Source organism: Gopherus evgoodei, chromosome 14 (genome assembly GCF_007399415.2).
Source record: "Gopherus evgoodei ecotype Sinaloan lineage chromosome 14, rGopEvg1_v1.p, whole genome shotgun sequence".
NCBI classification, from domain to species: domain Eukaryota; kingdom Metazoa; phylum Chordata; order Testudines; family Testudinidae; genus Gopherus; species Gopherus evgoodei.
Genome location: NC_044335.1, coordinates 32,902,792 through 33,046,970, shown reverse-complemented (window position 1 = coordinate 33,046,970; position 144,179 = coordinate 32,902,792). Strand labels below are relative to the sequence as shown.

The window sequence follows — 144,179 nt, the reverse complement described above, 5'->3', positions numbered from 1 at the left end:
CTTAGAAATGGGTATTGGTAAGTGGAAGTGGATCCAAAAGACAGAGAAAAACTGCTGTTACAACAGGACAAGGCTTGTGGTAATTTAAAGTGCTGGCTTTTGGCTTGTGCAATGCAAGAGATGCATCTGAGAGACTGATGGAGAGGGTGTTATATGACATACCCCGCTCAGCCTGGCAGTTATGCCTACAGGATATCCTGGTACACGCTAAAACATTTGAGCAGGAAGTAACACATTTACGAATGGTCTGTGATAAGCTGAAGCTGGCCAATTTGAAGCTGTCACAAGGTGACTGGCCCCTGTAAATGAAGCAGGCCCAGCTCCCCTGTGCCAGAATTGGTGGCCAATTAAGAGGGTGGATCAGCTCCCTGGGGCTATAAAGGCATGTCTACACAGCATTTTGGAGTGAGTCTCCCAGCCTGGGTCAACAGATTCAAGTTTGTGGGGTTCACCCTCACGCTCCAAAATAGTTGTACAGACAGTACTCTGAAATTGCAACTCAGGCTGGAGTTGGGGCTCTGAAGCCTAGGGAGGGAGGTGGGCTTCAAAGCCCGAGCTGCAGCTTGAAAGCACTGCCTATAATGTTACTTTTAGAGAGTCAGCACACGTCCTGCTAGCCTGATCTTTTTATATATACAAAATAATGGGATCTAAATTAGCTGTTACCATTGATGAAAGAAATTGGAATCATTGTGGATAGTTCTCTGAAAACATATGCTCAATGTGCAGCGGCAGTCAAAAAAGCGAACTGGATGTTAGGAACCATTAGGAAAAGGATCGATAACAAGACAGAAAATACCATAATGCCTCTATATAAATTCATGGTATGCCCACCTCTTGAATGCTGCATGCAGATCTGGTCCCCCATCTTTATTAGAATTGGGAAAGGTACAAAAAAGGGCAACAGAAATGATTAGGGGTATGGAACAGCTTCCGCATGAGGAGAGATTAAAACGACTGGGACTGTTCAGCTTGGAAAAAAGACGACTAAGGGGGCATATGATAGAGGTCTATAAAATCATGACTGGCATGGAGAAAGTGAATAAGAAAGTGAAATTTACCTTCACATAACACAAGAACTAGGGGGTCACCCAATTAAATGAATAGACTGCAGGTTCAAAACAAACAAAAGGAAGTACTTCCTCACACAGTGCACAGTCAACCTGTGGAACTCATTGTCACGGGATGCTGTGAAGGCCACAACTATAATTGGGTTAAAAAAAGAATTAGATAAGTTCATGGAGGATAGACCTATCCATGGCTATCAGCCAATATGATCAGGGATGTAACTCCATGCTCTGAGTGTCCCTAAACCTTTGACTGTCAGAAGCTGGGACTGGACAACAGGGGATGGATCACTCAATGATTGCCTGTTCTGTTAATTTGAAGCATCTGGCATTGGCTACTGTCAGAAGACAGGATACTTGGGTAGATGGACCATTGGTCTGACCCAGTATGGCTGTTCTTATGATGCTTGCTCCAAAGTGCTGTGTAGACATACTCAAAAGATCAAGGCACCTGGGTTCTGGAGAGAAGAGGGAGCCAGTAAGATGGAGACTCGGAGAGTCCTGGTGAATATCAATCAGGAGATTGGTGAGGGTCTTTGGGGAAAGCTGTAGGGAGCAGAAAACTCTGTGTAGGCCCTTCTTGGGAAGAGGGAAGAATTGGCTATGAGAATGTATGGGACATGGAAAAAGGCTGAAGGCAGGAAAGCATCTAGAGGGAGCTGCCTGCCGGTGCTAAGCTGGAGAGCTGGAACCAAGGGCTGAAGGCAGGGAGCAGTGGAGGAGCTTACCCACTGACATCTCCATGGCTGGAGAGCTTGATCCAGAGGAGTTGTGAGAGAGCCAGAGGGAGTGAGGGATGCTCCCCTGGCAAGGATGGCCCCAGCAGAGAGGCTGTGGAGGTTCCCCCAGGAAGAGCCAGTTGCTTTCCAGCTGGAAGAGCTACAGGGACTATGCTGGTAAAAGGAGAGGAGAGGACTGTGTTGGAGAGCCAGGGCATGGTGAGGGAAGCCAGGACAGTGCTGGAGAGCTGGGAAGTGGTGAGGGATGGCAGGGATGTATGTTGCGTTTACTTCTGGGACTATGCTGGGGGGATGCAGAATTCATATCTTCCACAAACTTCGTGGCTCCCCTGCAGAAAAATGGGGGGGGCAAGAAATCTGTGGGGAACACACACCCCTTCTAGGGGAAATGTGAAACCAGCCTCTGACAAAATGAAAAGTCTGTATGGTCCTATGGGGAAACTTTTAAAAGAGGGCACCTAGACTGATCTCACAGTCTTAGACAAAAGATGATTGGAGCCCTAAACTGGATAAACCTTGGAAGGGACCCTATTCAGTATTGACACAAAGAAATGAAGGATATGAAAATGTGGGGTCCCAGGACTAAACCCAACCTTATTCATAAGGACCATTTGTAAAGATATCATGGGACAGAATTTCAATTTGGCTGCCCCCTGTATCTGAGGCTGTCTACGCTACCATCTATGTCGGCATCTTTGACTCCCTCAGGGAGCTGAAGGGCAGGATCCTCTGGGAAAATAACATGAGGGGGAAAGGAGTCCAGGAGAGCTGGCTGTATTTTAAAGAATCCTTATTGAGGTTGCAGGAAAAAAACATCCCGATGTGTAGAAAGAATAGTAAATATGGCAGTAGACCAGCTTGGCTTAACAGTGAAATCCTAGCTGATCTTAAATGCAAAAAAGAAGCTTACAAGAAGTGGAAGATTGGACAAATGACCAGGGAGAAGTATAAAAATATTGCTCAGGCATGCAGGAGTGAAACAAACAAGGTCAGCTCCTAGACTGTTGCACTGGGCAGCACAGTATGAGGAGAAGGTGACCAGCTCTCTGTGGAGAAAGAAGTGGTTCGGGACTATTTAGAAAAACTGGATGAGCACAAGTCCCTGGGGCCGGATGCACTGCATCCGAGGGTGCTAAAGGAGTTGGTGGATGTGATTGCAGAGCCATTGGCCATTATCTTTGAAAACTCATGGCAAACGGGGGAGGTCCCGGAGGACTGGAAAAAGACTACTGTAGTGCCCATCTTTAAAAAAGGGAAGAAGGAGGATCCAGGGAACTACAGGCCAGTCAGCCTCACCTCAGTCCCTGGAAAAATCATGGAGCAGGTCCTCAAGGAATCAATTCTGAAGCACTTAGAGGAGAGGAAAGTGATTAGGAACAGTCAGCATGGATTCACCAAGGGCAAGTCATGCCTTACTAACCTAATTGCCTTCTATGAGGAGATAACTGGGTCTGTGGATGAGGGGAAAGCAGTGGATGTGTTATACCTTGACTTTAGCTTTTGGTATGGTCTCCCACAGTATTCTTGCCAGCAAGTTAAAGTATGGGCTGGACGATTGGACTATAAGGTGGATAGAAAGCTGGCTAGATCGTCAGGCTCAACTGGTAGTGATCAACGGCTCCATGTCTAGTTGGCAGCCAGTATCAAGCGGAGTGCCCCAAGGTTCAGTCCTGGTGCTGGTTTTGTTCGATATCTTCATTAATGATCTGGAGGATGGCGTGGACTGCACTCTCAGCAAGTTTGGAGCAGTGGTAGATACGTTGGAGGGCAAGGCTAGGATACAGAGGAACCTCGACAAATTAGAGGACTGAGGGCCAAAAGAAACCTGATGAGGTTCAACAAGGACAAGTGCAGAGTCCTGCACTTAGGATGGAAGAATCCCATTCACTGTTACAGACTAGGGACCGAATGGCTAGGAAGCAGTTCTGCAGAAAAGGACCTACGGGTTACAGTGGACGAGAAGCTGGATATGAGTCAACAGTGTGCCCTTTTTGCCAAGAAGGCTAATGGCATTTTGGGCTGTATAAGTAGGGGCATTGCCTGCAGATCGAGGGATGTGATCATTCCCCTCTATTCAACATTGGTGAGGCCTCATCTGGAGTACTGTGTCCAGTTTTGAGCCCCACACTACAAGAAGGATGTGGAAAAACTGGAAAGAGTCTAGCGGAGGGCAACAAAAATGATTAGGGGGCTGGAGCACATGACTTCTGAGGAGAGGCTGAGGGAACTGGGATTGTTTAGTCTGCAGACGAGAAGAATGAGGGAGGATTTGATAGCTGCTTTCAACTACCTGAAAGGGGGTTCCAAAGAGGATCGATCTAGACTGTTCTCAGTGGTACCCGATGACAGAACAAGGAGTAATGGTCTCAAGTTGCAGTGGGGGAGGTTTAGCTTGAATATTAGTAAAAAGTTTTCACTCAGAGAGTGGTGAAACACTGGAATGGGTTACCTAGGGAGGTAGTGGAATCTCCATCCTTGGAGGTTTTTAAGGTCAGGCTTGACAAAGCCCTGGCTGGGATGATTTAGTTGGGGATTGGTCCTGCTTTGAGCAGGGGGTTGGACTAGGTGACCTCCTGAGGTCCCTTCCAACCCTGATATTCTATGATTCTATGATTCTAAAACATATGTCTCTTGGAGTGTGAATAAACCACACCTCTGAGCAACATCAGTTACACCAATATAAGTGCTAGTGTGCACAGCGCTGTCAGCAGGAGAGCTTTTCCCACCAAGTGCTCGCAAGGGTAGTTATTTTACACCAACGGGGGAGTTCTCTCCTGTCGGCATAAAGTGTCTTCACCAGACGTGCTGTAGTGGCGCAGCTGTATCGGGGCAGCTGTACCACTGCAGCACTGTACATGTAGACATTGCCTGAGAATATATCTGTGGAACTTGAGGCTGCAAAAGTTGGTACAGAGGTTTATTCCCCATTAGAACAAAATGGGCAGGGTCTGAATCAGCCAGCAAATTCCACAGAAACAATAGATGCACCTCAGGAGCACACTGGATGGAAATTCAGTGAGCTAAAAGCCCCAATGAGATTTGGGTGGAAATAAAGTTCTTTTGGGTTGGTGATATGAAAACATCTTAACCGAAGGACATTGTACATATGTCAGTAGTTAACCTTATTTCACTTAAAATTTGTGAAACTATTTCTTTTCCTTTCTGTCCAGGTTGGGTTAGTGGTTGTCACCATTTTAGGCCTCATCAGGACCATGAGTAAAGCTGAGGTGGGGGTGTTGTTATGAGTTAAGCCCCCACCTAAAACAAAAGTGTGTGAACCTGCCCTGGAGCTTTTGTCTGAGTATTGTTTAGGATAGGTGTCAGGGGAGGCGGAGGCTGAACAGGAAAACTGAGAAACAGCCTAAAGCAGCAGCTGAAAGCACAGAATCTGACCTTGGAAGAAACCTGAGGAGAGGTTTTTGCATGAGAGGAGCAGGTTGAAAAAACTGCTCTTGGTTCTGAGAACAAAAGAAGCTGTTTCCTACTATTGGATTCCTTCTGCATTCAGTGATATGGGACTTTGTACATACTGTGTAAATAAACAAAACTGCATCAAATTAAGTACCAGACTCCATCAATTTCTGCTTCCAGCTGGAACATCACCAGGGCCCCAAAACTTTCAGTAGCTGCTCGGGTCAAAAAGGGGCAACAATATGTTAGGATTAATGGTCATTTTTTGCCATTATTCTTCACAAATGAAAGTTTCTTCTTCTGAATAGTGTTCTACAGAAAATTCCGTGACGAACTATCCTCTTTCAAAATGGCTGCCATCTCCCATTATTCTCAATATGAATAAAACTGTCCTTAGCAAAGATGTCCTCTTCAAAATGGCCACTGTTTCCAATTTATTTCCAAATGGTAATGAAGCCAAACTTCTCTCAGGGAAGATGTTAGCCCCTGACAGCATAGACAACGACTTTCTTCCCTGAGGGCACATTGGTTTCACTCCTACAGTGAGATGGTGGCTATTTTGGAAGACGGCACCTTAGCTATTAGTAGACTGTAGCCTTACTCCCATATATCGAGAGCTCTAGAATCTGGAAATCTGGCCAGAACTTCTGGCTGCTTTGTGCGGTTCCAGAAAGATGCAAAATGGCCAGAATGTACCGGTATATCTGGCTGTAAAAGTTAATATAAAAATATTTAAGGTTGCTACTTCATAGGTAACGTCTTTGGATTTTTCATTTCATATATGAAATTTCCAATAATTAAAAAAATGTACAAAGAACATAATTTAAAAACATACAGATAAAATCTATGCTAAACAGGACTTAAGGTTGAGAGTACATATCAGTATTTTATGGGTAAAATCATTACAGGAATGTTATAATTATCCCCAAACCAAGCATTACAAACCTAGGGAATTCAGAGTTAAGGTTAAAGATAAAAGACATTCAAACATGTTAAGGTATGGAAAAGTCATTTTAGGCACCCAAACAACCTTAACTCAGCCACAGAATGAGATCATAAAGAAAAAAAAAACCCTACTATGTCTTTAAAAATCAGTGTAATCTAATCTGGGACTATAAATGCTAAAAAGCATTTATTATCATTGTATGTTAATTGCATGGCATCACTAAAGGGCAGAGTTAAGGTTTTCTTTTAAGTTTAACTTCAACTCTGCACTTCCTTGATTTGCAATGCTGTTTGGGGGAATAAGGAGAACATCCTTATAATGGTTTTACCCTTAAATAACTCAACCTTAATTTTTATTTGGGAACACGCTGCGGACTGTTGGATGGCCTCGGTATCATACTGACTTTTTGCTTATGTACTGTATCTGCCATAAAGGGGTATCTGGAGCAGACCTAATTCTCCATAACTGATTAATAGATATTTACTGAATGGTTATGGATCACTGAAGTCTGCAGTATTATCTGCTTTTCTGAAGGTAATTCCTGTATTCTTTATATGTCTAAAGTTTTGGGAGCAAAATAGAACCACTTCCAAAGTGAGTTGCCCATTAAATCTTTTTTGAATTTCACAACATTTTTAGTATATTTCTGTTCACAATTATAAATCTTGCCAGGGTTTCTCATAAAAATTTGCAGTTTGAGATATTTGGAGCTAGAACAGAAACAGACATATTCCAGGCTCAAAAGTACTATTAACAGTGGCCCTGTCTCTAACTGCTACAAATAATAATTATCACAGAAAAACTCAAAAATACAGTCCAGGTGGACTTCATTCAGCCAACTTCCTTTCTGAATGCAGAGGGTCAGCTCTAGGGCACCAATGTCGGAATGACGCACGTGGAGAAAGATGGAAAAAAAGCAGAGGCCCTTGGAATCACAAAAACTCCACACTGTTTTTTCTAATGGTAACCCTAATACAGTGCACAAAGCCTGGCACCCCTAATTATTGGTACTGTCAGCAGCCCCACTTTCCATGGGTGAACTGGCACTTGCAGCCCAGAGGTAAAAGCACGCAGAAACATGAGGGATAAAATAATACAGGTTAAAAATTCAACTTTCCATGTTTATGACAGCAGGTTTCACTTTCATTGAGAATGCCTCATTTGTATTTTCTTTTTAGGGTCATTTTCTGTCTCTTGAGAATCTTTGTAAAGGTCCAAATTTCAAATAAACAGAACACTATGAGACAGGTATGTAAAGCTAATTTTTGTTGTATTTGGCTAAAATATGGGTACTAAGCTAATAGGTAAACATAAAAGTATGCCATTTAAAACAATGCATTCCCATTAGTGTTTGAATATGTGCCTATACTCCATGTACACTTTTACATGGTTATGTCATTTCCTGTGTAAAATGTGCTTGTTTATACAGCAGCCGTATGAAAGATGCAGTAACCCGCTATGTAGGCTATTTGAAGCTGTCTTTAAGAAACATAAAAACCCCTTGACCCTTGTATAATAAAAGGTGTTAAAAGATACTGCTTTTACAGCATCTTAGCCAAGCCTAATAAGAATGTAGAAACCAAACAAAAAATCTGTAGTCATGGTCAATCCCATGTTATTTTATGAATTACTATTGCTGTTGGGTAATAAAATGGTATTTTTAAAAGATAGACACAAAATTACACCAGATTTCACTGCTTCTCAACAAATTCTAATCAAGAGGGAAATCTGAATTTATTTTTGGAAGACAAATATCTACAGTAAATGCCCTTTGCTGGGTGCTTAGAACAGCCTATTTATTCTAGAAATTATCTAAAGTTCATTGATGCATTTATCATTTTGTTAGGTGGAATTATCCCCTTGTCCCCTGAAACCTAAGAATCATACTAACTGCAGTGATAAGGGCTGAGCTGATCAAGAGAAAAGCTCCCAGACTGGGGTCAGACAGAATCTACACCTTGACCAAAGAGCTATCCAAAAAGGAGGAGGAGACTGGATAAGCAGCATCAACCGACAGACTGTGTTAGGAGAGCAACTATTTGCTGAACTCTATTACTGCAAAGTACTAATGGAAAAGATTCACCTTCCTGTGACTCAGCTGTCCAGCAAAATGATCAACAATAATAAGGGGGGACCCTCTGTCTCTAGGAACTGAAAATGTCCTTGTTTATCAGGCCTGTCCAGATGTCCCTTTTGGTATGACACGAAATGTCATGTCCCAGATTTTGCAAGGCCTGCAGAGTCTGGTGCCCCGGGTGAAGCTGCTGTCTAGAGGAGCTGGTGACATTGACAACAGGGGGTTGCCATCTTTCCAATTTCTGAAGACTGGACACCTCTGCTCTACCTCCTCCACTTGTTGCCCCACTCTCTGCACCACCACCCTCCCCCAGGGTCCCACCCTCCACTCACTCCCCTGACTCCCTGCACCCAGCCCAGGGACCACAGCACTCTCCTCACCCACCAGTTACCTTTGGTTGGGGGGAGGCTCTTTCCATAAGCCACTCACACAAGTCTGTGGAGAAGCTAGGAATAGAACCCAAGAGTCCTGACTTCCAGCCCTCACTGCTCTAAGCACTAGCCCCCACTCCTCTCCCAGAGCCAGGGAGAGAACCCAGGAGTCCTGACTCACAGCTCCCCTCCCCCAGCTCTCCAGGCCCCCAACACCGAGGCAAGAGACAGCCCCAAACATGCCCAGGTGTCCCCTGCTCATCTGAGTCCATGGAACTGGGGCAGAGGGCTGATTGCTTCCATATGGGGAACTTGCCCCATTGTTTGTAGCCACCCCCACACCCCCAGCAGCCATGACCAGAAAACTTACATGGAAATATTGGATCTGGGCCCCCCCTGCTTCTCCCAAGCGGTTTAATGAGCCTTTGCTCCTGGTTCCTCTGCACCCCACAGTGAGGGCTTCCTCGGCTCCAGCTAGAGTGGGCTGGCTGCAAAGCACTGGAGCTTGACAACTTCTGCCATCTGGAGCGAACGGGTGTCCGAGTTCCCAGACAGTGGCGCCGGGGGTGGTGGGGCTTCTACCAGTCTTCAGGGGAAGCAGCCCCACTTGGTGTGCCAAACCCAGGCCCCCTGCAGCCAGGCGCTGCTCTCCAAACAGCTCCTCTCCTGACAGCCATGCCCCGCAGGTAGCAGGCTGCCCCCTTCCTTTCCATGGCCTCTCTGGCATGCTCGGAGCTTGCCCTCCCCTCGCCCACTCTGCTCGCAGTGCCGGTGAGAACCTGTAGGCACTCCCCTTCCCCAGCCCAGCCCCCTCCTCAGCTGGAGCCACCTCCCCAGGCCGCAAGAGGCTCAGATCTCTGAGGCTGTCCGTCACCAGCTGAACAGGTGCTGGTCTTCCCACCCTCTCGGCAAGGAGGCTGGTTGTGGTTACTCTGGTAAGTGGACTTTTAGTGTCTTTCCAGACTTTCTGGTCAAAAACCAGACACCTGGCAACCCTACAACAGGCTGACAAGCACATGTGCACCTGAAAGCCATCCTACCACCAGGCTTGTCCACATGTTGACAATCTGCCATTCCTCCTCCAGACCTTCTTATGAACCCAGCACACAAGTCCCAGAATCACCCCGTTGCCACATTAACAGTCAAATCCATAGGGTGGCAGGGAAAGAGACAGGGTGCCTGGCTAAGAACTGCCCACCTTCCATTCTCTCTCCCCCTCTGGAATTATACGTTTACTTTCAATGTATTATTCAACTGCTAGATCTCGCTGAGCTTTACAGAGTTTCAGACAAGGGCTGGTTCCTGATAAATGAGTGAGACAAAGATGGTGCTAGAGCTTTGTGGAAGCCTGTTGGTGTCACACTCAGGGTGTGGGCAGTCTGACCCAGTGGTTAGAGAAGAAGCTGGGAATCAGACTGGGTCAGATACTGGGAGATCAGAGTCTAAAGCAGGGCAGAGGGCAAACCGGGAGTCAGAAGACAGGCAGGTTCAGGTTACCAGATCAGAAGCAGCCTAAAGCAGGAAAATTCCAGTTGCATAGACAACTTCCTGTTCCTGTACTGGGTTTTATAGAAGTTATGAACCAGTCAGGACCCCCAGCATTTTGCCAGTCGGAGTCCAGAACTGGAGTTCTCTCTCAGGGTTCAGCTTCTATTCTGGCAACTGTTAACAGGACACTGGGTAGCAGGTTAGACCTATGCATCTTATAGAGCAGTGTTCGAAACCTGTGGTCTCTGACAGTTGGTTTGCGTCTGCAGAGGTAGGTATTTTCTATAACAAATGTGTCATGTTCACAAATATTTCTGATGCAAAAGACTGGTTGTTGTGACTACAAAAAGAAGTGTTTCATATTGTTGCTCCAGAGTGTATGAACTTCAATAGACCCCAGACCTATGAAGAGGCTGAGAAGATTGGGATTGTTTACTGTACAAAGAGATGACCGAGGGAACATAAAATGTATAAAATAAATGGATGGTCTTGAGATGGTAGATCAGGAGCTTCTGTTCTTCCTGTCTCAAAACAATCATAGAATCATAGAAGATTAGGGTTGGAAGAGATCTCAGGAGGTCATCTAGTCCAACCCCCTGCTCAAAGCAGGACCAACCCCAACTAAATCATCCCAGACAGGGCTTTGTCAAACCAGGTCTTAAAAGCCTCCAAGGATGGAGATTCCACCACCTCCCTAGGTAACACATTCCAGTGTTTCATCACCCTCCTAGTGAAATAGGGCTTCCTAATATCCAACCTAGACCTCCCCCACTGCAACTTGAGACCATTACTCTTTGTTCTGTCATCTGCCACCTCTGAGAACAGCCAAGCTCCATCCTCTTTGGAACCCCATTCAAGCAGTTGAAGGCTGCTATCAAATCCCCCTTCACTCTTCTCTTCTGCAGACTAAATGATCCCAGTCCCCTCAGCCTCTCCTCATAAGTCATGTGCCCAGCCCCCTAATCATTTTCGTTGCCCTCTGCTGGACTCTCTCCTATTTGTCCACACTCTTTCTGTAGTATGGGGGCCAAAACTGGATGCAATACTCTATATGTGGCCTCACCAGTACTGACCAGAAGGGAATAATCACTTCCCTCCATCTGCTGGCAATGCTCCTCCTAATGCAGTCCAATATGCCATTAGCCTTCTTGGCAACAAGGGCACACTGCTGAATCACATCCAGCTTCTCATCCACTGTAATCCCCAACTCCTTTTCTGCAGAACTGCCACTTAGCCAGTCAGTCCCCAGCCTGTAGCAGTACATGGGATTCTTCCTTCCTAAGTACAGGACTCTGCACTTGTCCTTGTTGAACCTCATCAGACTTCTTTTGGCCCAATCCTCCAATTTGTCTAGGTTACTCTGGACTCTATCCCTACCCTCCAGTGTATTTACCTCTTCCCCCAGCTGAGCGTCATCCACGAATTTGCTGAGGGTGAAATCCATCCCATCATCCAGATCACTGAACAAAACTGTTCCCAGGACCAACCCCTGAGGTACTCCACTTGATACCGGCTGCCAACTGCACATCGAGCCATTGATCACTACACATTGAGCCTGATGATCTAGCTAGCTTTCTATCCATTGTACAGTCCATTTATCCAATCCATACTTCTTTAACTTGCTGTCAAGAATACTGTGGGAGACTGTATCAAAAGCTTTGCTAAAGTCAAGGTAGATCACATCCATTGCTTTCCCCATATTCACAGAACCAGTTATCTCATCATAGAAGGGAATCAGGTTGGTCAGGCATAAGGTGACCAGACAGGAAGTGTGAAAAATCGGGACCGGGGGTGGGGGGTAATAAGAGCCTATACAAGAAAAAGACCCCAAATCAGGACTGTCTCTATAAAATTGGGACACCTGGTCACCCTAGTCAGGCATGACTTGCCCTTGGTGAATCCATGTTGACTGTTCCTGATCACCTTCTTCTCCTCCAAGTGCTTCAAAATGGACTCCTTGAGGACCTGCTCCATGATTTTTCCAGGGACTGAGGTGAGGCTGACCGGTCTGTAGTTCCCCAGATTCTCCTTCTTCCCTTTTTTAAAGATAGGCACTATATTTGCCTTTTTCCAATCATCTGGGACTGCCCCTGATTGCCATGAGTTTCAAAGATAATGGCCATTGGCTCTACAATCACATCAGCAAACTCCCTCAGCACCCTTGGATGCATTGCATCTGGCCTCATGGACTTGTGCATGTCCAGCTTTTCTAAATAGTCCTTAACCTGTTCTTTCACCACTGAGGGCTGCTCACCTCCTTCCCATACTGTGCTGCCCAGTGCAACAGTCTGGGAGCTGAGGTTGCCTGTGAAGACCGAGGCAAAAAAAGCATCAAGTACTTCAGCGTTTTCCACATCATCTGTCACTAGGTCTCCTCCCCCATTCAGTAAGGGTCCCACACTTTCCCTGACCTCCTTCTTGTTGCTAACATACCTGTAGAAGCCCTTCTTGTTATCCTTCACACTCCTTGCTAGTTGCAACTCCAATTGTGCTTTGGCCTTCCTGATTACACCCCTGCATGTTTGAGCAATATTTTTACACTCCCATCCAGTTATCTGTCCAAGTTTCCACTTCTTGTAAGCTTCCTTTTTGTGTTTAAGCTCACGAGAGATTTCTCTGTTAAGCCAAGCTCGTCACCTGCCATATTTGCTATTCTTTCTGCACATTGGGATGGTTTGTTCCTGCGCCTTCAATAAGGCTTCTTTTAGATACAGCCAACTCTCCTTGCCTACTTTCCCCCTCATAGGCGTTGACTTTCCCTCTTTCCTCTGGGTGCTTGACCCCCACTCTGCCTCCACCCCCATTCCACTCCTTCCATGAGGCCTTGCCCCTGCCCTGCCCCCATTCCAACCCCTTCCCCAAAGTCCCTGCCCCAACTCCGCCCCCTCCCTTCCCCTATTCCAACTCCTTCCCCAAATCCCTGCCCCAGCCCTGCCTCTTCCACACCTCCTCCCTGAGCACGCCACATTCCCGCTCCTCCCTTTCCCGTGGGGAGTGTGCTAACACCACAAAATAGCTCTTTGGCGGCCGGCGAGTGGGAAGCACTGGGAGGTAGGTGGAGGAGTGAGGACGTGGTGCACTCAGGGGAGGAGGAGGAGATGGGGCGGGGGGTGACGGGAGCTTGACTAGAGCTTGCAGAGCACCCACTAATTTTTCGCTGTGGATGCTCCAGCACTGGAGCACCCACGGAGTCTGCATCTATGTTCCTCCTCATATTAGCCTCCCAGAGGATCATGCCTATCAGTTCCCCGAGGGAGTCAAAGTCTGCTTTTCTGAAGTCCAGGGTCCGTATTCTATTGCTCTCCTTTCTTCCCTTTGTTAGGAGCCTGAACTCAACCATCTCATGGTCACTGCTGCCCAGGTTGCCACTCATTTCTACTTTCCCTACCAATTCTTCCCTGTTTGTGAGCAGCAGGTCAAGAAGAACACAGCCCCTAGTTGGTTCCTCCAGCACTTGCACCAGGAAGTTGTTGCCAACACTCTCCAAAAACTTTCTGGATTGTCTGTGCACTGCTATATTGCTCTCCCAGCAGATGTTAGGGTGATTGACATCCCCCAAGAGAACCAGGACCTGTGATTTGGAAACTTCTATTAGTTGTCCAAAGAAAGCCTCACCTACCTCATCCTCCTGGTCTGGTGGTTTATAGCAGATGTCCACCCCGACATCACCCTTGTTGCTCTCATCTCTTAACCCAAAGACACTCAACAGGCTTTTCTCTAATTTCATACTGAAGCTCTGAGCAATCATACCACTCTCTTACATACAGTGCAACTCCTCCACTTTTTCTCCCCCATCTGACCTTCCTGAACAGTTTATACCCATCCATGACAGTGGTCCAATCATGTGAGTTACCCCAGCAAGTCTCTGTTATTCCAATCACATCATAGTTTCTTGACTGTGCCAGGACTTCCAATTCTTCCTGCTTGTTTCCTAGGTTTCTTGTGTTCATGTACAGGCATGTAAGATAACTAGCTGATTGCCCTACTTTCTCAGTATGAATCAGGAGGCCTCCCCTGCTGTACTCTCCTCCTTGTGTTTCCTCCCTGTATCCCACTTCCCCACTTACCTCAGGGCTTAGGTCTCCATCCCTTGGCGAGCCTAATTTAAAACTCTCCTCACTAGGTTAGCAAGCCTGACTGCAAAGATGCTTTTCCCTCTCTTCATTAGGTGGATCCCATCTCTTCCTAACAATCCTTCTTCCTGGAACAACATCCCATAGTCGAAGAATCCAAAGCCCTCTCTCCAACACCACCTGCGCAATCATGCATTTACCTCCACAAATTGATGTTCCCTACCTGGGCCTTTTCCTTAAACAGGGATGCTAGATTAGAACATGACTTGCGCCTCAGACTCCTTTATCCTTCATCACAGAGCCACATAGCCTGCAGTGACCCACTCAAGATCCTTCTTGGCAGTATCATTGGTGCCCATGTGGAGAAGTAGAAGGGGTAGCGGTCTGAGGGCTTGATCAGTTTCAGCAGACACTCCGTCACATCCTGAGTTCTAGCTCCAGGAAAGCACCACACTTCTCAAGTTTCCTTTCCCCCTTAGGAGGGAGTTCCCACCCATCCAGGGCCAGCTCCAGCTTTTTTGCTGCCCCAAGCGGCGCAGCGGAGAAAAAAAAAGATAAAGCCATGGCAGTTCTTTGGCGGCAGCTCTACTGCACCCAGAGGGACTGAGGGACCCACCGCTGAATTGCCGCCGAAGACCCAGATGTGCCGCCCCTTTCCACTGGCCACCTCAAGCACCTTCTTCCTTTGCTGGTGCCTGGAGCCGGCCCTGCACCCATCTCCTCCTCTTGGGAGTGGTGGTCGTGGAACCCCCATCCCAAGGACAATGCATTCCATGCCTTCCGATTGCCAGGGTCTCCTTCTGATATCTTCCCTCAGGTGACTCTTCCAAACCATTCTCACAATGAGTGAGTCAGGCTCAGGTGATGAGTCTCAGAGCCCTGTCTTGGGGGGGGAATGGGTGTGTGGTGGGGCAGATAATCCCCCATCAGTCAAGAAGGGGTTAAAGAACCAATCAGACCAAGGCATCACACCTGTATGGCTTCTTAGGCCTGGGGACAGGCCCTTAAAAGGAGCTCAGCCCAATTGTGGGGTACTCTGAAACCAGCAGAGTGAGAGCCCATATCTTCTGGACTGGAGCACTGGGTTATGTAATGAAAAATGGATTGAGAGCTCTGCCAGCCCAAGCCCTCTGAGAAGACAAGATAGCCCAGTTTATTTCTTCTGCTGAAACTCCCAGGACTAGCTCTTGGCCTATAGTTGCACAGGAGAATGGGAGCTGAAACATCCTGTGGAACCTGGAAGACTGCTTCCCCTCCTTGGCAAGAGGGAGAGCCTGGCCCTCCACAGGCCCTGGAACTATTTTCCTTTTTGTTTGGGCTGTTTTATATCCCCTGGAAGGAGGCAGACTTAGTAACAGGCACAGTCAGAGGGCTATATTCCGTTCCCTGGGTTTGGACTACAGTAGGGTTGCCAACTTTCTAATCACACAAAACCAAACACACATGCCCTGCCCACTTTTCTGATGCCCCGCCCAAGCCCTACCCCTCTCTAAGGCCAGGCTTGCTTCATTGCCCTCCCTCCATTGCATACTCTTCCCCACCCTCATTCACTTTCACTGGGTTTTGGCAGGGGGTTAGAGTGCAGGAAAGACATGGGCTATGTGCTGAGGGTGCAGGGTCTGGGATGAGGGGTTTGGGGTGTGAGAGGGGACTCTGGGCTGGGGCAGGGGGTTGGGGCATGGTGGGTGAGGGCTCTGGCTGGGGATGGGGTCAGGTATGAGGGGTTTGGGGTGTAGGAGAGGGCTCTGGAATTGCTGGGGCGCGGAGCTGGGGTGTGGAAGGGCATGAGGGCTCGAGCTGGGGGGGTGCGCTCTGGAGTGGGGTGGGAGATGAGGGGTTTGGGGCATGGGAGGTGACTCCAGGCTGGCTGGGATAGGGGGTTGGGGTGTGGGAGGGGGTGCAGAGTCCTGGAGGTGCTTACCGTGGCTCCAAGGAAGTCGCCGCCAGGTCCCTGTGGCTTCCAGGCACGTGGGCAGCCAGGAGGCTTTGTGCTGTGTGGCACCGACCCCCACAGCTCCCATTGATCACGGTTCCCAGCCAATGGGAGCTGTGGAGTCAGTGCTGGGGGCAGGGGCAGCACCGGAGCCTCCCAATCCCTGGCTGCCCCAGCACCTAGAGTCTGCAGAGAGCTGGCATCCGCTTCCGGGTCCCACATGGAGCCAGGGCAGGTAGGGAGCCTGCCTTAGCCCCAGACCCCCACTGTGTCGCTGACCACAGCTTCCAGGATCCCTTTTGACCAGGTGTTCCAGTCAAAAACTGGATGCCTGGCAACCCTAGACCACACGACTGCTTTCACCTAGGGAATTAAGTACAAGGTAAGTGAACCTGTGTCCACCCTAAGGAGGCAACCTCAATACATAAACTTCAACAGGGACATTCAATGAAATTAAATGGTGGGGAATTCAAAATTGAAAAAAGGAAATTTTTCACACAATGTATAATTATTATCTCACCAACAGTGTTTTGGATAACAAAATGTATCAAGGTATAAAAAGACAAAAGCATAGTGAGAGCCAATGCCTGGAAGCTGAAGCTAGACAATTCAGACTGGAAAGAAGACATAATATTTGAACAATTTAGGGTAATTAATAGTAGCACAATTTACCAGTGGATGTCATAGATTCTCCATCACTTGAAGAACTTGAATGCATTTTCTCTCAATGCTTTCTTGTAGTTCAACCAGTAATAGTGGGCTTGATGCAGGAATCACTGGGTGAGGTTCTGTGGCCCCCAGAATGCTATAAAACCTCCACAGCCCACCTGTGCCACAACAACTATTTTTATGCATATAAAAAGGGGTAGCAAGCAGGGCAATTGTTCGGGGGACCTTGCCACAGGGAGCCCTGCAAAGCTAAGTTGCTCAGGCTTTGACTTCAGCCGCTGGTTGCAGAGCTTGGAGCCCCGGGCTTCAGCCCCAGGTGGTGGGGCTTTGGCTTTCTGCCCTGGGCCCCAGCAAGTCTAATGCCAGCCCTGCTTGGCAGACCCCCTGAAACCTGCTCGCGGCCCCCCAGAGGGCCCCAGACCTTAGGTTGAGAACTATTGTCCATCTTGTAGAAAAGTATCTAAGCTTGATTTTAAAATTATCAGTGCTGGAGAATCTACCACAATCCTTGGCAAATTGTTCCAATAGTTAATTCCTCTGGTTGTTAAAAATTTACACCTTATTTCTAGTCTGAATTTGTGTAACTTCAACTTCCAGCCATTGGATTGTGTCACACCTTTCTCTGATAGACTGAAGAGCCAGTTGTCAAATATTTGTCCCTCATGTAGGTACTTAAAGGCTGTAATCAAGTCACCCCTTTACTTTATTTGTTAGGCTAAATAAATTGAGCTTTTTGAGTCTATCACTAGAAGGCGGAGTTTGTAATCCTTTACTCATTCTTGTTGCTCTTCTCTGAACCTTCTCCAAGTTTTCAACATCCTTCTTGAATTATGGGCATCAGAACTTCCAGCAGCGATTGCACCAGTGCCAAATACAGATGCAAAATAATCTCTCTATTCCCATTTGAGAGTCCCCTGTTTATGCATCTAAGGATCACTCCCTTTTGGCCACAGCATCGCAGTGGGAACTCATGTTCAGTTGATTATCCATCGTGACACCTAAATCTTTTTCAGAGTTTTTGTTTCCCAGGATAGACTCCTCCATTCTGTAAGCTTGGCCTACATTCCACGTTCCTAGATGTGTATGAGATGGTCCTTGGGGTACTGTATGTCACCTTTTTACCCCTGCCTACAGTGTGAGGCAGTCTTGCTTGTGGTAACTGGGTATTAGCTCCAGCCATCCAGCCACTCAAGCACTCTCCTCTGGGCTATGCCATCCCTGTAGTTGCCTTGTAGTTTAAAAAGAGATGCACCCCAGTCCTTGAATCACTTTGAAGTATTCCCCTGTGATACCTAGCACCTGACACTGGCTACTCACACAAATCCCAGATCCTCTGCCCCCAAAGGAGAATTTACCCCAGTTTATCAGTTTTACTGTAAACCAGCACTCCTGCATAACACAGGATACTTGTAATGAAACAAAAGGTTTATTTAAGAAGGGATGGGGAACCTACAGCCCATGGGCCAGATCCAGCCTGCTGCTTAATTTCATCCAGCCTGTGGCAAATCTCTGCACCATGGGCTGGAAGCCCCGAGTCTTAGTGTCCCCCTGTGGGGCTGGAGCCGCGAGCTCTGGCTTGCCCCACTGCGTGGGAAAGCTAGGGTTGCCAGGCCATTAAAAGTCTGGTTGTCTCCGTACAGCTCCCAGAAGCAGCCATCATCTCCCTGTGGCCCCTAGGTGCAGGGGTGATAAGGGAAGCTCTGCATGCTGCTTTCCCCCCCCCGCCCCTGCAGCGCAGGCTCCATAGCTCCCATTGGCTGGGAACCATGGCCAATGGGAGCTGGGGGGGTAGCGCCTGCGGGCATGGCCAGTGTGCACTGTGCAGAGCTGCCTTGCCACACCTCTGCCTAGGGGCCAGACATGGCGGCCGCTTCTGGGAGCAGCATGGAGCCAGGGCAGGCAGGGAGCCTGACTTAGCCCTGCTACACTGCTGACCAGGAGCCACTTGAGGTAAGCGCTACCCACCTGGAGCCCGCACCCCGAATTCCCCTGCCCCAGGTCAGAACCTTCTCCCACACCCTAACTCCCTGCCAGGTCCCACACCTCCACCTGCACCCCAACCCCCTGCCCAGGTTGGAAACCGCTCCCACACCCTAACTCCCTCTCAGGCCCCGCACCCCCACCTGCACTGCAACCCCCTGCCCCAGGTCAGAACCCCCTCCTGCACCAAAACACGCTCTCAGCGCCTCCACCCCAACCCCCTGCCCCAGGTCAGAACCCCCTCCTGCACCAAAACACGCTCTCAGCACCTCCACCCCAACCCCCTGCCCCAGGTCAGAACCCCCTCCTGCACCAAAACACGCTCCCAGCACCTCCACCCCAACCCCCTGCCCCAGGTCAGAACCCCCTCCTGCACCAAAACACGCTCTCAGCACCTCCACTCCAACTCCCTGCCCCAGGTTGGAACCCCTGACCATACTCTAACTCCATCCCAGACCCACACCTCAACCCACTGCCCTAGCCCTGAGCCCCCTCCCACACCCAAACCCCCTCCCACAGGCCGCACGTCCAGCTGGAACCCTAACTCCCTCCCGCACTCTAACTCCCTGCCTCAGCCTAGTGAAAGTGAGTGAGGGTGGGGGAGAGCGAGTGACTAAGGGAGGGGGGCTAGAATGAGTTGGGGAACGGGGCCTCAGAGAAGGGACAGGTCCTCGGGAAAGGGGCAGGGCAGTGGGTGGGGCAGGGGTGTTCAGTTTTGTGCAGTTAGAAAGTTGGCAACCCTAGGGGAAGCCCTGAGCCTCTGCGTCCCCCCGCGGGGCTGGAGCTACGAACACCAGCTCGCTCCAGTGCAGGGGGAAGCACTGAGCCTCTCCCCCACGTGGGGCAGTATGTGGCCTGTGATTTTTTTTTTCTGTGCGTCAATGGCCCCTGATAGAAAAAAGGATCCCCACCCCTGATTTAAGAATAGAGGTTCCACTAGAAACAAGAGAGACTGGTGGAAACAAACAGTTACAATACCAAACAAAATAATAAAATGTGAAGTAGGCCCTGCACTTCTAAAAGTGCCAATTCCTATCTAATAATGTAGTGCCCCCGCCCCCCTTAAGTCCGTTGCAGAGCTGGCTGTCTTCTCAGCAACCAGGATCTAATTTTTCATGAAATAGTCCACATAACAGAATATTTCCTCAGTGAATGGATCCAGAGGGCCTTTCCTCACTCCACGTTGTACTGAAACAGCCTTTTGTCTCTATTCCTAGAAAGAGCAATCCCCTTTCTGTTGTAATGTTCCCTTTTTACCTCCAAGTGGTTTTGATTTTTTGCAGTTGTCTCTGGCGCTTTGCCATTGACAGTCTTGGGATGGAGCAAAGCTAGACAATTGCATTACATAAGTGGCTAACCAGGAGGGCTGACAACTCCCTCTTGCCTGAATGAGCCATCACTGAGATGTATAATCCCCTGATGACTAACTTGTACTCCTGTTCATAAAGCATACTTTCAATATAGTTACATTATTCCTTAAAATATTACTCCTACATACATCTCACAATGATTGAGTTTTGAAAAATTATGAGCTTTCTGTTGATACCCTGCATGGTGCCTCGTGTGGATAAATACTGTGAAAGAGATGTGTTTGACATAGTAAGTTTGTCAGGCCTGTGACGAGGGTTGTTTGCAAAGAACAGGGGACTCTTTGCCAAGAGACATCTGTGTCGCACCTCCCCCCGACTTTGATGCAGTAGGGCTAGCCACTGGCTATTCTGCAAGTGTCAGTTCTGGGCTTTCTTTTCTGGACAGGGCATCTGCAACTACATTTTCTTTCCCCTTGATGTGCACAATCTTGATTTCATGTTCCTGCAGCACTATGCTTCAATGCAACAGCCTGGAGTTGGTACCTTTGGTTCTGTGTAAGCATACCAATGGAGAGTGATCTGGAGCCCCTAAATTTTCTGTTGAACCGATCTGTTTTCACTGTTTGACAGCCCATATGAGTGTGTAGCTTTCTTGCTTTAAGAAAGTAGTTTTGTTCATTGGGGGTCAGTTTTTTACTTAAGAATGCAATGGGGTTGCTGTCCCTGCTTGCATGATTGGTAAGCCTGGTACTGGATGTTTCTGTACACAGCTCGAACACTTTATTAAAATCAGGACATGCCAGAACTAGCTTTTCTGACAGAACCTTTTTTTACTTTATCAAAGCCCTTTTGACAAGCTTCAGTCTAGAGTAGTCTGGTTTATTCTTTTTACAAAGGTCTGTGACTGCTGATACAATATCTCTACAATCCTCTACAAACCTTCAATAATAATTTCTCAAGCCTATGAAGGATTCTACTTGCTTTTTAGTTTGGGGTACAGGCCAGTTGACAATAGAGTCCACCTTTAGGGGGTCAGGATGAATTGCCCTTCCCCCACCCAATGACATAGATAAAGGACTTTAGCTTCTCCTTGTCAGGGGCGGAGGTGTTTGGTGTCTGAGCCCAGCAGTACTGCCTCATGGTAACACTGTGGGCTGTGTTGCCCAGTAGCAAGAGTCAGTGGCTAGAGGTAGAGGAACCCGGGCCCTCTCTATTCTACCAGATTTCAACCCAGTGCCCAAAGAAATAATAATTCAAAAATGTGTGGCCTAGGGGGTGGGCACTCCTATGCCTGCTCCCTGGGCCACTTCCTACCCCAGCTTCTGTTCTTCTGTTGGCATCCCTGGTTTACCTTTGAATCCCTCCTGATTTTTGTGGTCTTGCTGCTAAAAATGGCAATATCATCATTATAAGCATGTGCAAAGACCAGTAGTCTGTGTGACACCTGGTTAACAAACCTCTGAAATGTGCTTTAATAAGGCCAAATAGTAATACATTGAATTCCTAGAGACCTGAATCAATTATGAAGACAGATTTTTTAATCAAAATTTTGTGCAGTACCAAGATCTATGTCTTCCTGAAGAGTAAGTATGTTACAGCAACACTATTATCTTTATAAACCAAACTTGTAATCTCATTCAAAAAATCAAATTAGTTTAAGAAGACCTATTGTTCATGAACTCATGTTGATTTGCATTAATTACAACACCCTCTTTTAATTCCTTACAAATCAAGACCTTATATCAGCCACTCTATTATCTTGTCTGGAATAGATATCAGGCTGTGTCACAAACATAAATGGAAGGGTAACAACCCTTATGTATGCAGTAACATAACCTCCCTCCTGGTCAGAGCTGCAGAATCCTCTTACCCGTAAGGGGTTAATCAGTTCAATTAACCTAGTTGGCACCTGAACAGAAGGACCAATGGGGAAAGAAGATACTTCCAAATCAGGGGGCTGGAGAGGGAGAGGAAGGTTTGGTTTTGCTCTCTTTGTTGGTTCCCTCTCGGGATAAAGAAAGAGACCAAGCAGGTAAACCAGCTCCTAACAAGATCCTGAACATCTAAAATACATCTAAGATACATCTAAAATTACAGAAATTGTAAGTAATAACAAGGAAATGCATTAGATTATCTTTTGATTTAGCTTGTGAATTTTCCCTATGCTAAGAGGTAATTTTATTCCTATTTTGTAACTGGGAAGCACAGTCAGAGGCGAATCCTCTGTGTTTTAAATCTTTTTATTTACTCTGTAAAGTTATCTTCCATCCTGATTTTGCAGGTGTGATCCTTTTACTTTTTTTTTAATAAAATTCTTCTTTTAAGAACCTGATTGATTTTCAGTGTCCTAAAAAACAGGGATTTGGTCTGTGTTCACTTCATTAACCTATTGGTTGGCATGTTATTCTCAAGCCTCCGCCGGAAAGGGGGTGAAGGGGTTTAGGGGGATATTTCTGGAGGATAGGACTTCAAGTGGCCCCTCCCTGAATGTTTGTTGAAATCACTTAGTGGTGGCAGCAATATCGTCCAAGGACAAGGAAAGGAATTTGTGCCTTGGGGAAGTTTTTAACCTAAGCTGGTGGAATATAAGCTTAGTGGGTCTTTCATGTGGGTCCCCACATCTGTACCCCAGAGTTCAGAGTGGGGAAGGAACCCTGACAGGCTGACAGTCCTATAAATTACCAGGGTCGTTCCATTAACCCTTTTTTAAAATTGACACAAATTAGCTTGATTCCAGTCTTCTGGAACTTTGCCAGTGCTCCAGGAATTATTGAAAATCAACGTTAATGGTCCAGCAAGCTCCTCTGCCAGCTCTTTTAAAACTCTTGGCTACAAGTTATCTGGACCTGCAAGTTATCTTCTGATTTTAAAATGTCTAACTGGCCTTAACATCTATGAGTCAATGAATGAACAGCATTTGTGATGATAACACTCATGAATCAAGGAAAGTAAATTTGCTAATCTATGGCTGTGACGGAGTATACAAACCCCACACTTGACAACAAGAGGTTAAGAAGCTGTTCTGGGCTCAGCCAGCTCTGCCCACCACACCTGCAAGATGTACACAGGCTGGAGAAGTTTAAAAGAGGAAGAGAGCAGTTTACTGGTGGACAGACCAGGGAAGAGAACAGGCCTTCACTCCACGGCTCCTGAGGAAAGAGCTGTCTGAAGGCAAAAGATTCCCTGATAACCACTGCCTGAAGATCCCTCCTTGAGGAATCAGAGGGCCAGATCCTGATACATCATGAGGGGAGGCATTCCATTCCCTCTCTTACAAACTCAGTTTATTTGTGTTAATTTTCCTTGTTTTTTGTTTATGGACTGCCCCAGAAGGGGAGAGATATTGCATCAACATGGCTGGAGGACCAAGGCACAGGACAAGACAGGCCACTGCAGAGGCAGAGCAGCCAGTGATCTCAGGGCCCCAAGGGAGACAAAGCTGCCATGCTACACCTGGCCACAAGGAGACACTAGCAGTGGGTCAACCCTTTCGCAGATGGTGGAGAACATGGGAGAGGGGGAAGGAGCGACTGACCCAGATGGTCTAATACCCTCGACCTCTAGACATGGGTTGGTAAGTCTGATAACATGGACTTAGAACGTCTTCTCAAGTGGATGAATGAGAACCAGCAGCCGCAGCAGGCAGCCCAGCAGCAGCAAAGCTCCTGCAGCAAACAGCTGTCCAGCAGCAACAGCTAGTCTAGGGGCACAACAGCAGCAAAGACTGGTCCAGAAGGTAATAGCCCTGATGCAGAGTCTTCCTGAGTCTGTTACTCCAGGGCCTGTAGGCCCCGGCCCAGTGGCTCCATCTGTGCCAGTGAAATTCACAATGATAGGCCTTGAGGATGACCTGGATGCCTTCCTGATAACGTGAGCAAGTGGCAACAGCAGCCCAGTGGCCACCTAACCAGTGGGCCACCCTGTTGGCATCTTATCTGACAGGACCAGCATAGGCTGCATATTGGGGGCTGGATGCAGCATCTGTCCAAGACTATGGCAGGTGAAAGCAGCCATACTCAATAACCCTGATTTCATGAAGGGGACCTTCTGACAGAGTTTCTGTGGAGAGAAATAACCCTAGGAGCTGAGCCCTGCTTGGTTGCCCAGAAATTAAGAGGCCTATACTGGAGGTAGTTAAAGCCAGAGACTTGGATTGGAATTGAGGTGGCTTAGCTCACCATGGTAAAGCAGTTCTCTCACATGCTTCCAGCCGGAGGTAGGGACTGGGTGCTCATCCACTGGGCAGAGTCCCTAGTCGGTTCTGTCCAGCTGACAAAAAACTATTTAGCTGCAGAAACTGCTCTGGCAGCATTACGTAAGTAACTGCCTGAGACCAAGGGAAGGCCCAACCATAGGAACTGGCAATCAGTTAGGGCAGTCTCAGAAGCAACAGGCTGCAAGAGGCCCAGCAGGCTGCTGTGCCCTGGACTGGTTCCCATTGTGAAATCTCAGCCTCTTGGGCTCCAGCCCAGACAAAAGCCCTTGAGACCTGCAGGAGCTCCTCCGTTGGAAAGTCATGGTGTGGGAGCAGGCAAGTCACATAGGGAGGGGCTACCTCAGACAAAGTGGAGGGCCCGTAGCCACGCAGCCAGCAGTGGTGGCTTGCTTTTCATGTGGGCACCTGGGTCATCGGTATCACAAGTGCCCCTTTATGGATTGAGGTTATGGACAAGTGTGGCTGGCAGAAAGCCATGCCTGTAAGTGAATCCCAGCGAAAGTTACAGTCCCTGTTCAGATAAATGGAACTGAGGTAATGGGCCTGGTGGATTCCAGTTGTGGACAGATCCTGGTCCAGGATGATTTTATCCCAAACCCTGAAGCCCCTGGATAGACTATTTTCTACAGTGTATCCCTGGAGAGGTTAGAACCTATCCCAGTGCGGCTGACTATAGGGAAAACACAAAGTCTCTTGTAGTGGGGCTAGCCTCCATATTAGCCTACCCATTATCTTGGGTTGGGTTTGAGAGTATTTGTCTGAGGTACTGAGGGGGTTTAAACTACATCCAGAGGTCCCAGAGAGAGTAACTGAGGTGGCTCTGGGAGACAGACTCTCAAAACCTGTGATGTTAGCAGGTGTAAGTGAGCCACTGCATCCTGGAGAGGGGGGATCCAGCTAAGGAGACGCTCCTCCAGAAGGGCTACCTAACAACAAAGCAATGCTGAGACCCCTGCAGGAGAGGGACACCCTAACTAGAGAGTTGGACTTCATAAAGGACCAAAGGAAGGACAAAATGGAGCCAGGCTTATGATCAACTGCTGGTGGTTAACAGAGAGGAGACAGACCCACAATGAGTAAAGTGGCACCGCCCAGTTTGAGCTTCAGGCAGAATGACTGTACCACCTGGAGAAAGACTGACTGATGAGGGAAATTTGGTCACAACTTCTCATTCCATGGCCTCATAGGTGCGAAGTCATCCTTTGGTCAAGATTTTGGATCACTTCTTTTGATCCAGGATTCATAAAAAAGTTAAGGATTCTTATGGCTCCTTCCTCAGATGCCAACTCGTAGGACCTAATGGAGTGTCTCATTTCCCATAGTTGACATCCTATTGAAAGGATCGAGATGGACCTTATCAGCCCCTTGGGGAAAAAGTACAGCTGGGTACAAATTTGTATTAGTTAGAACTGATTACACTACCTGCTATCCTGAGGCAAACCCAATGTGCTACACCAGTGCAAAAACTATTGCAGCAGAAGTGCTAAATGTTTTTGCTGGAGTTGGGGTACCTCAGGAGATCCTCACTGATCAAGGCACCAACTTCTCATCTTCTGAGGGAATATGCAACCTACTAAAAATGAAAACTTTATGTAAGTCTGTCTATCATCCAATAATGGATGGTATGGTTGAGGATTCAACCAGACCATGAAAAGAATATTAAAAAATTTAGGGCTGAGGACTCCAGTTTTTGGCTGATCCCTCCCGTTACTTGCTATTTGAGATGGTCCCCAATCATCTACTGGATTCTCCCCATTTGAACTCTTATATGGGAGACAATCCTGTGGAATTCTTGACTTGGTCCGAGAGATGTTATATATTATGTACTGAAGCTCCAGGAGAGATCTTTGCCAAAGATGGGGGCACCAAGCAGAGAACCCCAGACCGTATCCAGTGCTCCTCAAAGGCATCCAGGGAGCTAGTGGAAATGGCCCAGAGGGACTCTGCCCAGATATGTGACTTAAGAAAGGAGTAGAAATAGGCCCCACAGTTGCAGAGCACATCCAGCTTCCTCCTCCTGGTATGGTGGATGGCCACCTTGGCCAGAAGGTCTCACAATTTCATGGGGCCACAGACAGGGTGCACATACATCAGGAGGTGTGGGGAAAAGTGCCGCCAGAACTTGAGGAGGAGTTTCCAGAGGAGCCAGAAAAGGGGCTGCAACCTGGTGCACTCAAGAAAGATGTGCACCAGGATCTCTCTTACCGCAGAAGGGGAGGTGGTGAGCAGAGCCAGATACATGCCTATGTTCATGGCTCTGTGAAAGAGACACCAATGAATATCCCTGGTGGGCTGTGGGACCAGGGTGGAATACAGACTGGTTCACCAGCGCTCTTCACCCTCTGTGGGTAGTAGCAGGTCCCGCCACTTGGTGTCAGGGTGGGACACGAGGGTGAGGAAGTGAAGGGTGTGGAGCATGAGTGCATATAGCTGTTTCCTAGATGTGGTTTGGAGGCAAGCCAGCTACATGTTGTGCAGCCAATTCAGATGGTGTGGAGGGAGCAGCTGGGGAGGCTTGGGACCAGGGGCATGATGGGGAGGTCCGGAGGGCCAGGGGTGAAGGGCAGCAGAGAGCACCCTCCTGTAGGACCTGCTTGAGGAAAGCCCGAGAGGCAGGTGGTAAGGGTGCCCTCACCTCCTGGAGTATATACCATGGGACACAAGGGGTGGAGAGACCCATGTGCCAGCCGAACACCAGGGGATCCACCCTATTGCCAATCCTGGTGGTGCACAAAGGGGACTCCGCCACTTCACACTGAACTGGGTGTTGTGTAGCAGGGGTTCCATGAGGAAGTCCTCCTCCACAGTGGCTACAGTGGACCTGGTCACTGAGGAGGTCCTGATAAAAGACCGGCAACTTGGAGATGTCTTGCAGGAGACCTCTCATATGGAGGTAGAAGAGCTGCTCGTCATATCGGAGCCCTCGGAGATGGTGAAGTAAGGCATGCACCAGCATGTTCCTCGCCTGACTACCTGCACCATAAACAAGTCTCTGCAGGGCCTGGAAGTGGAAAGTGTGGACCTGGCTGCAGAGGCAGAGCAGGCCCTGTCCACCCTCCTCCAGGGAGAGGCTCAGGACACCCGCAAAGACCTAGTGTAGCTCAGTTCAGAAGAATTCCAGGATTTTCTTCTGGAGATGGGCCAGGCTACCCATGGATGGGCTCAGGATGTTGATCAGGTGCTAGATCATGGACAGGACTAGCTGGTTGAGCACCAGTGCCCTTCCCCACAGGGAAAGGCACTGGAGCAGCCCTGTCCATCTCTGCAGCTGTTCAGTCACCTTGCCCTCCAAATCATGCCAGTTCTCCAGCAGGGAGGGATGGGTGGTGGAAAGGTAAATGCCCATTTAGAGCAGCGGACCCACACTCCACCAGATGGCCTGAAGCGTGGGTGGGTGGAGCTTGCTTGCCACCTGTCCCTAACCATCAGGCAAAGCTCTTGACCCAGTTGACCCAAGCAGAGGAAGCTTCCTAATAGATGGCTTGGCAAGCCTCCCCGAGACCAGGTCACCTGGGTCCTGGACCACAAGGAGCTCATTGCTGGCATATGCCGACAGGACAACCCGCAAGTCCGGTTCGTAGTGCACCAACCCCATCGACCTCCTGTGGGGGAACGGTTTAATGGCAAGGGTGTAGAGTTTGCCGGACAGCAGGTAGCCCAGATTCACCCCTCGTTTGAAGATGGTGGGTTCAGTCAGGGTCCAGCTGGGCTAGACCAAACACTCTGCAGAGGTGTAGAGCACCTGGAGAAAGCGCACAAAGGGAGGCCCAAAGCTGAACACCCGCAGAGTGCCAAGGAGAGACCCATAATCCACCCTTTCGAACACCTTCTCCTGGTCCTGGGACAGGAGGGCGAAGGACAGACCATCCCTACACCCGAGCAGAGGAGGTCTGACAGGGGCCATCTTTAAAAATCTACTAATATTCTTACCAAGCAGCAGCTGACCAACAGAGAGCCACAAACCTGCTCATACACACACTTCCTCATCCTGCTAACACTAAAGTCAATGTTAAAGGATCCTATTGATATCAGTGAAAGCAGGATTGGGCCCATAACTAATCTTAAGCAAAATAGCTAACACATTTGCTTAACTATTTTCTTCAGCGCTCTCCTTTAAAGGAGACCGAATCCATCTTTCCCTGGAGTTTTATAAGGCAGCCTATCACTGAAGTTGATTTAGTTAGGGATTGGTCCTGCTTTGAGCAGGGGGTTGGACTAGATGACCTCCTGAGGTCACTTCCGACCCTGATATTCTATGATTCTACGAGTCTAAGTGTCTGGGAGGAAGATTTTCAAAGGTGTTACAGGTACCTACAGATGCAGTTAGGTGCCTAATAGGACTTCAAAGTGCCTGACCGGGTTCAGTATCTAAATCCAATTGACTATGAATTGGAGGTGAAGTGCTTTGTAAGATCCCAAATTTTATTCATGCTTAGCAGAAACATTCTTTGGCCTGCACAGTAAACCTGGCAATGTTCAGGTCAAACCAGTTTTTTAAGGCAGAGTTATAGGAGGGCTAAACTAGGACTTTTAATGGAAGCTTGCTGCATTATTAACTATGGAAAGAGGTTACTGTCTCTCCATTATGTTGTATAATCAACTTATAGGGCCTGTGTGAGTACTGTACTCAATATTGCCGGCTTCCTAAGATGGAAGTTTATATTAAAAAACAACAACAACAAATGGAGCATTATTTACAAGGACTTTGAGACTGTGCTTGTTTTCAAAAACCTACAAACAGTACAATTAACTTTATAAACTGGAATCACTTAGCTAGAAACCACTTGACTCCCTGATCTGCTCCTCTCTTGCACCCCTTACAAACTCTGCAGTTGGGGATGATTTTATTCTATTTAGATTGTTATGCCATGCTCTTTACCATAGGTACTGATCAGAGCAGGGTCCTCTCTGGCACACCATACCAAGTCATTTGAGGCTAAGCCTTCAAAACTTTAATCCCCAAAATGAATGCTTCAGGAAAGTAGGAGGAAGTGAAAAACACAAGGTTAGAATGGAAATTGGGACCCACCATTACATCTTTTGGCAGGTTCTGCTTCTGTCCAACGAAATGGTAAACAACCATATTTGTTTACCTTAGCTGCTCATCTGTGGTTGTTCCATTTGCTACTGCCTGCTCCCCATGTTGCCCTGGCATCCTCTCCCCACATGCCCACTTCTGAATGTACTTTGGCACTATGCCCAGTTGGGAGCCTTGAAGGCTGGAGCAGACAGCTACAGGAACAAGACACCACAGTAGTTCAGCTGCCTTTACTTCATGCATTTTTCTTCTCATTTGTGTGCTTTTTGAAGAAGAAAATGTTTGCTGGTCAGAGAGGTTTTCCATTTGTGCCTCTTGCAGCTTTCCATTCCCAGCGAGAGGTTAGACTGGGCACGGTGCTTTACACTGAAAAGCACTATATGCACAGGAGGTGTTTAGACTTAATTTATTCCCTGCTCCTGGATAAAGATTATTGCAGCTGTGTGTTTTGGAAAACTATCAATGAAGGGAGTTCAGCTCCTACAACACACTTTGAATGGAGTACTGTACTCTGTATTTCCAGGTTCTGTTTTAATTACACTTGCATATTACCTTGGAGGAAGCTGAAATCTGGAAAATGTTTTCTCATATATGGTGCTTCAACCTTCCTGACCTTCTATTTTATACCAAGTACATTCATGTGTGCAAACGAGATCATCTAGTGTGGGGGCAGGGTCTGACTATCAGAAGCAGATGTGTTGCTGAGAGCTACCCAAGAAAGTGCACATTTGCCCTTGTGGGGTTCCACAGAGAGGTGACCTTCACCCCTCCTGCTGTGTGTGAGGATGTTATAGGAGACAGTGAGAGGAGGTAGACTCTGGTGTCATCACTGTGTGAATGATACAGCTCTATAGCACTGTTATGAACTGGGTAAAACCTTGTTATGGGTTGAGTTAAAACCTTGCTAAGAGTGATAAGCCTTTAATTTATCCTTACAGTTATGTTAATTTATCACAAGCCTTCACCTAAGATAAAAAGAGATTGTGAGCCCACCCAGGAGTTCTGGACCGTGGGGGTAGAGGGCTTTTTGCTGAGGGGTCTGTGTGTGAGAGAGACAGAGAGATACATGAAGGAAGGCAGGATACAGAACCAGACAGACAGCAAAAAATCCAAGGGGCAGACTATGAGAATATGGAGAAGCGAGAAACATGGGGTGGCAGTACAGTTTGCATGCGGTGAGCCCGGGAGTTATGGTGTCTGCTTTTCCAGTGAATGGCCAATAGCAAGACTGGACTGAGTGTGAATTGGTTGTGAGAGAAACACGTTCTTCAGAAATGGCCTACAGCACCCCACAGTGCTGAAATAGAAAGAACACAGCAGAAACATCAACATGGGGCACAGTATGGGCTCTGTTTCCATCTAAATCAGCCCTAACGAAGAACACTTAGGCCCATATGCACCACCACCTGGCAGTCATCCCCTGTTCCTCCCAGCCTTCAGGTGGCTCCATGTAGGGGATGGGGAACTGGCTGGGCACCATGGATGAGGTAGTCCAGAGGCCTATTCTCCTGGCTGAGACAGGCCCTGACAGCTCCAAAAGATCCTAGAATGAGAAACAGAGATAGGAACTGTGTAGAACACCAGGGAGTTTCACACAGGTGTCTTAGAACACAACATTCAAGCAGCAAGGATGGCTAGACTGGAAAAACATCCTGTGACAGGTTCAGTCACGGAGGTCCCCTGGGGACTGTAACCCGATGTGCTGAAATTACCTCTGAGCCCATTTTTCCTGCCAGCTTGGGACTCCAGAACCCTGCCTTGTTGAGCCAGACACGCTAGCCTGTTGCAATACAGACTGAGGTCTGGACCATGCCCCCAAAGCTGCAGGCTTTATGTGAAAACAGTTTAGCAGGTTACCTGCCTCCAATACCCAGACACCCAGCTCCCAACGGGATTCAAATCCCAAATAAATCTGTTTTACTTTGTATAAAGCTTATACAGGGTAAATTCATAAATTGTTTGCCCCCTTTATCACTGATGGAGAGGTATGCACAGCTGTTTGCTTCCCTAGGTATTAATCACTTACTCTGGGTTTATTAATAAACAAAAGTGATTTTATTAAGTTTAAAAAGTATGATTTAAGTGGTTTCAAGTAATAACAGACAGAACAAAGTAGGTCACAAAGCAAAATAAAATAAAACAAGCAAGTCTAAGCTTAATATGTTAAGAAATTGGTTACAGGTAGTTTCTCACCCTCAGAGATGTTCCAATAACATCTTTGAGGGGAGGGATAGCTTGGTGGTTTGAGCTTTGGCCTGCTAAACTCAGGGTTATGAGCTCAATCCTCGAGGGAACCATTTGGGGAACTGAGGTAAATATCTGGGGATTGGTCCTGCTTTGAGCAGGGGGTTGGATTAGATGACCTTCTGAGATCCCTTCCAACCTTGATATTCTATGAATACACTTCTTTCACAGATTAGAGTTCTTCCTAGTTTGGGCTCAATCCTTTCCCCAGTACAGTCCTTGTTAGTTCCAGCAGACATCTTAGGTGGTAAGCAGGGGCTTTCTCATGACTGGGACCCTTTTATAGCTTTGGCACAAGGTGGGAATCTTTTTTCTCTCTGGGTCCCCACCCCTCCTTCTAAATGGAAAAGTACCAGATTTAAGATGGATTCCAATATCAGGTGACATGATCACATGTCCTGTGAGAGCCCAGCCTCCATTCTTCCTGGGCTGACCCACACATACACAGGAAGGTTAGCAAGTAGACAGAGCCATATCTAGTTCATTGATTCTGAAGCACCCTTAATGGCTTCCACTTAATATGTTTACATCAGTAATACAAGTTTATATCTTATTCTTCTAACTCCAGATATAGACATAATACATGCAAACAAATAGGATGAACACACTCAGTAGATTATAAGCTTTGTAATGATACCTTACAAAAAATTTTAATCTATGGCTCTAACCCTCAAGAAACGCATAGTGTGGACTGCCTCTCAGCTCAGATACTCAACAAGACCAAGAACTATTTTCAAATATTAAAAGTTATTGCATTACATAGGGTTTTAGTACCTCTTCATAGAGTTAGTTTGTATCATCATAACCCACTGCTTCTTCAGAAGCTCACATGGTGTTTTAGGGGAACGAGTACTGCCTGTTAACGCCAGGTCCAGATAATTTGCCTCCAAGAGTTTTAAATGAGCTGGCTGAGGAGCTCTTTCAATAATTTTTGGAGCACTGGAGAAATTCTGGAAGACTGGAAAAAAGCTAATGATTTGCTTATTTTTAAAAAGGGTAAATGAGATGACCTGGGTAATTAAAGGCATGTCAGCCTGACATTAATCCCAGGCAAGATAAAAGCGTGGCTGATAAGGGACTCAATTAATAAAGAATTAAAGGAGGGTAATGTAATTAATACAAACCAACATGGGTTTATGGAAAATAGATCCTGTCACACTAACTTTATCTTTTTCGTGAGCAGGGCCAGCTCCAGGGAGCAGCATCCCACCAGGTGCTTGGGGCAGCAATCTGCAAGGGGACGCAGTCCCTGTGTTTTTGTCCCCAAGCAGCATGCCGAATTGCTGCCGCAGATGGTGGGGGCAGTCCGTGTGCCGTTAGGGAGGCACCTGCATTTCCGTGGTGGCGGCAATTCGGCGGCAGCTTCTATGTTCAGCTGTCCACTGTGGCACAGCTTCTGTCTTCTGGCTGAAGACAGAAGCTTCTGCCAAATTGCTGCCACCGTGGAAATGCGCGTGCCACCCTAGCAGCACACGGACTGCCCCCATCTTCTGCAGTGGCAATTCGGCGTGCTGCTTGGGGCGGCGAAAACAGTAGAGCTAGCCCTGTTTGTAAGGATATTACAAGTTTGGTTGATAAAGGTAATAGCCCTAACATCATAAACTTAGAATGCTATAAGGTGTTTGACTTGGTACTGCATAATACATTGATTAATGAACTACTGTGGAACAGTATAAAATTATCATGACAAATTAAATGGATTAAAAACTGGCTAAGTGACAGGTCTCAAAATGTAACTGTAAACACCGAATCATCACTGAGCAGGAATATTTCCAGCAGGATGCCACAAGGAAGTGTTCATGGCCCTACACTATTTAACATTTTTTCAGTAACCTGGAAGAAAACATAAAATCATCACTCATAAAGTTTGCAGATGATACAAAAATTGGGGGGAATGATAAATAATGAAGAGGACAGGTCACTGATTCACAGTGATTATCTGGATCACTTGGCAAACTGGGCAGAAGCAAACAATATGCATTTTAATACTAGGAACAAAGAATGTAGGTCATCAATATAAGATGGGGGACTCTATCCTGGGAAACAGTGACACTGAACAAAATTTGAGGATTGTGGTGGATAATCAGCTGAAAATGAGTTAGCTGTGTGATGCTGTGACCAAAAAAGCTAATGCGAGCCTGGGATGCATAAACAGCAATCCTGAGTAGGAGTCAAGAGGTAATTTTACTCCAGTATTTGGCATTGGTACAACTGCTGCTGGAATATTGTGTTCAGTTCTTGTGCCCACAATTCAAGAAGGATGTTGATAAATTGGCAATGGTTTAGAGACGAGCCATGGAAATGGTTAAAGGTTTAGAAAACATACTTTAGCATGATAGACTCAAGAAAATCTATTTAGCTTAAAGGTTAAGGGGTGACTTGATTACAGTTTACAAGTACTGGCTCTAACGCTGGCAGAACAGGTGCCAGCTCAGGCTGAAGCCCCAGGCCAATTCACTTGTGTATTAATATAGATCAAAGTGATTGTTAAATGTATAAGAATGTATTTGGTGTTGAAATTTCATGAAAAACTAATGGGATGTTCTTTGTATTGTTTTCACTCATCTGTATCCTGTTATAATGTAGTAACAAACATCTATATTGTGTATATACCCCTCTAAATAAACAACCCACCAAAGGAGAAAGAAGCCTTGTAGGATGCAAATGAAGATCTCTAACAGAAAAGAGCTAATTTCAAAGCAAATGGTCAGTGTGTGTGATGATTAGGGCCCTACTAAATTCATAGCCATGAAAAATGTGTCACAGACCGTGAAATCTAGTCTTCCCCTCCGTGAAATCTGGTCATTTGTGTGCTTTTACCCTATACTATATAGCAGGGGTTTGCAACCTACAGCACATGTGCCAAAGGTGGCACGCGAGCTGCTCTGGGGTTTCTGCTGCCAGCTCCTGCCAGCTGGGGTCCCACCGCCGGCCCCACTCAGCGCCCGCTGCCAGCCTGGGTGAAGGAACCCCAGACTGGCAGGGGGCTGAGACCGCGGCTGGCAGGAACCAGCTGCCAAAACCCCAGAGCGGCGGTGGGCTGAGTCGCTCAGCACGCCGCCACTCTGGGGTTCCCGGTGTGGCCCCTTTCTCCAATTTGTCCACATCTTCCCTGAAATGTGCCACTCAGAACTGGACACAATACTCCCATTGAGGCCTAATTGGTGCAGACTAGAATGGAAGAATTACTTCTCGTGCCAGGCCATCCTTACTTCTGCACTGCTGCCTTCAGAGCTGGGCGGTTGGAGAGTGGTGGCTGCTGACTGAGTGCCCAGCTCTGCATGCAGTAGCCTAGAAGGGTGGCAATCCCATACCATGCCATCCTTACTTCTGAGCTGCTGCTGGTGGTGGCTCTGCCACTCCTGGCCAGCAGCCACTGCTCGCCAGCTGCCCAGCTCTGAAGGCAGCACCACTGCCAGCAGCAGTGCAGAAGTAAGGGAACCAGTGCACAACCCCCTACAATAATCTTGTGACCCCTCCCACCTCCTTTTTGGGTCAGGACCCCTGCAATTACAACACGGTGAAATTTCAGATTTAAATAGATGAAATCATGAAATTTATTATTTCTAAAATCCTATGACTGTGAAATTGACCAAAATGAACCATGAATTTGGTAGGGCCCTACTGATGATCAGAGGTCAAAGACTCAAAATGCATTCCCCCACCCCCCTGTCACACGAGGAAAAGCCCACGTGGGTAGTGACACTGTCAGCTTGTTTTCTGTGAGAAGAAGCTATAAGTGTGGATTCAAGGAAAGAGCCTGGATCTCTGAACTGCTTGAACTCTTACAGGGAAGTAAGCGTACCAGATGCAAAGTGAAAATTCCCAGAGACGATCTGGGTACCCTGAGAAGACTTTTGGGAAACTGGCAGTTTATTACATTACTGCCCCCATTTGGAATTACAAACTGTGACTCATCTGTGCATATATTTTACCTGTTTTAACCTCTCAGTAACTCTCATTTCCTTTTCTTAGTTAATAAACCTTCAGTTAGTTTACTATAGAATTGGCTACCAGCATTGTCTTTGGTGTAAGATCTAGAGCAGTGGTTCTCAACCCAGAGCTCTTCCAGGAGGTACATCAACTCATTGAGATATTTGCCTCATTTTACAACAGGCTACATAAAAAGCATAGCAAAGTCAGTACAAACTAAAATTTCATACAGACAATGACTTGTTTATACTGCTCTGTATACTATACAGTGAATGTAAGTACAATATTTATATTCCATTTGATTTATTTTATAATTTTATAGTAAAAATGAGAAAGTCAGCAATTTTTCAGTAATAGTTGCTGTGACACTTTTGTATTTTTATTTCTGATTTTGTAAGCAAGTAGTTTTTAAGTGAGGTGAAATTTGGGGTACACAAGACAAATCAGACTCCTGAAAGGGGTACAGTAGTCTGGAAAGGTTGAGAACCACTGATCTAGAGTACCAATGATCTGGGAAAGTGATTGGTCATCAAAGATAAGGAGGTGTTAGTACCGTTATATAAGGCACTGGTGAGACCTCATCTGGAATACTGTGTGCAGTTCTGTTCTCCCATGTTTAAGAAGGATGAATTCAAACTGGAACAGGTTCAGAGACGGGCTACTAGGATGATCCGAAGAATGGAAAACCTGTCTTATGACAGGAGATGCAAAGAGCTTGGCTTGTTTAGCCTAACCAAAAGAAGGTTGAGAGGGATATGATTGCGCTTTATAAATATATCAGAGGGATTAATATTAGGGAGGGAGAGGAATTATTTAAGCTTAGTACCAATGTGGACACAAGAACGAATGGGTATAAACTGGACACTAGGAAGTTTAGACTTGAAATTAGACAAAGGTTTCTAACCATTAGAGGAGTGAAGTTCTGGAACAGCCTTCCAAGGGAAGTAGTGGGGGCAAAAGACATATCTGGCTTTAAGATTAAGCTTGATAAATTTATGGAAGGGATGGTATGATGAGAGAGCCTAATTTTGGCAATTGATCTTTGATTATCGCCAGATAAGTATGCCCAGTGGTTGGTGATGGGATGTTAGATGGGATGGGATCTGAGTTACTACAGAGAATTCTTTCTTGGGTGCTGGCTGGTGAGTCTTGCCAACATGCTCAGGGTTTAACTGATCACCATATTTGGGGTCAGGAAGGAATTTTCCTCCAGGGCAGGTTGGCAGAGGCCCTGGAGATTTTTCGCCTTCCTCTGCAGCATGGGGCATGGGTCACTTGCTGGAGGATTCTCTGCAGCTTGAGGTCTTCAAACCACAATTTGAGGACTTCAGTAACTCAGACATAGGTTAGGGGTTTGTTATAGAAGTGGATGGGTGAGATTCTGTGGCCTACATTGTGCAGGACGTCAGACTAGATGATCATAATGGTCCCTTCTGACCTTAAAGTCTATGAGTCTCTTGGGACTGGGAGCAACCTGATGTAATGTGATTTTTGGTGTAAGCAACCAAAGTCTGTGTATTCCATTCTGTGCATCCGAAGAAGTGAGCTGTAGCCCACGAAAGCTTATGCTGAAATAAATGTGTTAGTCTCTAAGGTACCACAAGTACTCCTGTTCTTTTTCCAGTAAACAGAGTTAAGGTAATGCCTCCTATCCATATCTCCACACTGCTGGCTGTGGGACATGGGGACCAAACCCAACCAACCCATGCCTGACTTATTCCCAACTAAAATCTGTCATTTTCTGTCATTTTCTGTCATGTTGTGTCCAGTACAATTCTATATCTTCATTCCTCTCCATACACCGTCACTGACCACTGCGATAAATATAGGTGTCATAATGTAGGAGTTAATTGTAGCGAGCTATCAGATCTTCCACGGTGATCTGAGGAAAGGTGCAACTACAACTAGAGGGAGCTGGGAACAGGTCTGAGCAGATGATCCAAAGAGCCTGTCTTGGCTCTAAAAGAGAGGAATGTTTGAATGAGTTGTAAAAACTACTGCAGAGTCTCAGGGCCATTAGAACATCTGCATCCACCCTCTGTAGCAGCTGATACTCCACTAGGTATGTCAGGAAATGGGAACAGAAGAGTGCTTCCCTCCATTCTGACACTCTGCTGCATGCTGTCAGTGCCCTCCTGAACTCCACTTCTGCCCTGGCATTCACACAGTGCCAGGCGGCCTCCCTGCTCTGGTGCTGCACTGTTGCCCTGGAAAGTTCTAGCAGGCTGTTGGCATACACCACAGTGCATCACAAGGCTCAGTCGGAGCAGCCGAAGGGGATGTCCTAGAGGGAATGCACAGGATAAGGATGAGCAGGCGCTAACAGCTGGAATGTCTGGAAAAGATGACATAGTCAAGTGTACGTTAGGCTAAATAGTTTGTGTTTGCTAAACCCAGGCTAATGTTGTATTTTATTGTAACTGAGAGAAGGCCTAAGGAATTCTCTCAGGCCTGGTCTACACTACAGGTTTATACTGAATTTAGCAGTGTTAAACTGAATTAACCCTGCACCCGTCCACACAATGAAGCCCTTTATATCGACATAAAGGGTTCTTAATATCGATATCTGTACTCCTCCCTGACGAGGGGAGTAGCGCTGAAATCGGTATTGCCATTTCGGAATAGGGTTAATGTGGCCGCAATTCGATGGTATTGGCCTCCGAGAGCTATCCCACAGTGCACCATTGTGACCGCTCTGGACAGCAATCCTGAGTCGGATGCACTGGCCAGGTAGACAGGAAAAGCCCCGCGAACTTTTGAATTTCATTTCTTGTTTGCCCAGCGTGGAGCGCTGATCAGCACGGACTGTACGGGAGATACTGGATCTGATCGCTTTATGAGGAGACAAATCTGTTCTATCAGAGCTCCGTTCCAGAAGATGAAATGCCAAAGTATTTGAAAAAATCTCCAGACAGAGGTCACAGCAGGGACTCAACACAGTGCTGCATGACAAGCGTAATGGAAAGCCAAAGAATCAAATGGATGCTCATGGAGCGAGGGAGGGGGGACTGAGGACTCCAGCTATCCCACAGTCCCCGCAGTCTCCGAAAAGCATTTGCATTCTTGGCTGAGCTCCCAATGCCTGAAGGGTCAAAAACATTGTCCCAGGTGTTTCAGGCTATATTTCGTCAATTAACCCCCCTCCCCCACACTCCGTGAAAGAAAAGGGGGGGAAAATCATTTCTCGCCTTTTTTCAATGTCACCGTATGTCTACTGCATGCTGCTGGTAGACGCAGTGCTGCAGTGCTGAACAGCAGCATCCTCTCCCCTTCCTTTTCTGATGGCAGATGATGCAAAATGGTGGAAAACCGTCCTCATCATCCCGTGAGTGCTCCTGACTGGCCTCGATGAGGTTGGCCGGGGCTGCCTGGGCAACAATGGGAATGACTCCTGGTCATTCCCGGCAGCCGATGCAAAAGGATTGAAAACCGTCCTCATCATAGCAACTGGGGGCTGAGCTCCATCAGCCCCTCCCTTTCATGTTTAATGAAGCTTCTGTACTGCCTGGACTGTCATAGCAGTGGGAGGCTGCCTCCCCCTCATTTTATCTCACTAAAAAGTCAGTGTTTCTTATTCCTGCATTCTTTATTATTTTATCACACAAACTGGGGGGAGACTGCCACGGTAGCCCAGGAGGGTTGAGGAAGGAGGGAAGCAATGGGTGTGGTTGTTGCAGGGGCACCCCCTAAATGGCATCATCATTTCTGCGGGATCTCTGGGGCTCTGACCCGGAGCAGCTGTGCTCTCTGGTTCTCTAGTACACTTGCCCCATATTCTAGGCAGGACTGACTCTATTTTTAGACAAAACATAAAGAAGAGAATGACCTGGGGAGTCATTCTCATTTTTGTCCATGTGCCCCCGGCCGACCTCTGCGAGGCCAGCTAGGAGCACCCATGACAGCAGCAGATGGTACAAAAGGACTGATAACCGTCATCGCCAATTTCCAATTGCAAACGGTGCAAAATGACTGATAAACATCATCACCAATTTCCAATTGCAGACGGTGCTATAGCTGGTAATCGTCTCTGCTATCTTGCAAAGGCAAATGAATGCTGCTGTGTAGCACTGCAGTACCGCGTCTGTCAGCAGCATCCAGTACACATATGTTGACAGTGACAAAAGGCTAAACGGTCTGCATGGCTGCCATGCTATGGCATCTGCCAGGGCAATCCAGGAGAAAAGGGCGCGTAATAATTGTCTGCCGTTGCTTTCACGGAGGAACGATTGAGTGATGACATTTACCCAGAATCACTCACGACACTGTTTTTGCATTGGGATCTCAACCTAGAATTCCAATGGGTGGGGAACACTGCGGGAACTATGGGATAGCTAGGGGATAACTACCCACAGTGCAATGCTCAGGAAATCGACGCTAGCCTCCGTACATGGACGCACACCGCCGAAATAATGTGCTTAGTGTGGCCACATGCACTCGACTTTATACAATCTGTTTTAAAAAACCGGTTTATGGAAAATCGGAATAATCCTGTAGTGCAGACATACTCTCACACACTATTCTTGTGTACTTTCCTCACTGTCCTCCACTTGTCCAAGAAGGAAATAGTCCTATGGTCTCTAACAAGGACATGGCTCAAAGGGAGCAGAGTTAAGGTTGTGAAGGGGCAGTTAACAGATACCAAGGCCAAAAGGGACCATTGTGATAATCTAATCTGACCTCTTGTTTAACACAGGCCATAGAACTTCCCCAAAATACTTATTTTTAGCTAAATATAGTGTGGGAGGCATTACCTTAAAACTAGGCATTACCTGGTTTTCAGAGGTTTAATGTAATCACCCTCCATGATTTGGAAGGGAACAAGGTAATCTTAATCAGGGCTGCCCGGGGGGAGGAAAGTGGGGCAATTTGTCCCAGGCCCCGGGCCCCGCAAGGGCCCCCATGAGAGTTTTTCAGAGCCCCTGGAGCGGGGTCCTTCACTCGCTCTGGGGGCCCTGGAAAACTCTCGCAGGGCCCGGACCCCTGAAGCTTCTTCCACTCCGGGTCTTCGGCACTGGGGGGTCCTTCAGCTCCAGGGCAAAAGGACCCCCCACCACCGAATTACCATCAAAGTGGGACCTGCCACCAAAGTGCCGGGTCTTCGGCAGTAATTCGGTGGTGGGAGGCCCCTGCCGCGGGTCTTCAGGGTACTTTGGCGGTGGGTTCCGGAGCGGAAAGACCCCCCACTGCCGAATTACTGCCAAAGCGGGTGCCTCCCGCCGCCGAAGATCCTAGGCCCCCTGACTCCTCTGGGCAGCCCTGATCTTAACTCTGGATTAACAAAGTGAATATTTATTGAATACTTCAGCATTTTCTTCATTGTTATTGACAATTAAACCATCTCCTTTTGTTAATGGACCTATACCACCGCTAGGATTTTGTTGTTGTTGTTTTTGATATGCTTTAAAATTTTCCTCTTATATCTGTTAACCCTATTGACAATAGATTTTTCATTGATACTTTTAGCTTCCCTTACCAATTATCTGCACATCCTAATATCTCTAATTCCCTTTATTTTTCCATTTATTACTTTTTTTGTTGTTGTTGCTACTTTCATTTCCCTTCTTCTTAACCGGTATGGGTTTTTAGCTGAAGTAACTTTTTATGGCCATTGAGCTGCAGTGGTAGCTTTTTTGTTTTTTTTTTTTGTCTTGGCATCTAGTAAAATGTTTCTAAATAATTCCTTATTATCATTTACATTTTTCTGTTTATTCCCCCTGCTCCAATCAATTTTGTTCATAATTGTTTTTAGCTTTGAAAATTTGAATCTTTAAAATGCCTAGTATGTATTTTGTTTTCACATAATGAATGCTATTAGGTTGTTTCAGATGAAGCATTTTAGCCATTTCTGAGAACAACATTAGGGGAAACTATGTTGTTTTGTCCATATTAAACATTCTTACCACCATCTCATTGATCAGCTCCAGTGCCTTCATGCTTCAGAGCACAGATTTGAAATTTGGCAAGGGGAAAATGTCACATTGGGCCAGCCATGGGCTGTTTGTAATCCCTGTGAAAATCTGACTAAATTTGGCCACATTATAAGTGTGTGAAAAATCTCAGTTCACACGTTTAGAAGAGGTTTGTTATTCTCTTATGAGTCCACCTGCACCAAGCACACATGTTCCATCCCTAGTCACATCCTACATACCAACCAGACTCCACATGCACTATTCCCATAGAGTAACTGAGCATGCTCCATCCTTTGGCCAAGTGAAACTCCCTGTAATGGCTTTAAGGAGCCACTGTGGCACCAATCACTGGAACTGAGTGTATAGAGACTGTCTTTCCTGTTCTCTCAACACCCTCTGCCTCTTGCTAGTGCCCAGGAAGCACGGAGAATGAGGAGGAAGCAGTCTGACCCAATGGAAAGAGATGAAGAGCAGAAGGTGGGGGGAACAGAAGTAGACTGGAATCGATATGAGCAGAGGGAAACAGGGGCAGAGGGACAAAGACTGACTGGGAGGACAGAGACATAATCATTAACTCATACTTCCACTCAGAATCTGAAAAGGAACCCAGGATTCCTGACTCTCACCCTTCCTCTTCTGTCTGTGAAACCACTGGCAAAATGTGTGCTTCTTCCCCATCTAGTGGCTGGTCTACAAGAGGATAACAGCCTACTACTGTTGTTAGTGCTATGGAGTGTTGTGAAGGCTGCTAAGTTGTTAATGCTGCTAGTGCTGCTGTTCTTGGAGCTCCGGTGTTAGCTGCACAAGCAGAGAGTGCAGCTTGCTGAGCCTGCAGACCTCGATGTTATTCACAAAGAAATACCACAGGCTCGATTTGGTGGTGAAGGTGCTTGGCCAGGTTTATTGTCAACAAAGCATGGCACTATTGCCTGATAGGAGCTACAGGTACACTAACACGTGCATGCCCACGACAATGGTACTGGTTCAATCAATACACCAGGATTCCATCCCCTAGACAAGCACAAAGATGTCCCTCCTACGACTTCTCCTTTTATACACTGATGCAAACAAGTTATGTACTGCATGCCAGATGATGTTATTTACTACCCTTATCCTCATACCTGCTAGTTTGAACAAAATATCTTTATCCATTATCATGTCGTCCCCTCCTCATCTTTATGAGGGGTTGGTGTTGTGACACTGCATCCCATATTTTTCATAATTATATGATTATATAATTATTACATAATTATGATGCATCTGATACAAGATATGTCTTGTGAGGTGTCATTGGAAAAGTTTGATTTGCTGACTATGGTTATCCTATTTGTATGCAGGTATCATTTTTGTATCTGAAGTTAGGAATATTGACTACATATCTGCATTTCAAAAGTGGTTACACCTGGGTAACACCCACTAGGCAAAAGGCTTCCAGTCTAGACAGCTGGTTGTGAAGGACCTATTCAGGGTAATGCGCCATTAGGGGAAACAACAGGCCTTAGGAGAAGCTTATCCCCCACCTGGTGAGCCTTCCTGAGAATGCTCCAAACAGCCTATGAGTAATGGCTGCTATGACTCAGCAGAGCATGCTTAGGGCATGTGACCAGATCACATGACACTGAACTCCATTTTGGTATCTGTATTTTTTCCAGAAGCTGGCCTGGGAACTAAGTTTGGAACAAAGGGTTCCCACCATATGGAAAAGCTATATAAGGTGAAGTGTGACCTCATCTTGAAGCCCTATGCACAAGAGAACTCCGGAAACACCAGAGGAAGAAAGACTTAACTGAGGGAAGTGCTGGGGCCAGGCTAAAGGGATTTCTAGTCTGTGTATGGAAGCCTGATGGACTGTTTATATTATCAGTCAGGGTAAGGAAACTACTAAAACAAATCCAATCCATCTAGTATGACAGGCTTAGTATGTGTTTTTGTTTATTTGCTATCACTTGCTATCATTTATAATCACTTATCTTTCTGTAGTGAATAAACTTATTTTATGCTTTATCTAAACCAGTGTGCCTGTAAGTGACATGTCTGGGGGGAAATCAGTTAATGAAGGCATTGTGCATATTCCTCTCCACATCGAGGGAGGGATGAACTGGGTAACAAATTCATACTGGGTGGGTTTTTAACCAGGACAGGCTGGTACAGCTTGGGGTCCTAGGCTGCAGAGCTGGGGGTACTTTGGCTGTAGCCCTCTCCCTTATGGTGCATGCAGTGGCTGGCCAGAGCCTGCATGTAACTGCGGCTGGATGTGTCCTTGCTTGTGTGAATGCTGGTGGGAGTGCAGGACTGGGAGTGGTCTGCAGCTTGTCACAGCAGCACAGTATGAGAGGGAACGGAAGCTGGTGAGTCAGGAGGCTCTGTGGGAGTCCAGTTCCAGGTGGCACCCCAGGGTGTGGGGAAACCCATCATAGGTGTGTTCTTGTACCATCTCTTAGGAATATATTTGAGAGATCTATGTATTTACTTGAGATCTGTGTATTTTTGTACAATCCTCTCTGGTCAGGAATATGCATGCTTGGTTAGCGGACACCCAGTGTGTTACTGTTCTGCCAAGACCAGGCCTACTCTGTTCACAGCCTTTGGTTCACACTGCTAGTTATGCCTAGGGCTCCAGTAAGACCTACAACTATCTCTAGCAATTGTCTCAAGTGGCACAAGTCTGTGGTGTGTATCTAAAGGCCACAACCCTGCTGTCTAATATAGGAGTTAATATGGTTCCAAATTCTGTATTTCAGGGTGGGTGTAAATCTACTAAATTATTTAAATGTTTTGTATGTATAGTTAAGGTTGCAAAATAAAGCACTCAACTCAGGAAATGCCAGAATTTAGACTGCCTGGGCAACCTTACTTTACCCCCTTGTGCATATGCATTTTGATACACTCTGCCATTACAAGGTGTCACATTATTTTTTCCCACAGGATCCCAGCTTCATTCAGTACACAGGATGGACATTACTTAGGGAATGAATCAAGATAATGCCCTCCCTCATCTCACAGGAGTGTTGTGAAAATAAGTTCATTAATATTTGTGAAGCACCCAAAGCATAGCAATGACCAGCACAGAGGGTTTGAGGAGCATGCAGTAAATAAGATCTAGAGCCCAACACTGACCAATGAATAGAAAGAGAAATACTGAATAGCTGCTCATTCAGTGAGCACCGTCCACCCTTCTTTGGAGAGCTGGTTGGCCTGTTAGAGCTCAAATTAGTCTCTAGGAATTATGCTGATTTTGTCTTTATGTTTGCATTTTTAAAACAACTGCGAAGGCCACCTGGAGATTAGGGATTGTCACTTCTCTCTTTTTTGGCTGCACTTAGAAACCCGAATAAAAATAAATATATACAAATATTCCAGGGCTTCCAGACTCTCAGGCTAGCTGGCTCCCTGGGCTGCCAATCTGGGTTACTAGCTGTGGTAAAACTGACAAGAATGTCAATTTCACTTAGCTGCTGTTGGGGTCCCAGGGAGCAGATTTAACCCATGTGTTGGTGTTTCTGAAAACAAAACTATTTGGGGATTTCTCAGTTGCAATTTTCCCCCGTGAACCAGAAATCCCTTGCTTTGGTGAGCTTTAATCGCACTGAGTCTGCTGCTGGCATAAATTACATGGCTCTGAGTGCCTATGTGAAGGGGGATGTTTACCACCTGTGCTGCCCAAGGGTTGGATAGGGGTGTGGCAGGTTGTCTTCCTCCTGGACATCTCCCTTTCTTACTGCCACTCCTCAGTGGTCTGTCCTTCCAGTGACTGTCCAGGTCATGTTTTCAAGTCTGCCCTTCTCAGGGTATGTATAGAGAAAGAGCCTTCAGGATTAAGCAGGGGACTCAAAGCTCCCCCGCATTTGGGTCAAGATCTCACAGTCTGCACCCTTTTATCTTCAGGGTTTTTCCCCTCAACTAGGGTCCCTGCATCAGGGACAAGCCACTGTAGTTGTCCTCCTTTCAGGGTTGATAGTGGAGCCCAGGCCTACTCTCTCCACTAGGCTCTGATCCAGGGCCCAACAGTAAGCAGCTATGTCCTGCGCCCCGGGGTGCTACGCAGCTGCCTCCCAGATCACTTCCTACCAGTCCCCTCTCTTCCCACAGGATAAAGTAAAGAACTAAAACATAAAGATAAAGTCTCTAACCTCCAGAGGGTGACAGGTGCCTTCTCAATAGGCTTAGTCAGATTACTATAGCCAAGTCCCAGGAGCTCAGAGTGTGGGTCAGCTCACCTCCACTGTCTACAAACCAGTGAGCCACTCTGCTTCCCTTTTTAAGATTCTCCTCCAGCCTATGCAGGCTGTGTAGGTGCCAGAGGCACTGACTTCACCAGTTCCTGGGGGATGCTTGACCCCTTCTCCATCCCAGGCTCCCCCCTGAGCCCCTCCTACCCTCTCCCCCCTAGCCCTTCCTGCATGTTGCTGAACAGCTGATCATGACTTGAGCTTGAGGTCTTCAAATCACAATTTGAGGATTTCAATAACACAGACATAGGTTAGGGGTTTGTTACAGGAGTAGGTGAGTGAGATTCTGTGGCCTGCATTGTGCAGGTCAGTCTAGATGATCATAATGGTCCCTTCTGACCTTAAAGTCTGACAGGTGGGAGGCTGGGATGGAGGGGGAGGAGCTGATACTCAGGGCTGCTGGTGGGTGCTGAGTTTTCTGTGGGTGCTTCAGTCCTGGAACACCCATGGAGTCAGTGCCTATGGAAGGTGCCATGGAACGGGGCCTCCTGGGCCCAAAGCAGTTATTCAACCCCTTCTTTTCCAGTGTGGGGTTTATGCATCCCATCACAGTCCCCCAAAGATTAATCCATCTAGGTATTCCATATTTAAGAGAGCCTTACATCCAAAATTTCTGCACTAGAATAATAGTATCCCCTTACTTTAGGTTTTCTGGGGGAAAAAACCCAAACTTTAATCAACATTCCACTATTTTTTACCTAACATACTTACATGCCCCCATTATCATAGTACTTGAACTCTTCACACTCTTTAATGTATTGATTCTCACAACACCCCTGTAAGGTAGGAAAGTTCTATTGTTCCCAGTTTACAGATGGGAAACTGAGGCACGGAGCCTACATGACTTGCCCACGGTCAAAAGAAATTGTGCACAGCAGAGACTTGAACTGGGGCCTCAAGCTGCAGGCAAATACCCCAACCACTGGACCATCCTTCCTCTAAATTAGCAATTTTATTTGGATTTCTCCTCCTTTTGCTGCTTTTTAATTTTGCTCTGCTAGTGACTGGCAGCTTCATCAGTTTCTTTGAAACTTATATCTGACAGGACCACTCTTATCAATTTCTGCAATCTCAAAGTTTTCATCAGTGATAGTTTTGCACATATATCTTGTCTGTTTGATAAACCTGGATCCTTCCCATTTCCCATGGCTTCTGTTATGCTCTCTTAGAGCAGCTTCTCCTCACTCACTCACTCCCCACCTCAAACTGCCCCCACAGCAAGGGATGATCATCCTCTCCTGCTGGTTCATAGAATCATGGAATATCAGAGTTGGAAGGGACCTCAGGAGGTCATCTAGTCCAACCCCCTGCTCAAAGCAGGACCAATCCACAACTAAATCATTCCAGCGAAAGCTTTGTCAAGCCTGACCTTAAAAACCTCTAAGGAAGGAGATTCCACCACCTCCCTAGGTAACCCATTCCAGTGCTTCCCCACCCTCCTAGTGAAAAAGTCTTTCCTAATATCCAACATAGACCTCTCCCACTGCAACTTCAGACCATTGCTCCTTGTTCTGTCATCTGCTACCAACTGAGAACAGTCTAGATCCATCCTCTTTGGAACCCCCCTTCAGGTAGTAGAAAGCAGCTATCAAACCCCCCCTCATTCTTCTCTTCTGCAGACTACACAATCCCAGTTTCCTCAGCTTCTCCTCAGAAGTCATGTGCTCCAGCCCCCTAATCATTTTTGTTGCCCTCTACTGGACTCTCTCTCCAATTTTTCCACATCCTTCTTGTAGTGTGGGGCCCAAAACTGGACACAGAACTCCAGATGAGGCCTCACCAATATCAAATTGAGAGGAATGATCACATCCCTCGATTTGCTGGCAATGCCCCTACTTATACAAGTTCCAAACACACTCTACTGTCTTTTCTCCTACTCTGAACAGCATTTCATGCAACTCTCCTCTCCTCCATGTAGTCACCTACCTGATTCCTCCTCAGCAACCTTCATTGCTGATTTTGACTCTTAGCTCTCCTTATTTTCAATTCCCATATATAGATGTCCCATCTGATCCTTTAGCTTCCTACTTGCTTCTCCTCACCTCATTTGACCTGCAATGCTCAATTAAGTCTCCCACATACCTGAATGGCCACTCACTTGGCCTTATCTTTACCAAGTCCCTCTCTATCTTTCAAAAAACCAAATTCCCAGTCTCCAACAACCAACTCACTTCCTCCAACTTGCCTCCTTCACACCACTCTGCCTTCCAATCCATCAACATGCCCAACTCCTCAGGCCCCTTATCTACACTCCTCCTTCACTGTCTTCCTTTGATTCATTTATGTCCTCCATACCATGATTTTCTCCATCATCAATTCATTTCCTCATCTCTTTCTCCACAAAATACTTTCCACCAATCCCCAGCCCTGGTTTATTTAACATTCACTTCTTCCATTCTTGCTGTCATATAGCTGAATGTCTCTGATGAAAATATTGCAATTTTACAGAATTACTCCACCACACATTTGTTCTCTCCTCTTTCAGCTCTGCCATTTTCCAGATAAAGCAGCACAACTTTCTACCCTCATTGATTTCACACCTATTCCTGGTCTCTTGCCACCTGTACCTCATTTCTAACCCCTCCCTCTCAACACCTTGCAGGATATTTCCATATTTTTCAAAGATAAATAAAATCTGATTATCTTCATGCTCCTTCTTAAACCCAGTTACCACCACTTAAGTGTGTCACTGCTCTCCACCTCTAATTCTTCCACTTGCTCCAGTGACTGTCCTTTGCCACCACTATCACTTTCTCCCTTATCTTTCTCAACTTCCCATACTTCTCAGGTTCCTTCCCCTTACAAGTATAAAAAAACCCACCAACCAACCAACATGTTTCAACTTCTATCTCTATCACCCTGTTTCCCTTCTCCCCTTGCCTCAAATTCATTGATCTTGCTGTCTACACTCATTGTTGAAAGTTCCTCTTCTCCAACTCCACAGTCTGGCTTCTGCCCTCTCCATTTCACTAACTCAGCTCTCAGAATCTCTACTGATCTCCAACCAACCAAAGCTCAGAACCTCTACTCCAGTCCCATTTTCCTTGACTTCTGCTCTGCCTCTGACAGCCGTTATCACACCTATGTTCGCTATGTCATCCATAACTGTCTTCTCCTGATTCATTCAGTGGCTCATCCTCCTGTGTTCTCCCACTCTCCTTGGCCCCCTCCTCTTCTCTCTTTATTATCCCCTCTCTCTCAGCAATCCTAATCTGCTCCTGTGATTTAAGTACTCTCTCTTCCACCAGTCTAGCTCTCCGATCTAATACCACCTCAGTCTGTTTCTCCAATAATTCCTCTTAGATCTCTTGCCATCAAGCTAAATATAACATACCTCTCAGTCTTTCCTTCCAAACCCAGTGCTTTCCCCTCTCTCCATCACAGATAACACATTTTCAGTTGATCAGGATCGTAACCCTGGTAAGTTCACTCCATACACATTCTAGACCTGTACATCCTGGCTATTGCAAAAAGTTGCCATTTCCTCCCACTGTAACAATTCCCTGATCTAGCTTTTCTTCTGTCCACAGAACCAGAGTTCTTGTTTGGGGCCTCATCTCTCAGCGTGGCTATGATTTCCTTTCCACAGGCCTTCCTGGCATGTCACCCCCTCCTCAGCACCATTTTAAAGTCAGCAGAGTGTCCTGTGGCACCTTATAGACTAACAGACGTATTGGAGCATGAGCTTTGGGGGTGACTACCCACTTCGTCGGATACATGTAGTGGAAATTTCCAGAGGCAGGTTTAAATACGAAAGCAAGAATCAGGTTAGAGATAATGAGGTTAGTTCACAGGGAAGATGAGGCCCCCTTCTAGCAGCTGAGGTGTGAACACCAAGAGAGGACAAACTGCTTTTGTAGTAGGCTAACCATTCACAGGCTTTGTTTAATCCTGAGCTGATGGTGTCAAACTGCTGAGCTTCAGTTCATCTGCAAATTTGACACCATCAGCTCAGGATTAAACAAAGACTGTGAATGGCTTGCCAACTACAAAAGCACTTTCTCCTCCCTTGGTGTTCACACCTCAACTGCTAGAATCATCTTCCCTGAGTGAACTAACCTTGTTATCTCTAGCCTGATTCCTGCTTGGGTATTTATACCTGCCTCTGGAAATTTCCACTACATGCATCCCATGAAGTAGGTATTCACCCAGGACAGCTCATGCTCCAATACATCTGTTAGTCTATAAGGTGCCACCGGACACTCTGCTGCTTTTACAGACCCAGACTAACACGGCTACCCCTCTGATACTTGACTCTAAAGTCAGGCACTAAGGTCACCCTGCTGGACCCATGGTTCCAAGCAACCCCCCCTCCCCTCCCGATTCCCTTATTGCTTCAAACTGAAGCTCTTCCTAACCAACCCCCCCCCATCATCCTCACAGCGGGGAGGGGGAGGGTGTCACGTTGCCTGTTCCCAGGCTCCAGCCACGAGGCAGCCACCTCCCCCCCTCGTTTTTCTGCTCCCCCACAAGCACTTGCTTCCACGCTGCCCCTCCCCCAGGCTGGGCTTTCCCAATGAGCCCCCCCGCCACGCGGCTCACAGAGCTGTTCAGCCGGCGCAGGGAGGGGGATGGGCTGGTCCCAGAGCAGCGCCCTCGGAGCGCAGTAGCAGGCCAGGAGGCGGGGCTGCTGGACAGGGTAGGGGACTGGTACGCACTTCCGCCCCGACACGTGACGTACAGCGACCACGCGCGGAACGGTTCTTACTCTCTGCAGCGCGTGCGAACTAAGGAGACCGGGTAGGGAGGTGTACGCGCACGCGCAGTTTTGATTCGGCCCCCTTCCCGCTAGCCTGTGAGAAGCGGAAGTAGTTACCACGTTCCGGAAGTGCTTCTGAGTGTCATGGCGGCGTTGGTGAGAGCTGTGGTAAGTGAAGGGATGGGTCAGAGTTGAGGCCCGAGCCACGGCCTCAGCGTCTGTGTCCGGCCGGGTTCGGAGCCTCCCTGCAGTGCCGACAAATGCACCGAGGGGCTGCGGTCTCCGCGGGTGACAGGGCCCTGGGAGTGGCGGCCCCCGGGCTCCGTTACCCTGTGGGGCGGGTTTAGCGGGGCATGTCTGGTAACTTCCCAGCGGCGTTTAGCAGAAGGTGGATCCGGAGCCTTGGCCCCGCGCTGTGTCCCGTTGTTGGCGGTGATGTGTGTGGTACGTGAGGGGCAGGGCCGGCGCCAGGGTTTTTACCACCTCAAACAGCAACAAAACAAAACAGCGATCGCGATCTGCAGCTCTACAGCCTCCGCTTCAGTCTTCGGCAGCAATTCGGCGGCTGGTCCTTCGCTCCGAGAGGGACCGAGGGACCTGCTGCTGAATTGCAGCCGAAGACCTGGACGTGCCGCCCCTCACCGTTGGCCGCCCCAAGCAACTGCTTGCTGGGCTGGTGCCTGGAGCCCGTCCTGGTGAGGGGAGCTGGGCTGGGAGCACAAGGTTACAGTATCTGGGATACCCCAGCCCCGCACTTCCATCCTCTCCGGTAGTACAGTGATTTATCCTTTGAGAAGATTCTGAATTAGAAATATTTTAGTTTGGATTCCTTTGTTCCATATGGTGGTTTTTCAACAGCCATTCAAACACCTCTTTTCCTCCACCCCTCCCAAATACTGATCAGCTTACACTTTACATGTGTTTCCTTCTTGATCTTTATTCATGAATAGGAGCATCAAACATGGCCCACATCAGAGGGTTTGAATCCTTCTTTCCCCGTTCTTTGTAGAAGTTTCTGATTTTTATTTTGGGATCTTTTCACTTGTTGGAACCTGTATGTCAGGACATTTATGTTAAGAATTACTGTTTGCAGTTCTCTGTGACCTGCTGAGCTAACTTCCTGAATGTTAAACTTTTTATTCATTCAATATCTGCTAGTCATTGTTGCAGTTTGTCCAGTTAGCATCAGAGACAAAAATCTCATCTTCTAACACTTTAGTATATAGAGAAGGCACATCTCTTCCATCTTAACTCGCATGTCCTTCTGGTAGCAGTGAAAGTGCGTGCCTGAGTCTCTGCTGTTATTATTAATCATATTTATTGTGGTAGCACCTAGGGACCAACTAAGAATTTCACAGTACCTAGCACAATGGTGCACAACCACAAAGTGGTAGAAGTCAGAAAATACTGGAGGTGAAATGTTGGCTGCATGTCTGGTATGAAGCTTAGGGCGTTGGTTATGTTGGAGCTTTGAGATAAATGTGCCAGTGGGAGAGGTAGTTGTATGAGTGAGATAGCCTGCATCTCACTGGAATGAGGGGAGTGGTAATGTTCTCAGTTGGAGACTAGCTGGATCAGCCCAGGAGACTGCTAAACTATCAATGGAAGAGGAGGGTGGTAAGGAGATAAGTATTGTATAAACTAGAGTTTGTAATGTAAGAAACAAATTGGATCAATGTGAAAGAAGATTTTTTTCAGTGGCTTATATACTTTTGCTGGGAGTCTGAGTAACAAACATGGGGAATTGGGAATTTTGATAGAGATTACTGAAATTTGCATGGTTGGAAAGTTAAGTCACTTGTTATATCCTGCCCAGCAAGGTCAGAGCAGGTGAAAGAAGTAGGGTTGGCACTCTACATTAAAGACATCATTATTTGTTTTACAGTTATAGATAACTCAGAACCACAGGAATTTTGATCCATATGCATTCATGTACTAACTAACGAAGTACAGGAAGTAGTGCTGGTGAGGAGTCTGTTACAGAACACCAAATCAAACAGGAACATGATGGAAAGAAAAATTGTGTTATGAGGGACTTCAGTTTGGGAGACAAATACTGGAGGTTTCAGCCAGTTGTAAATCATGATTAGGGATTCTAAAAACTTATAGAGGATAATTTTTTAATGCAAAAGGTGTCACGCCCCAACAGAAAGTAACTATTTTATCCTCATGATAGGCAGAGATGAATATAGATTTCAAAGCCAGAAGGGAGCATTGTGATCATCTACTCTGACCTTCTGTATAACACACAGAACTTCCCTAAAATAATTCCTAGAGCAGATCTTTTAGAAAAGTATGCAGTCTTGAATTAAAGATTGTCATTGATGGCGAATCCATTGCAACCCTTGGTAAATTGTTCCAATGGTTCATTACTGTCCCTGTTAAAAATTTACAGCTTATTTCCAATCTGAATTTGTCTAGCTTAAATTTATATCCATTGCATCCTGTCTGACCTTTCTCTGCTAGATTAAAGAGCCCATTATTAAATATTTGTTCCCTGTGTAGATACTTATAGACTGTAATCAAGTTACCCCATAACCTTTTAAAATATGTTAGGATCAAAAGAAACTCAAAAGCACTGGTATAGGCCCATTTCTAGCTGGAGATGGTAAAATTGTTAATGATGTAGAAAAGGCAGGAGTGATCAACAGATATTTCTGTTCTGTATTTGGTAAGAAGCAGGATGATGTACTCTAATCATGAGAGGATGTTTAACTACTTTCCAATCCATTAGTAACTAGGGAGGATGTTAGACAACATAGAATAATAAGACTGGAAAGGACCTCGAGAGGTCACTTAGTCCAGTCCCCTGCATTCATGGCAGGACTAAGTATTATATAGACCATCCCTGACAGATGTTTGTCCAACCTGCTCTTAAAAATCTCCAATGATGGAGATTCCACAACCACTCTAGGCAATTTATTCTGGTGCTTAACTACCCTGGCAGTTAGGAAGTTTTTCTTAATGTCCAACCTAAACCTCCCTTGCTGCAACTTCCGCCCATTGTACTATCTTCAGAAGTTAAGAAGAGCAATTCTTCTCCCTCCTCTTTGTAACAACCTTTTATGTATTTGAAAACTGTTATCATGTCCCCTCTGTTTTCTCTTCTCCAGACTAAACTAAATTTTCCCTCATAGGTCATGTTTTCTAGACCTTTAATGATTTTTGTTGCTTTTCTCTGGACTTTCTCCAGTTTGTCCATATCTTTTGTGAAATGTGGCACCCAGAACTGGACATAATACTCCAGTTGAGGCCTAATCATCGTGGAGTAGAGTGGAAGAATTTCCGTATATGCTTGTTCATAAGCCAGATTTTTTTAGTAGAAATGGGAAGCACCAGAGAAGGGGGTTGGCTTATGAACAGGTATAGAGAAGGAGAGGTGGGACACAGCCCCTCCCCCCAACAGAGGGAGCAAGGAGAGGCAACAGAGCCAGAAGGGAAGAGCCGGCGCCAGTCTTTCTCCACTTCTGGCCACGCTGCTCTCCCACCAGCCTCTGAAGCAGCTGCAGCTCCACACGCTGCGGCCATGCCGCCCAATCTGGCCCGCCGGAGCACACTGCAGCCATGCCGCCCGATCTGGCCCGCCGGAGCATGTTGCGGCTGCACTGCCCAGCCTGCTGGAGCAGCTCTGGCCAGGCCAGAGACATTCTTCCCTGGCCCTCTCCAGATAAGATGGGAAGGGATGGGATGGGGAGAGTGTGGGGGTCCTGAGCTAGGGGTGGGTGTTAGGATATAGATATTCAGGCCTGTCTGCAAAGGCCTATCCTTTAAGAATTTAAGTGTATTCTTATCACTTAGCTAGTTATAGAGGTAGAAAAGAACGAATCAAAATCACTGTCTGTGTAATGGCCTTCTCTTACTGTGACAGGCTAAAGCCTTCAGCTAAGATGTAGTTAGGCAGCCATAAGCTGGGAAGTATATGATCACATCCTCACATTCCAAACTAGTCACATTGAAATAAGGTGCTATTGGGCTATTAGGAATACAATCCTGTCCTGATATTCCCATCACGTCCAGAGAAAGGGAAGAGCCTAGAAGATGTAAAAGGAAACTTAGTTTGATTGCATCCTGTCTGGCAAGAACTCACTTATCAATAGACACTGCTGGAGAATCCTTATGTCTGTATAGATGTAGTTGTGAAATCCTCACTTCTGTATTGTTTTGTATGTTTATTTGCATGGTCTCTGTCTGATTCTTTAATTGTTTCTGTCTACTGTATAATTAATTTTGTTGGGTGTAAACCAATTAAGGTGGTGGGGTATACTTGATTAAATAACCATGTTATAATATGTTAGGATTGGTTAGTTAAATTTCAGTAAAGTGATTGGTTAAGGTATAGCTAAGCAAAACTCAGGTTTTGCTATTTAGTCTGCAGTCAGTCGGGGTGGGGGGAGGGAATGGGAAATGGGAACAGGGACTGGGGATGGGGTAATTGGGATCATGTTTTGCTAAAGGGGAAATGGGAACAAGGGATGGGAACAGGAACATTGACACAGGCAAGGCTCTGTGGTGTCAGAGCTGGGAAAGGGGACACTAAGGAAGGAAACTGGAATTGTGCTTGCTGGAAGTTCACCCCAATAAACATCGAATTGTTTGCGCCTTTGGACTTCGGGTATTGTTGCTCTCTGTTCATGCGAGAAGGACAAGGGAAGGAAGAGGGTGAAGGAATAAACCCCCTAACAGTGGGGTCATGTGGGGGGTGGTCACAGGGGTTACTCCCCTGACTCTCAGCTTCTCCCCCACCCCCCCAAAAATTCCCCCGCCAGTTGCTGTCCCAACCCATCAGGGGAAGCAGCTGGTACGCTGGGAGACTTTGTTTATTTAGGTTGCTCGAGGTAAACAAACCATCTCGGCCCACCAGTGGCTTTTCCTGATGGCCCGGGAGCCAAAGTTTGCTGACCCCTGAATTATAGGGTCGGCTTATGAACAGATTATAAAAATTTTCCATTTTTACTTATCAATTTGGAGGGGGGTCGGCTTATAAATGAACCGTCTTATGATCGAGTATATACATCCCCAGAGAGAGAGGGACATTTCTTACCAGCTCTCTGGGGGGAAAACCTGTTTTTCACCTCTGCTATGTGACCAACACCTTGATATAGACTTTACAAACATTTTCAGTGTATATACAAAAATTCCATAGTAGAGTGACCAGATGTCCTGATTTTCTCAGGACTGTCCCGATTTTTACTTGTTTGTCCCGCGTCCTGACTGATGTTCGGTTGGGATGCAAATTGTCCCGATATTTTGCCCTCTGGCGCAGAGGCGGAGGGGGCTTGCGCCCCCCCTGCCCCGGTCCCCGACTTTGCCCCCTTCCTCACCCATTGGATCCCTCCCCAAATTCTCACCTTTGCCCTGCCCCCAGCCCTGCCCCCTCACAGCCCCATTGGATCCCTCCCCAAATCCCCGCCCTGGCCCCGCCTCTTCCCCAAGCACACCACATTCCTCTCCTCACCCCTCCCTCCCAGGCTTGCTCTAATCAGCTGTATGGCAGCACAAGTGCTGGAGGGAGGGGGGAGAAGCAAGATGTGGCAGCCAGCTCGGGAGATGGAGGTGCAGCGGAGGCAAGCTGGTGCAGGGGGGCGGGGCGTGGAGCTGCTAGTAAGTGCTCAACCCCCACCAATTTTTCCTATGCTCTGGCAGCTCTTTTTGCTTTTGTTTTTGTTTTTTCCTCTGCCGCCAGCTCTTGGGTTTTTTGTTTTTTTTACTTTTTGCTCCGCCGGCACCCCCGGCCTGCGTCCCGATATTTCACGTGTCTCATCTGGTCACCCTATTCCATAGTATCTGTACATACATTAACCAACGATATTAATGACCAGTTTGACACCAGCTTTCATTTTGAGACCTCATGTGACATTTGTTGGTGAATCAGAATGTACATACCAGAATCTGTATATTTCTGTAACCATCTTACCAGTTGGCATTATGGGGTTCTTAGGTCACAGTGTGACTTCAAAACAGCATAGGGTATTCCTGTGTGAATTTTTGTTATGGATGACCATCAAGTTGATAGGAATAGCTGCCTTTGCATTGTTTTGATTTTCTTGAATGCCCACAACTAATAGTTATTATGTAGCTGGAAATTCCAGCAGTCGTTTCTCTTTTTGCTGGTTTCCAGTAGAATATATGAATCCCGGGATGTTCCCTTCACTGCTGGTTACTGTGTGCTTGCTGATCTCTCTATTCTAGAAGTGCCAGACTGGACTGCCTCAATGGATTACAGCATGCAGTGGATTAATACAATCAACCTTGCCCCAAGCACAGTGGGACAGAATGCTCTATGGCACTCTTCAGGTAGGATATTTCGTTATTCTAAAGCGTGTAAGAATTGGGGATTTGCGTAGGTCCTCACATATGAAATAAAAGGTCACAGTCTTCTAGCACATGAGAGTGGCGGGGGATAGTCCTTGTCAGTGCTGCTACCTGAGCCTCTAGAAAAAGGGATCTTGTAAAACTGAAATGAAAGGCCTGGCTGGGATGATTTAGTTGGGGTTAGTCCTGCTTTGAGCAGGGGGCTGGACTAGATGACCTCCTGAGGCCTCTTCCAACCCTCATCTTCTATGATTCTATAATTAAGGGAGCTGAAATAATCTCAGAGAGTTCTTCTGACTGTTTCCCCCAGCCCACAGTCATTACTTCTGTTCAAGCCCATGTCTATGAGACACTGGATAAAGGCTGAACCACTTCAGCTAGATTAGATGGTGGAGATATAAATCTGTCATGCAGGCCATGAAAACACCACAACCCATGTTTGTTTACTGATTGTGTTTCACATAAGAACTAAATATGTGGAGCTTGGCTAAGCAGTAACTGGTTATGGAATGGGGGTGACCTGATTGTGTAACCTGGTGTATCATTTTTACAGGACTCCGATAACTGTAGTATCAAATCACCAACCCATCTAAAATGTCTTTGGCGTTGGAAGGGTGTTAATGCCAAGGAGAGAGGAATTATTTACTGTTGTACAGGGAGGTATAACTAGGATTAATGGAACAAAAATCTGAGAGAAAGTCTAGGTTAAATTTCAGGACAAATTGTGTGATGTTAAGATGCGTGGGACTACCAGCCCATTCCACAGGATATTCGAAATATTACCAAATGCACAGTAGGGAACAAACCTGCACTGGGCCTGGAAAGATGGGCTTGATGACCTAATAGGCCTTTTTCATCTGTAAATTCTCTGACTGTAAATTAGTGAATGTTTGAATGTCACACAATTTTAGTGCTTATTCCTTAACACTGTTCTCACTTCTCTTTTGTCACTTTAAGCAGAGGCATGAGACTGGCCGACCCCAGTTGAATAAAGTATGTGGTGGATTGATACAAACCAGTGGTGCAATAACACAGCAAAGGAGAATGCTTCAGAGCACTGATCAGGTTAGAATAGTTTGATACTATTGTTTATTATCAGAGGCTTCATTGTAGCAATCACTGTACAGACACCTTTAACTTGTGACAGGATAACTTTGACAGCATTACTGGCCTAGTGGATGAGGAGAAACTGTAGATGTGCTACATTTTGATTTTAGTAAGGCATTTATGACATGCTCATAAGCAAACTAGGGAAATGTACTGTAGATGAAATTGCTATAAGGTAGGTGCAAAGACTGATAACTACTCTGAGTATTATGTAAGACGTGGCAGGTAATTGTCCTGCTCTACTTGGCACTGGTGAGGCCTCTGCTGGAGTATTGTGTCCAGTTCTGGGTGCCACACTTTAGGAAAGAGGTAAAGAAAGAGAGTCCAGAAGAAAGCAACAAAAATGATAAAAGGTTTAGAAAACCTGTCCTATGAGGAAAGATTAAAAAAATTGGGCATGTTTAGTCTTGAGAAAAGAAGACTGAGGAGGGACCTGATAATATGTTCAAATATGTTAAGGGCTATTATAAAGAGGACAGTGATTAATTGTTCTTCGTGTCCACTGAAGGTAGGACTAGAAATAATGGGCTTAATTGGCAGCAAGAGAAATTTTAGCTTAGATATTAGGAAAAACTTTCTAACTATAAGGATAGTTAAGCTCTGGAGTAGGCTTTCAAAGAAGATTGTGGAATTGCCGTCATTGGAGATTTTTAAGTACAGGCTGGAGAAACACCTGTCAGGGATGGTCTAGGTTTACTTGGTCCTGCCTCAGAGCAGGGGGCTGGACTGGATGACTTCTTAAGGTCCCTTCTAGCCCTACATTTATAAATTTCTCCGAGATGATTTTTTTAAATAATCCAGGGGATGAGCTTACTCAGTCAGAACACTAAATGTTATAGAGTATATGTTATCACAGACCAAGGCCAGTGATTTGAGAGCTCTCAGGTATCCTTCCAGGAGGCAGAGCACTAAGTGTCATGTTCCCGGCTCTCTCCCCAACTGGGTCTCAGGGAGCTGCTGGGAAAGGTCCAACAAATGGCCCTGCGAGGGATGGGGCTGAGATGGGAAGAGAAGTAATAACAGGGGGCAGATTCTTCCTTGTCTCCCTCAGGAGAAAAGAGACAGAAGTGTTGCCCCCACTTTTAAAGGGGACCGGATGCTTCCCCTCTCTTTCTAGTGTATGAGGGTGGGGTGGGGGGGATGATGGGATGTATAGCAAATTTTGCTATTCACTAAACATTTAATGCTGTCATACTAAATATTAATAGTGGTAACTAACAACGGTGTGCTGTGAACACAGCATATCCTGCTGACCAGTATTGTTTTGTTTCCTTTTCTACCCGCATCTGTTCATTACATCTACTGTGGCCTCTTGTCTTATGCTTGGATTGTAACCTCATTGGGGCAGAAGCCATCTCTGTTATGTTTTTGTTCAGTGCCTAGCACAATGGGTCTTTGTCTTTGGTGATAACCTAGAGGTATTACCATAATGCAAATGCTAACTCTGGTGGTCCTTGCTCCATAGAGGTTGCAGGCTAAGAAAATGACAAAATACAAAAGGGGCACAAGCTATAAGAAGGGGAGTGGATTGGGAAAATGAAGGAACAATAAAATTCACATACAATGCCTGACAACAGTCCCAGCTTGCTACTGGCATAGGCTTAGTCAGATGGCAATGGTTTGTAGGCATTATGGCAGAACTAAATTCTAAAGAGAACAAAGTAGTGGCTTTACAGATTTTTACAGTGTCTTTCCCCAGTGTGTAAGGGAAAGGCAGTATGAAAGAGAGCATGGAGGTATATGTGGGAGAAATAGAGTAGCAGTCAAGACAGGCATCTTGTCCTGAACAAATTTTCCTGGTAGTGAAGTTAGGTTTACTGGCCTGTAATTGCTGGGATTGCCTCTGGAGCCTTTTTTAAATGTTGGCATCACCTTAGCTACCCTTCAGTCATCTGATACAGAAGCTGATTTAAATGATAGGTTACATACCACAGTTAAATATCAGATGGGTAGCCGTGTCAGTATGGATCTGTAAAAGCGGCAGAAGAGTTCTATGGCGCCTTATAGACTAACAAACGTATTGGAGCATGAGCTTTCGTGGGTGAATACCCACCTTGTCGGATGCATGTCAACAGTTAGTAGTTCTCGCCACTGCTGATCATTCCAGGTCTTTCCCTCCAGTCCATGCTGGTTTTCTGAACCCAGAGATGATGCCGCAGGCTGTAAACCTGCTCCAGGAACTGGTCTTTTACTATCGATTGCTTTTCTTCTTTGTCTGCTTCCTGGTTCCACTGCTGTAGAAGACGACCTGCTACTGTTGCTGCCATACCATCTGCTCAGAGATGTGACTGGCAAATACATCTGACTTTGGGTGCTGAAATATGGCCCAGGCCGCCTATGCATATTCCAGGTTGTCAGCATAGCAGCACAGGGCATTAAGAAGTATGGGAATAAACAGGAAGAACTAGAAGTACTAGTGATTAATCATGGCTGTGATAGAGTTGGCATCGTGGAGACTTGGTGGGATAATACACGACTGGAATATTGGTATAGAAGGGTACAGCATATGCAGGCAGATTTCTAAACTATACCTATTAGAAATGGTGACATAAAACAAACATTTTAAAAAGGTGTAAATTTTTATCGGGAAAATTAATCACTGGAACATCTTACCAAGGTATATGATGGATTCTCCATCAATTGATGTGTTTAAGTGAAGATGGATTCTAAAAATACACTGTAGCTCCACCACAATTTATAAGTTTGACACAGAAATTATTGGGTAAAATTCTATTATCTGTGCAATAGAGGAGGTCAGACTAGAAGATCATTAAAGGTCCCTTTTGCCTTAACATATATAACTATGTGTTCATAAGGTAACCAAATTCACATTGCACGAATGTTAATTCTGTCATTTTCTAACTTCTGTGTAATTGTCTTTCAGTTCTTCTAATATGATTTAGTGTATCTGTGTCTGGACAATCTTTAATGTTTTACAGTTCTACTTTAATTGATTGGTTAGGCCCCGAATAAAGTAGGCTGGAGGTGTGTATACAGATTCTTATCACTCTGAATAAAATGAATCAGTGAGTAATCTGTGTATTGGTGTAGCGTGTTCTCAGGAGTGCTGGTATGTCAGTTTTATGCACTGCATTACTTATAAAGACAACTTATAACGGAAGTTAAAATTTCCAATTTATTTTTCATTTGTCTAAAATGATCAGATTGAATAGCTGGGATAAGGACATGTGGTTCTGTGTTTTATTTGATTTTACCTTGTTTTACTTCACAGTTTCTTGCTGCAAAAGATTCCCTGCAGCCATCTGAAGAGAAAGTGGGTGCCTTCACAAAGATAATAGAAGCAATGGGATTCACTGGACCACTGAAATATAACAAATGGGTAACACAATTAATTTGGTAGTCTTAATATTTTCCTGTACACCTCTACCCCTATATAACGCTGTCCTCAAGAGCCAAAAAATCTTACCACATTATAGGTGAAATCGCGTTATATCGAACTTGGTTTGATCTGCGGGAGTGCGCAGCTTCCCACTCCTCCCCCCCCCCCCCCCGAGCACTGCTTTACCACGTTATATTCGATTTAATGTTTTATCAGGTTGCGTTATATTGAGGTAGAGGTGTAGTTATATCTGTTTTGAGAACTAGGTTCTTTGTGACATGGAAGGGATATTTATCGGCCCAGTCCCATTCATATTACCCATATAAAGACCTCTCACGTGATACGGAGAATAATAGCCCAAGGCTTTAACTTGCCTTGATTTATGTACAGGGCATCCATTCGCACAAGTAGGAGTTTTATTATCTTGTCGCGGTCTCTAGATGCTAGGAGGATAGCAATAAAAATGAAAATAAGAATTTGAGTGCTGAGCATCACATGACAATTCTTGAGCTAATCTCAAATTGATTTGAAATCTGGGTTAAGTTTGTGTATAACTCAACTTCCCTTGTATATAGTGACTGAATTGTGTCCACCTTTAAAGATCTAAATGTGGGTATCTGATCGTCTTCAGTGGTTATGGGTGTCTGTGTGTGTTTGGGGTAATGCATTTTATTTAGAGAGGCTTGTTTCTTTTTGGTTTTTTTTCAAGAGTATATATGTACTGCTCAGTTCTCTCCGAATAACACTGAATTAATAAAGAATGAGAATGTTCCAATAACTGGCAGTTAACATTACATATGGCAGATGCTGGAGATCTCTGCTATAGATTTTCAGTGTCATCCTGGATCAAATCACTTAATATTTGTGCCTCAGTTTTTCCAATCCCTAAAATAGTGATTATGCTACTCTGTCTCACAGGGATGTTGGGAGGATAATTTCATTAATGTCTGTAATATGTTCAGGTACTATGGTGAAAAGAGTCATTGAAAAGACTGTAAATAAAACAAATGGAAAATGGATTATATATTTAATGGAGGATTATAAAGACAGGATGAAAATTAATTATGTGACGGGGACCATATTAACAATATGGGTTTCAGTCATTGTGCAGTGGTAACAATATATCAGAACAAAAGTTCCATAAATCTTAACTGAAATAATTTTGCATTGATAATCTTTGTTGTCACAAAGTCTGAACTCAAGTGGATTGCATTTTCCATTGTAAATTGTAATTGTAATGGCACCGAAGAGTTTAGGCATAATTCTGATTAAGAGAGCTTTGGATGTCAAAATCTTCCATTTTTCTGGCAGAACTTCAGGACTACTGAATGAGGAGAACAATTGTGCCTTAAAGCTGTCTCCTCCTTTGGAAATTATTTCCCTAGTGTCCTGGTAGTCAGATCAAACTTAAATTCACCTTTTGGTATATTGAAGTGCCGTCTTAAAATGCAGAGAGTGCACGTTCTGAGTACGTGGTCTGCTAGTACAGTGGGTTCATGGTTCACCTATGGGGTGGGTTCATCTAAAATGGTGGGTTCATTGTTCCCTACCAGTCCCAAAGGCAGGTGGACGGAGAGTGCTGTGAATTCTCTACTTCTCCCAGTCCCTTCCCAACGGTGAGTGGAAGGGAGCAGTTAAGAGTTTTCCTCTCTGTCTCTGATTTGTATATAGCCAGTCCTCAGACTTATGACACAATTAGTTCCTTACAATTGTGTTGGAACTCGGAACCACAGTCTACTCCATTGCGGGACCGAGTGTCGTAAACTAGAAATCTATAGTCATAAGTTGAATCAGGGTGTCAATGTAGAAGCATTGTAACTTGAACGTGAAGTTGAGGACTGCCTGTATCCTATTTTTAGAAAATGTAGTGAACAGGCTAATGTTGCACTGGAAGGCAATAAACAAGACTACCAAGTCTTGGGGCATGTTAAATCTATATCACCAAAGTCTTCGTCTGAGATTCTCTTTTAGCACCTGTGGCAGACCCAGGCCAGTGGGGTACAGGAGTCTGGTAGAGGGCAAATATACTGGTCACTGGATGAGTAGTTTTCTGTTCCCTGAGTGACCAGAGCAGGGGCTGCACTAGAGTAATCAGGAACCTGCTAGAACCAATTAAGGCAGACAGGCTGATTAGAACACCTGCAGCCAATCAAGGGAGGCTAATCAGGGCACCTGGGTTTAAAAAGGAGCTCACTACAGTCAGAGAGGGGGGAGCCAGAGGAGAGGAAGTGCGTGTGAGGAGCTGGGAGCAAGAGGCACAAGGAGCTGAGAGTGAGAGGGTGTGCTGCTGGAGGACTAAGGAGTACAAATATTATCAGACACCAGGAGGAAGGTCCTGTGGTGAGGATAAAGAAGGTGTTTGGAGGAGTCCATGGGGAAGTAGCCCAGGGAAGTGTAACTGTCATGCAGCTGTTACAGAAGGCACTATAGACAGCTGCAATCCACAGGGCCCTGGGCTGGAGCCCAGAGTAGAGGGCGGGCCCGGGTTCCCCATAAACCTCCCAACTCCTGATCAAACACAGGAGAAATTGACCCAGACTGTGGGGAAGATCACTGAGGTGAGCAAATCTGCCAAATAAGCTTAGGACCCACCAAGGTAGAGGAGGAACTTTGTCACACACCTTAAACATGCTTGTTTTATGAGTATATTTGAAGCTAAAAAGAGAAACTTTGAGTCTTTGGCACATCAAAATGGTTTATTTTTTTAAATATTTAAAAAGTGACTTGTGCAAAATTAATCTCAGAATAGTATAAATCAACATTAAGAGATATAGGAGGAAATCAAAAAGACAAAACAGGCCTATCTTCACATGTTTCTCTTTTAAATCCCATTGGATGGCTTTAAGGAGGGGCATTAAAATGTGTCTAATCTAACATATGGATACACGAATCTGATCATAGAAGATCACTGTGTATGCTTGTGTAACTTATCCAGACTTCATGGTGACCTTTTGGTGCGTACTACAGGTGTTGTTTTCTCTCTCTCTAGAAGATTAAGATAGCAGCTCTGCGCATGTACACTTGCTGTGTGGAGAAAACTGACTACGAGGAATTCTTTCACAGTAAGTTGTTGGTCTCTAGGATACTAGAACCTGGAGTGTGCCCCAGATGAGGTTGTGGCTGGCTAGAACCTGGGCTACCCAGTGCCTGTGACAGGTTGGTCTGGCTGGAAACCAAACACGTTCCCCTGTGTAGTGGGGGCAGGGTTGAATAATATATGGGCATATTGTGCCTCTCCCCTAACTGTCCTGCCATAACAGGTGCCCCACGCCCCGCTCAGGAGGCTGGGTCAGACTATAGAAAAAGAATTTGCTGCTACTATCTCATTCTCCCTACACCTTCTGCACGGTGGGGAGAGATGGTTAGAATTCCACGATGTAGCCAGACAGAATCCAGCGTGATCCACCCATGAGGGATGTCTACAACCTGAAGATGCCCCTCCCCTGCGGCCAAGGTAGGGCAGGCTAGAATCTGTATTCCCAGCCTTTCCATATTTGTGTTATAGTTGGCTGGCTACAGCATGACCCTGGCACTCTACCCATTCCAGCCCTGTGATACGGCCATCTGGAGCCTGAATGCGCACACACACATAAAACCCCACCCCCTGACCTCTTGTCAAGGGCAGGGCCACCTAGAACCCAGAAAAAAGAACAAGATTAATTATGGCACTTTAGAGACTAACAAATTTATTTGAGCATAAGCTTTCGTGGGCTACAGCCCACTTCATCGGATGCAAAGAATGAAACATATAGTGAGATAGATAGATATCGATATATCTATATCTATATATATATAGATATGTCGATATCTATCTATCTATCTATCTATCTATCTATATATATAGATATAAAAATACAGAGAACATGAAAAGGTGGGAGTTGCCCAACCAACTCTAAGAGGCTAATTAATTAAGATGAACTGTTGTCAGCAGGAGAAAAAAAACTTTTGTAGTGATAATCAAGATAGCCCATTTAAGACAGTTTGATAAGAAGTTGTGAGGATACTTAACATGGGGAGATAGAGACAATGTGTGTAATGGCTCAGCCATTCCCAGTCTCTATTTAAGCATAAGTTGATTGTATCTAGTTTGCATATTCAAATTCAGCAGCTTCTCGTTGGAGTCTGTTTTTGAAGCTTTTCTGTTGCAAAATTGCCACCTTTTAATCTGTTACTGAATGGCCAGAGAGGTTGACGTGTTCTCCTACTGGTTTTTGAATGTTATGATTCCTGATGTCAGATTTATATCCATTTATTCTTTTGCGTAGAGACCGTCTTTTTTGGCCAATGTGCATGGCAGACTCCTCTCCTTTCCACATTTCAGGAGCATGGCTGGCTAGAACATAAACAGGCTCTGCATCCTACCTACCCATACCGTGTCTTGGCACATAGGTTTAGAACTGGGACAAGCCCCTGGGTAGAGGGGAAGGTCGTACTAGAACCGAAACACCCTTTTCCCTTGATGTATGGGAGTGGCTTGGACTGGGATGACCCTTCTCCAGTGTTGTGGGTATGGGACCGCTAGTTCCTGGAGACACAACTCCCTTTCTCCAGCCACACAACAGGGCTTGCTGTTTGTCAGCGTGGGAAGCATGGTATTTTTTTCATGCTTATTTAAATTGTAAAAAAACCTGATGGGAATTACATATGAATTTCCTAAGAACTAAGATTCACCATTAGCTCTGAAAACTTGGGATGTTTTCCTTTATGCACAAAAATTCTCTTGGCTAAATTCTCTTTAGTTTTGGTATTTTATATGTGCTCATGACAAGGGTTTTCCTTTTAATTTTTAATTGGGTCTCTGGCTCTATTTAGCAAAACATTTACTTAGAGAATTTTGACGGTGATGATAGTGGGTAAAATTTAGAAAAAAATTCAGAACACAACTAATAATAGTAGTAAGTGAAGACCTCTGTACCTTTCATCACAATGTAATTTTGACAAGTTTCCATGCCCTCTTCTATGTCCTGCTCCGGTCTCATTTTTGAACAGGTACACTTTTGGCATGGCAGCCATTTTGAATTTAATTTTAACTGGGAAGCATTAGGACTAAATGTATAAATAATGTTTGTGTGGGGGTTTTTTATGTTAAGGTCACTTGAAGGTATTTTTAAACAGGCTACAGCATAAAGAAGCAGTAAGCCCTTTTAAGATAATTTACAAAACAGAGGATTATCAGAAAGTAAGAGTTAGTTACATGGACAGGAAAAAAGGCAGAAAGAGAAAATAAAGGGGATAAACAAAATGAAAGAAAAATTTAAAACAGCAAGACAGGAAAAAAAGGCAGAAAGGAGAGAGAATTAAGTGAAAAATTACAGAATATTACAAATGGCAAAAAGAGAGAAAATAAAGCAGAGTAAACAAGACACAAAGTGATAGAGGGTTTTAAAATAGCCAGAAAGGAAAAATGCCTCTCACTGGTCGAATAGCAGAGAGAGAAATTAAAATGGATTATCACAGAGAGAGCAAACTTTAAAATAGAAATAGAAAAGCATCTGACCCCAATGGCTGTCACTAGTTAAATACCAGCAATTCCGGGACAATCAGCCTTGGACAAGCCACACCTCTTGGCTGAGCCAATCAGAAGGTATTCTTTAGACACATCATAGAATATTAAAATGAATGCATTTTCCTGAACCAGTGAGAAGTTTGTCTAAAGCCATAGCCTTGTAGGAACTTGTGCCAGGAGTCTTGATCTTCCTAACTCACTATGAATGCAGCAGTTTTTTTAGTAAGGATATGTCATAGCTGAAGTAATATGCCCCTTCCTGCAATAAAATAACTTTTTTAATTATAGAATTAGAACTGAAACGTCATACCCCTATTAGAGAGAGTTCAGTAATATTTTCTTAAAAAAAAAAAAAAAGAAAGAATGAGATGAAAAATGCAGATTTTTATGTGAGGGATATTGTGTAGAAAGACCCCAGACTTTAAAAAAAAAAAAAAATAGTTTTTAAAAGTTCGCCTAAATGAATTGCCCACTGTGCAAAAGCAACCCCAACCAAAAACTGTTCCAAAGACTTATTACTGTCTATAAAACACACAATCTAATTTGAGAGGTTAGTTTAAATAGGGTGACCAGATAGCAAGTGTGAAAAGTCAGGATGGGGTTGGAGGGTAATAGGTGCTTGTATAAAACAAAGTCCCAGATATCGGGACAGTCCCTATAAAATCAGGACATCTGGTCATCCTAAGTTTAAATAAATTTGTGAGTTGCTAACAATTTAGCAGAGGTAAGAATACTATTTCTTCTTGACTTTATGTTTAACAGAATTTCCTTTTTTTTTTTTAATCACACCAAGTACAATTTTGCAAATAAACTTTTAAAAGATTAACATAAAAAGCAGGGCATTAGTAAGTGCTTTGTAGCACACACTTCTAAAGGTAATGGGAAAAATGGCATTGTTAAGTAAGTGAAGCAGCTTTGTAGATGTCACACACGCATTTTTAAAGGTAAAATAACCAAAATCCATGTCTTAAGGATATTTGTAGAGGGCTTGTCAAGGTTCCTTCTCCACTCTGAACTTTAGGGTACAGATGTGGGGACCTGCATGGACACTTCTAAGCTTAATTACTAGCTTAGATCTGGTGCACTGCCACCATCCAGAATTCCAGTGTCTGGAGCACTCTCTGCCCCCCCCCCCCAAACTTCCCCCTCCCTCGGTTGCCTTGAGGGACTTCACCAATTTCCTGGTGAACACAGATCCGAATCCCTTGGATCTTAAAACAAGGAAAAATCAATCAGGTTCTTAAAAAGAAAGCTTTTAATTAAAGAAAGAAAAGTAAAAATCATCTCTGTAAAATCAGGATGGAAAATACTTTACAGGGTAATCAGATTTATATAGCCCAGAGGAACCCCCTCTAGCCTTAGGTTCAAAGTTACAGCAAACAGAGGTAAAATCCTCTCAGCGAAAAAAGGAACATTTACAAGTTGAGAAAACAAAAATAAGACTAACACGCCTTGCCTGGCTATTGCTTATAAGTTTGAAAAATGAGAGACTGATTCAGAAAGATTTGGAGAGCCTGGATTGTCGTCTGGTCCCTCTTAGTCCCAAGAGCGAACAACCCCCAAAACAAAGAGCACAAACAAAGACTTCCCTCCACCAAGATTTGAAAGTATCTTGTCCCCCCATTGGTCCTCTGGTCAGGTGTCAGCCAGGTTTACTGAGCTTCTTAACCCTTTACGGGTAAAAGAGACATTAACCCTTAACTATTTATTTATGACAGGGCTAGTGAAATAAATGTTTTACACCGGCTTATCATCTGTATATTGTGGAGAAACCCTTTTTGAGGGCTACTTTTTCCTTTTGCTAAAGAATTGTGTAACTTCAATAAGGGGGTGTTGTGGAATATCTGAAGAAATGTGTCCCTCCTTTCTGCTAAAAAACTAACAATTGCAACAAAATTATTTTTAATAATAGGATTAAAATTTCTTAACATCAGTTTACAGCAGAGGTGGGCAAACTACGGCCCGCGGGCCACATCTGGCCTGCAGGACCCTCCTGCCCAGCCCTGAGCTCCTGGGCTGGGAGGCTAGCCCCAGGCCCTTCCCCTGCAGCCTTAGCTCACTGTGCCACCGGCTCTGGGCAGCGGGGCTGCGAGCTCCTGGGGCAGCACAGCTGTAGAGTCTGGCCTGACCCGGTGCTCTGTGCTGCGCGGTGGCATAGCTGCCTCCAACTGGGCTGCGCGGCTGTAGCCGCCAGCCACTGGTGCTCCAAGCAGCGCAGTAAGGGGGCAGAGAGCAGGGAGGTTGGATAGAGAGCAGGGGAGTTTGGGGTGGTCGTCGGGGCAGGGGTCTGGATAGGGGTTGAGGTGGAGAACGGGGGGTTGAATGGGGGCAGGAGTCTTCGGGGGGGCAGTCAGGAAGGAGGGGGGGTTGGATGAGGTGGCGAGAGACGGTCAGGGGTGGGAGTTCCAGGGGCAATGAGGGACAAGGAGTGGAGGGGGGGGAGAGGATGAGGCAGGGGTTCCGGGGGGATCATCAGGAGGTGAGAAGCGGGGGGGCTGGGCTGCCACCTGGCTGTTTGGGGAGGCACAGCCTCCCGTAACCAGCCCTCCATACAATTTCCAAAACCTGTTGCGGCCCTCAGGCCAAAAAGTTTACCCACTCCTGGTTTACGGGATATTTGTAAAATGAAGGTTTTTGGGGGTAGTATAATATCACTTACATTTGCAGATAAAATATAAAAGTTTTTTAAAAAAGACAAGCTGTAGCTTTGTAACTGTATAAAGGAGGGAGATAAGGACTCTTCCTATCTTAAGAAACATATCCCCTCCTCCTTTTGTCTAAAACAACTGTCTTTTGCAGCAAAAGATTTTTAATCACAGGATTAAAACTAAATACAGTGAGAATTGAAATAAAGTGTTAGTATAGATTTTAATGACAAATTTTAAAAAGGCTCGACTGGTTCATTTTGTTTGTGGTCATTAATTCTGCACTGGATCCCAGCATTACACTATGTCCAGCAAGGAAATGCATCAAGTTTTTCACCTTGTTTGTGACTTTATAGCAATAAATAAATAATAAGTGGAGATATACCTATCTCCTAGAACTGGAAGGGACCTTGAAAGGTCATTGAGTCTAGCCCCCTGCCTTCACTAGCAGGACCAAGCACTGATTTTTGCCCCAGATCCCTAAGTAGCCCCCTCAAGGATTGAACTCACAACCCTGGGTTTAGCAGGCTAATACTCAAACCACTGAGCTGTCGCTCCCCCCAAGACCAGTGTGGCTGGATATTTGCCTTTTCAGGGCAATGCAGATCACAGTTGAAGTAAATCTACAGCTTCTTAGGATCCCGTTTCAATTTCTGTCAGTTTTCACACACAATCGTTAACTACTTTGTTAACTTTTGAGGACCTATTTATCACAATTTGTTGTGGTTTGGGTTTTAATTTTGTAAGAGAACTGACTCAGGAAAGTGAGAGATAAAAATAATGCAAAACTAAGTGTACAACAGCCCGTTCTCCTATTCCCTCAAACAGAAATTCCTCCTTATTTAAGGAGGAAGACCAATGGACTTTTGAAGTGCTAGCCCTAAACCATTGGCTAAGAAGGTATTGTGTAAGTATTGTATAAAAAAGGAATAAGAATAGACCTGTTGATTAAAGATGGAAGCGCCTGTAAGTATGCCTCACGAACACCATCAGTCAAGCAGCTCATTAAGAGACACTGTATGAGCGAAGTTGAAGGACTTGAACACACATCCCAGTGACACACATTATGTTTGAGGCATGAAATGGGAGTAGAGCAACAGGGATAGCTGTTGATGAACAACGTGGGCACAGGGACAATGTGGAGGAGAAGCATGAGGCAAGACCACTGACTCACGTCAGGAGACCCCAAATGATTCAAATAGTGGGTTGTACAGAGATGAGTCATAGGTATGCTGCATGTAAGAATGGTTAGGTGCTTGGAGAGGACCTGGCCACGGTAGCTTAATTGGCTAGAGCCTTTTGGATTGAGACCATATGGAAACAATGTTCTTTGAAACTGCAAACTGAAGAGGTCTCTTGACACACAAAGTAAAATGTTTTAAAAGTACACTATTTAAAAAGGACATTGATACTTTAAAATTTTCAGCAGTTGAACATTGGTTTTTCAGATACCTTGAAGAATCTGAACACTGACAGCTTCAAAGGACCGAATGGATTGGGCCTGATCTGATCTTATCCAGACCCAAACAAGATGCTCAAAATGATGTCGAAAGAGAAGGGAATGTTTATTCAATAGGCATGTACTAGCTAACTTTGAGGAAGAAATATGGTATCGAGCCCGGGTGAGCCTGTAATCCTAAAATCATTATGCTAGCAATTGTACAAGTTGATGTCAGGGAATCATCAAGCATTGTCTGAAAGACAAGCAATTTAAGCACTGCCGAGGGGTTGTTGTAGAACCCCCAGCTAGAGAAGTCATGACTGTGTGAACTGTGACTTTATAGTTCACATCATCTACAGTAAAGAGCAGTGGTAATCTTACGTAGAAATATGTCAGTGTTTCTTCAACTGTGTCCAGATTTTTCTCTACATATATATCTCAACTTCTCACAAAATGGTATTGAAAATTAATCCATACAAGGGTCCCCAAAACTAGTTTTTAAATTAAAAAAACAACCTGCATTTGACGATTTTGACGAATACCCATTATAAAACATGCTAACACATTTTTAATTTACAAATAGTATAGTTTATTTTGTAAAACTTTTTCATTAATCCTTTGTTAAAAACAATTGTTTGAGCAAAAGAATGGCACTACATAACAAGTTTTGCAATTTTGTCAGATCCTTTAAATTATAATGCACATATTTGTGTATGAAATTCTGCTATTCATTTGTATAAAGAAAAAATTACTGAAAATTCTCTAACTAGATTAAAACTAAAGGATGCCTCTGTATTACAAAATGATGCATTAACTGTGTTCTTAATGTCATGTTTAGATCCAGTATGAAAACATGCTACTATATCTTTATTTCTAATTAAAGTTCTTTTGTTGCAGGGGATAAGGAGGGGCAGATTTATTCAGATATGCCATGGCGCTCCTTTACTGCAGTTTCACAATTGTTTAGCAGACAGAAAGAATGGCAGTCATACAAGCATTGCCTCCCCACAATTTACAAATGATAAACCTGTGCAAACTGTCCTTTTTATTTCACTAGCCTGCTACAAAATATCCTGAACACATGGTTTTTGATACTTTAAAAGTGTATACAGTAATTCTTAATTTAACGTTGTAGTTATGTTCCTGAAAAATGCGACTTTAAGTGAAATCATGTTAAGCAAATCCAAGTTCCCCATAAGAATTAATGTAAATGAGGGGGTTAGGACAAAAGTCTCTCTCTCTCTCTCTCTCTCTCTCTCTCACACACACACACACACACACACACACACACACACACACACACACACACACACACACACACACACACACACACACACACACACACACACACACACACACACACACACACACACACACACACACACACAGTTTTAAACAAACAATTTAATACTGGTACACAGTGGTGATGATGATTGTGAAGCGTGGCTGAGGTGGAGGAATCAGAGGGTGGGATCTTTCCCTTACTGCTACGTGATGAGGGATAGCTTAGGAGGTTTGCACATTGACCTCCTAAACCCAGGGTTGTGAGCTCAATCCTTGAAGGGACCGTTTAGGGAACTGCAGTAAAAATCTATCTGGGGATTGGTCTTGCTTTGAGCAGGGGGTTGGACTAGGTAACCTTCTGAGGTCTCTTCCAACCCTGATATTCTGTGATTTCTATGAACTAGCAATTGGCTGAGCCCTCAAGGGTTAACTCTGTACACAAGGCAGCAGGAATGGAGGGAGATATGCGCACTGCCTTGTTAATTAGAGCATCTTACTGAGTTGCAGCTGCTGCAAGTCCTGGTTTGTCTCCCCTGCTCTATTGAAGATGGGGTAGGTGGGATGCAGGAGCAGGGGGGAGGGGACACCCTGACATTATCCCCCCTCATCCTTCCCTCCCCCCTGCACAGCAAGCAGGAGTCTCAGGGAGCAGCACATGGCAGTGGGGGGAGGGACACAGCTGAACTGCAGGCAGCTGCTGCACAGGGAACTTAGGGGAGCAGGGAGCTGATAGGGGTCTGCTGGTCCACCCTGGTACCAAGCCCCTACCAGCTAGCTGCAACGGGCAGCTCTTCCTGCAAGCAGTAGAGAAAGCAGGCGGCTGGAGGGAGCATTACACAACTTTAAACGAGCATGTTCCCTAATTGATCAGCAATGGAACCATTAACCGGGACAACTTTTAAGTGAGGAGTTACTGTATGTGATGGCTACAAAACCATTACCACACCTGAAGAAGAGCTCTGTGTAGCTCAAAGGCTTGTCTCTCTCACCAACAGAAGTTGGTCCAGTAAAAGATACTACCTCATCCACCTTGTCTTTCTAAGCACTTTTGTACATTTAATCGTAATGCTCCCCATTAATTTTTTTTAAATGCCCATCACACCAAAAGTATACACATCCAAAAATGAGAGTTGGGGGTGGAACATAAACCAAGACAGGGGTTTGGAAACTTGTTAAAATAATATGGTGATGAAAGTTATAAAGGTCTCCACTTCTAATATTAAACATAAGGACATTTCAGAAAATAATTGTTGCCCCTTTGACTTGAGCAGTTAGCCAAAAATCAGGGCCTTGCAGAGTTGATTCCATTAGGATGAGATATCAGTGTTATGAGTCAGGTGTATTTTGGGTGTAATCTTGTTTACAAAAAAAATACACGCAGTCCCCATTTGTCTGATCACAATAGAGATTTAGTAAGCAGTTTCCTTGTCCAGAATTCTGCAAGTCTGCCACCGTAATGAACTCTGGGTCCACAAAGCTCTGTCTCTGCTTCCTCTCAGGGTTCCATTCCTCCTGGCTTTCTATCTCTTTCCAACATGCACATGCACTGTGTTTGCAGCCACAGAAGGGCATTTTATCTATCTGGGTCAGCTCATGCTTGATCGTGCAGTTTAGGGATTTGGTGGTAGTTTTCAGTGTCTGCAGCTGTGTTTATTACATAAAGGGACTTGAACGCTCCTTTTATTGAACCCGAAGAAGTGCTTGGCATACCCACTGGATTTAATGAGGTCTGTTGTTGTATCTAAGACCTTCTCCTCTTCCCTCCCTCCCCTCCCCCATCATGGCAGCACAACAAGTTCTCATTTTTCATTGTACCTGACTGATAGCGCTCAGCCTACAGTAACCACACCCAGACTTGACAGCATCCCACAGAGCTTTCTTTTTCCTTCCTCTTGTGAACTGCATGTATGTTTGGTTTCTTTGACTGAAAAGGAACTGACAATTGGAGGCTGTGCAATTCTAATGATCCCTCTTCACGTGATGCTCATTCCTGAGAGGTGTAATGCTTTGACTTACTAGTTGGCTTCTGAATCTCTTGTCTTAAGCTCCAGGAGAAATTGTCTATAACCTTTACCTTGGAAATAAAATTTAGTCATTTGAAAACTGTTATATCAGACTGTTGAGCATCTTGGTGGGGTAGGAAAGGTAGCAGGGAGTTGCTCTGTGAGTTGAAATTCAGCTGAATTTTTTAGCCATCTGTAAGGCTCCTAGTTCATGGTATAACCCTTAACCAAACACTTGACCGGTAGGTGGCAAGATTCTTTCTGTTGCGAACAGCTTTGCTTGAAAAAGGACAATAAGTTTAACTGCGTCGAAATCTTAGCCCATGGCATTCTTGCAAGCTGCAAATTGGGAGATCTGATTTTTCCAAAGTTCTAGGTATCTTTCAGTTTTTGCATGATTTTGGTTTTTTAGGTAAATTTGTCACATTTAACAGCTTCAAATTCCACTATCTTGCCCTTCCTTTATAACTTTTTAGTTAGCCCTGCAAGTTGGTAGCCTTAGCCTCACATGAGGTTATGGGAGATAGCAAATGGTCAGCTTGTATGTGTGGAGAGTAAAATAGTTTTTTAATAAAGTTACCCCTTGTGCAAGGGTCAGCAGTGGAACATAGTACCAGGAATCTGAAAAGGTGTCTGCTTCATGTAGCTTGTCATGCAAAGCAAAAGAAGCTAATTGCACATTTTATCATCATTTATTGGAGGGTAGATTTATTTTCCACTGGTTTTTTTAAGAAACTTTTTCTTAAAAAAGAAACACATTTTAGCACTCTTTCCAAAGTTTTTCGGTTACACCCAACATAAATGTTCCAGTTTCATGTGTTTTCATTGTTGCTAGATGGCAGATCCTCCTAGTACTATATTTGATACTATGAAGTAAAACTTACACAGAACCTTAATATTGCATAATTGAGTATATACAATGTATGCAAGTTGCCATTGCTGTGAGACCTGCTAATTTAAAAAATGTGTATAGTAGATGTTGGTTAACATGAAGTTGTGTGTCAGCCAGTTCTTACAGAGTTTTCCAAATGCAATGGTGGCTCACCCATGTCGTCTTTTTTATGTCATCTTTAACAGTTTCTTTTCTTTGATACTAATTCTCCAAGGTACGCACATTTTTCCATTTGTTCTAGTTTTTGTCTTCAACTTTGATCTTTACTTCTTGTCTTTCACTTGCCATAGTTTTTTGGTTTCTCTTCTCCATGCTCTGTTTGGATTTGGTAAGCCCTGGAAAGCTAAAGACATTTTGATAAAAACAAAAATCAGTGTACAGAGACAGTTGTCTTATCAATACTGCTGTACATGTTGAAATGTTGGAGTATGAGGAAAGCCAATGAATTTAAGATATTGACTGCAGAAATGAACTGGTTGAGGTGAATACTGAGAGTTTCAAGATTGCAGAAAATAAAAAATGAAGTGACAAGAAAATGGCTAGGGCAAGAAATAACTCTGTTCCAGAAGATTAAAGGAAGCTGACTGACTGCGATGGTTTGGACAATAATGGACCTGGAAAAGATCCCATACATGCCACTATGTATCAGTGTGCAAGGAATTAGAAATAGAGTAAGGCTGAGGATGCGATGAATAGGCACAGTGGAGAATGACATAGCATAAAAAGGTTTAAGGTAAATGAAGCAGTGAAGTTGGTATGAGACAAAGTGGTGGAAAGACTTCATTTGGCCCCATTGCTGCTGAGCTGATGGATGGACATCAAGAAGCAGGTAAACCAGAATGCTGTTAGCCCATCTTTTGCCCTTGCCCACCAACAACAAAAGAAGCAAACCTAATGAACAGTGAGCAGCTGCGAACCTAGTGAGCCGTGAACAGAAGGGAAGCAAACAGAGGGAGTTTGCCTGGGAGTTCACCTAGGGAGAGAGCCCATAGAGTTTTTGCCTTTCAGGCTTCTGGGAACAGTAAATACATCATCTGAAAAGGCTCTTGATACAGTGCAAGGAAGAAAATATGGATTGTGATGGATCAGCTGTCGTGACCTGCACAGAATGTGTCATGTTTGTCTTTCTCCTGGAGGACAGAAGTGACTTCGTCTGTACAAAATGCAAACTGGTCTCCATACTGGAAGAAAAGGTCAAAGGACTGGAGGCCCATGTATTGACCCTGCGTTGCATCAGAGAAAATGAAGACTTCCCAAATAGAAGTCAGGATTTGTGTAGCCTGATCTATGGATTATATATTAATTATATTGATTACTTAAAGAATTCTCAGTTATTACTCTGAGGTTTGACTGATTCTTGTCCCAAGATCAGGCCCAGTATTATCAAAATTACTGTTCCTTTGGGAACCCTGATGTGCACAGTTGCAACACTCATACTTCAGAAACCTTTCTATATTTGTAATAGTTTATTAATACATTTCACAAAGTCATAAACACTCTAACCCAGTAAGGTGGAGATAACACAGAATATACATCCGGACCTCTATATACTTACTCCATCCTTTTCAGAACAACTTGAAATGTTAGCCATTATCATTTTCATTACCATCCCCTTCCTCATCACCACCAGTGGCCATCATCCTGGTACCTGCCAAGGGCTACATCTCTCTCTCTCCTGTCAGAGCTGGGATACAACTTTTATAATATGTTATACTGATGCCACTATGCCTAATGCCTATTCAGTGGGGGTCTCTCCTCTCTTCCTTATTTGTATTTCCTCACCTTACTAATGTTGGGGCGACCTTCTCCTATAGTACAGCAGTTCTCAGACTTCATTGCACCATGACCCTCTTCTGACAAGAAGAATTATTGTGTGACCCCAGGAGCGGGGACCAAAGCCTGAGTTCGCCCAAGCCCCACTGCCCCTGGCGGTGGGGAGCCAAAGACAAAGTCTGAGTCCCACCGCCCTGGGCACCGGGGCCAAAGCTGAAGCTCGAGGGTTTCAGCCCTGGACTTGGGGGCCTGAGCCCCGCTGCCCTGGACTGAAGCCCTTGGGCTTTGGCTTCAGCCCCAGGAGGTGGGGTTCAGGCTTTGGTCCTGGGTGGCAGGGCTCAGGTTACAGGCCCCCCCTGCCCAGGCTTCAGCCCCAGGACCCAGCATGTTTAACTCCAGCCCTGGTGACCTCACTAAAACAGGATTACAATCCACTTTGGGGTCACAACCCATAGTTTGAGAATTGCTGGATTATATATTAATTGTCTTAATTTATTACCAAATACATCAGTTTGTTGCCATGGCATTCTTGTGCTCAGACATCTGCAGAGGTTTCTATCTTAAAATATCCAAAAGCTGGTGTTTGCTCATATTCCTGTGGTTGTCTGGTGTCAGTACATACAAACTTCCCCCTTAAACATGCTATTCCCAAGTCCCCAAAACTTAGTTGGGCCATTGATCTGTGCCAAAGTTTATAGGCCTCAACTTTATGCTAACTGCTAAAGCCAATGTCTTACAGGAAACAGGCCTGCTAAATAAAATAAATGCTAAAGCTAGGTCTGTGGGCCACATTCTGGTATTGTGGGCATAGCATGCTGAAAAATTGGAGAGGGCAGTGCAATGGGGGCTGAAGAACAGGGAAGAAAACTGGTAGCTTGTGACCTCATGAAGAAGGAGGAGAAGAACCAGTGTACCCCCAACACTGATAGAGGTAAATAACTGCTTTCAGGCTCTCTGTACAGGTAATACTGTTGATAATGCCTTGGAAAAGTCATCAGAGGAAGGGGTCAGAAGGGATGTGAGTTTCGTGACCACCACTTCCAAGAGGAGGAGCAGAGTGATGGTGGTCGGGGACTGAGTATCTATCTGCCACCCAGACTGAGACTCCCTAGAAGAGTGCTTCTTACCTGGAGCAAGAATTCAGGATGTGACAGAGAATCTGCCAAGACTCATCAAGTCCTCTGAAGTTCTCCTAAGGTGCGTTGGATTTCCATCTTAGCCAGTATATTCATCTATCAGTATTTTTTCCTAAACCAAATAAATCTCAGCATGAGACCTCCTTTCATATGTTAGATGTATGTTGGACTTTGGCCTTTTACCTGAATAGGACCAAGCAATTTTGGAAATCACCTAAACTGTTTGTCTCCATCACAGAAAGATCTAGGGAGTACACGATTTCTTCACAGAGACTGTTCAGATGGATCTCTGGATATATTACTGATTTCTATAATGCAGCTGGTGCTTTGCCTCCCCAGAGGATAACAGCACAGTACTAGATTGCAGGCAGCTTCCACAGCATTTCTCAAAAACATTCCAGTATTTGAGATATGCATAGCTGCTACATGGGTCTCAGCGCATACCTTTTCTAAATGCTATGCCTTCGTCCATGTCACCAGATCTGATGCCGCACTTGGTAATGCAGTACTGTCTTCAGTATTGGACTTGATTCCGAAACTCCCACATCCCTGTGAGGATACTTCTTGGGAGTCATTTGAAGTGGAGCATCCATAGGGGCACTACTTGAAGAAGAAGAAGAAGAAAGCGTTACTTGTTTTGTTCAGTAACTGTGGCTCTTCGAGATGCATGTCCGTGTGAGTGCTCCATTACCTGCCCTCCATCTCCTCTGCTTTGGACTGTGCTTTGTTGGACATTTGGATAGAGAAGGAACTGAGGGTGGTTCACCCGTGCAGCCCTGTATACCCTCAGAGCATGCCATGAGGTTGCACAGAGATCATGCATGGGCCAAACGGACACTGCTAATGAAAAATTTCCGATCAAGGTACATGCACACCTGAAGTGGAGCATCTATAGGGAGACATCTCGAAGAACAACTGTTACTGCACAAGGTGAGTAACCCTTTCTTCTGTTGTTGAGAGAAACTGGCCATACTGATGTGTTGCAGTTTTTGTTAAGATTATGGTTTTAATCATATGGAGAACTTTATCCTGCTCACATGTCAATGGCAAAACTTCAGCTCACTTAAATAGTACAGGATCAGTCTCCTAGAGACCTTAGATAAGCATCTCATGTCTTTCTGTGTACTCAAACCAAATAAAGAATAGTCTAGTTAAAGGGCAATTCACAACAGGTTATTTGAGCCATCCTTTAGAAAATGCAAATCCAACCCTAGTGAAGCCAGTAAAAAGAAACATGAACAATGGCAGATAGTTTGTAAAGTGAGAGTTAAAAGTAGGGAGCTAAGAGGGATGTTGAAGAGCAAATAGACGAGAGACATAAAACATAACAAGAAATTCTTTAAATATATGAGAAGCAGGAAGTCTGAGAGTATTGATGGGTGCGTTGGACCACTAGCGGGTAAAGGGGGCAACTAAGGAGGACAAGGACATTGCAGAGAAGCTAAACGACTTCTTTGCATCAGTCTTCCCCACAACTGATACTAAAGGGATACCAACCTGGACCTATTCTTCACGTAAAAATTAAAGGACACTTTCAGAGATTGAAGTGTTAGGAGCTTGTGCTAGAACAAATTGATAAATTTTCAGAACAGCAAGTCACTAGGACCAGATGGTATTCACCCCAGAGTTCTGTGGGAATCAAGTGCTTGAACTGGCTCAAGACTGAGCTGCAGTGCATTTGGCTGTACGTAAACATGTTTGTTATTGTATTTGTTTTTCTGTAGCACTTAGTCTCAGTCATGGGCCAGGACCATCTTGTGCTAGATACATAGATACAGAAAGACAAGGGGAGCACAAGGAATCTGTTACGTTGTGCAGTCTATATGTGTTTATAAAAATATGGTAATAAGTGAATATAATGTAACTGGAATATGCTTCATGCAAAAGGTCTCTTGTAAGGTTTCATTACAAAGCTTATAATCTACTGAGTCTGATCATCCTATTTGTATAAACGTACCACTCTTGTAACTGGGACTAGAAATATGAAATATAACTCTGATGACCTATTGTAATTATGCAAAGTGTGGGTCATTAATGATGGTTTGGAATCCTAATGGCTCCCATCAACTGGGACAATTGATTGGGGCTCTGTTTGCAAGCAAGCCTTCCTGTGAGTCAGACTGGGAGGAATGCAAGCTTGGGGTCTTACAGTGACATGTGATCATGTCACATGAACTGGAATCCATCTTTAACTTGGTGCTTTTCGTGTGTGGGTATGGGTGTGTGGGTGGAAACCCAGAGAGAGACAAAGGATTCCTGCTTTATGCAGAAGATATATAAAGGGGTGGTACGGAACAAAGAGGGAAGAGGAGCCATCATGAACAATCCCCTAGCTACCACCTGAGCTGGAACAAGAGCTGTACCAGGGGAAAGAATTGTGCCCAGGCCTGGATGGTGTCCAGTCTGAGGAAAAAACTTACTGAAGCATCTCTGAGGGTGAGATTATCTGTAATCAGTTTAATTAGACATAGATTTGCGCATTTTATTTTATTTTGCTTGGTGACTGACTTTGTTCTGTCTGTTACTGCTTGGAACCACTTAAATCCTACTTTCTGTATTTAATAAAATCACTGTTTAGTGTATGTATTAATACCTGGGGGAACAAACAACTGTGCATATCTCTCTATCTGTGTTATAGATGGTGAACAATTTATGAGTTTACCCTGCATAAGCTTTATACAGGTTAAAACAGATTTATTTGGGTTTAGACCCCATTGGGAGCCAGGCATCTAAGTGCTAAGGACAAGCACACTTCTGTGAGCTGTTTTCAGGTTAACCTGCAGCTTTGGGGCAAGTAATCCAGACTCTGGGTCTTTGTTGGAACAGATGGGAGTGTCTGGCTCAGCAGGACAGGGTTCTGGAGTCCTGAGCTGGCAGGGAAAATGGGAGTAGAGGTAGTCTTGGCACATCAAGTGGCAGCTCCCAAGGAGGTTTCTGTGACCCAACCCATCACAGAAACCATGAGACAACATCGGTCAGTGTGATGGGCAGCTTTTCAGCCTTCCAGCTTCCTGTCTGTTAGGTTTTTTGTAAAAGCAACATGGCAGAGGAGAGTTTTAAGGAGGACAGTGAGGTAGTTCTGTACATGTTTACAGCGAGCTCCTCTAATGTGTGAGGGGCAAAATGGAAGACAGCATGAAAACGCTAGTTTGAAAATTTAACAAGTCATTGGGAACTGACATCTTACTATCAGGAGTAGATGTTTGATTGTGGCTAGTTTACCAAGCAGTGGGTGATCCTGGGAGTTGCAGACCCATAAGCCTACTTCAGCATCAACTAAAATTGGTTAAAACTAGAATTATCAGATTTTTTTAGACAGGAATGGACAAACCAGCAACAGCATCTGTAAAGGAAAACTGCCTCTCTAATCAATTAGAATTCTGTAAGTATATCAGCAAAGTAATGGATAATGGAGAAACAGATGTTGTAATTGACTTAGAATTTAAAAAAAAATTGGCAAAGTCCTCAGATGGCACAAAATATTTAGGTTAGTCAAGATTTGAGAAATCTGTGGGGAACTTCTGAGGGACATAGCCAAGGTAGGAAAATGGGCAGCATGAAGGAAAAGGAAATTCAGTGTTAAGTGCCAAGTTAGTGCACATTGGAAGGACTAATTTAAATTTATCATACACATTGTTGGTTTCTGAATTAACTGTAGACACTCATGATAAAATTAAAGGTATCCCTGTGGACAGTTCAATTTAAAACTTCTGTGCAATGCACAGCAGTGATTAAAAAAAAAAAGTAATACTGAAAATATTATCATTCTATTATATAAATTGATGATAACGCCTCACCTGGAATATTATGTTCTGTTCTAGTTATATATATATATATTAAAAAAAAGAGCAGAAATAGAAGGGATCGAAATACAGGTAGTGAACATTATTAGACACATGGAGAGACTTCCATATGAAGAGAGATTGAAAAGATTGGGACTCTTTACCTTCTGGGGATGAAAAGAGAGGAAATGGTATAAGTATGAAAAAAATGAACAGTATAGTGAAGTTGATTAGGGCTCTTCTAGTTTCCCTCAACTAGGGAGTCATCCATTTTGGATCTGCTTTTGACCAACAGGGATGAACTAGTTGTGACTGTAAGGTGGTTGGGAACTTGGGAGGAAGTGATCATGATCAGATAGAATTCAAGATCCTATGGAAAGGAGGGCATGAGAACAGCAAAACAAGGACACTGGATTTCAGGAAGGTGGATTTCAATTGAGTCAGAGAAATAGTAGGCAAGGTCCCATGGAAAAACCAATTAAGAAAAAAAGGAGTGAAAGGGGGCTGGCAGTTCTTAAAAGATGTAATACTAGAGACTCAACATCAAGCTAGTCCGATACAGAGGAAAGATAAGAGCTAGTGTGGCTGCACAAGTAGCTTTTTAGATATCTAAAACCCAAAAGGGATGCATGCAGGAAATGGAAGGAGGGGTATGTCACCAAGGAAGTATACCTGGGAATAGTGCAAGCGTATAGGGCCAAAATCAGGAAGGCCATGGCAAAGAACAAGTTACTGCTGGCAAGGAATGCTAGAGACAACAGGAGGGGATTCTTCAAATATGTTCAGACAAAAAAAGAAAGATCAAAGACAGTATGGGTCCACTGGTTAACGGAGAAGGTGAGCTGGTAACAAAAGATAGAAAGGTGGAGCTGCTCAATGCCTACTTTATTTCAGTCTTCTCACAAAAAATAAAGTGATCGAATGACTAGCGAAGTTACCATAGACAATAAAAGGGAAAGGATGCAGATTGATATAAGTAAAGAACACATCGGAGATCTTCTGACCAATTTGAATGAATTCGGATCAGCAAAGCCTGATGCTATTCATCTGAGGGCGCTGAAGGAATTAGCTGAAGAAATCGTGGAGCCACTGGCAATAATATGTACAAACTCATGGATGACAGGAGAGGTCCTGGAGGATTGAAGAAGGGCAAATATAGAGCCCCGTCTATAAAAGGGGGGGAAAGAGGATCCGGGGAATTATAGACAAGTCAACCTGACCTCGATACCTGGGAAGCTAATAGAGCAATGTGTAAAACATTCAGTTTGCCAATACCTGGAGGATGAAGGGGCAATTACTAGCAGTCAGCTTGGATTTACCAAGAACAAATCATTTCAAACCAGCTTGATTTTCTTTTTAGACAGGGCAACTGATTTTGTGGATAGGAGGAATGCTGTGGACATAATATACCTGGACTTCAGCAAGGCTTTTGACATAGTCCCACATGGTATTCTGATAAGTAAGCTGGAGAAATGCGGGCTTGTCATTAAGTGGACACACAATTGGTTAAACAACCATATACAAAGAGCAGCTATTAATGGAATGATGGATTTGGAGGGAGGTCTCAAGTGGAGTTCCACAGGGATCTCTTCTGGGTCCGGTGTTGTTTAACATCTTTATTAATAACTTGGACATAGGAATAGAGAGCATACTGATCAAGTTTGCAGATGACACAAAGCTGGGGAGGTTGCCAACACTTTGAAGGATAGAGCTAAAATTCAGAGGGATCTTGATAAATTCAGTGAAGACAAATATTAAGATGCTACACTTAGGGAAGAAAAACCAAATGTACAAATATAGAACGGGGGAAAACTGGCTTGACAGCAGTGCTACTGAAAAAGATCTGAGAGTTGTGGCTCACAACCTCAAAGTGATGCGATGCTGTTGCAAAAAAAAGCAAATGCAGTTTCAGCTTGCATTAACAGAGGCATAGCATGCAAGTCACGGGAGGTGATAGTACCACTCTGCTTAGTGCTGGTTTGACCTCAGATGGAGCACTGTGTCCAGTTTTGGTCACTAATGTATAGAAAGGATGAAGAGAAACCAGAAAGAATCCAGAAGCGAGTGACAAAGATGATCAAAGGGATGGAATGCAAGCCATGTGAGCAAAGGCTGAAGGAACTGGATATGTTTAGTTTGGAAGAGAGAAGATTAAAGAGGGATATGATAGCGATCTTCAGATACCTGAAAGGCTGCCATAAAAAAAGGTGGAGAAAAGTTCTATTTTGCCAGAGAGGGCAAGACAAGAGGCAATGGGTTTAAACTGCAGCATAGTAGATTTAGATTAAATCTCAGGAAAAACTTCCTAACTGTAAGAATAGTGGGACAATGGAACAGATGCCTCGGGAAGTTGTTGAAGCTTCTTCACTGGAGGTTTTCCAAAGGAGGCTGGATAGCCATCTATCTTGGATGGTTTAGACACAACAAATCCTGCATCATGGCAGGGGTTAGATTGATGACCCTTGCAATCCCTTCTAACCCTATGATTCCATCATACAAGAACAAAAGGTCAAAAAAAATTGAAGGCAACAATTTAAAATGATAAAATCATTTTTTTTACAAAATGCATATATAATTTGTGGCATTCATTGCCACAAGGTATCATTGAAAACAAAAAGTTTGTAGGAGTCAAAAGAGGATTAGACATTTTCTGTCTCTCTCATTCTCTCTTTCATTCTGGAGCATCTTTGCAGAGATAGGGAGCAGTACAGTGTCGCCACTCATTCCTGTCCATGGCTTGTTCCTCCATTAAGCCCAGCCTGGTTATATCTTTGCACATGATGTCCTGCCATCTAGATGGTAGTTGATCTCTAGGTGGGACTGACCTTGGTTGTGCTTGCATTATTTTGTTTGGCATCCTGTCATCCGTTTGTCATCTGCAGTGTCCCCAACATTGTAATCTTTTTTATTTGTAACCAATCTTATACCCTGATTTCACAATCTGCTCTCCTTCGAACTTCTTCATTGGTTTTAAATTCATTCTATTTTACATCTGCCATCTTTTGAAGAACTCTCTGCCTTCAGCCTTGTGATGGCTGCTTCCAGACCATAGAACAGTGGTTCTTAACCTTTACTGCAGCCTGCACCCCTTTGGTTTTCAAAATATGTTCTCACCCCCCTTATCAAAAATCAAAATATGTTCTTGCACCCCTTAAAGGAAGATATTTTTTGTTTGTATATTACAGTAATCGTTAAAAAATGTATAATGTTAATAAATACGTAGGTTTGATGAAATGAAGTAGTTTACTTACTTGCCTGTGCTTAATTTGTGTTTTCGATGATTTATCTTTTGAAAAAATGTGGCATGTCTCGCACCCCCAGAAAGGGCATGTCGCAGCCCCAGGGGGTGCATGCACCCCAGGTTAAGAACCACTGCCATAGAGTATTACTGTTAGATAGTTATACAGATAATGAAAACGTACTCAAGTTACATTAGATACAATGAAAATAAATTGCAGCCTTGGGGAATCTGTCTATCAAGGATATAAAAATAGTCCCAGTAAACAAGTTGTTGAGTTAATTTTGTAACATATGTGGCATATACAGAATACATGACAGTGTGGTATGGCATAAAGGTTTTATTGGCACTCGTTAGGGATCTGCTGATACTGAAAGCTCATATTGATAAAATCTTTATACTACACCATTCTATGTTCTCTGCATAATAGATGGTATGCAGAGGTGATCAAAAATATATGAAAGATTGCATTTTACAAGGAAAGCAAAATACATATTTTCCAGCTAGGCCAAATTAATGCAGCAGAAAGAACCTTTACATTTTGAAATTCCTTAATTGAATGCTTGGCTCCACAACCTGAATGTTGTGTTAACATATAGCTTTTTGCACTTAATATAGAAAGGCGCCTAGTGTATCAGCAAGTCGGGTTCTTAATTTGCATGTGATTAGTCGCTGTGCTTCTAGAACTCCCAGCTGTTTGTTTACTTTAATTTTCCCAGTTTATAGACTGTCTGTTAGGATCTCTGGGCATATGAACAATGAAGGATTTAAAATACCCAAATAGTAAATAATCAAATTTGACATGATGTCAGAGATGACACTCAAAGGACTTTCATAGCCTATGAGCCCCTTCTTTCCCACCCCTCCAGAAAAATTCGAGAGTGAAATTCTCCCTTGTGCTCCCTTGTGCAGAGACCCACATGAGGTTTGTGCATCTTTGACTTACGTGGTGCATAGGCTTTATACGGCCTGCTTTATAGAGTTGAAGTTTGTCTTGGGTAAACAGAAGAGCCTGTCAGTGTGCTCTGAATGTCAACATACTCTCCCTCTGTCAGACCAAAGGAGGAAGTCTGTTCCAGAACGTGAGGGGCCTTGACCTATGCAGACATGCAAAAGAAGGAACTGGTAGCAAGTCTGTCCTAACTGATCTCAACAATCAGGTTAAAGCATGAAGAGTGGGACAGTTTCTGAATTAGCAGGTGTGAGGTCTGAGCACTGAGATCAGATTAAGAGGTATGGGATGGATAGAGGTCTTCTCTGTGCTAATAGAGTTAGACCTGCAAAGAGAGATGGGTCTTCCTTATTATTATTTTGTTTTAACATTTACAATGTGGTAGCACCTAGAGGCCAGCCAATCAAGGTGCTGTCCACACGTACAGTAAATGACAATTCCTTCCCCCTAAGAAGTGAGTAAAACTTGTTTTCGGAGCTCTCTGTGGAGTAAAACACAAACTTTCGAAGTAGATCTAGGCAGGATCTTCTAATATATGTTTAGTGTATGAAACAACAAGTTAAAGTACAAAAATATGTTTAAGGTGAGAACATTTCTTTAAAATGTAAAAATCAATGGAAAGCATCTTGCAATTTTTCTGTGTTTAGTTTTGTTTTGTTTCTCCTAGGGTGCCATATGCCTGATACATTGAACTCTTGGTTTCTAATAGCCCAACTTCATGTCTGGTAAGTGAAAGTTATAGTAATAAGTTGTTTATTTTCATGATGCAGACTGAAGCAATCCTGTCAGCTCAAAAAGCAGTTCCATGGTTAGCTTCGGTGTTTTAGCAAATTTTTATTAAAGGTCAAGCAGACCCAAATAGAAGCTAATATTTGTAGTATTCTCGAAAATCCTCAGTAGCAGAAAGAGCATTGCCATGAGCTTATCAAAAAGCCTCACTCAGGCTGGATGGAAAACTCTCATTTAGCTGTTTTAGGAAAAGTTTACATTTACGTAAAAGTGGTTTAAATTGTGAGAATTTGTGGCGATTTTAATTGCTGGCTGTCAGAAACCTTTAACAAATTATAGCACTGACATTTACACTTGCACCTCTAAAATGGCCCTGCAAGTTCAGTAGATGCCAGATTGGGTGCATGTAAAAATATTTAATGCCATAAGCAATATTTTTTTCTTCATTCGTGAAATAAGTAGCCAAAAAAAATCTAATTTTCATCTAACATAACACATTTGAAAAGGTCAGAGGGACGTAGCAGGGACACACAAGGGAATACAGTATTTTCCAGACTGCCAGTTCTCTTAGGAGCCTAACGTCTGAAGAATTAAGTTTACTACTGTAACCTATAGGATCTATCCACAGGCCAAAAGAAATTTCTGGGAAGAAATAGTCACTTGGCCCAGCAACCTTGTCCCCCTCATTTTTCTGCATCTCTTATTTCCCGTCTTTCCCCCTTAATTTCCAGACTCTGCAATGTATTGAGAGTCTTTGCATCTTACTTCCTTGGCAGCTTATTCCACTTAAAAAACTGTTAACATAACATTTGAAACCTGTATTGGATATATATGAATATGTTGTGTGATTATTTAATGAAAGGCCCTATTGTATTGTATCTTTTTGGTCACAGAGTTGGGAGTAATGTGGGCACCTAAATAATAATTTCCTGACTATTTTGGTTTAAATTTTAAACCTAAAACTATGTTTGTATTCTGTTACCTTGCTTTTTATATATGTGCAAATCAGACTGAGAAACAATTTTGATCTTAAAACAAAGAAATCCTAAAAACATTTAATGAAAATAGTAAAATTGCCTCTGTTTGCCCTTCCCTTAATTCCCTTCCATTATCTCACTGAAAGATTCATTCCCCCCAACAACATAAGCGGAACCTCTGGCAATTATCTCTGTAGGTGGCCAAAGTGCTGGAAAGAGTTTATCTTCAAAGGTAAGGCTGCTACTGCTCCAAATAGTCTGTTGTTACTTGCAGCTAACCATAGGCACATGTGGGCCTCCCAGATCTTCACCCAGTCACAAGCTTCTCCTTTCCACTTGCAGTCCAAATTCTGCTGTACCCTAAGATGTTTGAGGTTCTTTCTGAAGATACATTGGCAGTTTCTTATATTCTTCTGTTTTAGAGGAAGGGGAGTTCAGGGTGCTTTAACATGTGTCTTGCATTGTCCATCAACTTTCTTTAATATTTCTTTCCATTGCACCTTCATTAGATTTAATTCCTTAAAATCAGTTTTCCTTATATCTTATGGTCTTATTCTGCTGCACATTCTCCTCCTCGGTCCATTCCTATCCCCTAATTATATACAACTCTAAACAAAGTTTTTTCTCTTTCAAGTACTTTAGGAAAATTATGTATCCTGTTTAGCAGTGATTTGGGCAAACAGTGCATATTTAGCTACTTTAGTCTTTCCTCCTAATTAATTGCCTTCAGCCCTCTGTTAATTTTGGTTGCTGGTTTCAGATTTCTTTCCAGTCCTTTGACATTTTTCTGTTATTGGAGTTCTCACAACTGAAGACAATATTGCAAGGAGGGTGACTAGCTATTTATGCTAAGGGACTATGTTGGCACAAGACCAAATGGGTATAAACTGGCCATTTGTTCTGGGATAAATGTCTGATTACACCCAAAGTCTGAGGGCCAGTGTCTTTTGACCCTCTTCAACTGAGATTGTGAGTTTCCTCAGGCATTTTCTTCAGGTCATGTTCTCTTGTCCAGACCTGCCCAAAGTTACACTCTTTGTAGTGACAGTCACGGAATCAGTGCTTGTGTTGTCCACAGGAGTCGTCATGTCTGTCCCTTGTCTTCTGGCAGCTGTGTTACCTTCTTTCTGAGTAGAAGTGAGCCCCTGCTCCTATGAAGGTGTGGGACAATGACACTTAAGGGCATAAGCCTATTGTCATAGGGAAATCTGACCCATGGACCTTGAGGTGCGTTCCTGTGTGAGGTATGTTCCTTGGATAGCAGTCTGCATTTTCTACCACCACTTTTGAGTCCTAGGCTTATTTCCTTCTCTAACATATCAGGAGCCATCATTCGCTTCATAGAAGGCCCCTGAATGGCTTGAGTGACCAGATAGTCCTCCATGAGATATGTGGCCTCAGCTAGGGTTACTGGCCATTATCTGCAAACCCAGTGTAGACCAGCAGTCGGAAGAATCTGTATGAACTGTTATAGGACTATGAGTTCAGTTACCTGGGGTCAATATAAAATCCCGGGCAAAAGCTTCAGTGAGATAGATTTTAAGTTCTAAATACTATGATATCTATTAATTTAAAGCGTTGTATTTATTAAAATAAAAACACAATATCCTTCCTTTTGAAAGTCAAGGAATTCAGAGTTAAAGTTATAAAACCAACATTTTGAAAGTGAGAAAACCTTTGGCTTAGAAAGCTTGAGAATACTCAATTACAATTTAACAATAGCTTTAACTCTGCCACTTCACTCTGACTTATTTTCACTGTACTCGTGGGAAAACCCCACAAGTTGTTACACAAATTGAAGTCTGTCTTGTTTTATATGGATTGCAATAGGATTTTTTGTTGTATGATGAAGTAATAGGCTAGAGGATGGCTCACATCTCAGGCTTATTGGATGAGTAAGGTGTTGATTGCTCTGGCTGGTACAGGGTAACTTGGAAAAAGATGTTTTCTGGCCTGTGTCTGAAGCATTTGCTCTTAGACCAGTGTGGGAGGATGAAAGAAAGGGTACTCATCAACTGTTATTCTTTGAGAGTCTGTATTCACCCTACCTGGCCACTTTCCACAGCCCTCCAGCACAGAGACACCAAGTGAGAGCTATACTGACTGTTGAGAAGTGAGTGTTGATTGCACTGCGGAAGCTTGCAACACCAGATTGCAACTGGTTAGTTGAGAATCAATTTGGAGACAGGAAATCCACCTTGGAGGCAGTTGTCATGCAAGTGTGCAGGACCATTAATCGCCTTCTGCAACATAGGACTGTGACTCTGGACAATGGGAAGGATATAGTGGATGGTTTTGCAGCAGTGGAGTTCCCGAACTGGGGTGGGGTGATGGATGGCATGCATATCCCTATTTTAGCACCAAACTACCTTGGCACAGAGGACGTCAATAGAAAGGATTACTTTTCTATGGTAATGCTGGCGGATCACCGGGGACATCAGTGTGGGCTGGTCAGGAAAGTTGCATGGTGCATGCATCTTTAAGAACACAGAACTATTTAGAAAGCTGCAAGAAGGGACTTTCTTCCCCAACTGGCGGATTACCACTGGGACTGTTGCAATGCCAATAGTGATTGTGGGAGACCCAGCCTTCCCTTTGCTCCCATAGCTCATGAAGCCATACACTGGCCACCTTGACAGCACCAAGGAGTGCTTCAACTATCAGCTCAGCAGCTGCAGAATGACAGGTGAATGTGCCTTTAGTTGTTTGAAGGGTTGCTGGCATTGTTTACTAACAAGATTGGACCTCAATGAGAAAAAAAAAATCTACATATAGCTGTCTGCTGTGTCCTGTATAATATCTGTGATACAAAAGGAGAAAAGTTTCTGCCAGGGTGGAAGTGGAGTGTCTGTCTGCTGGTTTTGAACAGCCAAATCCCAGAGCTGTAAGAAGAGCTCAACCATTTAAAGACCATGTTAATAGTGAGTAGGTTGTGTTATTGTAGTGTGCTCTACCTGGCCTTGCTCTTTTGCAGCGTGGTATGAATCTTGTAGTGATTGCTGTGTACGTAGGAATATAACGTTGTCAATGTACCTATTAATATTGTCTGTGATTGATTCTACGGGTTCTGTGACAAAATGAAATAACAGTAAATTGGTGGGTGTCAGACCTGCTCAGCACCAGACAGCATATGTTGTGAACTAATAAAGATGAATTTTGTTCCAAAAAATAGAATTTTATTCTGTAAGATGAACCAGTTAATTAAAGAAAAATTTAAAACTTAATAAATTAAGGGAACAGAACTTATGAAAGGGAAAGAACACTCCATTTCAGATACAAAACTTCAAAAATTCATGGGCCTTTAAAGGGGAGGGGGGCTTCCTGTCTACCAGACCCCTCGGCAGCAGAGTTCAAAACTGAGCCCAGAGTAGTCAATGTGGGGCATTGTGGGAGAGCTCCCGAAGGCCAATAAAAGTAGATGTAAGTAACACAGTGTCTACATTATCACTGCATTGGTCTAACTACATAGACTGTGGCTCTACACCACTCGGGAAGATGGTGTTAGTATGTCATTGTAGCGGGGCACTTACATCGGCAAAGCCAAATGTAAGTGAAGACACATCTGCGGCTAGGTTGATGCAAGCTGCCTTGCATTGACCTAGCCATGTATAGTAGACCAGGCCTTGGTGTATTTGTCAGATAAGTCCTTAAACTGAAGCTTTCGTGGTCAGATGTGAAATGACGGTTACTTAACTTGAAACTATTAGTTTAAGTGCTGATTAATAGTGTGAAGTTTAATTTTTATCAAGTAGTTTAATCGTGATTAGTCAGGTATAAACTCAAAGTTATTGTCTTTTAATAAGATTAAAGAGTGGCTAGCTGTATTTCACTCGCTGGAAATGTAAAGATTTTAAATGTATTTTTGTGTTGGAATTGCATGGTTGTTCTAATCCAGTTTATTATTTGGCTGTAATAAAAGTCTCGCAGTGCAATTATTTCTTCATAGTATTCATCTAATTTTTTTTGTCAGGCAATATGATTTTGCCTAGTTTCCTCACTACTAACTTCAGGATATTGCATTGGAAACAATCTAGGTCATTTGGTGGGACATCCACCTGTAGGACACTTACTGATTTAAAAAGGGCTCCCCTGCTTGTGCTTATGAAGACAGAATTTGTCCCTTAGATTTGATTTCAATGTACATACAGCATAAAGGATCCAATCTGACTCTAACTGGTTAAAAATGCAAGTGTTTTAACTGACTGTGGGTACTATCTGCTTTTTCCACCACCAGTGCAGAACAGTGATTGTTTTAGGTAACCAGATAAAAAGGCAATATTTAGAAGCATAAAAATATCATAGTTTTAAAGTAATGATGCAAACAACTTTTTAAAACTAGTAATCTGAGGTGGAACAGTTTCACCTTAGTGGTGTGACAAAGATGAGTCAGTATTTGAGTGGACTACAGAACGTGTTCTGTAGTGAAAAAGTAAAACATTTCATACCATGTTGGTCTAGGTATAAAGTTTATAGTCTAAGAAAATCTGTGTCTTTTAAACCTGAGATGGCAGGTGTAGTAACAAACTACCAAATTTTCAAATAAACTGCAGAATTCCATGACCTCAGTCTTGGTGCTGCTCAGCTGCTCTATGACAGAACTATGCATCCAAACACACAGCGTCCATTCATGCTTCAAGAGGAACAAGGTTTACTCTGAAAACTACTCCATTCTTGCATTGCTAATGATGGATTGTAATTATTGGTCTGTTGCACTCCTGCCTTCTACCATGACACCACTGAGGGATAGTGCAGCTTGGATGGGAAGCAACATTTGTATTGAGGGAATCTCTTGCCAGGGCTCCTTGCTTTCTTCCTTGGCTTCACTACCCAGGCTGTAACATATAAAACAACTTTTGTTTACCAGAGTTGGACTCCCAAACATGGTCTTTTGTTATCTATCTTAGTAGGTGTGTGGAAAGCAATGGGATTCCAAGATTATTACTGATCATAGTGTTTGTATGGGCAAAACCATGCAAGAAAGAGAGCAGAAGATGCCTTAACCTTAGAATATCAGGGTTGGAAGGGACCTCAGGAGGTTATCTAGTCCAACCCCCTGCTCAAAGCAGGATCAATCCCCAGACAGACTTTTGCCCCAATTCCCTAAATGGCCCCCTCAAGGATTGAACTCACAACCCTGGGTTTAGCAGGCCAATGCTTGAACCATTGAGCTATCCCTTCCCCCATCCCTAGTGCAAGTGCTCCATAACGAGCTCCAGCCACTCAACACTCACCATTTCCAGATGTCCTCCATCAAGAAATTAGGTCCATGAGATGTTTTTCATCTCCAGTTTCCACTTGTGTGCTGTTTGGAAAATGTGGCCCTATTCTGACAAGTGTCTAGGTACAAATGACTTTATGGGGCTCTAGTTTTATTGTCCATCAGTAATTCACCTCCAGAGTAATTTTTACTCCATTTACAAGAAGAAGATGTTTTTTTCTAATGGTCAGGACCCTGTCTGGAATCTGAGATATAAACTGATGTCTTTCCTTTTTACACATCATCCCCAATAATAAAGATTCTGCAGCTAATTTATTCTTTCTACTGAGGCAGGAGCCACAATGTGCAAAGCACTGTCAATGTGCATAGGTAGACACAGGTCTTGTGTACACTAGAGAAACATCTAGTGAAACAGATCTAAGCACTAGAGAAACAGATCTAAGCACCATTTTAATCTCCTAACCTATGCACTTTGCATTCACACATGAAAGTGCTCCAAATGGTTTACAAGCACGCTACGAACCAAGCAGAGTAGAATATATTTTTTCAGGGCTAAATACTGGTTTAGCCTGAGCTGTTTTAGTGCCAGTTTTGATGCAGAGAAGCTGAAACAGTTCAACCTAGTTCTCCTACTAATGTCCCACAGTGCACTTGGAACCTTGCAAAGTCTCCCAGAATGCATTGGTCTGAAGAGTGGGTCATTGCAGCTGAAACGGTTTAGGGCAGTGCTAGGGTTTGTCTGCATGAACACCTTGTTCACAGCAAGCTGAGTTGTAAATCTGCCACATGCTGAGTTTCCATGGGTATGTGTTGACCCTGCTGCTGTGAACTAAAAGTTTTCTAGTGCACTTCAATCTATTCCCATTTCAAAGCAAGGTAAATCAAAGCACACTAGAGAACTTTTTGTGCACTGTAGCAGGGTCCAAGTAGACACTTAGTGCACAGTAGATTACTGTGAGGTAGATTTACACCCCACATTGCCACAAACTAAATGGCAATGTGGGGTGTACAGAAGTCCTTAGGCTATGTCTACACTATGTACTATGAATCTCAGCTTGCATAGACATAGCCATACTAGCTCTCATGTGAGCTAACGTGCTAAAAATAGTAGTATGGTTGTGGTAGCATGGACAATGGACGCCATGGTAGCAGGAGCTAGCTGCCCTGAGTACATACCCTCCTGAACCCCATGGGCATGTACTCAGGGCAGCCAGTCCATTCCGCTGCTGCCCATGCTACCACAGCTACCCTATTTGTAGTATTCTAGCTCAGATGAAAGCTATCATGAGTATGTCTACACAAGCTGGGAATCACACCGCTAGCTCGTAGTATAAACATAGCCTTAGTGTGGACATGAGTCAAACCTGCAGTGATTCTTAAACTGATACAGCATGAGTAATGAGGACACAGAGGCAGTTCAGTACAGTCAGTTTAATTACAGCAGGTTCAGTTCCCTGAAAGCGACCTGGCCAGGCTCCAAGGACCTTCACATTCTTAAGGAATTGTTGAGAAATGAGCTTGGACAGACTCCAGTGCCGCCTTCTGTAGCTGGACTGGCTCTGCAAGGCTTACAGGAATAAAAAGCAATACAAACATACTGTCACCAAGGCTTTATCTACATTTGGGAAATTTTCCCCAAAATTCAATCTGGTTTTAAAATGATTGGAACTGCACTGCCTCCAGAAGGCAGAGTCATTTTTATAACCTGCTTTCTGAGGGTTTCACTAATTTGAAGAATAATTCCACCTATGGTAGCCTTATCTATGCTGCAGCTCCAGCCATTGTTGAAACAGTTTTAATATTCAGGTAGATTTCCCCTCTGTAGACTAGTCTGAAATCCTGCAGATCTAACTTTAAATACACAGAAGGAAAGTTTGTGAAAGTAAAAATGTGTCATTTTTATAGAGGAACTTTTCTAAGCAGAGCAGAATATTATTTATACTTACAGCACTTTCCATGCTGCAGTGAGACTTGTAAGGAATTTAAAATAAAAACAGCCTTTTTTACTCTTTTAAGGTCTGAAGAAGCCGTTGTAAATCAAACCAACTTCTCTGGTGCTTGTTCTCTTGCAGGATGTGTCTGGTACGAATGAAACAGGAGGGTCGAGCTGGAAAATACATGTGTCGCTATATAGTTCATTCTATGTGGGAAGACGTTGAACAGCGTGGTAAGGTGATGGGGGTAAGTCATCTTTGTCTGATGTTGACTTTCCTGATTATTTTGATGACACAACCCATTTAATGTTTTGTGACCTGGCACATATTAGAACAGTGGCTGTGGAGCAAGACTTGGTCTGACTGGTTTCAGCTGGGATTTCAGTATTCCATGTACCTAGGACAGTGGATGGGAGCAGGGAGAGAGGACAGAGTTTCTATATAATGCTATATAACTAACCGCTTGTACAATCTACAGTTTGGATTCTCTACATACTGGTCCTGATCTCAGAAGGGAGCTTATAAAGGAACAAGAGCTTCAAGGGCAGTTCAGTCACAAGTTAAGGGCTTAATGCAGGAAGCACTGAGTGACCTGTACTATGCAGAAGGTCACCCAAGGTAATCACAATGGTCCCTTCTGGCCTTAGTCTTTGAATCAAAGGGTATGTCTACACTACAGGATTATTCCAATTTTACATAAACCAGTTTTTTAAAACAGATTGTATAAAGTCGAGTGCACGCGGCCACACTAAGCACACTATTTCGGCGGTGTGCGTCCATGTACCGAGGCTAGCATCAATTTCTGGAGCGTTGCACTGTGGGTAGCTATCCTGTAGCTATCCCATAGTTCCCGCAGCCTCCCCCATCCATTGGAATTCTGGTTTGAGATCCCAATGCAAAAACAGTGTCGCAGGTGAATCTGGGTAAATGTTGTCACTCAATCCTTCCTCCGTGACAGCAATGGCAGACAATTATTTCGTGCCTTTTTTCCCTGGATTGCCCTGGCAGATGCCATAGCATGGCAACCATGCAGCCTGTTTAGTCTTTTGTCACTGTCACCGTAAGTGTTCTGGATGCCGCTGACAGATGCAGTTCTGCAGTGCTACACAGCAGCATTCATTTGCCTTTGCAAGGTAGCAGAGACGGTTACCAGCTATAGCACCGTCTGCAATTGGAAATTGGCCATGACATTTATCAGTCATTTTGCACCATTTGCAATTGGAAATTGGCAATGACGGTTATCAGTCCTTTTGTACCATCTGCTGCTGTCATGGGTGCTCCTGGCTGGCCTTGTTGAGGTCGGCCGGGGGCTCATGGACAAAAATGGGAATGACTCCCCAGGTCATTCCCTTTATGTTTTGTCTAAAAATAGTCAGTCCTGCCTAGAATATGGAGCAAGTGTACTAGAGAACCAGAGAGCACAGCCACTCCGGGTCAGAGCCCCAGATATCCTGCAGAAATGATGATGCCATTCTAGGGGGTGCCCCTGCAACAACCCCACCCATTGCTTCCTTCCTTCCCCAACCCTTCTGGGCTACCATGGCAGTGTCCCCCCCCACATTTGTGTGATGAAGTAATAAAGAATGCAGGAATAAGAAACACTGACTTTTTAGCGAGATAAAATGAGGGGGAGGCAGCCTCCCACTGCTATGATAGTCCAGGCAGTACAGATTCTTCATTAGACATGAAAGGAGCGGGCTGATGGAGCTCAGCCCCTAGTTGCTATGATGAGGACGGTTTTCAATCCTTTTGCATCGTCTGCCGGGAATGACCAGGAGTCATTGCCATTGGAGCCCAGGTGCGCCCGGCCAACCTCACCGAGGCCAGCCAGGAGCACTCACGGGATGATGAGGACGGTTTTCCATGATTTTGCACCATCTGCCATCAGGAAAGGAAGGGGAGGGGATGCTGCTGTTCAGCGCCACAGCACTGCGTCTACCAGCAGCATGCAGTAGACATACGGTGACATTGAAAATAGGCGAGAAACGATTTTTTCCCCCTTTTCTTTCACAGAGGGTTGGGGAGGGGGATAAATTGACAAGATATACGCTGAACCACCCAGGATAATGTTTTTGACCCTTCAGGCATTGGGAGCTCAGCCAAGAATGTAAATGCTTTTCGGAGACTGCGGGGACCGTGGGATAGCTGGAGTCCTCAGTCCCCCCTCCCTCCCTCCATGAGCGTCCATTTGATTCTTTGGTTTTCCGTTACACTTGTCATGCAGCACTGTGTTGAGTCCCTGCTGTGGCCTCTGGAGATTTTTTCAAATGCTATGGCGTTTCATCTTCTGGAACGGAGCTCTGATAGAACAGATTTGTCTCCCCATAAAGCGATCAGATCCAGTATCTCCCGTACAGTCCGTGCTGATCAGCGCTCCACGCTGGGCAAATAGGAAATGAAATTCAAAAGTTCGCAAGGCTTTTCCTGTCTACCTGGTCAGTGTATCTTTCCAGAGTGGTCACAATTGTGCACTGTGGGATAGTTCCCCGAGGCAAATACCGTCGAATTGCGACCACACTAACCCTAATCCAACATGGCAATACCGATTTCAGCACTACTCCCCTCGTCGGGGAGGATTACAGAAATCGGTTTTAAGAGCACTTTAATTTGATATAAAGGGCTTCGTTGTGTGGACGGGTGCAGCGTTAAATCAGTTTAACGCTGCTAAATTCGGTATAAACGCGTAGTGTGGACCAGGCCAGAGTGTGCCACTCCATACCAGCATTGGCCTGGGGCCTCAGACAGCGCAGTGCATGGGGCAGCAGCACTAGGAGATGACCTTCACAAACCTTGAAGTATAGTGACCTCTGCAGGACTGATGGAAATGAATGTCCTCATCTTCATAGGACTCCAGTACTTCTGCAGGCAACGGTTGGATGGGGAGGCAATGCCTATTGTGACTTATATTGGGAAAAGAGGAAACTGTGGTTATGCTATTGCAGGAAAAAATGGGATTGTTCAGGATTAAAGTAAATAGAACAGATAGAAAACCTAGAAGGGTTAATATACCAGTTGACCTATATGGCCCCAGTTACTAAAGAAAGGAGTCCAAGGCAGGGTCAGCTAGGGAGCTGGGTCAAGTAACATTCAAAAGAGGGAATATTAACCATAGGTTAGAATTAATCTTGTCTCCTCCCCCGCACTCCCTTTTGTTTCTAAATTGCACTAATTATATTGTGAGTTCTCTTCTGTATGTGCAATGGGTCTACAACACTTGCAGGTACTGCTAATGATATTGGTTGCTTCAGTATGCAAGGGAGTGTCTCTCTATTAGATGTACACTCTTCTCTCTTCATTGCTCAGAGAGTCCTAGGAAGTATTGATTCTGGGAGATTTCAGCTGCTCCCTCAGTGACAACTGTTTTTTTTTTTGTTTTTGTTTTTTTTTAAGTTGCCTGAAACTTTCTGAGAACTCTGTTGTCCAGGTGCTTTACCCAGTTAGTTACAGAAGGTGCACACAAGGCAGCCCCTTGTTGGATCTAGTCTTTGGAATAGATCTGAATTTAGGGGTCTCTCTGTCTCCTGTAAATCAGGCTATCCCCATTGCCTTCAAAACTCCCCTTGAAGACTTAAAAAGAATCTTCAGAAATCAGTCTTGTCTAATCAGGGACCGCACACACTAAAAGGTATTCAGCGTGATTGTGTGGTTACTGCATAATGTCAGTACCAACCAGAGTTAAAGTTGTGTGTGTGATCTAACTGTATGTTTCCATACCTTAGCATGTTTAGATTTCTTTTAAGTTTAACCTTAATTCTGAATTTCCTAGGTTTATATTGCTTGTTTTGCGATAATGACAGCATCCCTATAATGTATTTTCCCCTAAGTTATTTAAATGTGTTCTCAGCTGTAATTCCATTTTAACAGAGCTTTTGTCTGGGAACAGCAAATATTTAAAGACAAAGCTTGTATGTATCTACAAGCTTGATCCCACAGACTGCTCCTTTAAGAACATAAGAAGGGCCATGCTGGGTCAGACCAAAGGTCCATCTAGCCCAGTATCTTGTCTTCCAACAGTGGCCAATGCCAGGTGCCCCAAAGGGAATGAACAGAACAGGTAATCATCAAATGATCCATCTCCTATCACCCATTCCCAGCTTCTGGCAAACAGAGGCTAGGGATACCATTCCTGTTCATCCTAGCTAATAGCCATTGATAGACCTTTTCCTCTATGAAGGTATCTAGTTCTTTTTAGAACTCTGTTGTAGTCTTGGCCTCCACATCATCCTCTTGCAAGGACCTCCACAGGTTGACTGTGTTGTGTGAAAAAATGCTTCTTTTGTTTGTTTTAAATCCACTGCCTATTAATTTATTTGGTGTCCCCTAGTTCTTGTATTATTAGAAGGAGTAAATAATACTTCCTTATTTACTTTCCCCACACCAGTCATGGTTTTATAGACCTCTATCATATCCCCCTTTAGTCGTCTCTTTTCCAAGCTGAAAAGTCCCAGTCTTATTAATGTCTCCTCATATGGCTGCTGTTCCATACCCCTAATAATTTTTGTTGCCCTTTTCTGAACCTTTTCCAATTCCAATATATCTTTTTTTGAGATGGGGCGACCATATCTGCATGCAGTATTCAACGTGTGGGCATACCATGGATTTATGTATAAGCAATATGATATTTTCTGTCTAATTATCTATCCCTTTTTTAATGATTCCCAACATTCTGTTTGCTTTTTTGACTCTGACTCTGATGGTTTCAGAGAAGTATCCACAATGACTCCAAGATCTCTTTCCTGAGTGGTAACAGCTAATTTAGACCCCATCATTTTTTATGTACAGTTGGGATTAGGTTTTCCAGTGTACATTACTTTGCATTTATCAACATTGAATTTCATCTGCCATTTTGTTACCCAGTCACCCAGTTCTGAGAGATCCTTTTGTAGCTCTTCGCAGTCTGCTTTGGACTTAACTATATTGAGTAGTTTTGTATCATCTGCAAATTTTGCCACCTCACTCTTTCCCCCTTTTTTACAGATTATTTATGAGTATGTTGAATAAGACTGGGCCCAGTACAGACCCCTGGAGGACACCACTATTTACCTCTCTCCATTCTGAAAACTGACCATTTATTCCTACTCTTTGTTTCCTATCTTTTAACCAGTTACCAATCCATGAGAGCATCTTCCCTCTTATCCCACGACAGCTTACTTTGCTTAAGAGCCTTTGGTGAGGGACCTTGTCAAAGGCTTTTGGAAAATCTAAGTACACTGTATCCACAAGATCCCCCTTGTCCACATGCTTGTTGACCCCCCTCAAAGAATTGTAGTAGATTGATTGAGGCATGATTTCCCTTTACAAAAATCATGTTGACTCTTCCCCAACAAATTATGTTTGTTTATGTGTCTGACAATTTTGTTCTTTAGCAGGCTTCCTGCTTCTGATGTACTTAACATTTTTTTGCTATTACTTTTTGAATCTTTGGTTAGATGTTATTAAATTCCTTTTTGGCCTTCCTAATTATATTTTTACACTTCATTAGCCACAGTTTATGCTCCTTTCTATTTTTCTCACTAGGATTTAACTTCCCCTTTTTAAAGGATGCCTTTTTGCCTCTCAGTGCTTCTTTTACTTTGTTGTTTAGCCACAGTGGCACTTTTTTTGTTCTTTTACTATGTTTTTTAATTTGGGGTATACATTTAAGTTGAGCCTCTACTATAGTGTCTTTTAAAAGTTTCCATACAGCTTGCAGGGATTTTACTTTTTGTGCTGTACCTTTTAATTTCAGTGAGTATTGTTTCTTGGACGTGTGGTGAAATATAGATGTTTCCAAGATCTTAGGATTTCTTTTGCTCCTATTCATTGCTTCATTTGGGCATGTAACTCATCTTAGATGATCTTGTCAATTTATCCCCTCCTCTCTGCCTGTGTTACCAGCCTAATACACTGTTTTACCCCTACTCCCACAGTTGACTATGTGATTTCTTACATCACCTGCTAAACATGGACCTCCACCTCTGTGCTGATCTTTCCCTTAGGACTCAGTTCTGCTGCAACACCTACAAGAAATTAGCTAAACAATGGCTAGAAGAGGGGCAGCTGGGACAGTCCTCAGTACTTTGTCCACTGCTACACACACACATACATATAATTGTGCTCAAGACTTCATTGCGGTGAGCTTTGTGGAATGGTCTGCCTTCTGCGTATCACCCAGGCACTACGTTCAACCAGTTAGCTGATCCAAAATGGGCACCCAGATCTTGTCTCTCCAGTAGTCCAGTTCTTCTCTAATTAATCTACATCCTGCCTTTGAGAGATAAGGCTATGGGTACATCTGCGGGTAGTGATCGAGCTATCTGGGATCAATTTATCACGTCTAGTGTAGACGCAATAAAATTGATCCCCGATAGCTGTGCCGTCAACTCTGGAACTCCATTGCGAGAAGCGGAAGCAGAGTTTATTCACGTAGCCGAAGTTGCGTATCTTAGGTCTACCCTCCCCTTCTCCCCCCCCCCCCCGCCCCCAGTGTAGGCCTAGCCTATGTCTACAGTACAGCTTATGTTGGCGTAACTCATATTGCTCAGAGGTGTGAATAAACCACCCCCTGTGCCACATAAATTACATCAACCTAAACGCTGGTGTGGACAGCAGTATGTCAGTGGAAGAGCTTCTCCCACCAACATAGTTTCTGCCATTCATGGAGGTGGTTTTATTATGCCGACAGTAGAGCTCTCTCCTATTGGCATATAGCGTCTTCACCAGATGTGCTGCAGCACCGCAGCTGCATCAGTACGGCTGCACCACTGCAGTGCTGTACGTGTAGATATGCCCTTAGATGATAGTAGCAGATGCAGAGAGAAGAAGGGGACTTCAATGTTCCTCTGTGGCAGGCTCATTCTGCCGTTTTTGCCACCTGGGTGAGAGTGCTGTGGGGGAAAGGGAGGAGCTCTTTCTCGTCTTGTCACACACCTCTTCAAAGGCTCTGTGGAGGAACTCTCTGAAGTAAGGATAGAGAGGTTCAGAGGATTTCTGTCCCCACTTACGATAGTGCATATTCTGGTCTAAACCTTTACCTTGCTTCCCCAGGAGTTTGCAATTTCTAACTTGGAGCCATTGCAACAGCTGAGAATAGTCAGAGCCCAGTGGTACTGTGGCCATGTCCCTTCCCCTCCAACAATGCTCCTAAAAGCCTCTAGTGCTGTGAGAGAGTGATACAGAGCTGTTACACCAGCTCAGTGGCACCCAGGTAATTCTCCTCCACCAGCAGTGTTCTTCAGTGGCCTGATCTGCTGTTTTTATGACCCTTCATTCTGCCAGAGCAGGGTAAAGAGGCCATTGTTTTCCAAGTGGAATCTGAGGTTTTCTTCACCAGCCTCCATAAGGCAGTTCTTTCATTGGTGGTACTCACTGTGGGATTGGAAGTCAGGGTTGCCTCCTGGGGATCTTCATTAGCGGGTAGTCATTTTTAAAGTCTGGGAGCCATAGTTCACTCTCAACCTAATCAAGCCATCTGAACTAGGCAGGAAAAGAAATTTCACAATAAATCTGAATTTGCGAGCAATAAGATTTTTTTTCTCCTGGTCTTGTGGAAATAGCCATAGGGCCAATCAGTTCTTGTCTTCACAAACAACTCAGTAAATCTTGTACATAAACAAACATGGAAGCACCCAGAGTAAAACAGTGGTTCAAGTAGTAATACCCCCAAGATTGGCAGAACCACACCAGCTAACTGAGTTAGTGGTGGTCTGTCTCCAGACAGACTGGCTCTGTCATCAGATCCTCCTTTTTAGAGACTGGTGATTGAGTATGGGGAAGTTCAAGGCAGTTTACTCAAAATGAGAGATTCCTTCAGTAGACTACTTTGCTACAACAGAGAAATCCAAGCTTCACAGGTTTTGTACCAGGTTCAGAGTTTTCCGGATTCTGGACTGGACATTGGATTTATTCTGTTGAGGAAGATCCAATATAAGCCTGTTCTCTCTAATCCATACTCCCATCCTTAGAGCGTTTTCTCTAAAAGATGCCCTTGCAGGTCATGCAAGGTTGGTCTTGTTCTGTTTCCCAAGTCCTGGAGTTCCTCCAGGAGGAAGTGGAGAATGAAGTCAGTCTTGAGAAACCACAGGGACCAAGTTTTGACCTTAGGAACTATTGGAGGAGATGCTGGAAATTCTTTTATTGGATTGCACTGCTTAATTCCAAGATGCTGTCCAGCCAAAGCAAATCTCCTGGTCAGGCCTGAGTCAATTGTCTTGTACTAAACTGTTTAATCTGCTCTTTCTACCAGCTTTCTCTGTCTCCCTATTCAAGCTTCTAGCTTCTGTTAGCTTTTTCTGAGTGTCATTGGAAGCCACCAAAAATATAATTATCATGGCAGCTCTCCTCATTAAATATTCCTTTCTGATTTCTGAGTAGCTACTTCCAAGGTAAATTTCAGATTCTGGTCGTCTTATCCAGCCTTACTTCAGATAAAGGGAAGATCACAGCATACTTTTAGGTCCCTGAAGTATCTCATGCACTGCTCCCAGAAGGTTAAGAAGTCCAGTTTGTCATGGTATAGATATCTGAGAAGGCCTAGATGGTCATCTTCTCACTGTCAAACAGATGGATTTATTCCTGTACTAAGGAGGCATAAATGGCGGAAGGGTCTCCACTACCTTTTGGGAATTAGAATTCATTCCATGAGAGAATATGGTTTCCTGGGCCAAAAGAGAATCTGTATCTCTATGAAATTTGCTGGTCCACCTTTGTGCAGCCCTGAAAAAAAAAGGAAACTGTTTCTGTCTTAAAAACTGGATTTCTGCAAGGGAATCCACCAGTCTGAACTTCCACTGGGTTGCATAAAGAGTTCAGTAATTTATAGCTGCTAAGAAAGTTTTTGTGTGCAGTGTTGTTGTAGCTGTGTCAGCCCCAAGATATTAGAGAGACAAGGTGGCTGAGGTAATGTCTTTTACTGGACCAACTTCTGTTAGTGAGAGAGACAATCTTTGAAGCTACATGGAGCTCTTCTTCAGGTCTGGGACATACTCAGAGGGTATGTCTACCCTGCCATTAGACATCCACAGCTGCCTGTGCCAGCTGACTCAGGCTAAAGGGCTGTTTAATTATGGTATAGACATGGGGACCCTATCAGAGGCTCCAGATAGTTTAGCATAAGTAGTTAGTACATATTTTATGGAACAATTTAAGGTAAAGTGGGTCATTAACACCCCAGCAGTCATAGGACAAAAAGGGGGGGTTAATGGGTTACAGATTGTTGTAATAAGCCAGTGTCTTTATTAAAACCGTATCAAAGTTATACATTTAAGCTCCCAGACTCATCTTTTGAAAGGATTATGCATGTCTCCTTTGAGGATGAGGACTGATAGGTCAGACATGTAGTGATCACTTTGTGAAAGGCGTTCACCCACAGGTGTATGGTATTGTTGTCTTTTATCATTTTCCTGTGGGAATTCATTTGAGAATGTAGTGATTGTCTGGTTTCACCCACATAGTTGTTGTTGTGGCATTTAGTGCACTGGATGAGGTACAGCACATGTTGTGATAGGCATGAGTAGGACCCATGGATCTTGAAAGGTGTGTTGTGGGGGGTGTTGATCATACAGCAGTCTGTAACCCACTGACCCCCCTTTTTGTCCTATGACTATAGGGTGTTAAAGGGTCACTTCACCTTGAACAGTAAGAGCAGTAGGACAATGGAACAAACCGCCTGGGGAGGTTGTGGAAGCTCCTTCACTGAAGGTTTTCAAAAGGAGGCTGGAGAGCATCTATCTGGGGTGGTTTAGACCAGGGATCGGCAACCTTTGGCACGCAGCCTGCCAGGGTAAGCACCCTGGCTGGCTGGGCCGGTTTGTTTACCTGCTGTGTCCGCAGGTTCGGCCGATCATGGCTCCCACTGGTGGCAGTTCGCCACTCCAGGCCAGTGGGGGCGGCGGGAAGCAGCATGATCCGAGGGATGTACTGGCCGCCGCTTCCTGCTGCCCTCACTGGCCTGGAGTGGCGAACCGCCACCAGTGGGAGCCATGATCGGCCGAACCTGCGGACACAGCAGGTAAACAAACCGACCCAGCCCGCCAGGGTGCTTACCCTGGCAGGCCGCGTGCCAAAGGTTGCCGATCCCTGGTTTAGACCCAACAAATCCTGCATCTTGGCAGGGGGTGAGACTAGATGATCCTTGCAGTCCCTTCTAGCCCGGTGGTTCTAATCGTCCCGTAGAGGATACTAAATATCTGTTCGATCTTGTATTTAGCTGTGACCATTCTCAGTATCATTCCCATATCTGAAGAAGAGCTCTGTGTAGCTCAAAAATTTGTGTCTCTCACCAATAGGAGTTGAACCAGTAAAATATATTACCTAATATACCTTGTCTCTCTAAGGTAGGTTTTGGTTGGTTAGACAAGGCTGAGGAGAGCTGGGTACAAATTTCTGGAGTAGGTGATTGATGTAGCTAACTGACTGATAAGCAGAAAGCAGAGCAGTTCATTAATTTAATCTTGGACATTTTTAACTATATTCTTCTATTAAGAGGCTTTCAGGCATGTGTACTCATTAAAATATACAAATCTTCCACTGGTCAGGTTATTTTTAAAGGCAGTTTGTCTAAAATCAGTAAGAGAGAGGGTACATTTTGAGAGAGGGACGTTCAGGGGTCCAATCTCCTTTCATGTATCTTAACCTGTAGTTAGTACAGCTGATGCAGAAAATGGACATTAAGTTTTATATTTCAGAATTGGCATCAATGTATTTAGAATTTGCTATCTGCTCTTAAAAATGCTGGATCATTGCTGTTAAATTAATACATGTTGCATTTTTACTACTAATTTATATCAGCTCCAACTCCAGTTTGACTTTGTGTTATTTCATAAACTGATAGTTAAATCTCTGAGATCTGAATCTCATGTGCAAAGTTTTGGGACCCTGGAGCCTGGGCTCCTTCAGCACTCCAGAGTGTCAGCAAGAGTCAGGAATCAAAACATGACGCAGCTGTAAAAACAGACAGAGAGCTTTTGGCCTCAGCAATTCTACTGGTGCAGGCAGATTTCAGATATAAATTTTACTCCGCTGCTGCTAGTACTAATGAAGTCAGTTTCTTTTGGTGGGTTTGCAGCCAGGTGTGTCCAGTTCTGTGGCTAACCAGTGCTCTTTACTTAATTTTTCCACTTGTGACATTTCTACCAAACTTAAAAAACAAACATAAAAATTGGCTTGATGCAATGGCTCCAAGTGTTAATAGTAACATTAGGCTGGGTAAAAGGTTTCCTTACGATCCTGCTCTGCCAGACATCTCCATCTTGTGGCTTACAATGAGCAAGTTTAAATTATCCAAACTGGCAGCTGCTTAATCAGTTTGTAAGGGGGAGCCAGAGTCAGTACTAGAAATTGCAACTCTTTTTCTTCCTATCAGAGGAGCTTGGCAACAAAGATATTAGATTAGCTTCCATATCGTGTTTTGGTAAATCCAGCTTTAAAATGCAAGACTATGGTGTCTTGAGTGTATTCTCATGCTCCCGAATCAGTGTGCAGTGGAGTTGATTGTTAGGACTCCATACCACGGAACTTAGAGAAGGGGAGACATCAGAAAATTCCTGCTCCTTATTCTTAGATCTTCCCTGGTAACATCAAGATTCACTATCATTACTCCACATAAATTGTACTCTATCTAAACACATGCTTCAGGGACTGTTTTGAAATAAACATTCCAAATTCAAATACGTTTCTTTTTAACAAGGGTATTTCTGGTATGATGCAGGGATACTATATGTCTGAAATGTACAAGATTTGCTTGTTTGGTACAAAAACCTTATTTGTATCAGTGCATGTTTTAAAAGTTGTAAGAGATGATAGGAACAGGAGGGGACTGTCCAGCCCAACATGGCAACCCTGTCTAATTTATCTTAATCCCACCTTCTTGCTTTCCTACCAGACCACTCAAAACTCTACTTCTAGATGTCTTTTGAATTCGTTTATTGCCTCTGCCTTGCATAGCACAATACAGCCTTTGTTATGCTTTCAGCTAGAGCTGTTTATACACAGTGGCCCATATTTGCTCTCAGTTACACTGGTGTGAATATAAAGTAACGCCATTAAAATCACTGGCATTACTCCAAATTTACATCAGTGTAACAGAGCAGAGTCTGGCTCAGAAACTTTGAGCATAGATTTCTGCCTTGTTCTGCCACTGTTAGGACCTGTTTTAAAAGGAAACAAATCCAGCCTTGTCCTACGTTAGCCACATTCTGACTATTGGAAACCAGTTTGGGATTCATTTTGGGATTATTCACGTCATATATTACGTTTTCTTACATTTACCACAGTTCAGTTCCAAAAGAAGCTGTTCCTTCTAGTTGAGGATAAAAGATGCACGAGGTTGCCCAAGGAGTCAAGAAGCATGATCAGAATCCAGACAGGGAGAACAGGCAGCATAGGAGTCAGGATGAGAAGTACAGCATAGAAAACAAATGTTTTATTGGAAGAGGGTGTGGATTGGGGCAGGAGGAAAGAGAGTGGCCCATGAATGGAAGTGCGTTGCATGGGAGGGAGTCTCATGTGAGATGAAGGAAGCTTACTGGGGAAGAGGACAGGAAGGTGGAGGTCTTGAGTGGATTGGGGGGGAAGGAACAGGAAATTTAAGGTTTGTTCCAGACTCTTCATTTTAGTGAGGATGAAAAAGTCTGATAAAAATTCAGTTCTGAGTTAGAAGATCATTTTCAAATGCCTATTATATTTTGTGAAATGCTTGAATTTTCTAGGATATTTTAACGGGAAAGCTCCACAACCACCCTCTGCCCCCAGGAGATTTATAACTACAGTATTTAAAAATCACCTTATGACAATTTTGCAGCGTCATTTTATTCAGACTCTTTTAAAAACATAATAAGGCAATCGGAGGTGTAACATTAATGTGTGTGATTCTTTGCTTTGAATCCTTTGGACATATGCTTATTAAAAGTTGCAGCAACATGTTTTGTGTGACTCCTTTTTAAGGTTTAAATAGTAATGTTTTGAATGTCAAAAAAGAAACAAGGTGAAGAAGGGCTCTGTGTTGCTTGAAAGTTTGTCTCCTTCACCAACAGAAGTTGGTCCAATAAAAGATACTGCCTAGCCTGTCTTGTCTCTCTAATATCCTGTGACCAACATAGCCACAATACCACTGCAACAACGATGCATTAAGAATATTACAGACATAAGAGTTACAGTGGCACAGTATTACTGATGACCTAAATTAGGATAATGGAGTGTTACAGTTCTTTTCCCATAGGAGTTATGACATGAGATGACTTCAGAAGATGCAAGTGTAACCCATACTAACATCATGGGGATAGGCCACATATAGAGGTTTGAGTGTGCTGCTGTTTCTGAACTAGTGGGCCTAGTTCTCTAGAGTTTTTAGATACAAAGGTCCTGGATTCAGTCCCTAAAAACCTGTACTGGGATTTGAACTACTGTGGGATGAGCTTCCTTGGCAAGGAGGAATGTGTAACCCATGGTAATGAATTATGCCTTTTCTAAGGGCGGGACCATTTGCAGCAATGACCTTAGTTGGGTTCTCAGGATCTAAAAGCATGAGTCTCTGCTGCTTGAGCTGAAGCACAAGGGCTACTTATTCATAGGCTTTAGCAGAATTATAAGCATCCAGCCATTACACCATATTAGCATGGGTTATCCAGTGTTTTCAGTAGAGGAGCAGGTTTGGGATGTTACGCTCCCAAGATGTGCTGATGATTCAGGGGAAAGATGTCAGCAGGAATGTCATATTGGGGGAGAAGGAAGTGAGAGAGGGAGGGAGGACTTTCACAAGGATTAGGAGGGTGGCTCTTGCAGTACTATAGTTAAGACTGAGCAGAGCTTTGTGTTCAGAGCTGAATTTCCAAAGTACTCTAAAATCCACGTGTATACTTGTATTGGCCCTCACAATTGCTTACACCACTTGAAATCTTAGGGTAGAGTTAGTAGTGCAAGTGTAGGCTCATTTGGTCAATGGATTCCTGAGAGAGATCCTCCTAAAATCGCCTCATTTTCAAATTCCCTAGTTCTTATCATGTATTTTTGTCCATAGCAAGGGACTGTCCTGCATTCATCCATATAGGCAAATTGTATTGAAAACAACTATGCCTCATCGGGTTCCAGGATAGATGGTAGATTGTGTGATACAAATTTGGGGTTATTTGGTCTAGGGATTTCTGAGATAAAGTCCCTCCCTCAGATGACCTGTTTTAATTTTCTAAGTGTTGTAGAATCAGGCACACAGCACTGAAACAGCCAGGTAGCTAAGAATGAAACTCTTTTGGTGCATATCATAGGTATCATAGAAACTGTGCTCAGTCTCAGCTCACTGGCCTGCCTTTGAGCTTATCTAGTGTACTGGAGCTGGCATAAATTGTGCAGATGTGCTGGGTCCTGATAGGGGCAAGCAGTCTGGGGCTCTCCTTGGGGCCTGTAGCTGGTAGCTGAGAGGCTGTGAGAAGTGCCTAGGAAACCTCCCTGCAGCACCCCCTTATTCCCATAACCCCCCACCCCAGTAATGCCCCTCTCACGATCCTTTCTCAAAAAACATGAGAAAATTCATATGTGAAACCCATAGTTACAGTGGAGTGAATGTTGCTGGCACTGAGCACTGCTCTGTGCTCCTTGAGCCCTTTGAGAATGCAAGAATTTAAATCCCAAAACTCAAATGTTTCCAAAGTAGGACTTGCAGAGCTAAGGTGATACTTCCCACACAACACAGCCACACAACCATAACTCTGCCCCGTGAGGATGGCAATAGGTACGGGATATAACAGCACATACCCATCCGTAACCAAACCTGTCATTGTCAATGTGCTCAGCACAATTCCATATAGCACTCCTACTCTTCCTGTCTAGTGGCCCCTCGCTTGTACTCTGTGCCTTCGTTACCAGGCTTTCTATTATTGTGCCTGGCATCAATATTAGAACTCATGGTTATCAGAGGAGGCCTTACAAACAATTACTGGTAAATTGAAGGTCACAGCCCTCCAGCACAGCGATAAGCACACTTGTAATCAGCTGAAGTGAAAGTTCAATGCCCTTGCACTTCGCAATCACAAGGCATATTATAACCAAGTGGCAGATAATGTTGAAATCAGTTTAGCCAGGGGAGATTTAAAGCTGGCATTCAGCGTGATCTACAACCTCAGCAGTCAAGAAGTAGTTGCAATGAACAACATCCTGAATGGCAGCCAAGGCTGTCAATGTAAATTGGATGACAACATAGAATTGTAGGACTGGAAGGGACCTCGAAAGGTCATCTATTCCAGTCCCCTGCATTCATGGCAGGACTAAGTATTATCTAAACTATCCCTGACAGATGTTTATCTAACCTGCTCTCAAAATCTCCAATGATGGAGATTCCACAACCTCCTTCAGCAATTTACTCCAGTGCTTAACCATCCTCTCATGCTGGGTAGAACATTATCACAGCACCCTGAACCACCCTCCAGCTGCTGCTTACTCAGAGCTGGACGATTTGGCAACCACTTTGGTTTTGGACCCAGATGCTTGTATTGACTCACCAACGTTGGATGAAGTGAAGTCCATCATCTGCAAATTGAAAAATGGACATGTAGCTGGTGCTGATGGCATCCCCTCAGAGCTGCTAAAATGTGCTATTGACCCTGTAGTGGAATCCCTTCTGGCCATCTTTCACCTGGCATGGAGAACTGCAGCCTTGGCAACCACCTGGAAGGACAGTATTGTGATCTCATTTTATAAGGGCAAGGGACCATGCAGTGAATGTAAGAGCTACAGGCCAATCACCTTGTTATCCGTGCCAGAGAAGGTGTTTGCACATATTCTGCTGGTGCATTTGGAGCCCCTGCTGCATCAAAAGTGTCGCACCCAACAGTCAGACCTTACGAGAAACAGGTCCACATTAGACGCCATTCTGGCCCTCCGCTTCTTGTCGGAGATACACTGCAATTTCAGGAAACCCCTGTACATAGCTTATGTTGATCTTAAGGCGGTATTTGATTCCATTGGCCAAGTCGCACTATGGAAGGCCTTAAAGGGCATAGATGTCCCAACCACTTTGCTGGATTTAATTAGCAAGCTGCATAATGGACCTATACTAATTAATCAGATGACAGCAACTTTTAAATCACTATCTGGTGTCAGGCAGGGCTGTATCTTGACTCCTGCACTCTTTTGTTGGGCAATGGATTTCATAATGCAACATTTCTCCAGGTTCATAGGCATTAAGATCGGTGATCTCTCTCTCTCTCTCTCTCTCTCAGACCTTAACTATCCTGATGACATTCCTTTAGTAGAGAGACCCAACAGGTTTTGTGAGGCACTCTAGCAAGTGGAGGAGGAGCCAGCAAAGGTTGGCCTCTCTGTTTCTTGGTCAAAGACAAAGTTGCAAAATCTAGGATCAGGTCCACCCACGACGCAAATCTCTTTTAATAATGGAAGTGTCGAAGCACTCTCAGTTTTTTGCTATTTGGGTACTATACTCACCAGTTCCTCCAACTATCACATGGACGTTCTCCACCAGAATGACATTGCAGCGTCTGCCATGAGTCATCTACAATTAATATGGAATCAACATCATTTCAGCATGACAACTAAGTTCATGATCTATTTGAGTTGTATCCTCTTCATACTGCCGTACGGTTGTGAAACATGGACATTATGCCGCTCAGATTGGGCAAAGCTGGAGGCTTTCCACACAAAGCCAGAGGCTTTCCACACAGAATGCCAATGTTGTATATCGGGCATAAATTGGAATAACTTAATTTGTAATACAGACGTTTACAATCACTCCAGCCTACTGATAACTGGGGCCATTGTCCGCAGGTGGCATCTTAACGCTTTTTGGACATGTCGCCAAAATGCTGCAAGACATTCTGGTGAATGCAGTTCTCCTGGTGGCTTGCAACATCCAGGATAAAATTCCACTAACTGTGGAGGCAGCCCAGAGTCAGACCTCCTATTACGTGAGTGCATCAAGACTGTTCCAATGTTCGACTCTTGGCCCATTAAGCCCTTGCAGCCTCACAGAAACAGACCAAATGGAGAATGATTACTAAGACTGACTGTTTTGCTAAGCATTGAAGAAGCAGAAGAAGATGATCAATATCAGGCTAACAGGCCTGTAGTTACCTCAGTCATTTTGAATATTGGCACAGCATTAGCTGTTCCAGTCTTCTGGAACTTCCTCATTATTCCATGATTTGTTTAATATCCACATCAAATATTACATAGTCCTGCCTTGAGTGCAGGGGACTGGATTAGATGACCTCTCGAGGTCCTTTCCAGTCCCACACTTTTGTGATTCTGTCAATAGTGCAGAGGGGCTTCTCAGTGAATTCTTTTAAAATTCTTGGGTGTTAACATCCTCCCTAATTATTACTGGATTAAAAAATATTTATCACTGTAAAAAATGAATACATCATCCAACTTCATTCAAATACAGAACAAAACTATGTATTGAACATTTCTGCCTCTTTCTGAATTATTACTGACAATTTTACCATCCTTATTTAATAATGAACCTATAAAATTTCTAAGTTCTCTTTTTCCTGATATATTTTTAAACATCCTTCCTGTTGTCATTTGGTTATAGAATTTTCATTGATATCTGTAGCTTCCCTTATCAATTATCTGTATTCCTACTGATAATTTATAATCAATGTAATCAACTTCTCCCTTTTTGTGTGTGTTATATATTGGTTCAAAGAAAAATTATTCTCATGTTCACTTCTCTTCCTAATCAGGATTGTTTTAACCAAGAAGCCTCCTTCTGTGATTGTGAAATTTTGGTTTTTGCACATCTAGTAAAATATTCTTAAACAATTCACAATTATTTTTCAAATTTTTTAAGTTCAAATTTATTCTCCCAATCAATTTTGCTCATATTTATTTTCAGGTTTTTGGTTATTGGAAATTTTAAAGCACTGTGTATGGGTGGTGTGTGCATATTACTCGTCAGGATTATATTCTGAATGTAATTAGGTTGTGATAACTTGTACCTAGGCAACCACTAATTTTTATTTCAGTGATCAGTCTGTCATATCCATCAGAATAGGGTCTAATATAGAATTACCACATGTTGATTGTAATATTTTGTGTAATGGAAAGTTATCAACTGTAATTTTTATGAACTCCCAAGATGTTCTACTAGTGGCATCCTGAGTCCTATAGACTGTCGCCGAGATTGAAATCCCCCGTGATAATGCAGATTTTCTTTCTGCATCTTAAATGTTTAAGGAGCTGCTCATCCTGTTCCTTTTTCTGATTTGATGTCTATACGAGACCCCCAGCAGATCCATCTTATGATATATTGGTTAGAACATTAATCTGTAAGCATTCCATCTCTAGTGCCTCTGAGTTGTCAGATCAGTCAATGGTACTCAGTTTACCTGGGGTTGAATACAAAATCAACTCATAAACTTCAGCTTGTACAAAATGCAGCGGCTTGTCTTGCTAACAATAGTTTGATAAGAGCACATCACACTGGTGCCTCTAAACAATACTACTGGCTAAACTAAGGAATGGTTGAGAATAAAATCTTCTGAGCAAATTTAGCATGTTCCTTAAGATTTGTATGCAGTGGCAAGCAGCACAGCAATCTGGTTCATAGCTGGTTCACTATATATTTAATTTGTTGCTTAATTTACTTAACTTTTGACTCCCCAATTAACAGTTTGTTGTGCACAGCCAATTATTTATAACCTTCCATTTCTTACTATGGCTCTCATCTCACCCATTCTATGCATTCTTTCCTCTCCTCCTCACACCCTGCCTCACTCCTTATCTTCCTCTCTGCTATCTTCCCTCTTGACAGCTCACACCAGCTTGATCTTCTCCCCTCTCCCACTCCTTTCATATCACCCACCACCTTTTACTCCTCCCTCTCCCCACATCCATATCTCACACTTTCCTCTGCTGATATCTCCATACCTCTGGTGATATCAACCCCAACACTGGTCCTTCCTCCCCTCTCCTTTTCCTACACCTTTTTCCATCACTACTTCCATCCCAGTAATCTCTTTTAAATCTCACCCTTGACCCATCCTCTCCCTCCTTCTCTTCTCCTGCTCCTTCTGGATCACCTGCTCCATTTCCAAAAACATCCCCACCACCCATGACTACTTCATGTCCCACTCTCTCCATCTCCTGGCCCTCAGGGTCTCTTCCTCTAGCACCATCTCTGCAGATGCTCTCTAATACAGTGGTCTCTTGTTCTGTCCTAGTCCCCATTCTAAATGAAAACCTAAAGAACAGGAGGGAATCACAGAATCATAGAAATGTAGGGCTGGAAGGGACCTTGAGAAGTCATCAAGTCCAGCCCCTGTGCTGAGACAGGACCAGATAAACCTAAACCCATCCCTGACAAGTGTTTGTCCAACCTCCAATGATTGGGATTCCACTACCTCTGTTGGAAGCCTATTCCAGAGCTTAACTACCCTTATAATTAGGTTTTCCTCATATCTAACCTAAATCTCCCTTGCTGCCAATTAAGTCCATTATTTCTTGTCCTATCTTCAGTGGGACACAGAAAACGATCGCCATCCTCTTTATAACAGCCCTTAACATATTTGAAGACTATTATCTGGTCTCCCCATAGTCATCTTTTCTCCAGACTAAACATGCCCAGTTTTTTTTTAACCTTTCCTCACAGGTGAGGTTTTCTAAACATTTTATCATATTTATTGGTCTCTGATAGACTCTCTCCATTTTATCCACGTCTTTCTTAAACTGTCAGAATTGAACACAGTACTCCAGGTGAGACCTTACCAGTGCTCCGTAGACTAGGCCAGTTACCTCCCATGACTTACATATGACAATCCTGTTAATACACCACAGAATATTAGCCCTTTTTTGCAACTGCATCACATTGATTCATATTCAATTTGTGATCCACTATAGTCCCCAGATTCTTTTCAGCAGTACCGGCACATAGACAGTTTTCCCCTAATTTGTAGTTGCGCATTTGATTTTACCTTCCTAAGGGTAATACTTTGTACTTGTCTTTATCAAATTTCACTTTGTTGATTTCAGATCAGTTCTCTAATTTATCAAGGTCATTTTTAATTCTAATCCTAATCCTGTTCTCCAAAGTGCTTGTAACCCCTCCCAATTTGGTATTGTCCGCAGATTTTGTAATCATACTCTCCACTCCATTGTCGAGTCATTAATGAAAATATTGAAGAGTACCAGACCCAGGACTGACCCAGTGGAATCCCACTTGCCTAGGTACTCCCCAGTTTGACAGCAAACCATTGATAACTACTCTGAGTGCAGTCTTCCAACCATTGTACACCCACTTTATAGTAATTTCATATAGAGCACATTTTCCTTGTTTGCTTATGAGACTGTCATGTGGGACCTGTGTCAAAAAGCCTTACTGAAATCAAGATATATCACATCTAGTGGCTTCCCCCATCCCTAGGGCCAGTAACCCAGTCAAAGAAGAAAATTAGATTGGTTTGGCCTGATTCATTCTTGACAAATCCATGTTGGGCTATTCCTTATAACCTTATTTAATCCGCTAAATGCTTACAAATTGATTATTGAATAATTTGTTCCAGTATCTTTCCAGGTATCTAAGTTAGCTGACTGGTCTACAATTTTCAGGTCCTCTTTTTCCCCCTTTATAAAGACAGGTCCTATGTTTGCCCTTCTCCAGTCCTTCTGGAACCTCACCTATCCTCCACGAGTTCTTGAAGATAATTGCTAACAGTTCCAAGATTGCTTCAGGTAGTTTCTTAAGTACTCTAGGATGAATTTCATCAGACCCGACCAACATGACTACACCTAACTTATCTAAAATATTCTTTAACCTGTTCTTTCCCTATTTTGGTGTGTGTTCCTTCCCTTTTTTGTTAATATTAATTGTGTTGAGTAGCTGGTCACCATTAACCTTTTAGTGCAGCCTGAAGCAAAATAGGCATTAAACACCTTACCTAACCCATCAGTTATTGTCCAGTGTTTATATTTCTCTTTTTTGCGCCCTACATTTTCATCTCAATCCGTTTTACTCATACTATTTCAACAGTTTATTTACAGTCTTCCTACATTCCTCCTTTTTGTCTTTCTAATAGCACTTAGCATTGCCTAAACCTGGAGCCCCTCCTGCAACCCCAAACCTCTCATCTCAGGCCCCACTCCAGAGCCCTGACCCCCTCATGCACCCCAACCCCATGCCCCGTCCTGAGCCACCTCCCGCACCCTAAACCCCTCTTCCCGGTCCCACTCTCCGCAGACCTCACCCCAGACCCTCAACCCTCTGGCCCTAGCCCTGAGCCCCCCCCACACACCCAACAACCCCTCATCTCCAGCTTCACTGGGTTGTGGGCATCACAGTTTTCTTCAACTTGGTCCCCAGAAAAAAGTTTGAAAACCACTGGACTAGACCATCTTTCTATGCTTGGGCTAGAGGAAGAGATGTTGTCCCCTGTCCAGGTTTAATCTATGTCTTTTGGTCCTTTCAGTAAACTGTTTGTAAAGAGACTTTAACCCTTTATATCCCTGATCATTTATTTAGGGAGCCTTTGGAGTTTGCTTATTCACAACAGTACCAAGTCTGAATGAAATACAGGAGTTAGTTATATTGGAAACTTAAATATTTTCTACAATTATGTTAAATGCTGTCTTGAAACAACTGTTTGAACAAGCCATCCCCAGCATTCTGGAGCTCTTACTGTACAGCTTTCTTCAGGGTTTCACTTTCCTCCCTTGCCTTTTACTTGAGGGCAGAACTAGGGAAGAGAATAATTTTTATTCACTTCAGAAAGGTTACAGTATAAAGAAACTCTTGTTAACATCAGAGAACATGGCAGGCCAGAAAGTTTTCACAGTCTTGGCATTGTTTATTTTACCAGCAATTGGAACCTTCTGCACTCTTAAAATACTGGCAAGAAAATATTTAACTGTTAACTGTTCTGTGGCTTGCATATGTGTGATACTCTGGGGAGAAGTGCTTAGGGAGATCAGGTTTTGCTCTGCCTATGAATGAAACTGAAAAGTGCAAACTGTCAGTGTACGGAAGCTGAAATCAATGTGGTGATTCAGATGATGAAGTCTCAAGTCTGGCACAAATACAGAACTCATGGTAGGCTATGTGATGGGAGGCCCAATGGGTCACACACGGACAGGGCAGGCATGGTAGAATGTGTGCTGGGAGGTGCAGTGGGCTGAGTACGGATACGGTAGATAGCTCGTGATGGCTGCAGTGATGATTTTCAAAATTAGTGTTCTTAATGGCATAGAATTTGCCCAGCCTGAGTCATCTGATAAAGGTCAAGCAGCAGTAGAGGTCCCCATCATGAAGCAGGCACATGGATTATTCATTAATTTCCATGACATTTGGCAGTTTTTACCCTATTCTGGGTTTGAATAAAGTAAACTCCTTCTCTGGGAGTTGTACTGTTGGATGGAGATTGGGTGACATCCTGTTCCTAACCAGTATTGCCTCATCTATCCAGTCCATCAGATATCTCTTTGATTCTAATTCTGGGTAAGAACTGGTGATTGTTTCCTTTGATGGCTGTGGTGTCCTGCCATTTACCAATGCTGTGGCTCTAGCTATAGCTTCCTGAAGCGAGCATCTCTTCATCCACCTCTATCTGGACAATGGGTTAGTATGAGCAAAGAGGAATCAGTCCTGACAGTGAGGAAGGTGCCATTTTTTTCTAGGAAACTCATGAGTAGGTATAAACTGTGCCAAAGGCACGTTTTCTTTCACTCGATTAGTCTATCCTGGTCCAGTTTTGGTGCTCAGGTCAGCAGTGTGATCTTTTACTTCAGATCATCCACTAGCCTATACCTGTCCCCGGTACAAATCAGAATGGAAAGAACTGGATAAGAAGGAACCAGTTCAATACCTGGAAAGATCAGCAAACAACTAGTTAGAATTGAGCATCCTAAGCAAACATCTAGCTCATGGACATTGAGATAAAGTTGAAACAGAGAAGACCTCAGCCTCATGCGGATCAAAACAACATCAATGAATAGTCCCTCCACATCATATTACCATGTGTCACCCATTCTGATCTGTGTCATAGAACGTTGTTGACACTGCAGGCCCAGTGCTAGCTTATCTTGTACACTCAGGCTACTATGTACACCACATATTGCAGGCCTAGAAATTATTGTGTATTTCCTTCTAGGTTCAAAGGAAGAAAGGATTTACTTAGTGGCATAAAGGGCAAAAATATGAAACACCAGTGTCCTTTGGGAAACTGAGTTAATCTAATCTGAGACCACAAACATTAAAATGCCCTAATCATTATGGCACACTACGGGTCAGAGTAAGTGTGTTTTTGTACTTCAGTTGTGTATTTCCATACCTTAAAATATTTGTATTCATTTTAAGTGTAACCTTAACTCAGCGTTTCTTGGATTTTGTAGTGTTTGGTTTGGGGATAATTACATATCCCTGGATGTTTAGATTTGTTTTCAATATTAAAATTTCATGATGATGGATAAAGATGAATTGATTACTCAACAAAATATTAGTAGTTGCCGAGATATTTGTGATCAGGTCCTGGTTACACTCATTTTGTGTAAACAGAATACAGTTCCCTTATAATTGTGCAAAAAAGAATTAGAGCAAAATGTGTTTGGGGGAAAAAAATAAAACTGAAAACATGAACAAAAATTGGGATTTGTTTAAGAATTTTGCTTGATGCCCAAAAAGCCACAATTCCTTAGCCAGGGGGAAAAAAAAAAAAAGCTATTTCAGTGTATAAAATAAATCTGCTTAAGCAGATGTGAAAACTATACTCAAGAACAATAAATCATTATATAACAAATGGGGAAGACGAGGAAGATGGCAATTAATATAGCTCTAAAGTTAAGAAATGCATGGTAGACAAAAGTTAAAGGTATCAATGAAATGTCAATGTAGAGTTAAAGACAAGAAGGTTTTTTAATGCATATCAGGAATGGGGGAGGAGAAGGAATCATAGTAATGGTGTAGCTCCATTATTATATGGGAGTGGTACAATTGTCAATAATGTGCAGAAAAGCCAGGTGTATTCATAAATATTTCAGTTTTGCATATGGAACCCAAATGATGATCTGTCTGTGCCATTGTGGTGGGGTAACTGAGCCACCATCGTTAAAGTTGGTCAGTGATTTTCATTTTACAGAGCTTAAAACAAATTCTGTAAAATCTGTTTTGAATTACAGTGTCAATTTCAAATGCTTATTTTGTTATGAACTGCTTGAATTTTGAAACCCAGTCTGACACTTGCTGTAACTAGTTCAAAAAGGTCACATGACCACAGTTATTCCAGTGTTTCTCATTTCTCTTCAGACTCTTTAAAAAAAAAAAAAAAAAAGCCTTAGAGCAGTCTGAGTAGGAATTAAATGTGTGTTATTCTTTGCTATGAGCAGTTGGCAAGAATATTTGTTAAAGTTGCAACATGTTTTTATTATAGTTATTAAGGTTTAAGAAGTTACTATTTTGGGATGTCGGCATCAGAGGTATATTGACACAATGTTATGGATGGCATAAGCTATGATGACGGCATAGTATTTATGTCAACACAATGACAGAGGTTTTTTAGATGACATACTCTTACTGCTTACTGTGCTGTGATACTAGAAGACTTCTGAAAATGCCGTTATAACCCCTGCTAACACAATGAATTATCTTTGCCACCATCTAAGGATAGACCACAGATAGTGCTTATGGGGTCTGCTGTAGCATCTGAACTAATGGCTATTTAGCTCTGAAAGCATTGGCCTCTGCTGCTTGAGCTAAAGAACTAGAACCATTAGCTCAGGGACCAGGAGTTGACTCATAAACCTCTATACATGGTCTAACTGTTTCAGGGGGACAAAGAGCCCCAGTGTATCAGTGAGGTTTATACAGTGTTTCCAGTAGAGGAAGAGGTACTGCACAATTTGGAATAACTATTATATCTTATAGTGCTGGAATACAAAATGTCAGTATAGTAAATCTTGCTCACATCACTGAGACATGGTTCAAGGCCACCCTCAATTCTACCCTAACATGGTTAGTCCCCATAGGATACTCTATATATCACAAAGCAAGAAAGACTCAAGAATGCACCAGGAAAAAAAAGAGGGGCAGAGTAGTAATCTTGTTCCCCTCCAATGTTTCCCTCCAGTCTGAGATGCAGAAGATGCTCCACCTACAAACAACACATGATCTGTGGGGCAAAGGACAGAAAGGTTCCTAGGACTCTTAGTGATGTAAAGACCCTCAGCTGGGAACGCTGTCACCTTTCTGGAGGAACTTACAGAGCTGCTGCCCAGCATAGTATTGGAATCCCCCAGATTCTCTCTTCTCAGGGACTTCAACCTTCACACCAGACAATGCAAAGGACACGGTAGTACTTAATTTCATGTCCCATGTAGACTCATGGGGATCTCCCAGGCAGTCTCTGGACCCACATATAGCAAGACATACACTGGATCCTTGCATCAGCCTAAGAGTGGATTTTGGAGACACTACTAGCATACCACACTACTGGTCTCACCACCTCCAGTTGGCAGACTTCCCTCCTTCCCAGCATAAGTAGTGAACAACCAAAGCTTGTCCTTCCCCAGGACTCCTGTACCTCTGGGTTTAAAACTCACTGTAGGAGAACAGGCCACCCAAATAGAAGGTGCCGATGAATTCGTATAACAGTACAGTTAGTCACTTGATGTCGATTACCATCAATGCCTTGGTCCTATGGTGCCCATTCTCCCCTCACCAGTGGAGAATATGACCAGGGGTCACAGAAGAGCAACAGCAGGTGAATCTGAGGCAGAAAGTTAGAATTCCAGTGGCACAAAAAGGATTCTGAATCTATCTACCTCAAACAGCTCTTACAGAACTTTGCCACTGCAATAAAGGAGCAAGATGAGCCTTCTACTTCTCTGCAATTGATGCAGCACAGTCATGGGCAGCAGAGCTATTTCAGTCACCCAGACTGCACAGCCTAGATGCCAGCCCCAAGCCTCAACTGCTGTGAAGAGCTGTCAGCGTATTCCGCTGATAAGATCAACTGAATATGTATGGAGCTAAGTGGGAAAGAAATTCCATCCCTGAGTTGATTGTATTATTTACCCTACCAACCCTGAATGTGTTTGGCCCCATCACACCATGCCAAAGCTCAGGAAACCCTGAAAAGTATTAGAGCCACAATCTGTGAATCCATGCCCCTCCTGGCTGGTGAAAGCCAATGAAGAGCAACTATGTACACTATTAATGGAAATAATCAGTGCCTCCTTTAGAGAAGGACAGGTACCAAACTCTATGAAAGGTACAACAGTAGTTTCTCCAGTAGTCAAGAAACTAACTTTTGGACAACACTCCAACTACTGTCCTGTCTCCAGCCTCCCAGTCCTGGGCAAGATAATTGAGAAAGTAATAATCACTAAGCTCCAAAAAATGAGATCAACCAGCATCCTGGAAGCCTCACAATCAGTGTTCAGACCAGAGCTTAGCACAACGATGACTCTAGTGTTACTGAAAGATGATGTCCTCATGGCAGTAGACACAGGTAAGTTCTCCACACTCACACTGATGGACCTCTCTGCAGCCTGTGAAACAGTAAACTGCAAAGTTCTACTAACCCACTTACGTGACATAGCTGAAGTACATAATACAGCACTGCAGTGACTCCAGGCATTCCTTCCCAGCAGAGTTTAGAGAGTTGTGATTGGTATGTGGGCCATGAGTAACGAAGGCCCTAACCTGCAGGGTTCCATAGAGAACCATACAATCCCTTTGTCTTTTTGATAGCTACATAAGAGCACTGGGAGAGAGCAAAGCTGCCAATGATACGCAGTTACCACCTCTGCTTAGATGGCAGACTGTGTCTACAAGAGATCAGTTCTTTGATGAGGATCGGCTGGCTCAAGCTGAGCCTAGGCAAAATTGAAATGCTGCTATTCAGATAGGGGAAACACTTTGAAGAACTAGCTAAAACATTATCTCCACTTCCATGAGGGCTCACAGACCCTGTTCATCTAAGTGGTGCAAAGTCCCAGGTTATTGTTCAGAGATTCCAAGGCCAGAAGGAACCATTGTGATCATCTGGTCCGGCCTCTTGCATAACACAGGCCAGAGAACACCCCAAAAATTATTCCTAGAGCAGATCTTTTAGAAAAACATCCAATATTGATTTTAAATCCACCACGACCCTTGGTAAGTTGTTCCAATGGTTATTCACACTCTCAGTTAAAAATTTACTTCTTATTTCCAGTCTGAATTTGTCTAATTTCAACTTCCAGCCATTGGATCTCTGCTCAATTGATGAGCCCATTATTAAATATTTGTTTCCCATGCAGATACTTATATATTGGAATCAAGTCACCCCTTAATCTTCTCTTTCTTAAGCTGTGTAGAGTGAGCTCTTTTAGTCTATTGCTATAATGTCACTTAAGGGCAATATGCATTAACACAAACTCATAACAGCAAGGGCATGTCCAGTTTAAAAAACTCTTTATGTACTTCTTTAATCTCCACACATTATGTTCAGTTTCATTTTGAAATTGTGCATCTCTACAACAACAATTTCAATGCACCTTCAGCACATGCAATAACACAATACACTCCACACATTCCTAACCATCAAACTAGAATGCAAAACCTTAACTCTGACTTCATACTTCTCCTTAGGAGAATCATAGAACTGGAAGGGACCATACATCGTACACTCCAACAATGCCTGGATGTCTAACAGTATGTATGTCAATGTGCTGAAGTTGGAGTTAAGGTTTTGCATTCTAGTGTGTTGGTGAGGAATGTGGTATGTATATTGTGTTACTATATATGCTGAAAATATAAGGGAGTTGTTAATAAAGGGAACAGTCTTTCAGCAAAAGTGGTGAATATGATGTTAAAGCATGTCAAAGGAAGATACGTTAGCTGGATATTGCCTTACTTTTAAGCATCTGTGTAGGTATGGGAGACCCAAGCTTTCTTAATTTGTTTTGAACACAGATTTTTATTTGTGAGGATACAGGCACTGGTGCATGGATGGCCTGATTCTGGTAACTGCCCTGAGACAGGGCACTCCAGAGTGTGAAGGAGCCATACCCTGGGAGAACTCAGATGTTTTTGTTGTTTTTAGCAATTTTAACTCATTTGAAATTCTCTAGCAGCTTTGCTGTTTGAGAATGGAGTGTAAAAGAGTCCTTGCAGTCATCACCGTCAAAATCCAGCCTGTGAAGTGTGCCCGCGGTGAGAAAGCAGATAGGAACAAGAAGAGAATGGTTTCCAAAGAGCATTGATTTTGATTTACTTGGTTCCTTTGTTTTATAAGAGAGGCTGTTTCTCCAGCTCTTTGTAGTTATGCATTGTTGGCTGCATTCCTCAAAAATAGTATATCCCTTTAAATGTAATTTTATTGCCTAAGATATTCCCCCATCCTCAGTCATATTTCATATTTCAAAATGTTTGTCTCTAGATGTACTTATTGCCATGTTTGTTTAACTTTATCTCCTTCGTTAATTCCATTTCTTACTAACCTAAAGCCACTGCTTTTCATTTTTAATATAGTAAGTTGCTTCCCTGGGGATGTTTAGTCCAAGACTTGTCCCTGTAATGGGACTGTTTGTTTTCTTTACCCCATTGCAATTGCCTGCTGTACCATTTGTAGTATGTGTTAAGTAATCCTTAAGGTAACATTTTTATTATGTCATAAAACGTGCATGGCAAATATATTATAACTCATGGAATTTGTTTGTTTAAAAATGGAAGGATAATTTATTGAGTGTGTTACATGAGACCTGCTCCCCTATTAGAGTGTAGAAGTGCTGCTTATGTAGAAGTATGTTCTAGTGAGAAAAACCACGGTCTTTGGCATGCATAGAAAGTATGAGCGTGGTTGGCTAGAAGTGACATCATAGTTTATGTACTCAATAAAAATTTAATTAAGTCATTACAGGAGTTGCAGTCATCATTTAGCCCTCTGATTTCTTCTGTTTAGTTTTTTATTAAACATTCAGTAATAGCCAGTCACCAAATCTTGATGGCCTATAAAATATCTGCATGAATTTTAATAGCTCATATAAATGGAAAAATATGAGTAACTGACATAAAAGGAACATTTTCCTTGTGGTTGCACTACATGTATTCTTATAAAAATCAAATTATGAAAAAGGATAGTGATTTAATGGAAGAGTATATAAACAATAGATTTGATGGCATGACATAAAATAATTAGAGTTTTGAGAGAGTAACTATTATATAGGCACAACCACTAAGGCTATTGGGATATTATGGGGAGTTTGGTGACATTTTTGATGAAACTCCAGCAGTCTGTGCTATCAACAGAGTTCTGAGATTTTCTTATAGGTGTATTCATAATTTTTCTTTGCTGTGTAGTGTCTGTATTTGACATGGTATTGCAACCTCCAAAACAGTAATGCACTTTGCATAGTAAAGACATTTTTTTAAACACTATACTGATCCCCAACATCTTTTTAAAAAGTTCTTGCTTTCATCTTCAGTGTCACACATGGGAGGAGGGGGGCATTTATTTTATTTATTTATTTTGGACAGTTTTGAAGGATAATCAAATGAGACATTTTTAGATGTGAGCATTTGGAACGTGCCTGGTCTGGGCATAATACAGGAGAATATCTTAGAACGCTGGCCATACATAGGCAGTCTCGGGTGTTTGTGACTGAGGTTTGGGTGATGCAAATAAGCAGAGACCATATGGGGCTTTTTTGGTACCTCTCTCCACACATTGTCAGAAGGCCCTGTCAGAGCTCCTTCTGAGAGTGTCCCTTAAATCTGTCATATGGGTCCAATATAGGAAAGAATCTTTCCCAAGTCCTTGCCAGTTAAAATGCAGCTGTATCTGTCTGAAGAAAATGTTTTTGTTCTAAACTGTTTGGGGCAATTTGTATTGACAAAAAGAAAAGTATAGATGAAAGGAGACCCAGCGTGAGTCTCACTTAGCCATCCCTCTGAGTGTCTGGCAGTCCAGCTCTTCCTCGCACAGTTAGGCAGCTCATAGCTCTGCTGACACAGGGTGCAGTCCTGCAAGCTGATGAGGAGCTATGCCCAAACTAGCAATTACACCTCTACCCGGACATAACACAGCCCAATATAACACTGATTTGAATATAACGTCGTAAAGCAGCACTCCAGGGGGGCGAGGCTGCGCACTCCTTTGGATCAAAGCAAGTTCAATATAATGCAGTTTCACCTATAACGTGGTAAGATTTTTTGGCTCCCAAGGACAGCGTTATATCGGGTAGAGCTGTATTTAGGAATCTGATTAAATTTAGCATGTGGGTAGCCCCAGTGACTTTAGGGTACCTACACACCTGCTTAAAATTTAACAGATTCTTAAGTGCTTTGTTGGGTCACTCCAGAGGTCTAAGCACCTTGTAGAATTGAGCTCATATATGTTTTAGTTTGACTGCACAGTCTCAGACAGTAGCAGAGCCACCTCATTCAGTCCTCATGTCTGTGAGGCAGAGAGAAAGCAAAAAGGAGGATCTGAGAAGCTGAACAACCTGGTAACTTGCACCCAAGAGTTTTTTAAAAATTGGCCAAGTAGCTCTCTGAGCCATTGATGCTAATATTTAACAAATCTTGGAATACTAGGGAAACCCAAGAGGATAGAGAAAAAAATAATGTTGAGGGCAATAATTTAAAAGGGTAAACGCAATGACCCAGGAAACTAGGCTGGTGGCCTGACATGGATCCTGGGCAATACATAGGCTGACATGGAAGCACCCAGTATTAATGAAATGATGGTAGCACGACTAATGCCAATCAGCATGGCACTTGTCAGACAAAGCAATATTAATTTTTGATAAGATTACTGGGTGAAATTCTGTGACTTGAGTTTATGCAGGTCAGACTAGCTGCTGCTAATGGCTTTAATGTCTGTTAATCTGTGGAAGCAACAGTAACAGGCAGTTTGCGGCCAGGGCAGGGCCGGCTCCAGCTTTTTTGCCGCCCTAAGTGGCAAAGAGATGAAAAAAAACCCCACAATCAGCGGCACTTTGGCAGCTGCTCTACCGCACCACGTCATTCTTCGGTGGCAATTCAGCAGCTGGTCCTTCCCTCCAAGGGGGACTGAGGGACCCACCGCCGAAGACCCGGACATGCTGCCCCCTTCCAAGGGCCACCCCAAGCACTAGCTTGCTGCGCTGGTGCCTGGAGCCGGCCCTGGGCCAGGGAGGAGTTGACCGGAATTGGGAGGAATGTGAGAATAATGAGAGAGCATCCCAGGCTGGGGACTCTCCTACCCTCTGAGCTCACAGGGAAGATACTGTTGGTAGTTTTCATTTCTACAAAGTCTGTGCCAACTTATAATGCCTTATATATACCTCTCCACTCCGCAGCCTACATGAACCACACTGCTCACGCCCCAGTCCTGCCCCTCACAGACCGCAATGCTCTTATCTCCTTCCCTCTCCCCAAACCACATTGCTCTCACCTTCCCCTGCCCCGAACCCCACAGACTATGCTGCTCTCCCCCAACCCTGACCCCCATGGACTGTGCTGCTCTCCCACCATCCCCATGGGCTGCACTGCTCTCACCACTCCCATCTCTTAGGACCTGTACAGATTACCGTATATTGTTTTATTTTTCAGATTGATTCTTTTACTCTAAAACAAAGTATGAGAAGCATGACAGAAAATTTCTATGCAGCTATATTTGGATATGATGAGGTAAGAGCATAGAGTCGACCCTGCTTACATCTAGTGCACTGTTTTCTCCAGTGGTGCTGAAAGCTAGGTGCTTCACAGGAAGGAGTAAACACCCAAAATATACATCCTAGCACAATGGGGACAAAATTCTTCCGGACTGTAGCAGCTGTGATCAGTTTGTGCTTTGAAGCCTGAATACTGAGAACCCTTCTAGGAGGGACAGCATGGTCTGCTGGCTGAGGCATACATGGTCTGCTGGCTGAGGCTTTGTCTACGCTACCACGTATGTCAGTATTAGCTATTTTGCTCAGGGCTGTGAATAAGCCACCCCCCGAGCGACATAAGTTACACCGACCTAAGAGCTGGTGTGGACAGCACTGTCAGCAGAAGAGCTTCTCTCTCTGACATAGCTACCGCCGCTGGTCGGAGGTGGATTAATTAAGTTGACAGCTTAGAGCAGCTACACAGAGAACTTGCAGCAGTGCAATTGCATCAGTGCAGCTACGCCTCTGTAAGCTCTCTAGTGTAGCCATAGCCTGAGTGGCAGGATGTCTAGATTCTCTTCTTGGCTCTGCCACAGACTTATTGTCTAACCTTGGGCGAGTCACTTTCCCCCTCAGTGCCTTAGCTGATCCAGTTGTACAGTGGATATGATATTTATCAAGCCTGTCTAATGACCCAGAAGGGTAAAAATGCCCTGATGTGTGTAAGGGCTGTGTGACTCTCCGATGGAAGGCACTACATTATGGGCAAAGTGTAGCTGTTATTTCTTTTGCCTGAGCTGATGTCACTGCAGGTGCTGTACTCAGTCATAATCATCTACTTTAGTTTTTTATTTAGCTGCTTGCCTTATAAACAGTGAGTTCCGCAAGGTATTGGACAACAGATGCATCAAGATCTTCCTTTTATTGATTTTTAAGTGTAGCCAGGGGATGTAAATGTGTGTCTCTTTTTTAAACCCACCATTATATTTTAAAACCCCCACAAATGTCTTGTTAAATAAAGATCAATATTTGCCTTTAAATGTTAAGCTAATTTTTCCCTAATGCACGGCTGATAGCAGCACCCAGCAGAGGACAGGCATTCAGATGTTGCAGGGATGGTCACCATATAATCTAGACAAGTGGCTCTCAAACTCCTTTTTACTGGTGACCCCTTTAGCATAGCAAGCCTCTGAATGCGACCCCCCCTTATAAATTAAAAACACTTTTTAATATATTAGACATCATTATAAATGCTGGAGGCACAGCGGGGTTTGGGGTGGAGGTTGACAGCTCGTGACCCCCCATGTAATAACCCCGCGACCCCGTGAGGGGTCCTGACCCCCAGTTTGAGAATCCTGATCCAGACAGACAGCAGAGGTTATGAAGAACACAGACAAAGAAGTGCTACAGATCTGAATCCAGTGAAAATTAACTAAAAAAAATCCAGATAGGCCTAAATATCATGGGATTACCCTGTGCTCTTGCATCACAGGCTGAGGTGAAGAGCAGCAACTTATTGGCCTTCTCAGCAACAGTTATGTCGCGTGCGCTTTAGCTCCTATCCTTGCCCAGCATCATCGCAATCCCCCCCATGCTGTGCAGCAATGCTCTTTAGTCTCATAAGGCATAAGGTTTTGCGGCAGTGATCCCAAAAGAGAGAGAACTCGTTTACCAGCCCGTACACAAAATTTGCTCTGTGTTTTCTCCAGAATCCACTCATCCGGCCATTCCTTTTGGACTGTTGTGTTAAGCAGCTACACAGACGCCTCAGGGAGGTGCAAATGTATGGTGTATATTGCAGTGTTGTAGCTGTGTTGGTCTCAACATGTGGAATATAGACAGATATGAAAAAGAGACTGCAACTCCAGGAGTGTGGGGCTGTAAGAGGTGTGTAATAAACTGAGAATATCCAGTCAGACAACAGGCAGTTAAATCTCACCCAAGTTTTCCACTTGGTGTTTACATTCTCTCCGTGTACAGTGTCCAATCCTTCTCTCACCCCTTCTTTTAGGGGATTTTGTCTGATGACCGCGTACTGGCAGCTGCCCTTTGGAGAAACCTTTTCAACAAGCACTGTGAGGACCCCAGGCAGCTGGAACTGCTAGTGGAGTATGTGCGCAAGCAGGTGAGCAGTAGCTCAGAGCATAGCCTCTCTTACTGTTCCTAGGAAAGTAAACTCTGTATTGCTTGCTTCCCAAACAGCACTGCACAGGGCCGATTACAGAAATGAGATTGTCCAAGAGTTTCATAAAATCCTATTCCAGTTTCCCTCCCAAGTGATAATGTCTTAGTCCCTTCCCTCTACTGGAGCTTGGTGCCTTGGGTCTCTCCCTGAAAGATTTGCTTTCTTATGCTGGAGCTGGTCACAGCTTCAGATTGAAGGTTGAGGTAGAGGTTTTCAGTTTAGCAGGAACTTTAAACCTTTAGTTTCTAAAACACCTATAAAAGTGGAAAAAATAATGGAATTAAGGATGTGAACTTAGGCTGATATTTCAGTTGTTCATGGTGGTTCGATAAAAATGGATTGAGACTGAAAGAATAATAAGAGATCCAAAATAATCTCTTTTCATATTTCTCACTAGATTGTCGCACTTTTTTGGACCCATTTTACAAGAAATCTGAAACCCTCTGGGCTTTACTACACATACAGCTGCGCAAATGAGAAAACAGATTTTAAAACATTATTTGTACTTAAAAAAAAATGAAAATCTGTAAATGATAGTATGGCACACCAAAACAGACATTTCCACATTTCACCAATTCACCAGATGTGATTTGCCGATACATGTTTCACACTGGCAGGGTGGAGAACCATAAGGACAGAAAGCACAGCAGGCAGAACTGCTGCTGTAGCTGCTCCTGTTGTCCCTAATCTGCAGAAGTCCATGAAACGTGCCAGCATCTTTTCAGAAGTGAGTGACCGTATAGACTTTTTACAGAGATTCTCTTCCACTATTATGGCAGGTTCTTGCCATAGCTACTTTCAGTTTCAAATAGGCATAAAATGCTGTTGACACAAAGAGCCTTCTGAGACCCACCACAGCTTCTCACTCTTTTCAGGAGGGTTGAGACCACCGGGAGCAGAGTAAGCGTTGCAGTGTCTCCCTCTCATTTCCATGGAGGTCCACTTTCACAGAGTCAGAGAAAATTAGGGTTGGAAGAGACTTCAGGAGGTCATCTAGTCCAACCCCCTGCTCCAAGCAGGACCAACCCCAACTAAATCAGCCCAGCCAGGGCTTTGTCAAGCTGGGCCTTAAAAACCTCTAAGGATGGAGATTCCACTACCTCCCTAGGTAACCCATTCCAGTGCTTCACCACCTTCCTAGTGAAATTGTTTTTCTTAATATCCAACCTAGACCTCCCCCACTGCAACTTGAGACCATTTCTCCTTGTTCTGTCATCTGCCACCACTGAGAACAGCCGAACTCCATCCCCTTTGGAACTGCCCTTCAAGTAGTTGAAGGCTGCTATCAAATCCCCCCTCACTCTTCTCTTCTGCAGACTAAATAACCCCAGTTCCCTCAGCCATGGGCGGCAAGCTGTATACCCACGTGGTGCCCAGGCACCAGCAATATTCAGAGCCCAGGGGTCCAGCTCCACCAATGTTTGGGGCCGGGTGACCTCACCTGCCACCCCTCTGCCCCCCCATTCCTCCTCCAAGTGTCCCCCGGCTCCCCCTTGTTGACCCTATGCACGTCCCTGGGCCCCGGAGGGAGCAGAGTATCCCTGCCTCTTCCGTGCAGCTTGCCTCCCTGCAGCAACTGCTGCTGCATGTGTCATAGAATCATAGAATATCAGGGTTGGAAGGGACCTCAGGAGGTATCTAGTCCAACCCCCTGCTCAAAGCAGGACCAACACCAACTAAATCATCCCAACCAGGGCTTTGTCAAGCTGTCCTAGTGACTCCATCTCAACTGTCAGGGCAGACTGACTCTGAGCCTGCCCTTCCCCCTAAGACCCTTCCCTTTTCCGGTGGGACCCTCTATCAGCACAGCGCTCCCTCCCCCACCCACAATCACTGCTCTTGCCCCATGCTGGGCAAGGAGGCAGCCCCATCCCCCACCCCCAGTGAGGCTACAGTCGGGCAACAGCAGGGGAGGAGGTGCACGCTGCACCCCCTGGCACCCACCATGGGGGAGGCAAGGGAGATTCCTGGATCTGAAAGGGGCCCTAGGAGCACATGCAGTGACAGTGGTGGGGGTGAGTGTGCTGCTGGGGGAGGTAGGAAAGGGGGGGCCCTCCCCCAGAGCTCGCTGCTGCCAGCAGGGAAAGGGCTGGGGGGAGTCCTCCTCTCTGGCCCCTGTCCCAGAGCAGCCTGCCTACACCCCAAACTCATCACCAGTCCTGCCCCACCCCAAAGCCCACACCCCCAGCCAGAGCTTTCACCCCCCCCCACTGCACCCTCAACCATCTACCCTAGCCCTGAGGCCCTCCAACATCACAAATCCCTCATCTCCAGCCCCAGCCAGAGCCCTCACACACCCCTGCACTCCAATCCTCTGCCTTAGCCCTGAACCCCCTCCAACACCACAAATCCCTCATCTCCAGCCCCAGACAGAGCCCTCACGCACCCCTGCACCCCAACCCTCTGCCTCTCCAACACCCCAAGCCCCTCAACGCCAGCCCGAGCCAGAGCCCTCATCCCCCTGCACCCTAACCATCTGCCCCAACCCTTAGCCTCCTCCTGCACCATGAACCCCTCATCTCCAGTCCCACCCCACAGCCCTCACTCCAATCCTCTGCCATAGTCCTGAGCCCCCTCCCATACTCCAAACCTCTCATCCCCAGCCAGAGCCCTCACCCCCTACACCCCTACCCTCGCCCTGAGTCCCTCCCACACCCCAAACCCCTCATTCTCCTGCACCCTAACCATCTGCCCCAACCTTGAGCCCCCTCTTACATCATGAACCCCTCATCCCCAGTCCCACCCCACAGCCCTCACCCCACACCCCAACCCTCTGCCATAGCCCTGAGCCCCCTCCCACATGCCAAACCTCTCACCCCCAGCCCCACCCCTGCACTCCCTCCCTCCCCCAAACTCTCTCCCAGCGCCTGTACCCCTCCTCCACCTCAGACCTCCTCCCCTACTCAAACTCCCTCCCAGAGCCTTGGGCAGGTGGGGGGGGTAGAGTTTGGGCAGGGGCAGGTTCTGGGGCACCACCAAAATTTCTACAAACCTGCCGCCCATGCCCTCAGCCTCTCCTCGTAAGTCACGTGCCGCAGCCCCCTAATCATTTTCATTGCCCTCCACTGGATTATCTCCAATTTGTCCACATCCTTTCGGGGTGGGGATGGGGCACAAAACTGGACACAATATTCCAGATGTGACCTCACCAGTGCTGAATATAGGGGAATAATCACTTCCCTCGATCTGCTGGCAGTGCTCCTACTAATGCAGCCCAATATGCCGTTAGCCTTCTTGGCAGCAAGGGCACACTGTTGACTCATATACAGCTTCTCGTCCACTGTAATCCCCAGGTCCTTTTCTGCAGAACGGCCGCTTAGCCAGTTGATCCCCAGCCTGTAGCAGTGCATGGGATTCTTCCTTCCTAAGTGCAGGACTCTGTACTTGTCCTTTTTGAACCTCATCAGATTTCTTTTCGCCCAGTCGTCCAATTTGTCTTGGTCACTCTGGACCCTATCCCTACTACCCTTTAGCATATTTACCTCTCCCCCCATTTTAGTATAATCCACAAACTTGCTGAGGGTGCAATCCATCCCATCATCCAGATCATTAATGAAGATGTTGAACAAAACCAGTTCCAGGACCGACCCCTGGGGCACTCTGCTTGATACCGGCTGCCAACTAGATGTCGAGCCATTGATCTAGTCAGCTTTCTGTCCACCTTTATAGTCCATTCATCCAGTCCATACGTCTTTAACTTTCTGGCAAGAATACTGTGGGAGACCGTATCAAAAGCTGTGCTAAAGTCACAGTATGTCACGTCCTTCGCATTCCCCATATCCACAGAGCTAGTTATCTCATCATAAAAGGCAATCAGGTTGGTCAGGCATGACTTGCCCTTGGTGAATCCATGTTGACTGTTCCTGATCACCTTCCTCTCCTCCAAGTGCTTCAAAATGGATTCCTTGAGGACCTGCTCCATGATTTTTCCAGGGACTGAGGAGAGGCTGACCGGTCTGTAGTTCCCCAGATTCTCCTTCTTCCCCTTTTTTAAAGATGGGCACTATATTTGCCTTTTTCCAATCAGCCGGGACCTCCCCCGATCACCATGAGTTTTCAGAGATAATGGCCAATGGCTCTGCAATCATATCATCCAACTCCCTCAACATCCTCAGATGCATTGCATCCGGCCCCATGGACTTGTGCATATCCAGCTTTTCTAAATAGTCCTTAACCTGTTCTTTCACCAATGAGGGCTGCTCACCTCCTCCCCATACTGTGGTGCCCAGTGCAGCAGTCTGGGAGCTGAAGTTGCCTGTGAAGACTGGGGCAAAAAAAAGCATTGAGTACTTCAGCTTTTTCCACGTCATCTGTCGCTAGGTTGCCAGCACCATTAATTAAGGGTCCCACACTTTCCCTGACTTTCTTGTTGCTAACATACATGTAGAAACTCTTCTTGTTGCCCTTCACATTCCTTGCTAGCGGCAACTCGAATTGTGTTTTGGCCTTCCTGATTACACCCCTGCATGCTTGAGCAATATTTTTATACTCCTCCCTAGTCATCTATCCAAGTTTTCACTTCTTGTAAGCTTCCTTTTTGTGTTTAAGCTCACCGAAGATTTCTCAGTTAAGCGAAGCTGGTCGCCTGCCGTATTTGTTATTCTTTCTGCACATCAGGATGGTTTGTTGCTGCACCCTCAATCAGGCTTCTTTAAAATACAGCCAGGTCTTCTAGACTCCTTTCCCCTCCCAGGGGATCCTCCCCATCAGTTCCGTGAGGGAGTTAAAATCTGCTTTTTTGAAGTCCAGGGTTTGTATTGTGCTGCTCTCCTTTCTTCTTTTTGTCAGGATCCTGAACTCAACCATGTCATGGTCACTGCTGCCCAGGTTGCCACCCACTTCTACTTCCCCTACTAATTCTTCCCTGTTTGTGAGCAACAGGTTAAGAGGAGCATGGTCTCTAGTTGGTTCCTCCAGCACTTGCACCATGAAGCTGTCCCAAACACTCTCCAAAAACTTCCTGGATTGTCTGCACTGCTGTATTGCTCTCCCAGCGGATGTCAGGTTGATTGAAGTCTCCCATAAGAATCAGCGCCTGTGATCTGGTAACTTCTGTTAGTTGTCCAAAGAAAGCCTCGTCTACCTCATCCTCCTGGTCTGATGGTCTATAGCAGACACGCACCATGATATCATCCTTGTTGCTCTTGCTAAAGACTCTCAACAGGCTTTTCTCCAGTTTCATACTGGAGCTCTGAGTAGTCATACCGCTCTCTTATATACAGTGCAACTCTTCCACCTTTTCTCCTCCACTTGTCCTTCCTGAACAGTTTATACTCATCCATGACAGTGCTCATCATGTGAGTTACCTCGCCAAGTCTCTGTTATTCCAATCACATCATAGTTCCTTGACTGTTCCAGGACTTCCAATTCTTCCTGCTTGTTTCCAAGACTTCATGTGTTCATGTACAAGCACCTAAGATAACTAGCTGATTGCCCTACTTTCTCAATATGAATCAGTAGGCCTCTCCTGTTTCACCCTCCTCCTTGTGTTTCCACCCTTACCTCAGGGCTTAGGTCTCCATCCTAAAGCCCTCTTCACCAGGTTAGCAAGCCTGCCTGTGAAGAGATGCTCTTCCCTCTCTTCCTTAGGTAGATCCCAGCTCTTCCTAGCAGTCCTTCTGGGAACAGCATCCCATGGTTGGAGAATCCAAAGCCTTCTCTCCAATACCACCTGCTCAACCACACATTTACCTCCACAATTCGATGGTCCCTACCTCGGCCTTTTCCTTCAACAGGGAGGATGGAAGAGTACACGACTTGCACATCAAACTCCTTTATCCTTCTTCCCAGAGCCACATAGTCTGCAGTGACCCGCTCAAGGTCATTCTTGGCAGTATCATTGGTGCCCACATGGAAAAGTAGGAAAGGGTAGCGGTTCGAGGGCTTGATCAGTCTTAGCAAATAGTCTGTCACATCCTGAATTCTAGCTCCAGGCAAGCAGCACACTTTTCGAGTTTCCCGGTCAGTATGGCAGATGGATGACTCCGTCCCCGTTAGGAGGGAGTCCCCAACCACCACCACCCATTTCCTCCTCTTGGGAGTGGTGGTCGTGGAACCCTCATCCCTTGGACAATGCATCCCATGCCTTCCGGTCAGTGGTGTCTCCTTCTCATCTCTTCCTTCAGATGACTCTTCCAAACCATGCTGCACCATAGGTAAACTCCCTCTGTTTGCTTCTCCTCTGTTTCCCTCCTTCATTGATCCCTATGACCTACCCATTGAGGTATGTCACCCTTGTATAAAAACTAGAGAACTAACAGAAGCAGTAACTTTATTTAGCGACAGTTAAGGTTGTATCTAGACCTGGCCTTCTCGTGCACGACCCAAATCTTGAAGGCATGGAAATAGGAAGTTGAGGACAAACTAACCTGCATTTCTTGACCCTTCAGATGGCCTATAACACTACGAGTAATATCCTGCAACACTCCATAAGGCATTCACTTCTACCTCAAAAAGGTTAAGAAAAACAATACACAGCCCATTTCATGCATTTGTGCGGTCACACAAATCTTGGCATTGCCCTTATGCGCTCTGTATCAACAGATCAGAAAATCTGATTGTCATACATGCCATGCATTTGGACAGTTATTCTGCCTTAACAATGCGGAGATAAATGTTCAGGTTCTGCTTTAGAGTGTATATGAGCAAAGGACGAGGGAGATGTGTTTAGGGAGAATCGAATAAGCTATGAGAAGAAAGGTTAAATCTGAAATGAAGCAGCACTCCTTCTACAGAGGAGCAGGACTTTCTCTAGATGTGCTCAGTGGCGCATGAGGGAAGCGCCAAGTTTATGGGGTTACGGGACAGAAGGGGCATGAAAGAGCAGACATCTAGTGAAATGATAGACATAGACAGAGACCATGAAGTGGACAGAGTGGAAGGAAAACACAGATGGTATAAGGAAGGCTAGGATAGTGAAGAGGTCAGAATCATCAATAATTTGAAGGTCACAAAAGGTGCATGCAATGGGATCAAAGTGAAAGGGAATCTACTAGCCACCCTAAAGTACACAATAGCCCAGTTGGTGCTTAAGAAACCCTTCACTCAGGGCAAACAATCTTGCAACAACTGCCCTGTGTCCGAACTCCCATTTGTAAGCAAAATAATTGAAAACGGCTTGGAAACGGCCTCCAATCAGATTTCAGTATAGAGTGTGGAATATACTGGTCATGCTTGTGGATGACCTCCTCCTCTTCAGAGACAGGGGCCATGCATCCATTCTGATGCTGCCGGAGCTCTGCACCATTTAATACCATTGATCATGAAACGCTGCTTTTCTGCCTTAGAGACCAAGTATGGAGTAGTAAATTAGGAAGAAAATTAATTACTAAAGCATAGCCCTGGCTACCTCTTCCATTGCATGCAGGGAACTAGAGTAAGCCTCATGGTCTACTGCACCAAAAGTTGCTAATCCTTTTGTAATGTCAGAATCTACATGTACGCATGATGCCTGTCTATCACTGGGGGAAATGATCAGCAGATAATACCAGTGTTTATCAACTCCAGGTGAAAAGCGGGGGTAGTACTTCTTTCCTCCCACTCATAGCTTGTCTTCTGTTTTAATATAAACCTTTTGGGATAGGGGTTGTCTTCTACTGTGTGTGTACAGATCTTCAGGCACTACTTTGATACCAATAATAATAACAGTCATTTAAGGTTGGTGGCAGAGGCACTTAATACTTGGGATAGAGGTCTTCTTGTATAGGTATAAATGAACAGTGTCACTTCAGTCACCGGGACAGTGTCAGCCAACTGTGGATCGAATACCTCTCCACTCCATTTTTCAAGGTTGAGGAACTGGTCCAATATACTGGTTGCAGGCCAAAGCTTCCTCAGCACACTGCCCTCTTCTTTGCCCCACTGTCAGGATTTTCAGAGACCATTTTATTTCAGGCATTAAAAGATCTTTTGTTAGACTCAAATCTTCTATAGCTCCTTGTCTTCTAGCCCCTTTGTGAAGGACTTTCAGCCATTTATCTCTTCCTTCTAGTCCTCTTCCACTCAGTGCTAAAAGATTCAAAACAATCCCACGCTTCTACTTCCTTTCTTCAAAACATGCTGCTTACCTGAACTCTTGGGGAGTTTGGAATTGTCAGGGGAAACCTTCAGACCATCTTTATCTGTTCCAATGAGTTCAAATCAGAAATACATTATTTCCTTGTGAATTTCAGATGCAGTACCTGGATGCTATAAATGGAGAGGACCTGCTACTGACTGGTGAAGTGAATTGGCGCCCTCTTGTGGAGAGTAATGCCCAAAGCATCCTGAAGCCAACTTCCCCAGCGTATAATGATGAAGGACTCTAAGACCTTCATCAGTCAATGAACAATGTGTTAAATTTTCATTCTGTGGGGTACCCAAGAAGGGAAGGAATAAATATTTGCTGTTGAAAGAATCTATTTAAATAAATAGCATTTTTTTATTGATTTACATGTTGGTAAACCTGACAGCAGTACTCTTTTGAATATTTTATCTAGGATTAAATGCTGCTAGTTCATCTGAAAAATACCTGTCTGTTTCAGAAGTATAAAGTTGACCCTGTAGATAGATTTTGAGAGACAGCATCCATCGTTTGAAAACCAAATATCTTACCAAAAGTGATAGGTACCTCAAGAACAGGGTTTTCTGCTCTTTATCTGGCAAGAGGGGAGCGACTTCACACAAATACAATGACATTACTCTTTCTGCTCCATGAAAAGTTGTTAAACACAAGGCTGCGTTCTGCATGTTCTCAATGTTGATATACCTCTATCCTGGCTTTGGGGGACATAGTCTATTTTTGCATTAAAATGCTTGGGAATTGGCTGAGAAGATCTTGAAATTATTTTCGATTAAAGCCCAATTTAGAGTCAGACTGTGACTGGCCCCTTGCACAGGTGCACAAGGAGAGGTAGGTGCAAGAGGGAGGGGACAGGGCCATGGTGGGACTATGGCTAAAAGCCACTTTAGAGTCCTTATTGTTTCAAAGTAGCTCTGTCTTCCTGATATGCTCATATTCTTTCTAGAGCTGTGCTCTAATGATTGCTGCAGTAGAGTAACATCGCAGTGGTCTGTTCATGTTCTCTATGGGATAAAACTATGCTCTACCCACAAAGAAGAGACCTTTTCTTGTTAACATTTTAAATAGTTAAGCAGGCAACAGTTACCCCAACAGAATTATTCAATGAAAACCTGCACCAAATAAATCAACAGAAAGTTGGGCTTTATTGCACAAACTAAAGGTCAACATGGGGTTTCTAGTTCAGTGACTGAAACTGGTTTTATTTCTCTGTCCAAAATCTTCATAGGAAACCATGTGACCAAGTAATAGAACTGTACTTGTTTTGTGTACTTTGTAATGCCTTTGCTGAAAATGAAAAGAACAGTGCCCTGTCGTGTCAGAATATAGTCCTAACAAACCAATTCACCAAATAAGTCATCTTTACTGTGTGATCACACTAACACACCACAAATGTTCTTATTTCCGGTGTAAGTCTGATGTCTTCTGTAGCTGCCCAGGACTGTGGATGTTCCTGCTCCTAGTGCCATCTTCTCTAGGCAATTTGCATCGGTGTTAGACATCACCTTTCCTGTCAGCGACAAATGGGATCCAGAGCATGATCTCCAAAACACAGGCGAGTGCTTCTTAGCCTTTGTTTAGGGAGCAACTACTAGTGAATTTTTCTGTGTGTGTGTATGTGTGCGCGCGCACACACACATATGTATATATAAAGTAATTTTGTTAGTTTTTTCAAAAGCAAACTTCCTCAGTTTAAGTTGTTATAAAATGAGTCATGTAGAGAAACCTTATAGGTGTGAGGTATATCCCACTTCTGTAAAAACATTACAAACCAAACAACTTTCTCTCAGTTTATTTAAGATGCTTTTGTTGCAAGCTGAGCTAAGGAGAGAAACCTCTTATGTGTGAAGTATTATGCAGTATATGTGAGATAATAACACCTTGTAATTCATTACAGCTGTGTTGTATTTACATAAAAGAAGGCTTAGCTGTGTAGGAATTTGCTGATTAATTTATTTTTAATGGGAGTGAAGTATACCAAGTACCAAAATAAACTTTACTGTGTGTATCTTACTGCTCCTGGAATAGATGGAAAAATTAATGGTAGATATTTTGGCTCAAAACTACCTACATTAATTCATAAACAAAATAGCCATTTAAACTTTAACCCCTTTCCTGCTATGTCATTTAAACCTTGACTCTTGCTGTAGTACCTGTTGTGTCTCCCAGGCCACGAGAATACAGGACTAAAAGCTTGGCGCTACCCATGCCATAGGAATCTAGTGGACACAGGAATGGGGCCACAGACTTTGCCATGCCACAGATATGCAAGGCCTGCAGACCAGAATCCTTTTATGCAGTGGGTCTGCAGGTGAGGTATCACATTCCTTCTGGTACTGTGAATATGAGGAGTCCACAGGACCTTCACCTTAGCCCTTCCTACGCCACAGGAATGGAGAGTGTACAGAGACCATGGTGCCTCCCAGGCCACAGGTATGGGAGTGCCACAGATTCATTTGGGAGCATACATGTGTGTACCTTCCAAGGATATGGGAACTGGAAGATCTGTGACCATGACACCTTCCCTGGTTCCAGAAAATGCCCCTGTATCTTCTGCCACTGCAGAGTGAGCCAGCAGTGAAGATGTATAGGTGAGGAAAGGAGTGGATGGAGCAAATTAGATTAGTTAAATAGGACAGATACATACTCATACAAATTACAAGCACTGTTAGAGCTACAGAGAATGCACAAGGGCTGGAACTGGGCAGGGGAGGAACTTGTCTTTCCAGCCCTGGATTCTCTGCGGATAAAGGATGCGGAGTGGCTTTTTCCTTGAGCACAGGAGATCCCTCAACCTCCCTTACTCTTAGATGTATAAACTCCAATAAGATACACACACCATATTTGCAATATATATTTGCATCCAGGCTCACCAGAAAGAGTGTTGTTATGATGGAAGATGCCACCTCCATTATGAACATAGATGGACATGTGCGTGGAACAGTTACTCAAAAAAATAAGACCTCTGTCTCTTCTATTAAAGCTACTATGGTCTGAGTGGTTCCATCCAGGACTCAGCTCTCATAGGTCCGACAAGCATACAGAGCAAAAAACTCCATGTACTCATGAGCTTGCTGTGACCTTCCATCCAGTTCCCCAAAGGTTCTGCTGCTTCAGCCTGGGCCAGGATCATTTTCAGTGTGTAGTTTTCCCTTTTGGCTTCTCATCAGCACCCAGAGTTTTCTCATAGTGATCACAACTTTCAGAAGGAAAGAGTCTGAAGACCTGCACATCAAGGCCCCCCATTCTTGTTCACTTGAGCTGTCACTGTCAAAGTGCATGGTTTCATTCCAAGTGGAATGGTAAGCTCTCTTGTTCTTTCCTGGGATCTAATCCACATGAAACCGTAATTCTGAACCAGCCAGAGGCTAGTTGTCCTTCCTGTAGATATACTACCTTGTTGTGAGGAGCCCTTGAGAGTCCTCACGTTTCCACTGTCTGGTTCTGCATCTGGTGGGCATTGTGGCAGTGATGAGCAGCAATCAGTGAACTGTCCTGCCAATGAGATTGCTCCAGCTCCTCCAGAGCCCAGGTATGTGAGCACTGCAAAGCCCATCCTTCCCCTCTATTCTCCAAGGCTGTTGGGGAGGGGCGGGCTGGGATGGATATATTTATGGGCAATCCTTCCTTTATGTTCTCATTTTAAATTTGAGACAGGCACCCAGAACACTGAATGGGTGCCTATGGTTGTATTTTAACAGTATTGAGTAACTAACTCAGCTTCTTTTTTGAGTGCTTGCTCATGTTGATTACATTGTAGGTGTGCGTGCACCCACAAGCATGGTCGTCAGAGATTTTTGCCTTAGCGGTATCTGTAGGGCCGGCTGTGGTGCCCCCTGGAGTGCCTCACTCATGATATATCAGGTGCCGCTGGCCCTATGCCCTCTCAGTGCCTTCTTACTGCCCATGGTGGTCAGTCAGAGCACCTCTGTCCCTTGCTTTGCAAGGGGCCAGTGGTTCCTTTCCTGTCCCAGTCTTGTGCTTCCGGTTGTAAATAGTTCTGTTGTTTGTTAGTTAGTAGTTAGGTAGCTGTAAAGTGTTCAGTTAGTTAGGGTCCCAGCAGGGACTTTGCTCCGGCAAGCCCCATTCTCTGGTTTCAAGCCCTGCTCCACGTGTAAGAGGCCTATGCCTGTTAGTGACCCTCCCGATAGTTGTCTGCAGTGCCTCAGGGAATCCCACGTGAAGGAGCGTTGTTGTATCCATAAGAACTTTTGTTCTCGGACACAGAGGGAACTGACACAACATATGAGTCAGGGCCCTCCTGATGCAGGCTGCCCTACACCCAGCCTCAGAGCTGGCTCAGCCTGAAATGGCACCCAGTGCTTCAGCTTCAGTGCATAGTGCACCCATTCCTGGGCTTCTCCCTGCACTGTTTCCCGTCCCTGGTGCCAAAAATGATGCTGAATAAGACGGCACCAAGCAAGCCCAATAAAGGTGCTCTGGACAAAGGACCCTGTTTGGGCCTTATGCCCACTCCAGACCAGCATAATGGCTCTGCCCTGGAGAGTTCCTCCCCTCCTGAAAAGACCCGACTCCATGGAGCAAGTACAGGTCCAAGCCAACGATGCAGTCAGTGCCCACTCAGCTCTTGGCACCTGCACAGCCAAGAGAGCTCCCACCGCAGCCAGCACCATGTTCAGCAATGGAACTGTCTAAAGCTCCTGGCAAGGGCAAGCCCGCCAATAATACCTCGCACAAGACCAACAAGCGCCACCGGTCTCCAGAGCCAAAGCAGAGCCCAAGGTCGCCACGCTCTTGGTCTCCACGTCTGTCCAGGTTTCCAGCCCGTTGTTACCAGTCATCAGTACCAGGCTCCCGATCCCTGTCTTCATGCTGAAGCTCTCCCAGGCATAGACGATCTCCATGGCACTGGTCCTCGTCACATTGTCAGTTGCTGAAGCCGAGACCTCGAGGCCACTCTCTGACATGGCACCGCTCTCCTTACTCCTGGTACCAGTCAGAACGCTCCCGGCACCAGTCACTGGCAGCACCAGTGAGCCATCAGACTGAGGCCTCGACAGGCCTGCCATAGTCACCAGAGCGTGACGACTTCAGATCAGAGGCACAGTTCAGCCCCTCACCCAGGCAGCAATGGGACTGGGCTCCGGAGGGCATGTCTGCAGCATTGGAGCCAGTCTGGCAGCAAGGCCAGTGGCAGACCCAATGACATTATTGGAATGCCTTGGGGGTTCCTGTCATGCCATTGCCCCACTCTCGCCAGCCCTCGGTCACCACATCAGACAGGTGAAAGTCGGCACCCATTGCACTGTCGGCACCGGGTTTGGTGGATGATGCACTGATGACCATCATGAGTGAGGAGGCAGTGCCCACCCCAAGGCCACCATCCCCATTGGGGGAAGACACTGGCGGGCCTCCCTCGGTGGTCCAATCATGCTCCTCGTCTTCCCCAGAAGAGTCGATGCCGGGCCCCTCAAGAGCTAGCCCACTGGATGATTTCAAGGATCATCAGGCACTGCTCCATAGGGTGGCTTTGAACTTGGCCCTCAAGGCAGAGGAGATGAAGGAGCAGACGGACGCATTGTTCATTGTGCTCTCGGCAGTCACCCCAGCCCAGGTCGCACTCCTGGTGCACAAGGGGGCCCTGAACATTGCCAAGTCCTTCTGGCAAACCCTGTCCTCTATTTCACCCATGTCCAAGAGAGCGGAGAAAAAGTACTTTGTCCCTGCGAAAGGGTTCTAGTACTTATACACCCACCTGCCGCCATGATTGTTGGTCGTGTCTGCGGCCAACGAGAGGGATAAACAGGGCCCCACCAGTTCCACCCCTAAAAATAAAGATGCTAAGAGGTTGGATTTGTTTGGTCACAAGATTTATTCTACAGCCAGCCTCCAGTTTTGGGTGGCGAACCACTAGGTCCTCTTGGACCACTATAATTTTAACTTGTGGGACTGCTTCCTCAAGTTCAAAGACTTCATGTCCCAGGAAGCGGCCCAGGATTTTGCAACTCTGGTGGAGGAAGGCACCACGGCGGCTCAGTGCTCCCTCCAAATGGCCTGGGATGTGGCTGATTCGTCTGCCTGGGTGGTTGCCTCAGTGGTGGTTATGAGGTGCAGTTGCTGACTCCAAATGGCAGACCTGTCCCAGGAGATGCAGGCCTCTATCCAAGACCTCTCATTTGATGGTGTCCGCCTTTTCTCCGACCAGACAGACGTGCAGCTGCACAGCCTTAAGGAGACACGGGCAACTCTTCGCTCTCTGGGGTTGCACACTCCTCAGATGTCGAGGCAGCCATTCCAGCCTCCTCCATCATTGCCACCTCATCAAGAGCCTACAAAGAAGTGGGACACCAGGTTTAGCCGCTGCCACCTGTCATCATCCCGCTGCCCTGTGCAGCTTGGCCCAGCGAAGCACCAAGGGGGCCAGAAGCACTCATTTTCAAGGTGCACCCAAGAGCAATGGGAGCATCTGCCGAGATCCCTTTCTGCCCTTTTCTCGGCTGCCCTTTCCCTTACCATTTGGCCTGGTCCAGGGTTACATCTGACCACTGGGTCCTGGACATAGTTGCTTGGGGCTATACCCTGCAATTTTTGGCTGCCCCTTCTTCCTGCCCCTCCCCTTTCCCCATCCCTCTTCAGGGACCCTTCTCATGAGCAACTCCTAATTCAGGAGGTTGAGAAACTCCTGGGCTTGAGGGCTGTAGAGGAGGTTTCTTGGAAGGAAGAGGATTCTATTCCCGCTACTTCCTTATCCCGAAGGCAAAAGGGGACCTCAGACCCATTCTGGAACTGCATGGTCTCAACAAGTCTCTCAATAAGTTGAAGTTCCACATGGTCTCCCTGGCCTCCATCATCCCTTCCCTGGATCTGGGGGACTGGTACGCCACTCTTGACTTAAAGGACGCTTACTTCCATGTCTCCATATTCCCAGGACATAGATGGTTCCTGCGCTTCATAGTGGCTGGGTGCCACTTTCAGTTCACGGCGCTACCTTTTGGCCTGTCCTTGGTCCCCAGGGTGTTCGTGAAATGTGTGGCACCAGTGGTGGCTTACCTCAGACATCAGGGAGACCAGATCTTTCCATATCTTGACGACTGGCTCCTCAAGGGCAGATCTCTGGAGCAGGTACAAAAGAGCCTCGATTTGGTGCATTCCACCTGCAGTGACCTGGGCCTGTTGATAAATGCAGAAAAGTTCATGTTAACACCAGTCCAACGTACAGAGTTTATTGGCGTGGTTCTCGACTCCATGTGGGCGAGGGCATGCCTTCCCAAAGCGCATTTTCATGCCATAGCAGGCTTAATCTCCCACAGACAAGCCCACCCGCTCACTACAGCCCACATGTGTCTGCAACTGTTGAGCCACGTGGCCGTGTGCACGTACATGGTCAGCCATGCCCGACTTTATCTGAGGCCTCTGCAAACGTGGCTGGCCTCAGTTTACATTTCCAGCAGGTACCCCCTAGACTGAGTGGTCACAATGCCGAGCCATGTCCTACTGTTGCTGGACTGGTGGCAGGATCCCGAGTCGATGCTCTGGGGAGTTCCTTTCCTGTCCCCGTCTCCATTGCTCACCCTGGTCTCAGACACTTTGGATCTGGGCTGAGGAGCCCACCTGGTGTTGGATCTGGGCTGGTGTAGCCCACACTGGCTACATCTCGACCCAGCCCTCCACATCAATGTCAGGGAACTCAGGGTGGCTCTTCTGGCCTGCCAGGCTTTTTTGCGCCACTTGCAGGGCAAGGTGGTGCAGGTACTGACGGATGATACTGCCGCGATGTATTACATCAACACACGGGGGACACCGGGTCTTCGGCCGTTCATCAAGAAGCGCTCAGCCACTGGGACT

At 44.6% G+C, this 144,179-nt stretch overlaps 1 protein-coding gene across 4 annotated transcripts; it reads left to right on the top strand.

Moving 5' to 3' along the window:
- The first annotated feature begins 50,399 nt into the window (after positions 1–50,399).
- Positions 50,400–138,363, top strand: LOC115635082 (ubiquinol-cytochrome-c reductase complex assembly factor 1). Of its 4 annotated transcripts, none has more exons than XM_030533355.1 (10): positions 50,400–50,501; positions 56,523–56,627; positions 57,603–57,710; positions 60,985–61,092; positions 64,082–64,154; positions 86,412–86,469; positions 94,741–94,849; positions 126,089–126,166; positions 128,141–128,254; positions 137,788–138,363. In XM_030533355.1, exons 1-10 carry the CDS (start codon positions 50,478–50,480, stop codon positions 137,869–137,871), a joined length of 861 nt encoding a protein of 286 aa, XP_030389215.1. In that variant the 5' UTR covers positions 50,400–50,477; the 3' UTR covers positions 137,872–138,363. The 4 variants fall into 4 exon arrangements, with proteins under 4 accessions (XP_030389215.1, XP_030389213.1, XP_030389212.1 ...); XM_030533353.1 differs by lacking the exon at positions 137,788–138,363 and adding an exon at positions 136,486–137,723 and having other exon boundaries at positions 57,606–57,710; XM_030533352.1 differs by lacking the exon at positions 137,788–138,363 and adding an exon at positions 136,486–137,723.
- The last annotated feature ends 5,816 nt before the right edge of the window (positions 138,364–144,179 follow it).

Coding starts and splice junctions, on each gene's coding strand:
- LOC115635082 (XM_030533352.1), top strand. CDS start 50,478: ATGGCGGCGTTGGTGAGAGCTGTG. Junction 64,155..86,411: donor CTACGAGGAATTCTTTCACA/GTAAGTTGTTGG, acceptor TGTTTCTCCTAG/GGTGCCATATGCCTGATACA. Junction 86,470..94,740: donor ATAGCCCAACTTCATGTCTG/GTAAGTGAAAGT, acceptor GTTCTCTTGCAG/GATGTGTCTGGTACGAATGA.